Source organism: Meles meles, chromosome 2, assembly GCF_922984935.1.
Source record: "Meles meles chromosome 2, mMelMel3.1 paternal haplotype, whole genome shotgun sequence".
NCBI lineage: Eukaryota > Metazoa > Chordata > Mammalia > Carnivora > Mustelidae > Meles > Meles meles.
In genome coordinates this window covers 167,779,189-167,923,367 of record NC_060067.1, presented here as the reverse complement: position 1 = coordinate 167,923,367, position 144,179 = coordinate 167,779,189, and the positions used below count along the sequence as shown (strand labels likewise).

The 144,179-nt window shown below is 43.1% G+C and overlaps 1 pseudogene; it reads left to right on the top strand.

The window, feature by feature from the left end:
• The first annotated feature begins 46,866 nt into the window (after positions 1 to 46,866).
• Positions 46,867 to 135,665, top strand: LOC123936942 (annotated as a pseudogene).
• Positions 135,666 to 144,179: the final 8,514 nt, after the last annotated feature.

Below are 144,179 nucleotides of genomic sequence, written 5' to 3'. Positions count from 1 at the left end.
AAGATTCTGTATTAATAACAGTGGCATCTTCTTTCCTCGGTGTTAGTTATTTCTGAGGGCCTTTCAGTTCTAATATTCTATCACCTGGACCATTGGGAGAAACATGGGAATTGATTACAGCTGGGGGCAGGAAGCTAGATGATTCCAGAAGAACAGCTTCCTTTTTTCTATTACTAACCACCTTTCCACTCAAGTGCTCTTTCACCTGGATAACTAACAGCTAATGTTTCCTTTTTCTCCTTTCTTTTTCATATCCCCAGGAGTAAAAGTCAAGGAAAACAGGAGATTAGGAACAATAGAGAACTCAGATAATGAAGGCTAGTGTACCTAGGAGAGCAGGAGAGAAGGGTGAGAGTAGCTAAGTAGGAGACATTCACGTCCAGAAACAGATGTCCTGGGAATAGCCTCATCCACTACTTGTAGACTGGGTGGAGGCAGCTCAAGACAGTTGCAGGACCTGCTTGGGGTGGCTGACACCAGCAGTTCACTAGTCACATTTCCCCTTCCTCTTAGATTAATAGCTCGACTGCATTTCCTAGCCTCTCTGACATTAGGGTGATCAAACAACTGAGTGTTGAAATGTGAAATGTGGGTAGAAGTGATAAGTGCTACTTCCAGGCCTGGCTGTTAAGAACCTCTCACCCATGACTTCCATGCTCTTTCCTCTCTCACAGCAGCCCTAGAAGCCACATGCTGAAGATGGTGGAGCCATGATGGAAAGAGCTTGGGTCCCAGAATCACCATTGTGAGAGAGAAACTTTCATTATGTAAAACCCCTGGTATGTGAGAGTTTATATGTTACAACAACTAGCATAACCTTGGCTAATAAACTCAGGTTCCTCATATGGAAAGACAAAGGGTGCTAGCCAGAATAATTTCTGAGGCCTTTCAGAATTGAACAGCTTCTGGGTCTATGGTACTATGAAAGAGGAGTGCAAATCCCAGCAGCATAGCATTGAACATGATTTATATATAGTACCTTGTGAGCTTCTCTATGGTCTCTGTCATTGGGGACCTTCTATTTGAGACCAGCTGTGGTAAATAGCTTTTCTTTCCTGACACTGTACTTTGCTCCAAATGACCTAACTCAGAACCCTTCTCATCTCTGTGAAGTATAATATAATGACAAGGGCCTCTTCTTTTGTTCCAGAATAGTGCCGAAGATGAAATAAATAAGCATTTGCAAAGATTGTGTTTGTACACACTAAATGCTATATAAGGGATTATTATTAATTGTAGATCAGGTTGTAGTTGGGATTTAGGAAGTCAGCAAATGATTCAGGAACTCACAAGTCATCATTTTAAGTATGACATTTACTTTCATTGACCCCAGCCAGGTTACATACTCTTAGTCCAAAGGGTCGTATAATCCACTCCACCTCATCAAAAAGGTGACCATTGAAACTCTCAGACAAATTACAGAATGATTATTCCAAACAGAGAACTGAACTATCAATTTCCCTGATCTTATCTTTTTTAATACTGAGAGAAAGGAAATTTTCAAGTGAAAAGTTATCAATTAAAAATCAACTCAAAATAATGATAAAGCAATGCTGGGATTGGGGGAGGGTGAGTCAGACTAAGTAAAATCCAACTTAAATAAGACTTTTAAAAAACTAGTGTCAAGATGGTTGGTTTCTGAGTGGATAAGCAAGGGGAAAAAAGACAGAAGACAGATAGCCAGGGCTAGATATTATAGGGCCTTGGTATTCATGATAAGAGTTTTGGCTTTTGTCTGAAGAATTGTGATAAACTATTGAAGGTTTTGAGGCACGTGGGTGGTTCAGTGGTTGAAGCCTCTGCCTTCGGCTCGGGTCATGGTCCCAGAGTCCTGGGATCAAGCCCCGCATCAGGATCTCTGCTCAGCATGGAGCCTGCTTCCTCCTCTCTCTCTGCCTGAGTCTCTGCCTACTTGTGATCTCTCTGTCAAATAAATAAATAAACTCTTAAAAAAAAAAACAACATTGAAGGGTTTTGAGCAAGGGCAATAATGGGATCTAATTTCTATTTAGAAGCAATGAACTATTCTGGATGCTCAGTGCATGGCAGGAGTGCAAGATGACAAGAATAGAAATGGGGATATGGTGTAGAATGGAGACTACTGCAGAAGTCCATGCAAAAGATAATCTGGGACTAGATCAGAATGGTAATGATGTAAGTGCTCAAGTTTGGAAGCTTTGGATATGGGGTGCAGGAGAAAGCGAGGAATATAGATAATATCAAGTCTCTTTCGGGCTGAGCAACTGGATATGATGTGGTGGTGGTGCCATTTGCTGAAATAAGGAAGAGTAGAGATGAGCAGGTCTATTAGTGGTGGTTGGAAGTAATTAAGAGTACCATTTTGGACATGCATGTGGAGATACTGAGTAAGAAATTACATACTCAAGCCTGAAGATGAAGGGAAAAGTGGGGATGAGAGAAACTAGTTTTAGAATCCCAGCCATAGATATAGAGAAAATGGTACCAAATAGATTTATTCTAGGATTTCAACATTTAAATCTCAAGAAGAGGAGGAGCCAATGAAGCAAAATGACAGAGGGTCCAGTGAAGCAGTAGGAAAAGAGAGAAAGTCGGTTTCCTGATGCCAAGACATGAAGATGTTTTAAGTAGGATGGCACGGTCAGTGGTGCACTAAGGAGACCGATAATTGACTACTAGATTTGGCAACACAGAACTGATTTTGACAAGTGTTGGTTTTCCATGGAATGATGGGGACTCAAGCCTGTTTAGAAAGCCAGAATTAGGGGCACCTGATGGCTCAGTTGGTTAAGTGTCTGCCTTCAGCTCAGGTCATTATATCAGGATTCTGGGATCAAGCCCCACATCAGGCTTCCTGTTTAGTGAGGAACCTACTTCTCCTTCTTCCTCTGCCTCTCCCCCTGCTTGTGCGTGTGCTCTCTCGCTCTCTCTCAAATAAATAAAATCTAAAAAAAAAAAAAAAAAAAGTCAGAGTTTGCTGAATAAGGCTGCCATAATGATCAACTACCAACTCTCAAGGACTTGTCAAATGGTAATGTTTTGTTGTTCATGTTACCTATTGACAGCTGTGGGTCAGCTAAAGTTCTACTCCTTACAACTTCTCATTTTAAAACCCAAGATGAAAGAATAGCTCCGATCTGGGGTTTGCAGTTATTGTAGCTTAGAGGAAGAGCAAAATTGCTGGTGGCAAATTGGCATACCCCTTAAAACTTTACTCAAACATAGCTCATATCATGTCTACTATGATTCTATTGGGTAAGCCAGCCAAGCAGCCAAGCCTGCTGATGATTGTGAGAGGTATACTCCACTTGCGGGAGGCACTCCCCGTCACATGGCACCACAAGCCTTACAGAAAGGAGGAGCCAATAGTTGGGAACACTAGCAGTCTTCTATAAGAAGAGTTCAAGATCAATTGGAAGGTATATTAGTGAAGATAAGAATTACCAAAAATATATAATCAGGAATTTTATTATAAAGGGAGCAAGTAAAGTGTAGCTGTGAGAACTGCTGCTTCTTTAAAAAGATGTGTATTGTTTCAGCATGTTCCTGTGTGATATGCTATTCTTAGAGAGTGATAGAATAACTATAGGGATTAAAATCTCGTAGGTGAAAGGAAACAGGGTCCTCTGGACAGTGGAAAGGTTGACCTGTAGGAAGAATTTTTCCTTTGGCAGAAGAAAAGGTAGAGCCTGTTGGCACAGAGACTGGGAACTGTGGCTGTAGGAAGAGAAGGAATTTCTCTGATTGCCTCTGTGTTCTCAGTGAAATAGACCAACATCAAAGAGTGAAGACATAAGAAGGGGTGTTAAAGATTTGAGAATTGAAAAGTTGTGAAATAATTACCATGTCGATAAAATGAATAGGAAAATGAAGCAAGAACACTGTTCTCCTTGGGGTCTGTGGTCATGGATTTAAGATGAGAACAGTCAAGGTCTTTGCATCTTTTTCATCATTTCCATTCAGCTGGATGCAATTATGAGGCAGATGGAGAGTTGGGTTTAACCAAAGGTTGGAGGCATCCAGGATGGCTTCCATGATGGAGAGTAAAAGGAACTGATGGCTTATACAATGGATTGATTTTAATAAAGGAAGATGGAGTGAAAACATGAAAAGTAGGATAAAGAATAAGCATAGGGTTTTGATCTGGAAATTCTAGAGGGTCAAATATTATCGAACTAGGTGTAGTAGAGAGTGAACTGGAATATTGGTGATGATGGTCAGATGCATGTTTGATATCAAGATATTAGAGATGATGCAATTGATAATAACGGTCTGGGCTGTGGGCATCGAAGTTGTTGGCTGAGATGGGCTAAGAGGGTTTCTGAGCTGATCATTGGCACTGATGTCAGGCACTGAGAAACTAGGGTGTTAAGTGGATCAAGTATTTGAATGTAGAAGTCACCAGGAAGGAAAATATGGAAAAGATGGAAGCAAAAGAGGTTATAAATAAATGCAACAAAGAGATGGTGAGTATTATCAGATGGCAAAAGCTTCTGAATCTCATGATGTGATCCTAAAGACTTGCCTTTTCTTCTTTGAGCTGGTTTGGGGAAAGGTGTGTCCTTGATGGCTAATTAGAGGTGTTTTTACATGGACTACCTGGTAGCTTGGCATATGAAGGATGCAGGAAACGTTCTAGGAGCTTACATGGGAATGTGTCCTTACCCTCTTATCCTGCCTCCTGGCTTACAAGGCAAGAGAGACTCTGATAGGTGCTGGATGCTGTGAGAACACGTGATGCCTTCTCATAGCAAGTCAACAGGAACAGAGGCCAACACAAGCCGTAGACATGAGGAAATGCAGTGATAGGAGTGGTAAACCATGCCACAACAGTGGCAGGTAGAGGAGGTCCAGTGTATGTGTGGTAGGTGGAAGGAGAACACAAGTAAAGGAGGGACATTGTCTTGTCACCTGAGGAAACAATCTGTAACAGTTTCCCATCCAGCATGTGGGATTTCTCAGAGGGCTTCCTTTCCAACCTCCATGATCCTCACCTCCACCCCCAGCTTAGTAAGACTATCTTGATTTCATGGTGAAGATGTTTAAAGTCTGAGTACTCACACATCTTATTGTGGGGCATCTGGAGAGAGCTGGACTAGGGACACTTTTTGATGGCATTGCTTTTAGTCCATTTTATCACAGAGCTCTGAGACAGAATTGATATCCCATAATTGGACAGTTGGCTCAGCAAAATAACAACTGTTTAAATAACAGGTTCTCCAAAATATAGTCTTTTTCTAAAGCTTATTGTAATGTTTAGTTTCCTGAGCTTTGTTTTTTGAAGCTGCTCCTCTTTGAGTTTTTCTTTTTCTTTCTTTCTTTTTTTTTTTTCTGCTTCAGAAGGTGGCAGCTGACTTGCCCCCTCCACTATTTTTTTTCCCATTTCATAAGGGAAATTCTTGTCATAAACTTTGTTGTAACATTATGTTTGGATGCTATCAGGGAAGTGGCTGAGTTGAGTGTAAGTATTAGAACTCTCCAGAGTCATATGGATCTCAGTTTGAACTTCAGATGTGCCATTTGCCTGCCATCCCTTAACCCTCCTTATGCCTCAGTTTCTTTATCTGTGTAGTGGGGATAATACTCACAGGACTACTGGAATCATATGAGATGAGGCAAGCAAAATTCTGAGCATGGTAGCTGACATGCAGTGAGCATTCAATAAGTCAACAATAATAAAATTACTATAATTAACAATATCATTATATTATCATCAAAATCAAAGGTATAATCATGAATCACCTTCTAGCAGATCATTTTAACCTCTATTCTGCAAAAAGGCATTGAAAAGTATGTACTCCTATGTAATAGTCACAGAAATTAAAAAATTGGGGCTCTGTTGGGTATGGAATTCCTTCTTAAAACTTTCTTTTTTTTTTAAGATTTACTTACTTATTTGAGAGAGAAAGAGCAACCATCAGCCAGGGGAAGGGCAGAAGATCCCAAGCAGACTCCCTGCTGAGCGCAGAGCCCAATGCAGGACATTGTCTAAAGACCCTGAGATCATGATCTGAGCCAAAACCAATAATGGGACATTTAACTGACAGAACCACCCAGGTATCCCTGCCCTTAAACTTTTTAGGAGGATTGGCATATTGTTCAGGACTCTTGTGGTTTCAAGTGACAGAAACCTAGTTCATACTAACTTAAGAAAAAATATAATCAATTTTCAAATAAGCAGGTGTAGGGATAAAAGGCAAAGGCAGAAATCTTTCTCTCTCTTTTCCTCTTTCTCAAACTTTATTTCTGTCTCTTTTCATCTCTCAAGTCAGTCCTCATATGTGTCAGCAACCTTCTCATACTCTTAACTTAGTTAAGGGCATGTCAATGGGCAATTCTAGAGCAATATCCTTACACTTGGAAATCCCAGGAGAAAGAAAGAACAGTTTTTCACCTTTAACTAATGAAAATTCCAGAGAAGAATTCTGATTGGCCCAGCCTGGGTCATAGTCCAAGGCTGATGGGTAGGGAGACCTACCTACCCACTGGCAGATTGGCAGATCGCCCTAACTCAAATGGGTCAGCTGAGAGAGGGGTGGTTCTCTAAATACAGTGTGGAGTACTGCTAACAGGAGAAGGTAAGAAGGTAAGGGGAGAGGTACTTGGTCCAAACAGTTAAGGTTCACTGCAGTTGGAAACCCTAGAAATTTCACATTTTAAATGATTCTCAGCACCTTGTCTAGCTCTGGTCTTATCTATAAACCACAGTGGTTAAGACTGCAAGTATGAAGTCTGACTGTCTGAATTTGAAATCTATCTCTAATACATCTTAAATGTGTGGCCTTCAGCAAGTTACTTAATACATTTCATGGCTTAGATTTCTTATTTTTGAAATGAAGATGGCAGTCCTACTTATCTCACAAGTGCTCTTGAGGATTAAATGACATAATTAATGTGTAACATTTAGCGCAATGCTTGGTGCATAATAAGTGCACAAGATACATTATTTTTTAAAGATTTTATTTATGAGAGAGAGAGAAAGAAGGAGCTCAGGTAGAGGAGCAGAGGGAGAAGGACAAGCAGACTCTGCACTGAGTGCTGAGCCTGATGCAGGGCTCAATCCCAGAATATGACCTGAGCTAAAACCAAGTTGTATGCTTAACTGATTAAGCCACCCAGGTGCCCCAAGACATGTTGTTAATATGCCATCATATCGCCATTACTATTTTCATTAAACTGGCCCTAAGTCCAGGCACTGACCATTTCTTCTGAACTGAGAGCTTCCTTAATGAGATCTATGGCACTCTTTGTTATTCAAATTGTCTGGCATCTGCTAGAGGCCAAGTAAGTGTCCACAGCCTGAAAACTCTCCCTTCATCCAGTGTCTCAGATTGTCTCATCTAACCCAGAAACCAGGAGCTAATCTCTCTTGTGCATTGGCTGATTTGGTTTTTTTTTGGGGAAAGAAGTAGGGGACAATAAGATATGATTTAGAGTATCTTAAATACAAACAAACAAACATCAAAATCAAGAGCTTATCTGAGGACAAACAACTAAGGTTGAATAACTTGCCCAGTGTTATCCATTGGTTGAGGCAATATTCAAACCAAGGTGAGCCAAGTCCAAAATCAGTGTTCTTTCTATGTTCCTCTCTGTCTTGGGTCTCCCAATTCCATGCCTGGCTTTTACAGCCTTTTGTAACTGAGCTCCATCCTACTCAGATATTCTCATTTTCTAATTCCTCCTAAGTTCTCATTTGAAATATTTTGCTTTTTCTTGAGCCTCTTTCATGCCCTGTAATGCTTTTCTTCTTTCTTCTCCTCGCCTCAATGGTTTAAGGCCCAAGACAATTTTTTCTTTTCTGCAAACCCCTCTCAAGGTGTTCCTGCCCTCATCGATCTTCTACTCACTGATCGTTGGCCACCCATGGCCTCAGTCATTGGAACCGAATGACTAACACTTCCCTGTCCTCCTGATATGTCCAGTGTGTCATCTCCACCCCCAGCGGGTGAGCCCATCTCTGTGTGTCCCTCCCCCTACAGGGCTTCACACAACATTGTGAACCTTTTAGGTAAATTTCAGAATGGAGGGATCCAAGGACAAGCGTAAAGTGAGGTTGAGTTTGCTGGCATCTCAGTGCTTACGGTCTTCACTTTACATGCCAGCAAGGGATCGGTTAAGGTGAACTTAAAGCTCTCGGGCCTAAAAAGGATCTGAGAACCTCAATTTTAAATTTCTTATTAAACTCAGTCGGTGATTATAAAAAATCTTATTGTCACTGATAAAAAATTCGATGTTGCAGCGCCATCCAGACCACTGTGAGATCAGAAGTCTGCTTTCAACCTGGTTTACACAGGGTCCTTTCCTAGGATTCACAAAGGTTGTCTTAGGACCAAAAGGTCAGGAAACACACTTGCCACTGTGATATCCCTGAGAAATACAAAGACTTCTTATAGGTCTCAAAGGATGTTAACAAAAGCTCTCTTTATCTTCCCCACGGCACAACATCATTGGAGGTATTATAGTAGTAATGTCATCTTATTCATACAAAGTTAAGGAGTGCTGAGATCGCAGGGAAGTATTGGAAAAACCAAGACTGGAAATATGTCTCTTGAGTCTGGATTGATGCCATTGTCATAAGATAAAGGAACAGATTTTGAGGGAAAGTATTTCCCAGTTTCCACCTAGTCTACCAGGGCATCTCTCCAGCCTGAGATTAATTCTCTGCTTCTGAGCCCTGAATAGCTTTCTGTCTGGCTGACAGTTGGTTGAGGGAGCCTCCTGGAAAAGCAGAGTACCTAGTGATGGTAATTGTCTCCCCATTCAGGGTCCCTCAGCCACATACTCCTCAAAGCACCCAGATACTCCCAAATATGCACATTCCTCAGGTAAATTATGAATATAGTTTTGTTACTGAAGCTGAATAGAAGAAGCAATTAGGTTTTTACTACATTTTCCCTCAGAAAGGAAGAAAGAAAAGAAAGAGGACAGATGGGGGTGGGGGGGGGAAAGCCAATTCCTTCAGAAAGGCCTTGTTGAACATGAGTTTTTTTCGTTTCCTTGGCTCTTATGGTCACCTGGCAACTTGACCAAACTCCTGTTCTCTCTTTGGACCACTTGTCCCCAAAACACCTGCCTCACTGTCCTACTTCCCTCCTTTGAACATCACTGTTGTGTCCTACCTCAGGCTGTAGTTTTAAGTCTTCTCCATAACTTCCTTCTTCATCTCTCTTGAAACTAGCCTAACTTCTCCTAAAGAGCTTTCCCAGTCTTTGGAGTTTTACCTTCTTCCCTTGCTTTGCAACTGCCCTCCTGCCTGAACATTTTCATGGTTTTCCTGTCCCCAGAGTCCTGGGTTGACCTTTTTATCATCCCACCACCCACTGTTTTGTGTTACCTTCCTCCAAGTCTTCTAGGAATGCTGCGGGGGCTGGGTATACATTTCTTGTTCTTATTAACACTTTAGATCTCTACATATTGTCTTTCCTCTTCTCCAGGAAGAGTTGAAGAGAGAGAGAATGTGGCTGCATGGATTGTGAGGCAGAGGAGTAGAAGAGAAAGAATTTTGAAGTAGACTGAAAGATATCTGGGTTCCAGTCCCAATTCCTCTATAAAGAAACCACTCATTCATTCATTCATTCATTCATCAAACACTTGCACTTGTACTCTAGGACAATTGAGCAGTTTAGAGTAGAGATTGCTTATTGTCTTAGGGAGACAGACACATGACAAGCAAACAAGGAAGTACGGTAGCACCACTGAGACAGATGGAAGATGGATGTAACAATGTAAGAGGCCCCTTTCTAGTCTGGGGATCTAGAGGAAAGTTCCTGAGGAGGGACCATTGACCTGAATCACAGAAGATATCTGGGAGAATAAGAAAAAGAAGGACACACTAGGTATGCGAGGCCACCGAAACAAAGGCAAACAGCTAGAAAGTGTGTGGCATGAGCATGCTGGGAGAGGATGGCTGTTCTTGGTGGAGATGGGCAAGTGTGTGGATTGATGGCTGCTGTGTGTGAGCAGGATGTGCCCAGAGATGAGTCTGGGACAGGTCATAGAGTACTTCATAGGCCACAGTAAGAAGATTGGGGCTTATCTTATAAATGATTATGAACCATTACAAATTTTTAAACATAGCAGGGCACATTCAGATTTGTATTTTCTTTAGCATCAGTTTGACAGTTGGATTTGGGGGAAGCCAGGAGATGAATTGGGAGACTGTAGTGGTAGTAGTAGTTCCTGGGGAGAGAGGATGGGAGAGTATTCAGGAAGTCAAAGAAGCAGCACTTGTTGGTTGGTTCCATGGAAGGGGAAGAAGAAGAAGATCCAGGCTGAGACAGAGACACTGGTAGGACCCAGGGATATGCATAAGAGGGTGGGAAGAGAAAGATAGGCAGAGTCCATGGTCATTTAGTTTGGGAAGTTTGAGTCAAGAATCTGGAGACTTAAGGGAGAGACATCCAGCAGGCAATTGTGTGTACAAGAATCTGATGGAGGTATAAGTGGAAAACTGGCTGGAGGTGGAGATTTGGAATTCCTCAGTTTAGAGTAGTGGTTCAGACATTGAGAATGCCTAAGCTCCCCAGGGAGACAAAGGCACAGCGGAAGGGAGAGAAGCCCCGAGAATGAACAGCCACACAGTACCAGGAGAGGAAGAGTTAAGGCAGTGGGCTGTCCCAAGCCAAGGACAGGAACATATTGGATGAGACTGAAAGTATCAAGTGATAAAAGGGATAAACATGCCTATTGGTGGTGATCAAAGTGTCATTATGGAGAGCTATCCTCAGGGAGAGTTGGGGTAGAAGTTTGGTTTTGGTGAATTAAAGAGTGAGTAGGAGGTATGGCAATGCAGACTGTACATAATGGACTATCTTTAAAATTTTGGGGTTGAGAGAGGAAGAAGGGAGATTAACCAGTAACTATAGGAGACCAAGGGATCTATGATGCTTCCATGAGACACTTCTACTGAGACAAGACACTGAACCTAATTTTCAGATTCAAATGCAAAACCCTTAATATAAAGAATGTTTCTGCATCATCTGGATAGTCACTGCTGAAGAGATGACCTAATATCTTACTTAATTCTATTTGTATAAGACTCTACTGACAAATTCTGTTTAGAACTCAGGAAATATTTGTTTCTTCCATGTAAGTATACTCTCTTTCTTTCCTCTAACAATAAAGTTTACGACACATTGTGTTCCCCTTTTTACGCTCCCTGCTAGGAAGCCCAGAAACAAATTAAAGCTTGTTCTAGTGAAGAGTTCATTCCTGCTTCTTGGCATAATCTTTCCTCCTTTGCCTATACAGTTTTGGATTTCTTTTATACTTTATCTTATATTCCTATGTATATGAGTAGTTAGGTGTTGTTTAAATGTTCAATATAAGTTTATTGAACAAATAAAACCTGAAAATGGTGATTTTCTTCATAAATTGAAGTACTTAAATTGTCATTAACATGTTTTCAACACATACTTTTTGGCCAAATGTGGAAATGTTTCTATAGTTAAACTTCAAATGCTAGTCATTGTGTAAATATCATTTTACTTTTATTTTTATTTTTAATATGGATTTATTTTAAGCTACCAAAAATACTTTCTGAATATAAGGAGGGTATAAATTACAAAAAAAAAATGGGAAAAGGCTTAACCTTTTTGGGTCTCAGGCTCCCCATCTGTAAAATGGTGATAATATTTCCTGCTAGCCTGACTCAGGAGATAATAAATATAAAAGCAATTTGAGGGGTGCCTGGGTGGCTCAGTGGGTTAAAGCCTCTGCCTTTGGCTCAGGTCATAATCCCAGGGTCCTGGGATCGAGTCCCACATCGGCTCTCTGCTCTGCCGGGAGCCTGCTTCCTCCTCTCTCTCTGCCTGCCTCTCTGCCTAGTTGTGATTTCTCTGTGTCAAATAAAAAAAAAAAGCAATTTGAAAGGGGTAGAAAATCCTACAAAGTCAAAGTAATGTAAATAATAATATGATTTTTAAAAATTCTTTATAATGTGTAGCACAAGTTGGCTGATTTATTGAAAATGTGTGGATGTGGTCTTAATGACCTCTGACCTTTCTGACTCTATGAGTCCACAAATCTGACTTATTTTCAGACAATGATTACAGTTTGCTCTATTATCAGTTAAACTATTCATCTATATAGTTTCCCAGGTGCTTGAGGTGTGAGTGTCATGGTGTGTTATAGTCCTCTAGAGAAAGAGAACCAGTGATGATAGAGACATATAGAAAGAGATTTACTGGAGGGATCACCTCATGCATACACAGAGGCTGAGAAGTTCTGCTGTCTTCCATCTATAAACTGGAGGCCCAGGGAAGCTGGTCATTTAGTTTCACCATAAGCCTGGAGGCCTAAGAACCAGGAGTGTCCCCAGAGGACAAGAGAAGATAGACGTCCCAGTTCAGGGAGAGAGGAAATTCATCTTTCTTTCATCTTTTCATTTCATTTGGGCCATCCACAGATTGGACAATGCCCCCCTGCACAAGTGAGGACTATCTTCTTTACTTAGTCTACTGGTTCAAATGCTACTTGCTTCTAGAAAGAATGTTTTACTAGCTATCTAGCATCCCTTAGCCTGGTCAAGTTGACACATGAAGTTAACCACCACAGCTGGAGAGCAGGTGGGTAAGAGGTTACCTGGTGTCCTTGTTACACCCTGGTCACAGGCCTGACTAGGAGATTTCCTAGCAGGTTTTGTGTTTGTGGAAATTGCACAGGTGGGTAACGAATGTAGGAGAAACAGTACTGAGGCTGATGAAGAGTAGCGACCCACCTGCAGACCTGGAAGAAGCCATCCTGCCTTGCTGTGAGGTCTGCAGTTATGAAGAGAGAAGGGATGATGGATAGGAGTGGGGCTCCCTCCCCACGTGACTCTCCAGCTGGACCAACACTCACAGCCCCTGATGGACTGCCTCTTCTGCTCTGGCACAGCTTTGGGGTGGGTTATGGATGAGCTGCCATAAAAACTATTTTTTCTAATTATATTTTTGAGCTTGGGACTGCCTGTCCATGGGAGTGGGAGGTGCCCGATTCTAGGGGAGGAAGTAGGGAAATAAAGTTAGAGGCGAGTGTAGGAGGATTTTTCTCTGTAGATGACTCTATTTAAACAGAAAGATCTGCAAGTCTCAGGAATGGCCATGGGTGATGCTATGAGTGGCCTTTGACGACCCTCTCCATATTCATTCACTTACTCATCAGTTAAATGCTCTCTGAATGACTACAGTGTGCAAGGCACTGTGTACAAGTTGCTCCCTAGGTAGAGTTTGTCACGCTTTACTGTGCATACAAAGTACCCAGGGATCTTGTAAAAACTAGAATCTGATCCAGTGGGTTCAGAGAGAGGCCTGAGATTCTGCATTCCTAACAAGCTCCCACGTCTGCCATGCTGCTGGTTCACTCCTTTTGAGTAACGAGGGCGTGGGATTCATAGCCAGATAATATATGGTTCTTGCCCTGGAGGAGCTTTCTGCCCAGTGAGGGAAACAGATGTGTAGACAACTTATTACAATGGAAATAAAAGGTGCAGTTGTGGTAGAAAGACAAGAGCAATGTAGGAGCAGGAGAAGGGAGCCGAGGATCAAGGAAAGCTTTGTGACACAGATGTCATTTAAATTGTACTTTGCAGGTGTGCTGAATTTTAATAAGGAAGGGGACTAGGAGACTGGAGGGCGGGAAGGTTTGTAGTAAGTATGCTGTCTAAGGCTGGCAGAGGAACACTGCTGTGGACTGAGTGTTTGTGACCCTTCAACATTCATATGTTGACACTTAATGAGCAAGGTGACAGTTTTAGGAAAATTTGGGAGCTGATTAGGTCATGGGGGTAAAGCCCTAAAGAATGGGATTAGTGTCCTCATGAAGAAGACCCCACAGAACTCCTTCATCCCTTCTGCCAAGTGAGGACTTGGAAAGAAGGCTCCAGGTATAAACCAGAAAGTGGCACTCACCAGACTCTGAATCTGCCAGCACCTTGATCCTAGACTTCCAGCTTCCAGAACTGGGAGAAGTAAAAGTCTTGTTTAAGCCACATGGTCTATGGTGTTTTTATAGCAGCCTGATGGACAAACATGAATAGAGGCATGCTCATGGTTAGGTTAGTCCCCAGTGACAGTGGGATTTCTAGACAATTAAGCTGCTAAGGAATTTAGACCTTATTCTCAAATGAGACTGGATACACGCACTTCCTTGTGGGAACTTTTAGGGATGAGCTAGGCAAGCTCAAGGCAGAGTCAGCTGGGAGGCCCTCAGTCTCTGGGTGGAGGTGAGAATGAGAGAGACAGTGTAGCTGGTGGGAGGGACAGAAGGGAAGGGGGAAGAGGGTTCTAAACACCCCCATGCTTCCGTGTCCCCGGCTCTTATGGCTCACCCAGGAGGCACTGAGTTTTACATTTGCAGTTCTTTTCATGACAATATGTCCTATTGCTCTACCCAGACTATAGGCTTTTGGGGGGCTGGAATAACTCTTTAGCACCTGGCAAAGCCACTTGTACCCAGCAGATGCTCATTAAATATTTGTTGATGTCAACATGGGAGGAAAGTGATAAGGATGAACTAACTCAACACTATGCCATTAGCATCTCAATCCAATGGCCTATATGGTTTCCTTCCTTTAGCTTGTTCTTTTTCTTTGTTTGGAAGATTGAAAGGAAGTTGCCCCATAAGTGTTAAAACGTCCTTTAATGGGTGATGAGGTAATGCATTACCTCCCCCAGGAGTACTTGCTTTTTTTAAAAGAAGAGGGTGGAGAAAAGTCACTGGGCTTTTTCACCCATGCCCTGGTCTTGGCCCATAGTTGTGAACCTGAAAGTGCCACACAGATCAGCCCCAGACTCCTGTCTCAGAGAATAGACCAAAGGGACCTACGGCTTTCTCAAGGTTGTGCAGCTGGTTGGTGGCAGGCTCTTCATATACGTTGTTTGCCCAGGAAGAGGCTGGCATTTCTGGCATTGCAGATCCATAGATGGCACAGATTCCCTCCAAATCCTGGGTGGATAGATGATGAGCGCTACCTTTGTCCAAGTCTGGGCCCAATTTGTAGGTTCTAAACCTCCTGATAGGGAAAAATGAGGGGTCTCATTAATGAGAACTTTCTACATGTGCTCAGAAAATCAGTGCGGTCAACTCCAGTGGGCCTCCACCCAATAAAGAGTGCCTATTACCTCTATATGTCAAGGAAGATCAGTGAAGCTCAGAGAAGTAAAGTGACATGCCCAGGACTCATGGAGGAGATGCTGGGTCTGAACCCACACTACAGCTTCACTGAGAGCACTTGGCATTCTGTCCCGTGCTGCCTGGTGGCAAACACAGAGCGCTGAGAGGGTGTAGAGGGTGTGGGCATTTGGAGGATTAACTTCAGCATTGCACCTAAAGCCTGAAGGCTGTAAGGGACAATGTTTTACAAGCAGCAGTGGCTCTTCTGGGAAACCAGTGGGGGGGGGGGGTGACCTTGACTTTCTTGATCCTCTCCCTGAATAGAGGAAGGTTCAGAGCATTATCCTGCAAGCCCTGTGGGTACTCCAGCTTCCAAAATCAGAATCACTGTGGACCACCAACCCTAGCCAGAAACATCCTCTCCTCTGCACCACGTCAGAGGTGGTAGGAGTAAATATTCAGGTTTAGAGCTCAGTGCCAGGCATGGGGTAGGGGTAGAATATGTAATTGTAAAATGGACAGATGGATTCAGGGAGTTAGCACTCTGAATCCCAGCAGTGTGAAAGAATTAAAAGAACATGAACCTTGGAGGCAGAATAATTTAAGGTTAAATTCTGGCTTTTTCTTACATTTGCTGTGTGACTTTGTGTGAATCCTTTAGCCTCTCTAAATGTGTTTTCTCATCTGCAATCAGAAGGGGAATAATAACACCCTAATGTTTGTGAAGCATCATAGAGAGAAGCTATGGGGCAGTGGCAGCTTAGCACCTGGCCTCTGTCAAAGTCCTTCCTTTGGCAGCGCTGAGTTGTATACTTACTCTGTTCCTTGTTAACCATGTGCCTTTGAGAAAGTCACAGATCTTTTTGAACTCAGTTTCTATACCTGTGATGGGAGGGAGGACAACATCATCCCGTTTTGCTCCCACGTCTGTTACAAGGATGGGTGGTGATAAGCCGGTGGTGTTAGTGGTAACAGCAGGAACGGCTGCACAGCTGCTATGTACTGAGAGCTGGCAAGGGAGCCATACTTTCAGAGTGTGTTGTGGGGACTAAATAAGACGTATCAAATGCCCAGAACATGTACCTGGCACAGAAAGAGTGCTTGGGATTATTTAATACAGCCCTTATTTTGGCCCCGGAGGGCTAAAGTAGGGGAGGCAAGCAGACATCAACTCAGGTAAAAGCTCTGGGTCAAGAGTGCCCAGGCAGTGCAGTCCCAGCTGGGAACTGTGTCTTCTTCCCTCTCCTCTCTCCTTTCAGACCAGCAAGCATGTGTAGGTTGCCTGGGGCCTGAACCCAGAATCCAGGTGCTGACTTCTAGCCCAGCACTAGCTCCTCAAAATGGCTGTGCTGGCCTTCCTGTGGAGGGGCGACACCCAGCCTTCTCTCCTGCATGACAGCAAACAGCTTCTCAGTTTACTGGCTGCCAAGTTGCCTTCCAGCCTATCCACACCTCCTCCTCCTCCAGTCTTCCTGAGCTTAAACCGAATCATGTTGCTCTCTGCTAAAAATCCTTCAATGGTTCCCCATTGCCCTGCCCTTGAAGTCTGAACTTGAAACAGCTCACAAGGTCTGCAGACTCTGGCCCTCATCTATGTGCGTGTTTCCTTCCCTCCCAGCATCTCACCGCAGTCACAGGAACGTTCTGCACAATTCCCTAGCTCCCTAACACTGCTGCATGGCCCTGGCTTTTGCAGATGCTGGTCCCTTTGCCTCCAACACTCTCCAATCCATCTGCTTATCCTTCAATTCAGAATATAATACTGAGCTGCCATTATATGCCAGGCATGATGCGAGATGATAAAGTTATAGCAGTTAACAAGATGCGGTGTTTTTGGTCCCTTGGAGTATATTGTAGTGGAGAGAGATATAGCTTAGGAAAAGCAAATAATCAAAGTATGTACACATTTTGAATTTATTTGTCTGTGTATATATGTGTGTATAAGTGGAAAATACCACGAGGGAAAGGAAACAGCATAATGTAACAGCCCCCGGGGTGAGGGGATTTGGGGCTGGTGGGGTTGGAGTACTGATTCATCAAGCTAACGTTTATTTGGTTTATCCTCACTCCAGTCAGGGGTCACTTCCTTCAGGAAGCCTTCCCAGATGAGAACCCATCTGGATGGAGCGTCGTTTTGTGTTCCCAGAGTGCCCTGCCCTGCCCTGCCCATGCCATGTTTCGGCACTTAATGCACCGAACATAAAGCTGTGGTTTAGTGGTTTAGTATCTGTGGAGGCTTGAGCTGCCTGCGGGCAGCTGTGACTCTTAGTGCCTGGCTCTGAGGAAGGAGAAGTATGACTGAGGAAGGAGAAGTATGGCTGATGGCTGTGAGTAAATACGTGGCCCCAGGGTCTGGGGCTGGGGCCCGGGGAGGGAGAGATCAGGGAGGCAAGCCTGGCTGGGCTGTCCCTACTCTATTTAGAAGCATGCAACTCAAGATGGAATTGTGGAAGTCAGTTCGGCACTTGTTTATAAATGACAAAGGCAGTCAGAAGCTTTTGATGAGCTGCTCATTCATCCTGCCCCCATCGCCTTCCTGTCATTTTCCAGTTATTTAGAACTGACTGGCCAGATAGCCCTTAACCAAGCAATATACATGTTAATGCGGAGAACAGGGGCTGAGATTGAAGTAGCAGCAAAAACACATTAGTCAAAGGGAAGATGAGTCAAAGAGAAGACGACGAGGAAAAGAAATAAATAGAGATGGAGGCCGGGCAGCTGTTGCCTACACTGAAAGTCACTACCAGCCTCGTCTCCTTGGGCCATGGCACTCTCTACCCCACTCTCCTACCTCCAAACCTCCCCCTTCAGACAAACTTCCCCCATCCCAAGTTTATTTTTAGCCCTTTCCAGAAGGCCCCTGGCAGTCTAACTTTAATTAGAAGTGTATCCAAGGAAGCCAGAAATATTGATGGAATGATTTCTTTTCTTCTTCTCATCTTGTTGGCATTATGTAGAGGAGAGCCAAAAATGTTTCCAGACAAGTGGAAAATTTAGCAGTTATTTATTTTTCCTGGCCAACTGGTATTAGTCCAAGAAGGTACGTGAGAAAGAACACTGGAGCTGGCAAGACACGGTGGTGCTGGCTCTTGTCCTCCACTCACAAGCTGTTGGAGCTAATAGCTCCACCTGTGGGATGAGCCTTGTTTTCCTCACCACTGAAATGGGGTCCCCATTCTTGCCTGGCTTTCCTTTCTGGGTTATAGTGAGGAGATAGTGAGTTGGGGGTGACCTATTATAAAATGAGGTACAAATGGAAGCACTGTGGTGAGTGTAAGTTGCCGAGGCATGCACAAAGGGCCCCAGGCCCATGGGCGCAGGAGGGCACGCAGGGGGAGGAAAGGGTTCAGATCTGTAGATTCTTGAGCATTGATGATTCTACCTTTTGCTCTTGGGCAGCTCACATCAAATTGGCTTCTGCAGCCAACACCCCTGGCTAGAAATGGTTGGAGGGAGTTTTTGGGAAATGACTAACTCAGGGATCCCTACAAGGTGCTCTAGGACCCTCAGGAGGGGCATTGATCCCTTTTGGTTCCAGGCCCCAGCTCTGCAAGTCATGAACAGGCCTTAGTGGTACCTGACAGGCATGCTCTGATAGGCTTCCTAGAAGTTGTTCAGGCTCAGTCAGGGGGTCAGAGTGAATGAGGAGGGTACCACAGTACTCCTGGCAACATGGTGATGCTCAGACAGACACGGGCCCCCCGAAGTGAACACATACAGTTACTCATATGCAACAGTGCACACATATCCATGAGCACACACACACACATATACACGCATGCTAAAAACTTACAGAACTGTTGGAGTAGAAGCCATGTTAGTCATAGCAGGTTGGGCTATTTTGCTTGAACTCTGTATTAGTCATTACAGGTTAGGTTATCCTGCTATAACAAGCAATCCCACCCAGATTAGCACGTTAACACAACCTATTTCTCTCTTTGGCACATTTATTGTAGATCTGGGTAATCCTCCAGGGGAGCAGCCCTCCCTCTGTGGGCTCAGTGTTCCACACTGCATCTGTCTTATAGCACCTTTGTATTAACAAGTGGTTACCATGGCAGGATCAGAGCTGAACACCAACCATTAAATGCTTGGGCCCCAAAGTGACACATTATCATCCCTGGTAGAAGAGAACCAGGGTTGATGAACATCAGTTGTATCTTCTACTTGCACCCCTCCCAGGCCTCAGTTTCCTTCTTTGGGCTTCATTTCTTCTTTTAGTGAGGAGGATAAGTTGGATGATTTTCTGCTCAGATATTCTGTAGTAAAACATAGTCAACAATCTCGCACCTCCCTTTGCCTTGTTTCCTTAGTGCTCTGGATCAAGTGCCTCTGACATCTCTAAAGTCACCCTACTTTATGAGAAATATATAGAGAGTGTCCCCAAGGATCTTCCTTGCAGACCTGGCTTGAGCATTCATGAGATAGTTTTCCTGGAGAATAAAGTATATCCACTTTTATTTAGTGTCCGAGGCTTCCTGATTTTACTCGCAAATTAGTTTTCCAGGATCATGTTACCTGAACTCCTGTCCAGATTGACAAATTAGTCTTCCCTGGATATGACCTTAGCCTTCAACACATCCTACTTTTCTCTGAACATTCTGCTCTGGCCACACTGGCCATTTTCTTGGTTTCTCAAACATGCCAAGCTTGTTCTGCCTCAGGGCCTTTGCACTTGGTGTTTCCTCTATATCATCTTCTCAGCTGAGATGTCATCATCTCAGAATGGTCTTTTTTACTCTTATCTAGGGTCATCCTAACATATTATCTTCATGCTACTTAAAGCTATCAGAAATCACTTGAACTCTTACTTGCTTATTTATTGTCAACCTTTGCCAATTAGAATGTAAGCCCTCTGAGGGCAAGGACTTTGCCAGTCTTCTTCACTCCTGTATCTCAAGCACTTAGAACAATGGTCGGTGCATATTAGTTGCTCAGTAAAATGTTTTGACTAAATAGATGCCAGCTTCTCAGCATTTGGTCTCATTCTCTTCCTCTTCCACTCCATCCGCATTTCAGCATTTCTCAATCCTGTGTGCCCTTCAAAGTTTGTTTCAAGGCCACCTCTTCATGAGTTTCTCCCTAACCATGTTTTCAGTTCTTGCCCCAGAAGAAGGGGTAACTTACTTCCTCTGAACACCTATTATTATCCAACACCTATTATATCCAACAGAAATACCTATAAAAAGTATAAAAATACCTATAAAAAGTATCATTCTCAAAGGACTCAGTATTTTTTTCAGATTTCTTTTGCTTCTTCATCTCACAGTAACTCGGTGGTAAAGTCCTCACAGGTGAAGAAGTTTGGAGAGGTTCTGCCACTTCTGAGACATCCCATCATGTCTGGAAGCCACGTGTCTGCCTTCATGACCAGAATCAGTTCCTCCACATCACAGGTGATATTCACTCCCCTCCTACATGTTGGTTATACACAAATAAAATCAACCACAGTGTCTGCCATACAGTAAGGGCATCCCATTGTGCCTGGTTCTCTTGTACATCTGAGTGTCTTGGAGGAGGCCTATACCAGCCATCACAGGAAACCACTGGTGACAGCACATGAAGGCCAGGGGCCAATGGGAGGGATCCTGCAGTGACTTCCTGGAGACAGTGCTTTGTGAGTCTGGTCTTAAAGGAGGATATGGGGTGAGGATGATAGAAGAAGATGGAAGTTCTAGGCTGAGAAAGCCACAGGAACAAAACTGTAGAAAAGATATTCTCTGAGCCCAGTCCCCCAAATTTGCTTGTTTGTGACTATTCAAAGTCGCAGGAGTCTCTCCATTGATTCTGGAACACAGAGAAGTGTAGTTGGACTATACTGAAGGGCTGCCCACTGCCCCCAGGGCTGCCCAGACCCCAGGAGGTTTAGGGAATAGTGAAGAGAAAAACAGCTCGGCAGGGGGGTGGGGGGAAGGGTGAGAAAAGACTGTCAGAGAAGAGGCAGTTTTCAAAGTCTTCTGGCCGAGGGGGGTGGGAAACATTGGGCTGTAGGCTTGTCACACAACCCAGTTGCTCAGTTTCACCCCCACTCCAACTCCAACTTATACATTGAAGCTTATAACCATGGGCAGCTAATGCCGGAGTTACAGAGAAAACAGTCCAAAGTCTGTACTGGGCTAGACCTATTCTGTAATATGTCGTTATTCTTGTGACTTTAAAGAGCTTTCAAGGAGGACTTTAGTTTGATTCTGTAATTTAATAGATATGGAGCTACGGGTAAGTTGTGTAATGTCTTTGAACCTCAGTGCTGTTATCAAAAAGTGAAGGTTACAATGCCACCCTTATAAAATTATGAAGACTGAATGAAAAAACTCAAGCAATGTGGGTGTTGAGGACTCTACATGTGCTTAATAAATGTTTTCTTTACTCTCTACTTGTCGGTGGCAGGTGACTGCTCTCTCTTCCTCAAAAGATGAAGGAACTGAGGTTCCTGACCAGGGATCATAGGCGAATGAGGGTTAGAGTCAAACTAAGTTCACTTTGGAGTTTTCAAGGTCTTCTGGCCGAGGGGGGTGGGAAACATTGGGCTGTAGGCTTGTCACACAACCCAGTTGCTCAGTTTCACCCCCACTCCAACTCCAAAGCTTCTATGTCCTTACTGGCCAGACTGCCACTAAGAGAACAATCTCTCTGTTCAGGGAGAAACACAGGCAGAAAGAGTTGAAATGATTTACCCAGAAGTCTTATACAGCGGAGAGAACTGGGGCTGGAATTCCTAGGCCTTGAATCTCTAGTTCCTGCTTAAATTCTTTGAGCTCTGCTCTGGCCCCTCCGCAGCTCAATTAAAAACAAAACAAAACAAAAAGTAATGTTGCTTGAACAGAAAAGCACAAAGCCAGTTAGGATAATAGTCGATTAGCTGTTGATGGATTGTTTCACCCCTGCCCCCCTCAGATGGCTCAACAACCTTCAAAAGTAGTTTTAAAATAAATTGGGAAATAAGATAACAGTAGTGTTTCTCAACAATGACAAACAAAAACAAAAACAAAAAACAACAATAATAAAAAAAATAAGACTGTATGACATCCCCCCATGGTTTGGCTCTTAGCTTTCTTGGGAGTGAACATGGGAAGAGGGTGATGTCCCTGGGAAACAGAGCCAGATGGGTGGACCTTGCACAGGATGGAAGACTGTTTTGTCATCTCATGATCACCCTTTTTGAAGACCACAACAAGGCCTAAAGTCCTCATAAGGAAGAAACTGGAGCTGACTGAAAGTTAGCTGACAGGAAGCAGTGTCTCCCAAGTATTTCAAGAAAGATGCATTACCCACTGGCTTCGTTCCTCACACCTGTGGTTGTTTTCAGGAGACTGTGTTTCAGATTGTCCTGGTTGTGTACCAGGGAGCCCATGTGTCTTCTGTGTGAGAAGATTCAGCGACAAATATCTGAGTGTTCTTCAGTAGTGGAAGGTGTGCTTTCTGTGACAGTGACCTGTCAGGGCTCCATCCTTCCTCAGGGAGGGTCAAGGCTCCATCCTTACTCAGTAATGAGTTTTGTTGGATATCATGACCACTGGTTTTAGTCATCAAAGAAACTCCCCTACTTGGGCTTCCACAAAAAAGTCGGTTTGCTAAAAAAAAAAAAGCTTCGAAACCATTAGACAAACTTTAAAGGCCCTTTTGGGTCTAAGAGCATGTAATATCTGAGATATAGGTGGCCAGTCTTGGGCTGGGGTGAAGCAAGAGAAGCACATGGCACAAAATTGAAGGAAACTTTGCTCTCAGGGGTACACAAGCACAGGGTGGACCTCACAAAGGAACATCTCCTTCAACTTTAATCCTTGACACCTCTTTAGCCTCATCCCAGCCCCAGCTCTGGTGGGTGAGTGAATATTCTTCCCTGGAGATTATCTGAGGTAATTATCAGACTAGCCAAGAAAGCCAACCATTCAGCAAATGGGAAGGATGAAAAGCTCTTGTCTGAGCCAAAGAAAGCCCCAGTCTGTTGGAGAAGGGAGAATGTAAGTATGGCAAGGGCCAGAGGCTTCCTTTCTAGGACATCTGGAAGATGATAGGAAAGGAGGAATCTTCAGGGCAGAGGAATCATGTAAATCCAAGTCAGAGGTAAGGACCTTGATAACGAGCCTAGACAAGTCAGGAATCTGTAAAGTTCCTGAGAGTCTTTACTAGCCCAGATGGGGAGTGGGTCCTGGATGATCCAACTGCTTTTCTGGAAGAAAAGCAAACTGACTCTGAGGGGAGTTGCTTATCCCTTCAGTTGCTGGGTTTGTTCAGAGAAGGGAGGCCTACCTTGGAATTCTATGGAGATGTGTCTCTGAGAAAGAGGGAATTGTGGAATAGCAGAAAGGGCTTGGAGGCAAAAGACCCGAGTTCTGATTCTGATTCCACCCCTCACTGCCTGTGGGCAAGACTCCCTGAGCCTCCATTTCCTCATTTGTAAGATAAAGCAAATCTCTTTTCTCCCACAGTTACCAGGAGGACTCACCATGCTGACGGTGTTTGAAAGTGTTTGGCATGTACCGGGCCTCACTACATGCTAATATCAGTCCTATTGGGGAGGAAGGAAATTATGTCCGCTTCCTTTTCTTAATCACCATCAGTGTCTAGTCCCTGCTGTGCCTTCTTTTTACCAGCAGAGCATTCTCAAAAGTTGTGTATCAATTGAATTTTTTTCTAAATTGAATCTCATTTCCAATGCGCTGAGGGAGATGAGCATTTAAAAGAATTCTCTAGTTTGTCTTTTTGTAAAGCTAATAACCACCTCTTGATGTCTTTGGTATGGATCCGTTTTTCCATTTATGGGCTTTGTGGAGGATGGGGTTCCCTTGTATTTAAGAAGCCCACATATAGGGGCGCCTGGGTGGCTCAGTGGGTTAAAGCCTCTGCCTTTCGCTCGGGTCATGATCCCGGGGTCCGGGATCGAGCCCCGCATCGGGCTCCTTGGCGGGGGGCCTGCTTCCTCCTCTCTCTCTCTCTGCCTGCCTCTCTACTTGTGATCTCTATCTGTCAAATAAATAAATAAAATCTTTAAAAAAAAAAAAAAAAAAAGAAGCCCACATATACAGACTTGGTGTTGACACAGAGACTGAATGACTGCTCACACCGTGAGCAGAAGTGAAACGCAAGGATGTCGGAGAGCAAACCCACACAGACACACTTGAGGAGGCCCTGAGTCCCTCTCTCTGTCCATTGGCACGTACAAATTGTGGTTGCAACCTGCTCAAGGGGACATGGAGGAGGGACATTTCCATTTTAGATCTGTGGATGCTCTTCCAAAAAAGAGTCCCACTGTTCCCCAAGTGAATTCCTGATGCTGCATCCCTTTGTTGAAATCTGTTCCCCACACCTCTTCTTTCAACTGTTGCTGGTGGATGGAACACAGTGTTCTGTTGCTCAGATCCCCAGACACGTGTCCTGAGGTCCCAGGCCTGACTTTAGCTCAGACGCAAATTCATCCGTCTAGTCTTTAAATCTCATTTGGTTTGTCTGTTTTCCCTAATAAGAAGAATAGAATTAGTTAGTTTGCTACTCAGCAGGGCTCTGGTATGGAATTTATGTAAATTATCTCCTTAATAAAATTACTAAATATAGCAACAACACGGTTACAAAGGGGAAAAAAATAAAGCTTTTAGATTGTGAGTGTCTTTAGAAAACAAAGCAATGTTCCACCACCAAGGGAAATGAAATTTAGCTTCTTAACCAGTAGCTACAATGTGGGGGAAGGGGGAGAGGGAAGATTAGAGGAGGACGGAGACAAAGACTAAGAGAGAGGATGGGAGAAATCTCTAAGCTAGACACACAGATAACCATTTAATTAATTGCTCCCCAGGGATTTGCTGGGTGTTTGGAATCAGGTCAAGAATATAAACAGTTCTTGCCTTCCTGAAAAAGAGATCATTCCAGTAAAAAAAAGGCACTAGATATGACAGTAGGTCACAGCAGTGTGTGTGTGTGTGTCCACATGTGTGTGTACATGTAGGCCAAATTGGGGGGACTGGGTGGAAAGAATAACCTTAGAAATGGGAATTTGGGATTAGAGGCACATTGTAGAGCTACCTACAGGAGAAATGCAGGAGAGACCCCAGATGTTTTGATTCCTCTCTCCCACTAGTTCTCACAAACATCCTCTGTATTATACCTCTCCAGAGTCTCTTGTCTCTAAACCCTTTGTCACGCCCTTAATTCAGTTCCTTCTGCTTCAACTTTCCATCATACTCTCTCCCATGCCACATCTCTAAACGTCCATGTTTTGTCTTCATAGAAATGCCAGAAGCATCTTCTTAAAATATGCTCAGATCATGCTATTGTGCTGAAAATAAGTCTGTGGTCCCTAATATTCTCATTCCATATTCCTTACCCTGATGCTCAAGACTGCTGACCTCGTCACCTGACCCTTCACTTCCTGTCCAGCCTTCTCCACAAGAGCGCACTTTGTCCTTACCTTCCACCAATGCCAGAAAGCTTCTCTCCAGACACACCCTCTGCACCCTGGTGCACCCTCAGCAGTTCCACACGCACTAGTCCCCCATCACTCAGCCCTCGCATCCCTGTTTATCATGGCACTTCCAGCCATAGCTCTACACGAGATTTGTTCTGACTCTTCAGCACAGTCAGGTCTATGTGCAAGACAGCAAGGTGGAGGGATCTACCAAGATCTACCACCTGCCAGCTGTGTGGACTCAAGTAGCTTTCCTCATCTCTGTGGAGCTCAGCTTCCTCAACTGTAGAAGAGGGACAGAGAGGTCCACCCCATCTGGCTGCTAAGGGGATCAAACTGTGTCATTCCTGCAAAGCACTTCAAGCACAGTAAGCATCCAGTAAAACAAATGTATTTTTACCATCCGTCTCCCTCTCTTGCTTGTGAGCTCCTTCAGAAATGTAGTGTCTTCTTCAACTTTTTATTCCCAGAAGCTAGTATTACAGGTTTTTAACATTTCATGGGTAAGGGAACAGAGCAGTGAGGGCTTCCCTAAGTATCCCATTTCTTCCTGATTATTCTCCTGTTCAGTCTGAGAACGGGAGCCCTGGGGATATGTTAAAAGGAAAAGAATATTGCATATGGGCCTGCCTTTTTTGATGCTCCATTCTTTCTTTGGGAACTCCCTCACCTCCCACATCCCCTGTAGTGGGCAGGAACCTGGGTGACCAGTTTATAGCAAAGGATGTAATCCATTCTGCTCACTGATGAAGGAAATTAGATGATGGAACCAGGCTCAGTGGTGGCTTATCCATAAACAGGTGATCTTAGGTCATCAGATTCTCTTGTGAGAATGTGGGCTAACAGAGTTGGGGTCCATAGTCCGTCTACACTCTACTGTAGGGTGAGCAGGTCTATCATGGAAACCAAAGCCAGGAGCAAGTTAATATGAGGGGTAGATTAGTTTTCTAGGGCTGTCATAACAAAGTGCTAAAAATCAGGTTGCTTAAAATAAATTTATTTCTTACAGTTCGGGAGGCTAGAAGTCCAAGATCACAGTCAGCTGGGTCAGTTCTTCCTAAGGGCTATGAGGGAGGATTGGTTCCAATTCTACTCTCGTTTCGGGTGGTTTGTTGGTGGTCTTTGGCACTCTCTGGCTCATGTTCCGCACTCCAATCTCTAGCTTTGTCTTAACATGACATTCTCCCCGTGTGTCTGTGTCCAAATCTTCCCCTTTTGTAAGGACATAGTCATATAGGATTAGAGCCTACCATAATCATAAAAATCATCCTCCTCTTAACTAATTATACCTATAGTGATCTTGTCTTCAAATAAGGTCACATTCTGAGGTATTGGACATTAGGACTTCAACATATGGATGGAAGGGGGCACAATTCAACTCAAAACAAGATGGGAGCAGAAACTGTAACAAGTCAAGAAGAGATGGGCAGCAAGGGAGACATGACACAGGTATATATAGAGAGGCAGGCCCAAAAGAGAAAGGCAGGCCCAAAAGAGCTTGCAGCCCAAGATGAGAGAGGAGAGAGAGATCCTGAATTACAGCTCTCCAGTTTCAAGTTCATGTCACTAGGCTCAGCTTTACTCGGGCTCTATGAGATTCCTTGAACCCTTCGGGAAACTTCCTTTTGATTTGATCTGAAGTGAATGTACATCTATTTCTAGCATCAGAATGATTTCTCTAGTTCAGGAGCGTGCAGAGGCCCAATTTTTACATCATATTCATTTTCATGGGGTGGCTCAGGTAAAACCACAGGCTTCTCTTCAAAGCCAGAGGAGTCAGGAACAGAACTAAGGAGTTAGGGAAAAGTAATGAACAAAGAACACAAACCTCCAGCTATATTGGCTGGTCTTCCCAGAGCCCCTCTTTCTCCTTTTCCACCCCCACAGTCCCACTTTGGTCCCTTTTTCATGTCTTACTCCCATCCCCCCACAACTGGCCTGCCACCCTTTCTCTCTGCCCATCCTACACTTTCCACTGGAGGCCCACAGAAGCCCTTCTCACCTCCAGAGACTTCCAGCAGCACCCACGTGGGGTCTTCTATCTGGGAAGTACACTCGACCTTCAACTTACTTGGAAAGAAATTGTTTCCCAAAGGTTTCAACTCTGCTGGAATCTCATTTAGGGAGTGACACTGTAAATTCTTAAAGGGTATGGCCACTCCCTGAGGTCTTATACCATGACACTCAGTAAATATTAATGAAATAATTGAGTGATTGCGATCTCTCTTCTTTAAAAACAAGTAATTTACCATGGTGCTAAATTGAGGAGGTAGACAAGGATACCTAGTATAAAGCTGCTTCTCCCTCCATCCTGCTTCTAAATTACCAGATTGTTCTCCCTAGAGGCAACCAACATTAACAGTTTATTGTGTATCTTTTTGGAGAGATTTTATGCTTTTGCAAGCAAATACATATAGCTATTCTTTTTCCTCTTGTTATACATGTAGTAGCTGGCCATACAAACTGCTCTGTACTTTGCTTTTTTTTTTTGCTTAGAAATCTATCTTGGTGTGGTGATTTTAAAGACATGTCCACAGATTCTTTCATACACATCTCCTCAAGAGGTGGACGCCCTTCCTCTTGACTATGGGCTGGATTTGGTAGCTTGTTTCTAGTGCATAGAGAGTTAGCAGAAGTGATGGGGTGTCACTTCTGAGATGGAGTTATACACAAACTGCCCTTTCTGTTTTGGGAGGTCATTCTCTCTGGAATCACTTATCTGGGAAGCCAGCAGTCATGTCCTGAGGACACTCAAAGAGCCTACCAGAGAGAGGGTTGTGAGGGGAGCGACTGAGGCTGCCACACAACTGTGTGAGTGTGGACATTGCCAGCAGTGACAGGGTGACCCAGGAACAGGTCCTCCATCTTCCCTAGTCAGGTCTTGAGATGACCACAACTCTAGCCCCAGCTGGTAACTTGCCTCCAGCCTCATGGGAGACCCTGAGCCAGAACCACCCAGCTGAGCTGCTCCCAAATTCCTGCCCATGGAAACTGTGAGATAGTAAATGTTGCTTTAAGCCAATGAATTTTTTGTGCAACAATAGATAATATGCATGGAGATCCTTCCACATGAATTACATAGAGGGTGTATCTGTTCTTTTTATAGCTGTTTTGTATTCCATTGTCTGAACACAGCATTATGTTAACCAGTCCCCTATAGATGGACATCTCAGCTATTTCCAAGCCTGTGTTCTTTGAACCATGGAGAGCTGGGTTCACATTCCACATGTGTGTGACTACATCTATAGGATAAGTTCCTAGATATGGAAAAGTCATGTCAAAGGGGTCATGTTTTCATTATTGATAAGTCCTGCCAAGTTATTTTACATAGATGTTGCATCAACTTAAGCTCCTATTGGTGGGTGAAAGGTCTGGTTTGCCACACTATCACCATCCACCACTGCCTTCTGGAACAGGGCACATGGAGGGACTTAATATGCTTGGCAATTGAATTATATCTTCCACATCTCAATAGGAAATGAACTAAAATACCCTTGACACCCTTGATTTGTTTAGGATCCCAGAGGTTCTCTGGTCTCACCCAACAAATTCAGTCTTTGCAGTGAGCAGTGACATCAGTAAAAGCAGCAATGGACAGTGGCAACATCCTGGTTTGAAAAAAATAAAATAAAATAAAACCAGACCAAGCCTAGTCTTTTTCAATTCCCGCTCACAGTAAGAAAGGAAATATCCAGGGGCCTGAAAACCCTATGCTGTGGAGATGCAAAGGGAGATCTGTAGTTTGCAGGTGTCTGATGACCTTCCAGTCCCTGTGGGGAGTGTGGGAGGGCGCTGCTGACGGCCTCTGAACCTGGTGAGGCACAGGGCCTTCAAAAGAGTCTGCTCCAGCTTTTCACTCTAAGCAGAGCTGCTGCCAGGGGCTCCCACAGCAGGAGGTACTGTAACCTGGCAGCAGGAGCGTGCCTGTGAAGCCCGTTCAGAGCTGATTGAAGCAGTGAGGTGTTGGCTCTCACCTGCAGGCTCCTGCTTCTTTTAGCTTCTGGCCATTGGGTATGGTCGTCTTCTTTCAATAATGCACAGGCCTCTTTTTCCTTGGTCTAAGAGGATGGAAGAAGAAAAAGAAGCAAAAATTAGCCTCCTAAAATTCTCAGGAAGAGAAAACTTCAGTGGTACAGAGTTATTAGGAAAACAGGAATTCTGTGACCTCTTCCTGACTCCTGGTATCCAACTGGAAGTGAACGGCTTTGTATATAAAACTTGTTCACATACTCAATCATTCAACAGGCCAGTATTTACTTTGTGCAATGCACTTGCTAAGTGCGAATCTCCAGCTCCTTCAAGATCTGCTCTCACTGAGAACGCAGGATCTATGCCCATTGCTAGATGTTGAGCACAACCCTCCACGCACTCATCTGTTTAAAGGAACTCCCCACCCCACCCCATCTTGTCCACTCCTGCTCTCCATTGCACTTAGAACAAGTCCTACCCCCTCCACCTGCTGCAGGCCTTGAATACTCTGGCTCACCATTCACTCCCCAGTTTTCTGTCTTGCCACCTCCTTCCTTGAAATCTGCAAACCAGCCACATTGAACCTACATTCTGATTTGTTTATTCATGTACTCAATAATGATTTTTTCATTCATTTTTATCATGTATGATATGCCAGGCTCTGTGTTGAGTGCTACATGCATTTGTATGGGACAGGTAGTAGATCACTGTACTTAGGGAACAGACTTCTGGTTTTGAAAGAAGATGGTAAGTGAGCAAGTAAGTACCAAAAGCAGGTTGTGATAATGCGTTGAAGGGAATAATTAGGGTGATGAATAGAGAAGAGTGGATAAAGGCTGGCCAGCGACTGTCTTTCCAATGACGTGACATTTAAGCGGAGGCCTGAGGCCTAGAGGGAGGCAGCCATCCTTAAGATCCTGGAGACCTGCTTTCTAGCAAATGGGACAGCTTGGGCAAATGCAAAGACCTTGTTTTTCTAGTGCCAGGGCTCCATTCATTGCTGTGTTTTTCTCTGGCACCCTCCACAGGCCAAATCCTGCTTATGCCATATAGATGCCTCTTCCTCCAGGAAGCCTTCCCTGATTACCACACTGAGTAAGTTGCTTCTCCTCTTACTCCACTTGTAGTCCATGCTTCCCCTTACCCCAGGTGATGCTCATTACACTGAAAGTACTTGCCCTTTTAGTTGGTAGACTCTGGACTTGCCAGAACCATGTTTGACCTGGTTACTATTGGAGCTGGTTTTGGGTTGAATTGTGTTTCCAGCAGACTTAACTCCTGGTACCTGTGAATGTGGCCTTATTCAGAAAGTCTTTCAGATGTAGTTGATAAGATGAGGTCATACTGAAAGAGCGTGGGCCTTAAATAGAACGACTGTTCCTTCTAAGGAATGAAAGATTTGGAGACAGGAGCACACAGCAGGAGGAGGGTCCTGTGAAGATGGTGGCAGTGACCATGGCGGCAGTAACCAGAGTAATGTACCTGTAGGCCAGCCAGTGCCAGGATCTGCAGGAGCTAGGAAGCTAGGATGGGACAAAGCTAGGTTCTTTCTTTGGGAGACTGATTGTAGGAAAAGTTTTCCCCTGGAGTCGTCAAGGGAGGGTGCCCTGCCAACACTTTGACCTCAGCCTTCTAGGTGACAGAACATGTTTCTGCTGTTAAAACCACCCACTTGTGGTAATGGCAGCTACAGGGAATTCATACAGCGTGCCAGACCCTAGGAGGATTCCTGGTCCAGCATACTACTCGGTTGGATAGATGAACAGCTAAACTATGTTGCTGCCTTCCGTGTCCCATGTGTGACCTCTATGTCCCTCTGTCAAGCCAGAGGCCTTCACAGAGCACAAGCCATGGGGCAGGAAGGAGGTCACATGTCTGCCTCAGGTTTTCATGTGAGAAATCCTTTCTGGTGTTTCTCATGGAGATTTGTGGGTTTTTTTGAATCCTGAATCCTGAGAAAAATCAGTTGAGAATCATGAAAATGGGAGAAAGTCTTGTTGTAAGTCTCCTGGGAGAATTAAAGCTTATAATCCATATACATATCTTTCAGTTCGGATGGAGTCCACTAAGATCAGGTCAAAAGCATGAGCAGGAAATGATAAGGTGTGGAATTGAGGGTTAAGGAGGACAGTCTAATAGTGGGGACAAAAGAAGGCAAGAGAGATAGGGTCACAGTCTGATCAGGCTGACTTTTTTGTAGTCATTGTCAAGTTAAAGTTGTGCTTATGGTGCCGTCTGCTGCTAAGGGTGACTCACTCATGCATATGAAGTACATATTACTAAGTTTATATGTGTAGTGTACTGTGTATAGATACTTTGAATGATGCCCTAAGAAATAACAAGTCTGGGAAATAAAAGAAGTCCCTAAACTGGTAATTTGATATACTGGCTGGGAGACCTGGATGCTGTGTTATTTGAATATTGAATATTGAATATTTGAATATGACCCAGAAATGTTCTCTGGTGCTTTCTGGAGTTTGAATATTCACTATGGGCTGCAGTTCTTTGTAAATATTACTAAACTGAATTTTCTTTGTTTACTAAATAGCTTTCTTAAGAAATATATTCATAATAATAAAGAATATGAAGAATGTTGGAAGTATTTTAAAAATAATATGATTTTGGGAATTCTGATTTCTTACTTCCAAATCTAGAAGATTAATATCTGTTAGGAATTTAAAAATACTATAGTTTCGGCTTAGAAATTGTTGCCACACCTCCAATAATAGCTGCCTTCACAATCTCTTTCTTTGGGTTAAAAGTAGGACTGTGGAGGGGCCCCATTCTACTTGCCCAAGTGGGAGCCCAGCTCTGCTCTCTGCCAGCTATGTGACTTTGAGCAAACCATGTCACTTCTGTAAGCAATGTTCTCATGCCTGTATTTGTGCACCGAATGGCGAGTTAGATGATCTCACGGGTTCTCCAGCCCCTATCTACCATTTAGCTTCTCTGCTCTAGGCTGCATTTTTTTTTTTCATTTTATTTATTTTTTCAGTGTAACATTATTCATTCTTTTTGCACAACACCCAGTGCTCCATGCAAAACGTGCCCTCCCCATTACCCACCACCTGTTCCCCCAACCTCCCACCCCTGACCCTTCAAAACCCTCAGGTTGCCCCAACCTCCCACCCCTGACCCTTCAAAACCCTCAGGTTGTTTTTCAGAGTCCATAGTCTCTTATGGTTCGCCTCCCCTCCCCAATGTCCATAGCCCGCTCCCCCTCTCCCAATCCCACCTCCCCCCAGCAACCCCCAGTTTATTTGTGAGATTAAGAGTCATTTATGGTTTGTCTCCTTCCCAATCCCATCTTGTTTCATTTATTCTTCTCCTATCCCCCTAACCCCCCATGTTGCTTCTCCATGTCCTCATATCAGGGAGATCATATGATAGTTGTCTTTCTCCGATTGACTTATTTCACTAAGCATGATACGCTCTAGTTCCATCCACATCATCGCAAATGGCATGATTTCATTTCTTTTGATGGCTGCATAGTATTCCATTGTGTATATATACCACATCTTTAAAGATTTTATTTATTTATCTGACAGGCAGAGATCACAAGTAGGCAGAGAGGCAGGCAGAGAGAGAGAGGGGGGAAGCAGGCACCCCGCTGAGCAGAGACCATCCCCCACACCCAATGAGGGGCTCTATCCCAGGACCCTGGGATCATGACTTGAGCCTAAGACAGAGGCTTTAACCCACTGAATCACTCAGGCGTCCCTCTGGGCTGCATTTTTAAGTGCAAATATTCCATAATCTACTTCCAACTCAGTTGGCAGACTTCCCTTTGTGTCCAGGGAAGCTTATTTAGGGAGGATTCATTTGCTACTTGACACCGTGCGCATCCTTTATATACATTACTTTGCTTCATCCTCATCCCAGCGCTGTGAGGGGAACTTTAGTATCTATTTCACAGATGAGAAAGCTGAGATTCAGAGAAGTCAGGTATTGTGCCCAAAGCCAGACAGCTGGAAAGTGGCAGATCAAGCAGAAGCAGGTTAGGAGGGGTTCTGGGAAATGACCTCTGGGCTTGGATAGAAATGGGCTGCCGCAAGAGCCCTCCTACTTCTCTGTCTGTACTTCTTGCCAGCTCTGCAGAGGGAGGCTTGTCGAAGGCTTAATGGACAAGAAGAAAAGTCACATCATGACTGGCTGTTCCAGCATTGCCAAAATCTTGGTTTCAATGCTGAGGAAAGAAGAGAATTTCAGTGCAGATTAAAGTATGTGGTGGGGGTATGCTTTATTATGTCTTTTCTCTACACCACAGGGGCTTGGTCAGAGGCCCCTGTGTGGGGGGCCCTGTGTCGGGCCCCCAGTAAAGAAATGGATCAGGTTCATCTCTCCTGCATGGGCTCCATGCTGTTATGGGGACACTTCCCTGGCCATACTGAGTATGGCTGCAGGGCACCTGCAAGGTAGAAGGAATCACCTCTTTTAATCTTGTGCCTCAGTCTTCCCTTCTGTAAAATGGAAGGAGAAGTTCCAGAACACATGGGGAATGATGGCTCCTTCCTAATTTGTATTTCTCAGGTATATGATTAAAATAAAGCTGTGTTTATACTCCCAGTTTTAAAAAATCCTAATGCCATGAATTTTTAAGATATAGAACAGATGGCCATAATATTCACATAAAGAAATTGACTCTTCACTTGGCCAGAGGACCAATGTAGGTTATTTTTCCCTCTGTTGTGGACTAAATTGTGTCCTCCCAAAATTCTTACAGCAAAAGCCCCAAATTTCAATGTGGCTGTATTTGGAGAAAGGGGTTTTAAAAGATAATTAAGGTTAAATGAGATTATGAAAATGGGTCTCTACTCTGATAGGATTGGCGGTCTTACAAGAAGAGGAAGAATGGAAGATCTGTCTTTAAGTACCCACACAAAGAGGAAGGACAATGAGAAGACACAGACAGAAGGTGGCTGTCACCAACCAAGGGGAGAGGCTTCATTAGACACCTTGATTTTGAACTTCTAGCTTCCTTAACTGTGATAAAAATGTTTAAGCTACTCCATCTGGCAGCTCAAGCTGACTGATACACGGTCTTATTCCGTTTGGGCTGCCATAACAAAACACCATAGCTTGGGTGGCTAAGAACAACAGAAAATTATTTCTCACCTTAAGGAGGCTAAGAGGCCAAAATCAAGGTGCCAGCAGGTCTTCTTCCTGGTTTACAGTTGGCACCATCTTGGTGTGTTCTCACATGAGTTAGGGAAGGGGTTAGGGAGCTCGGTGAGCTCTCTTCTAAGGGCACTAGTCCCATTAGTGACTAGGTTACTTAATCACCTCCCAAAGGTCCTACCTCCTGATACCATCATCTTTAGGGGTTGGGATTTCAACATATGAATCTTGGAAGATACAAACATCCAGATCTTAGCATATACCCACCTTGTCCTGAGAGCTTGTAAATGTGCTTTGACTTTATTAACATGAAGAAAAAGTGTGTGTGTGTGTGTGTGTGTGTGTGTGTGTGTGTGCATTCTGTTACTTTAGACAAACACTCTGAGAAACACCATCAGTGAATGAGTGAGAGACTCCTTGTTGAGAGCCAGAGGCCCCCTTCTCTGTCCTGTAGGGGACCCGTCACAGAGAAGTCCCCTTCTGAGACCTTAACAGCATCTGTAACTTCAAGGCCGTGTGTTCTGTTTCTTGGCCCTGCCTGCCCTGTTCTCCCACTCCCCAAAATGGACAGTCAATGGACTGGTTCAGCTTTATCTCTGTCTCCTAGCAACCATCCTTGGAAAGTAGAAAGTGAATGGTAAGTTCTGGAGATTGGGCTGGGTCAGAAGGGTAAGGAGGAGAGCAGGGACTTGGGTGCTGCTTCTGGAAGCCCACATCCTCAGTTAGTCCAATGCTTTCTCCTTGGTATAGGGGTGGGGTGGGGGTGGCATTCATTATTTAACTGTATAATTTCTGTTGACAGAATGGATCTGAAAGTTTTATCAAGCAATTACACAAAGGAGTCTGACTTGTTCCAAAACACAAATGCGACAGGTGGCAAAAATTAATGTACATGCATGTGTAGGCACTAAGTGTTTGCCTCCACATGTAATGAAGGAGACATGCCATCCTCCTTCTGAGTTGCTTACAGCGGGGCAAAGAAGGATGAAAGAGTCATTTTCCTGTCAAAGTGAGCATTGTTCAAACAAGAAGCGTCCTCTCCCTCAGCCGTTCATCCCAGGAAGAGTCCCCTGGGGCCCTGGCTTATCTCTGTTGCCCTGGAAGCCTCTTACTTTGGCCATCTCATACAGACAGTCATATTCTGTCTTTCCCCACTTTTGATATGCATCGTAACTAGAGGTCACCTGGAGGGGAAACAGTGTCACAAAAGGCTGCTTGCATCTGGGAATCAGAGGAGCAGATGGGATGTAAAGGGGGGCTCTCTTCTTGCCTTCTTCACCTAAGCAATAAGATGAGCCTGTTCCCACTTTCCTTCCCTTTTTTTCTTTCCTTTCCTCCCCTTCTCCTTCCTCTTCCCTTCTTTTCTTTTGAAGAAGGGCTTAGAGAGGGAGGTTTAGTAATCACACTCAAAATTATGAATGTCAGCAGCTACAAATGTGAGTGACAGTTATGTTGGATGAAATGGAACAAGATTGGATACCATTAGGCCAGGGTTTCTATTTCTGGCTTTGCCTTTGGGATGATGTGTGATCCTGGGCAGCTGGGCCTCAGCTGACTCACTTCTAAAGCACAGGGTGAGACTAGATGGTGCTCAGAGCCTCTTGTAACTCTAACATTCCAGGACTCCACACAACTGCCCCACTCAAATCTCAAGAGACCTTGTGCCTCGAGCCTCCCTCAGTGACTGCCATCACCACAGCAATGTGAGTGGGTACAGGGTAAGAGGTCAGGCTGACTCTATTGATTAGTCTTTCTCCAGTGGCTCCTGGTAAACAGCAGGTCGGGGAGCCCTGGGTACAGGACTTACTCTTCTTCCACTTCTCTTATCCCCATATATTTTTCCTAAATGAAATATCTTTATTATTACTATTAGTATTGAATTATTAAAGTACACATATAAGCTATAAAAACAAATCCAATTAGAGACATATTCCCAATGAAATTTCCCATAATCAGATTCACCCATGATACGTATGTTTCCAGCATTTTTCAAAAACACACATATGAATATGAAATACATGTGTTTGATCAGTGGAATTTTAATTCTTGCTTTGATTTTCTGATTCATGGGTTGCTGACATGCTGACCACCAGGAGTGTCATAGCACAAGAAAAGAAGGGAACAAACAGGCTTTTCTGAGGGGAGGTACAGAGAGGAGCTGTTCCCAGATGCAAGCCTGGTCCTGTCTTTTGGCACCAGGAGTCTCCATACTCTCTCCTAGTGCAGGCTGTATGTAAGTTTCAACCTGAAAGAACTTTAGACCATGTGATGGTTAATTTTATGTGCTAACTTGACTGAGCTCAGGAGGGATACTCAGATAACTGGTTAAGCGTTATTTCTGGGTATGTCTGTGAGGGTGTCTCTGAAAGATAGTAGCCTTTGAATCAATAGACTGAGTAAAGAAAGTTGCCCTCACTAATGTGGGTGGGCCTCATCTAATCTGTTGAGGACCAGAATAGAACAAGATGGTAGACTCTGGACTTCTTGGCCTCCACAATCATATGAGCCAATTTCTTTTCTTTTTTTTTTTTCTTTCATGAAAATACTAAGGCATTATTTGTCTTTTATTTGTCTTTTTCATTATGCTGATATATGCGTTTCTGGTATAAAAATAATGTTGGTTAAATTTTTGTGGATTTTGTATTTAATTATTTTTATTAACATATAATGTATTATTTGCCCCAGGGTACAGGTCTGTGAATCATCAGGCTTAGACATTTCACAGCACTCACCATAGCACATACCCTCCCCAATATCCATAACCCTACTCCCCTCTCCTTACCCCCCCACCCCCAGAAACCCTCAGTTTGTTTTGTGAGATTAAGAGTCTCTTATGGTTTGTCTCCCTCCTGATCCCATCTTGTTTCATTTTTTCCTACCCAACCCCTCAAACCCTCTGCCCTGCATCTCAAATTCCTCATAACAGAGAGATCATATGATGATTGTCTTTCTCTGATTGACTATTTCACTCAGCATAATACCCTCTAGTTCCATCCACATTGTTGCAAATAGTAAGATTTCATTTCTTTTGATGACTGCATAATATTCTATTGTATATATATACCACATATTCTTTATCCATTCATCTGTGGATGGACCTCTAGGTTCTTTCCAAAGCTTGACTATTGTGGACATTGCTATTATAAACATTTGGGTGCACGTGCCCTTTGGGATCACTACATTTGTATCTTTAGGATAAATACCCAGTGGTGCAATTGCTGGGTCGTAGGGTAGCTCTATTTTCAACTTTTTGAGGAAACTCCATGTTGTTTTCAAGAGTCATCTGAGCCAATTTCTATAAGTCTCCTCTTACATCTATCTAGATATGTCCTATTGGTTCTATTCTTTGGAGAACACTAACAATCCTGTTTATACATCCTCACAAAAGCACTGGGTAAAAAGGCAAGGAAACTTCGTAAAGCAGGCTGAAAACCTATTTGTTGTTAGAACAATGAGCAGAAACTCTTGGGACTGCTGTTTATTTCTTTCTTTTAAGAAACTTAAACATTATAAAACATATGTTTTTTCGTGTGAAGAAATTATAAAACAAATAAGTCTATAAAAATATAGTGTTCCTTTATCCACAAATGTACTTTGTATTCTTAACAAAGAATATATAGACTTTATGCTCTCATATATTTAAATAGCCTTTTCAGTCAGCTTGATGCTTGCCATTTGGAGATATTTTGAGTGGACTGGTCATCTATTATACCTCCTGGGACCTAAGCATTGAAACTTCATTCATGCATCCAGGCCCTTGGAAAATGGAGATGAATATAATCTGGGTTCTTGCTCTGAAAGTTCTCACAGTTTGTTAGAAGAACGGTCCCCTCCAATAACTATAGTACAGTATGGTGAATGCTAAAGTTTAAAAGTATACCAAGCATCATGAGAACAGAGAGAAAGAAGTTATTAGTTGAATAGTAATAATTAAGTAAATTCTGAGGCCATTTAGGTAAATTATAACATCTTCCTGCTCAGACTTTAATCCCAGATATGAGCTATTTCCTTCCCTTATGAGAGACTCAGGGATGCTCAGGTGTGAATTTATAGACAGGGCACCAACTTTTACTCTCAGCTGTTTGAGCCAGAAATGTGTGTAGTAACATTTTAATTTCTCTCTGCGGAAGCCCTGCGTTTCTCCCCCTCCATCTCCTAAGTCTACTATCTTCCATTTTCTGGGGCGGGAGCATGTGTGTCTCACACTCTAGTTCAGCAACACTGTCTTCATTTATAATGCGTGCCAGTCTGCAAGCCTTGTGGTTCCATCATACTGGGATATATTCTCATTAAATCCAGCCAACTTTCCTATAAGCCCCTGGAAATCTGTGTGGGATCCACCCAGAAGTCCGTGTCTACTCTCACTCAGTCTGGAGGAGAAGTATAGGGTAGGTGAGGACATTCTCACACCTTTATAAGGAAGTGTATTTGACACCTCAACACAGGGAAATGATATGTGCTGACTTAGGTTGAGTTAACTGGAAACAGACCTTGAGACAAAGAAAGGCACCTAGAGGTCTTCCTGTAGATTGCTCCTGGGAGATACACAGTAAGAAAGGAGGACTGGGTTAGGCAGTGGGAAAAACTGATCAGCAATGCTATTATAATTGAGGTTTCAGTTGATCCCACAGAGAGCTCTGGAGCTGAGCCAGAGCTTCAGAGTTGTTCCAAAATGGGTCAGGGGTATAGGGGTTTTGCCCTTGCACCAGCCAGTCCTTGGCTAAGGCTGCCTCCTGGGAGGGAGAGTAACCTTGGATCAGTCAGTTTCCTTTTGCCAAGGCTGACACCCAGGGAGGGATGTGGCAATATCCGTCCAGCAGGAGGATGGATGTTAGGAGAAAAGGGAACATGGGAAGAGAGCATCAGTATCCAGTACAGTACAGGTTTTGTGTCCCTCAGGTCTACTAACATATTACATCTCAAACAGAAAGAGGTCCTTCAGGATTCTGATGGGTCCCATTTTCTAGCAATTTACAGGCAAAGGATTAGGAAGACAAACCATACTTCCTACTGTTATAGTAGATCTTGAAGCCCTAACTGATACCATCTCCCTACTCTGTCACCATTCTAAATATACTTTAGCTGACACTTTTACTATTCTAAGCCTGGTGGAGTGAATGAGAGCCTCATCCCTGAGAGGTCTGAGCCCCCGGTTACTATGTTCTTCTTAGGACATGACTACTGTATCTGTCAACTCGCAATGAAAGCAGGGCATGTGAACACTAAGAGATGTCTCAGGGGATCAAAACTTAGTGTCAGAGGTATTCTTTTCTGCCCCCATTGTCTAGCAGCAGCCTCTTCCTCTGTTGTATGGTTCCTTTCCATGCCTGTTGGTCTTTTGGTATGAGGAATCCAAAGTGACTGCTAGCAGTGGTAGCTTCAAATTTAATGAACCCATGTCAAAGTATCCCCCTCTGAGAACTAAAATGTCTAGACCCACAGAGCCTAGGTTGTAGGATTGAAAGAACAGATTTCCCAGGTGGGATATAGGTTAATGGTTAAGTGGGCCCATGCCTACTTCCACTCTTTAGTTTTCTGACTCATGTATTCTACCTATATGAGACATAGTACCATACAATGGTTATTAACTTTGTATTTATACTGTGTCCAGGTAATGGCATCATTTTCAAGTCGACAGCCTTGTGGCTTCTTTAAGAGGCCATGCTACCACTCTTTGGAGCTTGTGACTCTTGAGGGTGCAGGAGGTAGCAGGACCAGTGGATCCCATACTCGAACATCCACGGCCAGTATAGCACTTTATTCCCTCCATAAGTGGGCCCCTTGTCCTAAGGCAATGTTAGTTAGTATTTTAAATCAGCTCATGAAATCCCCTTTAAGTCCTTAGATAGTTGTAATGGCAAGCCCTACACATAGAAAAGGCAAGCCCATACTGGATTATGTGTTGATATTAATCAAATAGAATTATTGCTCCTTTTAGGGTGAAAGGCATCCAGAGTAGTCAACTTGCTATCAAGTGCCTAATTCATCTTCTTAAGAAATGGTGCCAAATATGGGGCTTATCCGCAATTTCTATCACTGGTGAGCAGAGATTCAGTGGCAGCAGTAGCTGGATCACTTTGGTGAGTGGGAGCACATCCTATTGGACCCATGCATAGCTCCCATCCCTTCCACCATGATCTCTCCACTCATATGCCCATCCTATCAGCAGTAGGGTAGCCCATAAAAAATACTGGTGAGTGTTGGTGTCACTCTCCCAGCTTATTCCTTATCACTTTGGAAAATGGACTGTCCTAGCCTTCCACAGAATGTAGTGAGCTGGTGTGTTTTCTGCCTATGTCCACCCTATCATCCCCCCTTTCCTGTGCCTGTGAACCCATCTTCCATCTTCTGCTAGGGAAGTTCTGGTATATCTATGTAGTGTGGACCACTGGTTTTTCCAAGATTTCCGGATTCAGCCTGGTAGTTTATTAGTACCTTCTTCCAGGATTCCTGCCGGAGGGCTAAATTCTGTATTATGAGGTAATTTTAATACATTTGCAAGGTGAAACACTCTCTTTTATCCAACTTTGTTCCTTCCCTTGATCCATCACCCTGAGGATCTAGTACAAACCACTCCCAACTCCTCCTGAATTTATTAGCTCCTCTTTTCCCTTAGCTGAACTTGTTGCCTGTGTCTAGATTTGATCATGATTTTGAACAAGATTTATATTGGTCTGATTAACAGAAGGCTTGGAACAGGGATCCTAAAGGCAGCCAGTAAAGTTTTGTAAGGCACCTGTCTCATTTGAGACCTCTGATGGATACTCATGCAGGGAGGTACCTACCATCTTCCATCACAGGGAATAGGCTCCTTTTGCAGGTTTGCAGGTTTGGGAGAAGTGAGGAATTAAAAATTCTCAACTACATTAACTCAGATAACCGCATCCTATGTCTCAAAGCCCCATATCTTTTCTGTTATGACCTTGACCTTGGTGTAAGAAACCTGCAAGGGAAGAACTGAACCTCCTCTGAAGCTCTGCTGTTCTTGTATGGTTGAGTCCTGAACCTAGTCCCTCATGATGGTGGCCTTGTGCTTCAGAGTTCAAAATGTTCTTTAATATTGCCAAGGAAATCCTGCCTTCCTTTTTTTGTGTTGAATTGTCAGTAAATTACTATGAGTCAGATTTTTCAGTCTTCAGTGAGAGAATCAGTGACACTCATCAACAACCACATATTCCATGGTTGTTCTATTACTATTTCCCTGAATGCCTCTCTATTCCAGAGATACTATCCCAGCCAGTGCATCATTGTCCACTGGTGTCCTAACACGTTAGCTTTGGTGGACATTTTGTAGTTGTGACTGTGACAGCACATCAGAGTCTATCCATATGACACCAACCACCAGTGATGGGGTGCACATCGCCAGCTGGCAGGGGACTATTCACCTCCAAACTCCCCTTTTATAGTCCTCTTTGTAAGATCCCTCCTGGTACTCACTGACTTAGATTGGGTTCTCTGGAAACAGATTATGAGATGGAAAATTTAATCCACAGTTTATTGAGAAGTGCTCTTGGGAGAAACACCTGTCCAAACAAAACAAAACAATGAAGGCAAGAACAGTAAAAAGAGGAAGAAGGAGGAGGAGGAGCAACTGACCTCAAATACAGTTTCTACTGCGAATTCATTCAGTTCCATGGGGAACTTTGAGCTAGGCTGGCCTTTCAGTATTTCCCCAGTTGAAGCAAAGGTGCTGAGGCTTTGGAGTCTCATATCAGCCCATCGCTGGCCACAAGCTTGTCTTAGGGGGAGTACAACCTTGAGAAGGCAATTCCTTATGACTGAGGGTGATTCCCAGGGAAGGAAGGGTTTAGCTATGAATTGTCAGCAGTCAGTGTTCTAAGCAGCTGGGGACTAGATAAATCAGTCCTGATGAAGGGATCTAAGAACACCTGTCCACCGCAGGTACCCACTGAAGGTATCTACTGCAGGTACCCTAAGCTTCCCACTGAGCAACCAAGGGAAAAAACAAAAAAAAAAAAAACTGGATTTAAGAAAAATGTAGGAGCTAAGATAGCATAATGGTAGTGGCAATATCAATTTCATATCTACCTAGGATTATGAGACATGATTATGCTTGAGTTTTTGGGCAAGTTATTCAGCTTTCTTTGTGCCTGAGTTTCTTTGACTAGAGAATGAGATTACTAATGCCTAAAGACCTTGAAATGGTGCCTAGCATACTCAAAAATATTGTTGCTGTTGTTACTGGTATTGTTCTTATTGTTATTTTTCAGCATTCTAAACTTATTTTTAAGCTGTATTTCCCTTTCCATCACCCTCTAACCTGGTCCTTCACTGTTTCTCTCCTAAATGAAACTTCCACTTTAACTTGCTGATTTCTTCTGTTCTTGTTCCTGAAAGGTGCCATGCTCTGTGCTTATACTACTGCACTTCCTAGACTCTCTTGCCTTCGTTGTCCTCCTATAAAGCTACCTAAATCCATCTTATCCTTTGAAGGAGTGGAAGGAGCATCTGCTTTGATTCAAGAATTCTCGGATCCTCTACTTACTTACTTAAGTTTACTAAAGTAAACTAGAGATGTGGACCCCATCACTGATGGTTGGTGTAGTATGGATAGCCTCTAAGTTTACTTTACTTACTTAAGTTATGTGACCTTCGGTAAGCCATTGATCATATCTGAGGATTGATTTCCTCAGCCATAAATTGGGGATAGTGGCACTGTTTCACTAGCTCATTATGAGGAATAAAGGTGAAAATTAGGTTAAATTCCCAGCAACACTTCAGTTGCTCAATAAATAGTAACTATTGTTACTATTATTAATTTACTAAATTACTATTTACTAAAGTAAATAGTAACTATTGGATCTAGTAGTAAGTCTATTACTATCTAAGCACAGAGTCATTCAAAGCACAGTTATTCAAAGACCACGATGTTCCAGTATGTGATGGAGATAGGGTGATGCAAGAGCTACAGTCCCTCCCTCAAAGATGACAGGAGTCTCCCAGCTTCTCCCAACTTTACTTGTGCATGTCTCCCCTCTCCACCCCTCCCTCCTTGAAACACCCACAGCACAGACCCAGTCAGCACCTGAGCACCCAGCCTCTTTGGAACTGTTCTTTACATTTTCTCACATGTCAGTTATGGCTCTTGAAATAGCCTATGAACTGCTTCAGGGAGAAAATCCTATTTTCCTTTTCTCCACACAAAGTACCTAACACAGTACCATAAATGGGCACATGCCCTGTGATCTCAAGATGTTTGGTAGATAAATTAATGTATGAGTATTTATAGTTCTTATAATTCTTGATAAGAATCACAACAGAGGAGTTTCCACTTTGTAGGTAGAAACCTGCTACTCATGGCATCAATTTGTGAACTAAAAATGCACCTAGCATGCTATAGTAATGTTGGGTGAAACTTCTGTTTCAGTTCTGAATATGTCATGGACCAGCTTGGGTTGTGGGGTAAAAATGTATTTCTTACTGTGGACCATGGTAAAAAAAAAAAAAATAGTAATAATAATAATTAAATAAATAAATAAAAACAAACAAACAAACAAAACCACCACGAGATTCCTAACAAGGATGCTCAGCTCCTCATGGACAGTACTAGAGAAGAACCTGGGAGATGCCGCAGCTGGGTTCAGAAGGGCTCTCCTGGGGTTTGCAGGGATTAGAGAAGATATGCAGTCAAGGGATGGAGTACTCAGGGCCCAAACACAATCACTCAAACTGCTTATTGTCTGGGCAACACTGCAGGCACACCTGCAAACCTCAAGTGCCTTTGCCTCAGAAAGACAGAGTACTTAATACACTGAAATTGCTAAAGAGCTTCCTCTTGGGATCCCTGTTTTCTCTAGAGCTTTAGATTGTAATAGAAACACTATTGTCTACATTTCTCCCCACTTACTAATTTTGAAAAGAGAGATCAGAATCATTAACCTTTGGAGATTTAGTGATAATTTCTTGATGCAAAATTTGTACACAAAGTTTGACAATTATGAGGGAACCACAGGATAACGTCCATGAAATTGAAATTACACTAGGAGTTCTAAGATAGCTAACCACTTCTCTATTGGAGGTTTGACGTTGCATTCAAAGTGTCTTTGGACCAGGCACCTTTGGGAGTCGGAAGCATCCTGCCTGTGGAAATGTCCGACCTCATGCTCTTGTATCTCACCTTCCAGAGTCTACAGTGGTGGGGCTTGAATTCTGATGCCCTGTTCTGCACAAATGTTTCCCACCCTTCTTCCTGGAGCCAGGGCCTAATGCCTGGCTGTCTGCTATTTGTACTTTGAAAAGTGCTTTAATTGGGAAAGTAAAATACAATACCAAATGCCTTTTTTGTGCCTCATGAAAGTCCTCTAAAGCTTAGCTTAACTCTAAGAGCTTAAATCAATAGGACCAGCCCATTTTCTAATCAGGGGGAATTTAATAATGATCAGGAAAGCCATTGTCAGTCTGATCAGTGGCACTGTTAGGACTTTAACTCTTGGAAAACAGCTTCATGTCAAAATTACAGACTGTTATCATATTAAATGTCACTCAGAAGGGTATTAAAATCCTTGAGAGAGAAAGCATTACAGGAGTTCTATCACAATTACTTTATATGCTGATGAGCTGGCTTCTGGGGGAGAGAGCTAAGGCAAATCTAGAGGTGTGAAGGAGAAAATTGTTCTCTTTTTAACAGAATACACCAAAATCAGGAAGGGGGGGTCTTGTCTGCATCTCTAATTCTTGAAGTCCTTTGAGATGACTCAGGCCAGGGGCTGGAAAGTTTACTCTTATCCCCTGAAGCCTGGAAAAACCCTTGGGTCCCTCAGGGGAAGAGCAGCTCCAGGTCGCTCCAGGACTCCCCGCAAAGTGTAGGATTTGCAGGCCCTAGCAACTTACCACCATTTATTATTGGAGGTCCCATGGAACGGTACTTCCCCATGGTAGATCCCAGCCATATATATCTTGGAGGGCCACTGAGGACTCCAATCCCAATTATCCATGCAACAGTTGAGCTTTTGTGAATTGAATCTGATGCTGTTGTTTTAGGGATTGAATTTTCAGAGAGAACCATTTAACTGGGGGCAGATGGCCTTTAATGAAGCCCTAAGGGAAATAGGGAGGGGTGTGGTCAACAGGGAATAAACAAAAATAAAGAAGAGAAACTAATTGAAAATCTGGAAAAGGAGGAGGGGCAAGAGAGTGTTTTTCCTGTCTCTCCAGCCTGACCACCTGCCCCTCTGTAGCCAGGAGTTTTTCCAGCAGGTAAACACTTGTATAGAGAGAAGGGAAATGAATGTGTTTGGGCTTTATTGGAGCTTGTACCCCCTGTTATGTCTTCACATTGGACACTATCCTGAGGCTGCTGGTCTCCTGGAGATCAGGGTTTTCCCAAGCCACTGTGACTTAGTTCAGCAGAGTTTCAGATGTGAAACCTGTATCCTGAGTCACCATCTGTGGGGGCAGCATGCCCAGTTGGTACAAATGGAGACCCCATCTCCTCCTCACTTGTTTTAGGAGTTAAGACTTATAGCATCACACTTCATAGGTTTTAACCCCTTTGGCTCTTTCAGAAGGCTTTAGCCGCCTAAGAAATGTATATTACATGTACAGCAGAGGCCAAAACACTGATTTTATACTCAAAAACTCACACTCAAAGAAAGTAACTAAGCCCAGCTGGCTAGTGGCAGCCTGTGACCAGGACACTGGCCTGGGGCCTCCTCCCAGCCTGTGTGCTTGTCTGACTCCATATACCAAGTGAAGGCTGTGGTCCAAGCCCCCTCATCTACAAACTGAACGATGAAGGGAAATGTCACAATCCCTCTAGTGCTCCCTTTCCTATTCTGTAAAGTGAGGATAACAATGTCCAGTTTGATGCTTAAATGTATCCGATGTTTCTAGCATGAGACCTGTCACTTTATGTACTCAGTGGAAGTGTTACTAAAATACTTCCTGAAAAACTGTAAGAAAAAAACGTCTCTTAAAAGAAAATTGGGAACACAGAGGAACCAGGAACTATGACCCAAGTTCTAACTCTGTCAGTTGAAGATGATTGCTTGGGGGCACCAGGATATGCCACTCTCCTGGGAAGAACAATGTTATCTGGGCAGTTCCGGCCACTGATAGAGTTACAACGTTCATTACATACAATAAAGGGCCAACCTTAAATGTTAAAAAAAGAAAGTCAACTGAGTAAATTTTAAAAATTTATAGGATTTATTCAATGATTCATGAATTGGGTAGCATCCATCTAACAAATAAGAAAGGAGCTCCAAGACTTTCCACGCTACCCAGGGAGGGGTCCACATGGCGTTGTTCCTTGTTCCTGTTGAAACTAAAGGGAAATTTTCACTATGTCTAGAGCCCTTGATGTCCTGCAAATGAAGGAGGATGTCCTCAAATTCCTTGCAGCAGGAACGCACTTAGGTGGCTAGACCTCCAAACCGAACAGTATATCTACAAAAGGAAAAGTGATGGCATCTACATCATATCCTGAGGAGAACCTGGAAGAAGCTTTTGCTGGCAGCTCATGCCATTGCTTCTGTTGAAAACCTGGCTGATGGGGCTCCTGGGTGGCTCAGTGGGTTAACTGTCTGCCTTCAGCTCAGGTCATGATCCCAGGGTCCTGGGATCCAGCCCTGCATCTTACTCCCTGCTCAGTGGAGTCCTTGCTTCTCCCTTTGCCTGCCACTCCCCCTGCCTGTGCACTATCTCTCTCTCTGTCAGATAAATAAATAAAATCTTTAAAAAAGAAAAGAAAGGAAAACCTGGTTGATGTCAGTGTCATATTATCCAGAAATTGTGGCCAGTGAGCTATGCTGAAGTGTACTGCTGCTATTGGAGCTTCTCTTATCACTGGTACTTCCCTCCTGGAAACTTCTAACCAGATCCAGGCAGCCTTCTGGAAGCCAAGACCTCTGGTGGTTACCGATCCTAGGGCTGACCACTAGCCTCTCACAGAGACCTCTTACATTAACCTTCCTATCACAGTTCTGTGTAACACAGACACCCCTGCACTATGTGGATATCCCCATCCTTTGCAGTAACAAGGGAGCTCAGTCAATGGGTCTGATGTGGTGGATGCTGACCTAGGAAATTCTGAGTGTGCATTTCCCATAAACACCCATAGGAAGTCATGCCTGATCTCTTCTACAGAGATTCTGAAGAGAGTGAAAAGGGAGAGCATGCTGCTGCTGTGACCAAGGAGGAAATTCAGGGTGAACGGACTGCTTCAGCTCCTGAGCTGACTGCTGCTCAGTCTGAAGGTGTACAGGTGCCCTCTCTGTCTTCAGAGATCCCTAATGAAGACTAGAGTACTCAGCCAGCCACTGAAGACTAGTCTGCAGCTCCCATGGCTCAGGCCACTGAATGGGTAGGAACAACCACTAAGTGGGCTTCCATAAAGGTAACAAAAGAGAAATAAGGTTGATGGAAAATAGAAAGTTCTTTAAAAAAGAAAAGAAAAGAACTCTGAGGAGATGTAAAATGAACGACTTTTATAGACAGAAGGGAGAGGGACAAGGAAGTTAGACTGCCAAAGAATGGGCTGGTTGTGGCAAGGTCTCTTTACTTTAAGGGATGGCAGGGATCTATCACGCAGACTGTCTCACTAGTGCCGACAGTGAGTGGCTCAGCTAAGATTCCATTTTTGGGAAAAGCTGAAACTATAATTGAGTCTTGGTTTGGTGATATAGAGCTTAGCATAAGTGACTCCCTTTGGGGCCTATTGTCTTATTTTTAACATAACCTAAACTTGTGAGTTTAGACAGAAAGTCTAAGCCCTCCTCAGCCCCAGAGGCTACATAGCCTTGACATACTAAATTATCAATGAGACCAAAAGATTCTTTTTCTACTATATCTTCTCACGTGTGATGTTGATGAGACCTAACAAAAGTATTAGTAATTAAAATAATAGCCAAAATATCTTGGGACTGTCTATCTTCTTCACCAAATAAAAGCTTGAGAGAGACCTTGTCTGTCCTCTTCCCTGCTTAGCCCAGAACAGAATGCCTTTCCATGGTAGGTGCACAGTGGACATTCACCCAGTGGGATGTTGAAGGAATTCAAAGAATAGGTGAAGTAGGACTAATCAGGATTCCATTGTTTGTTATTGAACATGTTGAGTAAAATTGCAATTTCAGGTTCTTCAAGACAGGTGCACATACAGTCAGTTCTTGATTAGCCCTTCTTCAGTTGTGCATGCTGGATCATCACCTATCATCCCTCTTGCTGGCCGTTTTTGCCCATTTTATTTGTTTGTGATGTATGACCATGTCAAGCAGACACCAGTTAAAGCCAGACAATGTTGTAAAAGTCTTCAATCTAGAAACACCTGCATCTTGAGACAGTTGGGGTGATTGGGTAAATGGGATTTGAGGTATGGTTATACATGTATCTGGTTATACATCTGTTTTCCTGGTCCTTATAGCCATGTACAATTGAAGTGAGAGGCAACACTTACTTTCTTAGAATCGTCCACGGATGGAGAGCACTGGCAATCCGTCTGGGGCCTCAGTAATTGAAATTAATTGGATTTTAGAGATAATAACATTTATGCTAATGTGGTTATTGAGAGGAGACAATAGTCCCAGAGATAAGTAGCTAGGAGAGGTGGGGCAGGAGAATTTGCAGTCCTGGCAGAAGAGATTGGGAGTCTTGGGGGAGCTGCTGGGGTGGGTGGAGGTAGGGATGAGGGACAGGAAGTTGTAAAGAACTGGGAGGTTTTAGAGAAGCAAGAGAGAGAAGCAAAGAGGAGGCAGAAGTAGGTTTTTCTGAACTCTTTGAATAATGAAAATAGTAATATAGTAATATGAATAGTGTCAGCTCTCCCTTATTAAGTGCTTTCTTTTCTATGTGTCAAGCCTTAAATTTATGTCACTGTATCCTCATAAGAAACTCATGAGGTGGCACTATTTTTTCTTATTAAAAACAACAGAGAGGGGAAGCTGGGTAGCTCAGTTGGTTACACTTCTGATTCTTGATTTCTGCTCTGGGCATGGAGCCTGCTTAAGATTCTCTCTATCCGGGGCGCCTGGGTGGCTCAGCGGGTTAAGCCTCTGCCTTCCGCTCAGGTCGTGATCTCAGGGTCCTGGGATCTAGCCCCACATCAGGCTCTCTGCTCAGCAGGGAGCCCGCTTCCTCCTCTCTCTCTGCCTGCCTCTCTGCCTACTTGTGATCTCTCTCAGTCTGTCAAATAAATAAATAAAATCTTTAAAAAAAAAAAAAAGATTCTCTCTATCCCTCTGCCCCTCCCCCGCTCACTCTCAGTCTCCCCTTCTCTCTCTCAAGGAAAAAAAAAGGAGGGAAAACAGAGCTTCAGAAGGTTTTAAGTAACTTGTCCTAGGTAGCTTGGCCAATACATATGCAAAATAAGCACTCTTCACCTCTGCTCCCTTACACCTCCCAAGTGCCCAAAGCTGGAAGCAGAATCGCAAAGATAAGCAGGAGAGGTGAAATTCTGAAACAACACTGAAATGTGGCCTGCTGATATTGCTAATGAAGGTGGGAGTGAGTATGAAAACCACCCCATCCACATCCATATTCTGACAGTGGGAGTAACTGACCTCTGCAAACCTAATCTATGCCTGGTTTTCACATTGTGAGCACATGTTTATGAAGTTTTACTAACTGTATTAAGCTGGAAGGGGCACAGTGGAGAGGACAGAGAGCTGGGCTAGAGAGGAGTTGATCTTGGAAGAGAAACCCCAGATCACATGAGTGGCAGCAGTGAGAGCAAGAGGGAAACCTTGCTGTGAATACTCTGCCGGGAATACAAGCTATTCTGTTAAGAGTCCTTGAAGGTCAGGTCACCAAAATTATCAGAAGCATCTAGACCTCCTGAGTCATGTTGACACTGCTGTGTGTATAGCACTGTGAATGGAGAAATTTTGGAGATAGAACTGGACTCAAATCCAAGCTTAAACATCCATTCATTGAATGACCTTTGGTAAGTCAACTTCCATCTCAAAACTCTAGGATTCTCAAAGACCAAGCAGGAATCCTAATACTTGCCTCCCAAAGTTCTTTTGGAGTTTCCAAATAATGACTCAAACTCCTGGCCCATCACAGACACTCCATAAACAGTAGAGGTTTTATAGATATGCTTTTCCTTTGACCAGGTGGGATAGCAGAGACCAAAAAAAGTAGGATTTCTCTTTATGATTTTTAGTATTCCTCTTCCTATTATTAATTAAGTCCCCTGAAATCTGAATGTTGACCTCCCAACCCTATTTCATTCAGATTTAAATCAACACTGAACTTTGTGTTTCCCAGATGGAAAGCTAATATCATTAATAATACATTTGGTCATTTATTTCCTTTCATTTGTGAGTCTTTTTTAGTTACTTATGCTTGGAAAGGTCTAAAGTATACCTTTACTCTCCTTGTCATACATCAAACTGCTATTTCCAGGTTTCTTTTCATAATATAAGGATTTTTATGCAATATAATTTTGTGCTATGGCAATATGCAAACATATATATTTATAGATATATATTGCATAGTTACTGTCTAGGTAAAATCATGGAATTCTTGCCTATTTGAGAGAAATGGGAAAATAAAAATGATTGTAAGGTTAACAAACACACTCCACCTATTAGGTCTGGTCTCAAATGGAATGATGGTTAAAGTAATTCTAATCTCATAGTATGTGTAAATTTCATGAAGTAGTCTTGGCTTGCTTCCCTGTCATGAGGGAAGTCATTCACTTTCCTACTAATCAGTCTCTGAAGGCTAGAAATCTGAGCACAAATCCCCTCCATCCCAGTACTATGCCATTGCCTGTTCTGTTTCCCTTGGTCTTTCTCTCTAGAAAACCTTACACAGGGCTTCTACATCTCATCTGACCTTCCTGATGTATAAACACGGCACCATAATGACAGTCAATTAAATATAAAGGCTGTCTGTCCTGACATTGTGGTGCCCTGAAAACAGTGAAGACCGCTAGCCACTTAGAAGCAATGAAAAGCATCAAACTGGGTAGAAATTGCAGTGCTGCTCTTAAGTTCAATTTTCCTTGTAGCTCAATTTCCTAGCTTTGCACTTTCCTAGGTAAATCACATTAATAGAGGAGAAGGGGGGGCAATGGGGAGGTTGGTGGTAGAGAGCCAGACAGTCCTTTGGAGCAAGAGCATCTCGTCCTGAGCCATGAGGGAATAGGTAACCAGTACTCCTGACAAGTGGGTATTCAGTGGTATGAGAAGTCATTTAAATGGGAAGCAGGAGCAGAGGTCTTCCGCTGGCAGGGAGTATCTTCATTATTGCTGTCATGGTGCCTGTTAACTATCCCCATCTATCATTTGTTCAATACCTCAGTGAAATTAGCCAACTGCATACTCCAGCAGAGCTCTGATGTGCCAGTCTCCCCTGAAAACATTAACTATCTTCTGTTATGCATTCTTCCTACCCTCCACCCCTTTTTACTGCTCATTAATGGTCTTTCATTTGCATGATGGAACAATGAAGTCCTTTGGCCAATTATGTGAAATTACAGGTGCTCGGTAGGTGCCCTCTGTCACCGTTTACCTTCTTTGCTGAAGCAGTGGGCTGGAATGAATTTATATTTCAAACATTACTTGACCTGCCTGTTTCTGGATGGAAGCAGTACAATTTTAGCTGGCACAATAAGCTTCTGCTTTGGCTTAATAAAGTGGCTCATGCCCAACCTGGATGAAACTATAAGGTCGGTCTTGACAGATCCCTTTAAGGGATCCTTTCAGCTTATAAACCAGGAGGGGAAGAGGACATCTCAGAGCATAACAAACTTGCCCTTTCCATCCCAGGAGACTTTGGTGTAACACATTTTGAGATTACTTGTGGCATGCCTTCTCTGGGATAGTTCCATTACCATAGAACTATTATTCCAATTTCTTTGATTCAGTTAAAAAAAAAATCTTGTATTTTTGAGCAAAACTAAATGTATAGTAACCTTCTAGGAACGGGAATATAAAAGTAAGGGAAACCAACATGTATGAAACAACTATTACCACCTAGGTGCCATGTTTTGTGCTATGTGCATTTATATTAAATCTCAATCCCTCCCTACAGTGTATAGTCCAGACCGAAACTACAAAGACTATTGCTTTCCTTTTGCACAAGGAGGCAGTATTGAGCAAACCAAGAAAAATGCATTCCGGTCTTAGCTCAGCGGCCACTTGTTAGTGGAGTCACCACTGGAAATCCATTTATTCTCTCTGTGCTCTGAGGATAAATTTGTATAATTTATCAGAGAGGATAAATTATACAAATTTATCATTTGTATAATATGAAGAGGGATACTGTTCAGGACTAGGATTATTATGAGATTAAATTAGACATCATAACAGAGTAGGGTACAGGGAAGTTACTCAATGACTGTTATTTATTTATTTATTTCCATATGCTACTCCGGGAAAAATCTCAAAAGAAAAGACAAGATAAACTCATGCAAAAAATGGAAGCATAAAATCACTCAGTTTCGTAACATTATTTATTGATATTATATATATTTAGATAGCATAGTATATAGCATGTAGCAGAGAAGCTTATCATTACAGCAGTACATAGGTAGCACAAACACTGAAAGAAAGAACAGTTAGACGAGGGAAGGATCAATACTGAAGTCATAAGGAATGACAATCACTTTGTAAGATAACATTTATTTTTATTTTTATTTATTTTATTTCATTTTAGTAGGCAATATATCCACATGGCTCAAATACCAAAAAGCTTAAAAGTTCACAAGGGGTTGTTTCCCCCACATCCCTAACTTTTAGGCCACCGGTATCATTAGCTTCTTATCCTTCCTGAAATCCATTGTGTGTTTATAAGCAAATATACATGAATAATCTTTCTTATCATTTCTGCATTCTTTCTGGACAGTTATTCATATTGCTATTTCTCTTGAAATATATTTTAAGGATTATTATATATCGGTATATATAGCCCTTTTTTATTTTTATACTAGTCTAATATTCTATTGTATGCATGCATTATAATTTATTAGATCTCTATTGAAGGATACTTATTTCATTTCTAACCTTTTTTCCCAGCAGCAAAAATGCTATAGTGAATAATCATGTGCATATATCATTGCACATGTATGTGGAAGTATCTATAAGTTAAATTTCTAAAACTGGGTTACTGGGTCAATTCTTGTGCATTTCTAAATTTCTAAATTTCTAAATTTTGTGCATTTCTAAAGTTGATAGATAATGCCAAATTATGCTCTGTAAAAATTGTAATTGACTCTTGCCCCAAACATCTTATGAAAGCACTTGTTTCCCTACAGCTTTTCCATCCTAATGCTTTTCAAAACTCCCAGATTTTTACCAATCTGACAGAAGAAAATGGTATCTTAGTGTAATTTAAACACACATCTCTTATATTAGGAGAGAGGTTGAACATTCATTTCCATGCTTAAGAGTTATTATAATATCTTTTATGGAAAAATTTTTTTTGTGAACTTTATTCTCTTTTCTATTGTATTGTTTATCTATCTTTTATATGTGCTTCAATTATATTTCCAAGTTTGTCAGTTGTCTCTTAACTTTGTATATTGTGTTTCTTTCTCAGGCAGATCTTTTTTGTTTTTCACATAATTAAATTTTAAATACTTTAAACACTTAAAAAAATCCTTGAATTGATTTAGAATTTTTATTCCAATAAGATTTGGGCCCTTAGTTCTCTTCCACATCTCTCCCAACTCTATATGGACGAAGTCCCCAAATGATTTTTCTGCTGTTTTCTGACTCTGTTATAGAGCCAGAGGTAAGGGCCACTTACTCCTTTCCATGCGTTTTGGTTAATACTGGGAGTTTAATAAATATTAAATGGATGAATCGAAGAGTGGATAAAAGGGTAAAGGAAATGCTGAGTTACTGAATTCAGGACGTGATGATGATATGTGAATCCACAAAGCACAGACTAGACGTTTTTGGATTCAGTGTATGTATGCATTGGTCAGTGAGTTAATAATGCAGTATATATCATTCACTTTGTGAGTGGTCATTAAATGTTAACAGTTACTGTACAAGCAGTAGAATAAAGGGAGAAAAAGAAGAGGAGGGGGATAAACATTTGGGACAAAAACAAACAAAAAAGCTTCAGAATCTTGGATAGCACCAGGGTAGGCAGCCCTAGGACAAATCATGAATAAAAGATTAGCTCTGGGACTAGGTCCTTCCCCTTTTAGCCTGGAGTAGAGTGCCATTTTTCATCTGTAGAACTGAGGGCTGTTTTAAGCACCCCTTCTCCTCCATAATTGTGGATCCCAACTTGTTCCTTGCAGACTTTTTCCTTTGTCCTTTTGCTCCAGATCAATTTCCAGGGTAATTATGTTTTCTATAAAACATGCTTTGCCTCATACTGAACACACATGTCCTGTTTTTGGCTACTTGACTCTGGGAAGTGATCTGATAAACAAATCATGCTAAGATGGTAATGACTCTTACTAATTTATATATGTTAATCTTTAAGTCTGAAGAATAAATCTCTTATAAAAAGGTTTTAAATCATAAGAAAGTTGACAATGGATTAATTTTGAGCCTGAGGAATTTGTTTCCCAGGTTCCCAGGATATCTGGCCCCAATAAGCATCATTCTTACTTGTGGTAGCTGTTATAGATAGATGAACTAAACAAGGATCTTTAAACTGAAGAGAAAATGAAAGAAGTCCCACTGTAATAATGCCCCTTTGTAATTTTAGCATCATGAGGAATTTTGGAATGGAGAAAGCATGCCAGAACTCAGGACTATCAGTCCCTATAAAGATGTCTCTGATACCCTTATGGCATCCTACAGCTTCTGCTATCAATTCTTCTCAAAGGCCAGCAGTAACTAGCTCATAAAGCACGCTAATTCTGTGTTTTATTTCATCAAATCCCTTTTTAGGACCCTTGACCATATGTATACTTTTTCTTCTCTATTCCTGTCCCACAAGCCAGGAAGTAGGATTTAACTCTGCCTTCATAGAGTAGCTCAGAGCATGTCAAAATCATCCTCAAGAGTCAAGACATTTATGTGTATTTAAGTTGTTAAATGCTCACCCTGGTAGAAGCCATTGCCTCAACCTTGTATGACAGTATTCTGTTTACTCTTGCTTGATGAATGACACCAGTGGGAAGGGATGTCTATGGTCTTCACCAGAAAGTGAAAAGAACTTTCCAGAAGGAGCATCTGATCGTGATGCTGACAGATAAGTACAGACACATTTGTATTTTTTTCTTAGATAATTCCAAGAGAGGGGATAGGGAGTGGGAGAATGTCAGGGTGTCACATACAGATTGTCAGAAAAACTAAAGTAAAGTTTTTTGTGGAGCTTTAATACGTTGAATGACTTAAGTGTTGAAAGAAAGATTGATGGTTATAGAATATTAAGAAAAAAAGTAAGCAGTAGGAATGGACCCTGAAGGTAGAAAGGAGAAACTAACATCTAGTGAATGGCTGCCATATGCCATGCTCTGTGCTGTTTTTTTCCATGTACACTAACATAAATAATTATCACAGTCTTATGAATTAAGCACTTTCTATTTATCGTAGTTGAGGAAATTGAGGTTCTGACAAATTAAGTAATTTTAAGTATCATTATTAATGCACAGTAGAATAAATTAGTCTCATTCCAAAACCCATCTCACTATTCCATCTTTGTCTTCCCACATTAGACACTCTTATTTTAAAGGTAAGCTAACTTAAACCCAGGAAAATAAAGTGTCTTTTTCTCATTTAGCAGTCCAGAGCAGCAGGAAGCCAGAGGGAGAAGGCAATCCTTTCGTCTTCTTCCTCTATCCTTCAAGTTTTTAATGATATGTTTTGATCACCTCAGAGATTTTGCTGTTAACATAGTTTGAATCTCCTTATGACAGATTTCTTTAAGTGATATACATTTAATGAGTTGATAAAATTGTTGCAATTTGGAGCCTGGATGGTTGTACAAGGTATGGAGGGTAACCACTCCAATAATTCACTATTCACAAGTCAATATGCAGAGAGCTTGATTGGGACCCATGTATGTGTGTGCCTGTGTGTCTGTACATGTGTATGTATCTATGAATGTGAGAGACCGAACGTAAGTGATTTTTTTTTTTTTTTTTTGTCTTCCATTGATTTCTGCCATCTAGAGCACTCTGCACATCCTGGGAAGCTTGAGGAAGTTAGTGGTCCATGAATGATGCTCTAAATTCCCAAATGAGGTTCTCTCTATTGGAAATGGTAACAGTAGCTCTATCAAAAGTATACTAGGGTTGCAGCCTCATCATTGCTGTCATAACATCTTTTGAGTCAAGGCATGCTCTTTGAACTTCCTGTCTAAAGCTGGTATTTGGAGATAAGCTTTTGCTATGTGTCATCAAGCCAGGGACTCCCAACACAGAAAGGGAATTGTGCTTTCCATAATGACCAGCATGAGAGTAATAGGGAAATGTAGAGCCAAGCCACTTTGGGAGAGCCCAGATTCCTCATGATTTCCTGGGTGGGGATGGGGGGTGGGTGGATGGGGGGTGGGTGGGTAATGGTCTCTGTGGTCTAGCCATGCCTGGACTAGAGTTGCTCAAAGGAAAAGAAAGGCTTCAGGGATAGAAGCATTTCTCAGTAAAACCAGCATCTGTGTTTCAGAATGGTATAGAAGAAGTGGTTTTGAACTCATAGGCAGGAAATTAGCTTTACAATCCTGGCTTTGGCTAGGCCAGTAATGTACCATGTTGATCTTTGGCTAATGAATTAACTTGTCGGGACCTCTATTTTCTCGTCTGTGAACAGAAATAATACTATCTGATTTACTTCTTCCATAGAATTATCTCAAGCATCAAAAGAACTCACATGCATGAAATTGCCTCAAAATATTAGTGTCCCTATATGTCCAAAAGATATTTTAATTATAGGGACTAGTGTTGCCCTCCCTTCATTTATCAGCAAAGTCCTCTGAATTCTTTGCTCCTTATAACTCCCCCACTGCATTCATCAGAGTTATGAGATGGCCCCCAAGATTCCTACTCTTGGTACATCAACCCTAAGTGGTCCTCTCCCCTTGAGTATGTTTAGGAACTATCATAACGATCAGAGAGTTATTACTGTGATTATGTTAGCTTATGTAACACTCCATCTTAACAAACCTGGATGGAAAGTCTCCTGCTGGCCTCAAAGATGCAATCTTCATGAGTTTCACAGCTGCAAGGAAATGAATTTTGCCAACAACCAAGTGAGCCTGGAAGAAGACCTTGAGCCTCAGATAAGACCCCAGTCCCAGCTGACACCTTGATCTCAGTCTGACCAGAGACCCCAGCTAAGTCCTGTCCAGACTTCTGACTTATAGAAATATAAGACAATAAATAGATATTGTATTAAGCTGCTAATTTTGTGGTCATCTGTTGTACAATGATAGAAAAGTAACATACTCATTTATTCCTTCTTTATTCATTTCTAGGGCCACCAAATAAATTCCAAGCATCTTCTTTTATCTAGACTTTTCCATGGTCTTCTTGGAGCCAGTCTTTCTTCTTCTCTCTACCTCATCTCCTGGTAATCTATTCAAGATTGACACATGTGACTACTATGCATTGTATATACTTGATTTTACAGTACAGGGAGTACTTTTTCTTGTGCTCACATTTCTGAAATAGGGTTATGTCTCATGATGGATGTGTGTGTTTATTGTTGTGTTCATTTTCTTCCCCAAAAGCTCTTATTAAATTGATGATGTACCACAAATGGCTATCAGACACATGAAAATATGTTCATCATCACTAGCCATCAGGGAGATTCAAATTAAAACTACATCGAGATACCACCTGACACCAGTTAGAATGGCCAAAATTAGCAAGACAGGAAACAACGTGTGTTGGAAAGGATGTGGAGAAAGGGGAACCCTCTTACACTGTTGGTGGGAATGCAAGTTAGTGCAGCCACTTTGGAGAACAGTGTGGAGATTCCTGAAGAAATTAAAAATAGAGCTTCCCTATGACCCTGCAATTGCACTGCTGGGTATTTACCCCAAAGATACAGATGTAGTGAAAAGAAGAGCCGTCTGTACCCCAATGTTTATTGCAGCAATGGCTACAGTCGCCAAACTGTGGAAAGAACCAAGATGCCCTTCAACGGATGAATGGATAAGGAAGATGTGGTCCATATACACAATGGAGTATTTTGCCTCCATCAGAAAGGATGAATACCCAACTTTTGTAGCAACATGGACGGGACTGGAAGAGATTATGCTGAGCAAAATAAGTCAAGCAGAGAGAGTCAAGTATCATATGGTCTCACTTATTTGTGGAGCATAACAAAGAACATGGTGGACATGGGGAGATGGAGAGGAGAGGGAGTTGAGGGAAACTGGAAGGGGAGATGAACCATGAGAGACTATGGACTCTGAAAAACAACCTGAGGGTTTTGAAGCGGTGGGGGGGGGCGGGGGCGGTGGAAGGTTGAGGAACCAGGTGGTGGGTAATGGGGAGGGCACGTACTGCATGGAGCGCTGGGTATGGTGCAGAAACAATGAACACTGTTACGCTGAAAATAAACAAAACAAAACAAAAAGTAACAAAATGGAAACAATGAAAAAAAAATTGATGATGTACCTTATCAATTGGTGGTGTCTAAGAATTGAGGAAGCCTGATAGTTCAGTCTTAAAATTGACTGTGTAGCACTAAATAACTTCTAGTGAGAGCCATCAGATGCCTTCTAGGAGGAGAAAAGTAGATTCCCTTCTCATGAACCTCTTCGACAGCATCAGTAGTGACATGCATGGGTTCCCAGGGTTTGTTCAGGAAGAAGCCACCATAGGCAACGATGGGATCTGGCATACTTGCATTTGGTTTCCTCCTTTATTGCTCCAGGTTGGTGGCACCCAAGACTCCTCTTTGACACCAATAACCTGCATCCCTAGTACAGACTATGCCTTGATTCCCAAACAGTGCCACAGATGATGACACATTTCTTTGATTTTCACATTTATCCTGTCTCTAACCTACCAGACAATCTGACAGTTGGGATCCTAAGGCGTCCCCTTCATTCCCTTACTTAAGCCTTGGTTGGGTATATCTTAAGCGTAAGAGAAGCAGCTATGACACAGGAGCCAGAAGGCTTGAATATTATTCATTAGTGGTATGACCTTGGGAAGGTCACGCCTCCTGTGGTTTTGGTTTTCTCATCTGTACATCTAAGCCCAGGCTGATCTTTCACCTGCTTATTTCAAATCTCCCCCAAAGCTGTAGCAGAGTATGGGTACTACAAAGGAGTCAGTCCATGCCACCAAAGCCTTAGGGCATTCCTTGGTATCCTAACAGTGAGGTAGGGAGAGGCCTGAGCTCCTTATCTATCCTGTTGGTTTTAGCTAACAAGTGAGAGAGCCATAACCCAGATTTTCTACAGCACATTTTCCTGCACATCCAGACTAACTGACATCCTTCTGTCTCCAAGTTCATTCCTGCAGATGTTTCCAATCCTCATCACTTTATCATAATTGTTATGATAAGCATTTCTGCCAAAATGATAGTAAAAACTCCATTTTCCCGAGCAAAATTAACAACAAAAAGTGTTCATGGCTTGTGCAACCTGGTTATTAAGCTGTAGAAGGAATTGACTACAGCTGTGGAATAAGATATAATTAAAATCTGGGGCCCTTCACCACGTATCTGGTTTGTGCATTTGCAGTGTTGTAGATACATGAATTACTGGGGCTGACCAGCTCAAGCTGTCAATTGGGAACCTGTCCATCTGACTGTCAGAGAGAAAGAGAGAGAGGGAGAAGTGAGTACATACATTCAGGAAAGTACAACAATAACTTGGGTAAATATGTTGGGCAGAGAGTGGGGAGAAATACCCTCATTACGAGCTCCAATTCAGATCTGCCATCAGCTGTGTGATCTTGAATGAGTCATTTATCTCTTGAATTCTTATTGTAGGGAGATATACCAGGAAACAGAATATAGGGATAATAGAGAGAAGGTAGTATATATATTATTCTTAACATGCTTGGCTCTAACACTATTAGTTGTTATTCTACTTGTACAAGGTAGAAAGGACAGGTCTAATATGAAAAACGTGGAGCCATAAGAGAAAAAAAATCACAGATTCATTAGAGAAAGAGAAAACTGATGAAGACAAAGCCAGGAAATACTAAATACTTCGTGGATTTAGACTTCAATTGGCCTCCTGTTTTTCAATTTATATGGATATTACTATCTCATTAAGTGCTTTTTTCCCCCCTAAATGATCATTTTTTATTAAGCTTATATAAAAAATTCTTATGTTCTGAAGCCCTTGGCTGGGGTATTAATTATAGTGGATTTTTTTGTTTGTTTTTATCACTGACCTTTGTTTGTCCACTTAACCCTATAGGCATTTCTAGACGCAGTTGTATCTTCTCACCTTTTAAATTCATTTCAAATAGAAAGTATATATGTGTATTATGTATTTTATGAGTCTCAAGACCTCAACAGACATTCATAGTTTTAATTTCACTTATATACTATAGATCTATTGGAACATGCTGGTGCTAAGTGAAAACATTTTTAGAGCCTGGCGTGTTTACCTTAAATCACTCTGAGACCATGGACAGTAGGTCACAGATGTGGCTCTACTTTGAAGCTATGACGTGGGATAGGGAAAAAAAAAAAAAAAAAAAGAAAAGAAAAGAGTGGCCAGCAGGGGTCTGGAACCCAAACACCTGCCATCCTTGTTAACCTGCTAGAGGAAGCTGTCCTTTACAACTGAAGGCTGGGCTGAGAATTAGAGGTTCATTTTGTCTCTCATGGAGACCATTCCAAAGTACTTACAGTAGTTTGGCCACATGTCCATTAGTTTAGCTACTAAACTCCCAGATAAGTCCCATCCTTCATAGGGTCCTTCTTATGAACCCTCTAGCATTCTGTCCTGTTATGATTTGCTTCAATGCTAGACAAGCTATGGGGAGCGAGGTGGGTTACTTGTTCTCTCAGGGCCTTTGTTTCCCTAACCGATGACTGTCAGAATGGACTAGATGATCTCCAAGTTTTCTTCCCATAATGAGCTGTCATGCTTCTTAGACAGATGTTTACAGCTGTGGCCAGATTCTAATAGAATTACAATAAATAAGAAATAATACTAGATTTCTTCTTGCAAGCATTTCATTCAGGTTTTCAAAGATTGAAATTAACTCCTGCCCTAGCTGTGGCCAGATTCTAATAGAATTACAATAAATAAGAAGAAATACTAGATTTCTTCTTGCAAGCATTTCATTCAGGTTTTCAAAGATTGAAATTAACTCCTGCCCTAGCTCCTCAAGGTAAAGGCAGGCAAATCTGAAAAGGGACAATTAAGGGAAAGTGTGAAGGGCTGCTGATATACCCAAGGGCCTGGCCCTGTGCTTGGTACTGCCCCAACATTATCTCATCTGGAGGCACATAGGACAGTGCACAGGCTCTGGGTTCCAGCTGCCTGGCTTCAAACTCTAGCTTCAATATTAATTATCCCTATGGCATTGGGGAAGTCATCTAACCACTCTGCAACCCAGTCTCTGTATCTATAAAATGAATTAAGAACACTGTTATTATGAAGTTATTGTTAGAAGTTAAATATATTTATACATGCAAAATATATAGAAAATAAATTGATACATAATGAGTGCTAAACAGAAGATACTATTATTACTAATATTCATTCTTAACCACATATATCCTTCACAAGTATGGAAACTGAGTCCCAGAGAGGTTGGATTCACCTAGCCAGTTAGTGGCTGAACTGGGATTCATACCCAAGTTTATCCAGCTTCAGAGCCCATATTCTCTTTTCTATGCAAAAATGTTTCAGAGATGAGGGTCTAGAACAATTGTCTTCCCTCTTGATTTTGACTTATCCAGAGTCAACATGAACACAGATTAAAGAAACCTGAGACTCACTGTGTAGTTTCCACATGTAGGCCCCTGTTCAAGAAGGTGGCCTTGATCCCAAGACTTCATTGCTTTCTTGTATGCCACTCAGGAAGCCAGGCTGGAGCAGAAGGTGTTCCACTTGGCTTCAAATGGTAGCTTCCTGCTGGCCGGTGTAGGAGAGGCAGACACCATGCTTCCTCTGGAGCCAGACACTCATCATGGAAAAAGGCAACTCAGCCTCTCAGAGTCTGGGCTTCTGCATCTAGTAATGGGGTCTGGCCTGCCTACCGTGCAGTCTTATGGCTGGGGTGGCATAACACCTCCACTTTAGGTTTCCTGGCACATCGTACAGGACTTCTCAGCTCGTGTTCATTTTCTTTCTGCCGTTCCCTGTCTTTCTCCTACTGCTGCTTGTGCCCATAATTCTTCTCAACAATCTAAAACTGGGTATCTATGATCTTCCAACTATTGCTGTATTTTTATATATAAAAATAAAAGCTTATCGAGGTTTGTAATTGCTCAGGGATTTCCCTCCTTTGAAGCCTCTTTGGGTAACCAGAGTCTCTCTGGTTTCTCTCATACAGATTCTGATGTTAACATTTTAATAACACATTCAGAAGTGCGTTGTTTTATGAATTCTAATATAGATGGAGGTTCTTCCCAAGAGATATTTTTAAAGCAGGTGTTTTTAAGTAAATGTCTCAATATCCACCTGCATATTTCCGTAACACAAAGCCATTTTTTTCTTCTAGACTTGAAACTGGCCTCTAGTTTTCAGGAAGTTCTGAGTAGTCACCTGCCTTGTTTAACCTTTCTTTGCCTTTCTCAAGGAGCTAACTGCACTCTGAAAGTCCTGTGTGTGTGTATGTGTTTGTGTGTGTGTGTGTGTCTGTGTCTGTGTCTGTGTTTGTGTGTGCGTGCGCGCATGCACGTTGTACAGTCAGAAAAGTTGGTCCACAGCTTTATGTTGACCTCCTCTCTCCGACAGTCCTTGAAGAAAAAGTAGCTGTAACATCTATGGAAATATTTTTGAGATAATGTGCAGTGGTTAACAATCCATGTGCCTATTTTGTTGGAATTATCTGCCTCCTTTATTGGTAAATTGTAGGGTTTGCCTGATCCAGGGGAAGTATCTGGTCTTAACTCCTTAAAATGGTCATATGACTTTGACCTAAGGGCTAATGGGACAGTGTGCTGTTGGGAAACCAGAGTGTTTTCTGGGGAGGGGGTAGGGAAGAGAGATAACCGCTGATCCTAACAATTTTTCAGACTGTTGTGTCTAAGAGACTCTCTTTGTTAATGGAGATGTTAATAGGGATTTCTCCAAAGTTGTGGTCACAAAATCTGGGATCATACCCTTCCTCCAGCTCCATTTGGGGTGTTGGGATATCTGTTTTTTGGTGTTTTTTTTTTTTAAGATTTTATTTGAGAGAGAGAGAGAGAGTGAGAAAGAGCACAAGTGGTGGTGAGGGGTGGGCAAATGGAGAGGGAGAAGCAGACTCCCACTGAGCAGGGAGCCTGATGCAGGGCTCAATCCCAAAACCCTGGGACAATGACCTGAGCTGAAGCTAGATGCTTAACCAACAGAGCCACCCTAGTGCCCCAGGGTATCTGTTTATAGATGAAGCACTTTTAGGTTGTACAATTAAGTACTACCATTTTTAAAAAGATTTATTTATTTATTTCAGTGAAAGAGGAGAGAGAGCATGAGTGGAAGGGACAGAAGGATGGGGGGAGAGAATCTCAAACAGACTCCACACTGAGTGTCAAGCCCAGCTCCATCCCATGACTCTGAGATCAGGACCTGAGCTGAAACCAAGACTCAGACACTCAACTGACTGCACCAACCAGGGGCCGCAGTACTGCCTTTCCTTCACCAGCATTTCCTGAAGTTATTTCAAAAGGGAGCCCATTTCTTGGTGCACACATTGTAGCATGAGGTAGAAGGCAACTCCCTAGGACATCAATTGTGAAGCACTGATAAAGGACTGATGAATCCTCTGGAAAGGATCCTGGAAACTAGGCTCATGGCACTTTAGAGGAGACAAAAAGCAAGTACGTCTTGTCTGTGAGATCATAGAGCCCAAAGGAATAGAACATTAGGCTTAGGAAAGACTCCAGTCAGTCCAATTGTCCTGGCCTGGTAAGGAGAAGAAGCTGTGCTCAAGGCCCTCAAGGAAACAGTAGGGGAAAGTGATGACCAAATCCCCTGTCTCCTATCCCTTGCATGTGGTGCTGCAAGACGCCAAGCTACTCTAGTCCAGAAATGCAGAACAGGGAAAGGGAGAGAGAGTTTTAAAAATGCAGATGGAGAGATGCAGAATAGACAAAAGAAGAATCTTGGGATACTGATTCTTAGACTGGATTTCTGGGGGTGGCAGGGGAATGGCAAGGCTGAGATGCACACAGAACATATTTAACAAGCTTCTGGCAAGAGATATAAAAAGTATCAGAGTACAAGAGACTGTGTCTGCCCAGGAAAAGGGCATGGAGAGAAGGGGATGTAGCACCTTTGGAGAGCTCTAAACACTCCCTAGAGAATCACTTTTGGATCCATTTGTCAGAGATTAGGGAAAAGAAAAAGTGGGCATACTCCAGTTATAAAGAAAAGACATACGGGATTTTTAGATTATAAACAGGCAGGAGAGGGGAATAAGGAATCCTTTTTTTTTTTTTTTTTTTTTTTTGGTGATAAAGCCTTTCTGCTTCAGAACAATGCTGAATGTGCAAGCTGACAAGTAGTGATGAATGCCTTTTTTTTTTTTTTCCCCCAGCACTTTACAGTTTAGAAAGACCTGTGTGGTCTTATATACCCTCGGCAGCACAGTGAGGCTCTCACATACTGTGAGGTGGGAGAAAAACTGGGGAAAAAGCTCACTACACAAAGTGAGGAAGGGAAGGAATGATCATTTGGGTTTCATCAGTTTATGAAAATGGATACGTGCAGTATACATAGAACAGTAAACACACAGACTGAAAGCAAACTGCATGGGTTCAAATCCCAGTTCTGCCACCCAGTAGCTGTTGACCTTGGGCAGATTGTTTAACTGCTCAGTTTCCTTGAATGTGTGATGAGGAGAATCACAGTACTGACTCTAGGAGTTTTAAGATGACATATTTTTATACTGTGTAGAAGGTGCTTGACAGTAAGAGCTAAGTAAATGCTTGGGGGAAAGTGGAAAAACTCCTATTAGAAGGTAAATTCCTGCATGTCAGTTACCTTGTATTTGTAAATAGCATTTGCCGAGACAATGTATTTATTGTTTAATCCATTTGAAGGTAAATACTTTTGGAGTTGGTTTTATATATACACATATGTATCGTGTGTGTGTGTGTGTGTGTGTGTGTGTGTGTGTGTATTCCAACAAAGGAAATAATTAAATTAGATGGTTTAACCTGAAGACTGGAAGATGCCTTCATACTATCTTAAGACCAAGAACACTGCCTCATTTTCCAGTCCTTGGGGAAAAGGGAGAGGTTTGTGGACCTCGGCACCAGCACCTACCACAGAACATCACCTGCCTGCCTGCACTTTGGACTGTCAGTTATCTCAAGACTTAAAAGTCCTGGTCCCAGGTTTGCCTGGTCCCAGAGAAGGCTCTTACTGCACACCTGTGCATGGCCTCAAGGTGGAGCCTTAGCCTGTTACTGAGACTCTGTTTTCAGATCACAGCACCCTCTGTTTCTCCCCACCTTCCCTACCCCTCCGACCCCTGCCCCCAGCCCTTACTTGGGAGCTCACAGATTTGCAAGCTCAAAGACAGAGCCAGAGTATCCCCAAGCACATCTGACCCAAGTTGCTTACTTTTTGAATTCTTGCAGGTCTTAGCTTAACTTGATGCTTGGCACATGGAGTAAACTCTGTATGAGGCAGATTTTTTTTTTTTATTTTTTTTTATTTTGGCTCCTGGTGCCTTGTCTCCCAAAGGGCAGAGCAAAGACTGTCTGGCTTAAACACTCTGCGAACCAAGAAGTGTAATGAGTGTGCCCAGGGGCAACCCCCAAAACCCCACCCCAAGGCCTGGAGTGCCCCAGAGCATCTGGATACAATGGCTGTCCTCTGCTTTTGGCAGCAAAGCTTCAGGAGAGGCAGAAGAGGAGGACGTCTGAGTGACAATAAGTCCTCTGAGCTTCTTGAGAAGGGCTAAGTACAGTAATTTGTTGTAATGACTCAAATTTAAAACAATAACCCAGAGGCATAATAGCACGGGCCAAGAATACCTACTGCATGTGATGGGCTGTTAATGGGAAGTGAACGGTTTGATTTGGTGGCAGACAATCTTCAAATGGCTTTCACTCCGGATGTGTACTCTGCAGCGTGGAGAGCTAAGTTTGCTATCAGGGTTAATTTGGACCACTTCCTCTCTGTCTGCCGAGAGCCATTCTCCTGATGGAGGCCCCTTTACTGCTCCGCTATCCCCATGACTGAAAGCAAATTTCTGAGGCTTCACTTCTGTGATCATTTTCTCTTGTTTTGTTTTGTTTTGTTTTTTCTTCTCCCTTCATCTCTCTCTTAGAGGAGCTGCTACTTCAGCACTGCTTCCCTAAGTGGGTAATGGGGAATAAATACACTGTAGCTATAGGACCTGCACCTGCTCGGGTTGATCAGTGTGAGACACAGTCTGGAAATCTGCCCAGACCTGAGACAGACCTGGCCGGCCATGCCCAAGGCTTTCATTTCGCTGATAGCAGGTGGGCCCAGGGAGACAGTGACTTCTGTAAGGTCTCTCTGATGCCAAAGAGAAGGGCTGGGACTGGACTCCTCACTTCACTCCTTCTCACCTCTTCTTCCTACACACACCTCACCTTCCTCCCCCACCTCTAATCACATTGACTAGGCACACAACTCATTCCCAGCACCATGGGAAAATCAGGGATGAGAGTGCCTCACAAAGTCTAATGATTCACCCAAGGAAATCGGTCTCTCCTTTCCTTATTAGACCTCATTCTTCCTTCCTGGTACTATCTCCTGTATACCTAGTACAGACCTATTCAGACTTGTGTTACCAAGGCCAGCAGTCTTCCTTTGATTTCCCCTATCACATTTGCCATTTTCTCAGTGTCATTCACTCTGTAAATGCACCCTGTTGTATTCAAGTTCCATGTGAGTGATAGTTAACTTAATGTCTAGCCTTTTAGGGGACTAACCAAGAAATTAATCTCTAAGGATGGAATCCCACATAATGACACATTGCAAGGAGCACACTCACACAGACACACATAGATGTGCACAAATACACAGACACAGACAGACACATAGACACACACGTGCATGTTTTTTGCGGGAGACTTTCACATATCAGCACAAAGAAGACTAGCTCCACTCGTGATTTCTTGCAGGGAAATAAATCCCTTGCTGAGAGTCAACATATGCAATTAAATTCCACAAATAGTCCCTATAGTTGGTTAAATTGTGTCTTCCAGAAAGATAAGTTGAAGTGTTAACTGGGGCATCTGTGAATGTCACCGTATTAGGAAATAGGGTCTCTGGGATATAATTAAGTTAAGATGAGGTCATGCCAGATTAGGGTACACCCTAACCTAACCTAATGACTGGTGTCCTTATGAGAACAAGTGAGGATACAAAGAGATGCATATAAGAAGAATAGTATGTGAACAGGGAGGCACAGATCAGAGTGGTATTCTTTGTTTGTTTGTTTTTTTTTTAAAGATTTTATTTATTTATTTGACAGAGAGAGATCACAAGTAGGCAGAGAGGCAGGCAGAGAGAGAGAGGGAAGCAGGCTCCCCGCTGAGCAGAGAGCCCGATGTGGGACTCGATCCCAGGACCCTGAGATCATGACCTGAGCCGAAGGCAGCGGCTTAATCCACTGAGCCACCCAGGCGCCCCCAGAGTGGTATTCTATAAGCCAAGGAACACCAGGGATTGTTGGAGGCTAGGAAGAGGCAGGGAAGGCTCCTTCCCCTGGCCTTCAGAAGGAGCCTGGCCCTCCCAACACCTTAATTTCAAGCTTCTAGTCTCCACAACTGAGAGAAAATAAATTTCTGTTGTTAAGACACCAGGTTTGGGGCGACTGGGTGGCTCAGTGGATTAAGCCGCTGCCTTTGGCTCGGGTCATGATCTCGGGGTCCTGGGATAGAGCCCCGGATCGGGCTCTCTGCTCCGCAGGGAGCCTGTGTCCTCCTCCCTCTCTGCCTGCCTCTCTGCCTACTTGTGATCTCTGTCTGTCAAATAAATAAATAAAATCTTTTAAAAAAAAAAAAAGACACCACGTTTGTGGTGATTTGTTACAGCGACCATAAGAAACTAATACAATCCCTAAGTACTCATTAAGTGCTAGGCTGTCTCCCAGATGAGTGGTTGAGGCCCCTGTGGCCACTGTGCTCAGTGAGCTTGTCAGGGTCTCTTTGGATGGGTCCAGAAGGCTCAGCTGTGGGTAGGAAGGATTTCACAGTCTTGCGCTTCCCCTTCCTGTTCTTCAGTGCCACCGCTGATGGCATGTCGCCTGCACATCCAGACTTGGGCTCGGAGCCTTTGGATGTAGTGCAGTCTCCATGTTCAAACACTGACCTGTCCAGCATTTTCCTTTGCTCATAGAGTTTGGGAAAATATTTGACTTTGGTGTTAAATAGGCTTAGCTTAGAAGTCTCGCTCCATCACTGAGTAGTTGAACCTTCCACCTTCTTTTGTGTATAAGAGGAATACTCAGACATTGTGAGAAATCTGGGAGGAGATCCCAGGGTAGTAAATCGTAGAGTTGGACACACAGATGGATCTGGGTCCTATCATCTATCCTTTTATACACCACCTGCTAAAGTTGTTACCTTATGCAAGTTATTTAAGTCCTCGGGCTGGCTTCAATTTCCTCACCAATAAAATGAGAATAGTAATAGCATTCCTCTGGTACAATGGCTGGGAATATTGACTGAATTAATACCTAAGAGGTGTTCAGAAGAATTCCTAACAAACAGAGGGTGATCAATAAAGAGTAGTCAACATTGTTATTTTACTGGCGAGAAAACTGCATCACAGACAGGTGACCTGATTTGTTTAAGGATAGTTAAAAGTTGAGCTGGTCCCAGAACTATTCTCAGAGTGACAGCTTCCCTCCACAGTTCCTGGGTTGGTCACTTGAGAGGTTGTGCTTGTTAAGATTTGCAACTCTGAAATCAGACATAAATGCAATTTCAAACTTGATCAATTACTAGTTGTGTAACCTTGAACTTACTACTTAATGTCTGTGGGCCCCATTTTTTTTCACCTATATAAGAGAGAGAATGACCTCATTGGATTGTCAGTATGAGTGAGATTAGAATAAATATGAATACTTAACCATAAACTTGTAAGGACTCATAAATGTTTCTGGCTATTGTTTGTATTTGTTGAAAGTAAGTTCAGCTGTATGTAACTAAGTAATAGTGGCTTTAAAACTCTCAGGCTCATTTTCTCCTGTAAAAAGAGTAGGGAGACAGGCAGTCCAAGAATGATACAGTGGTGTGAAAAAGTCACCAGGGACCCAGGCTCCACCTCTATTTCTGCCCTGATATCTTCAGTATGTGGTTTCTACCCTCAAAGTCGTATCATTCTCCAAGATGATGGCTGGAGCTCTACTTGTCACGTGCACGTAGTTGTGAACAGCACAAGGAATGTGTGGTGAGGGGAGCAGAGCAGGAAGAAGACAAAGACCACTTCTCTGCTAAATCAGCTACCTAAGGAGCCATCTCGCAAGTCAACACTTTGTGTGCATTTCATTGGCCAGAACTTAATCACATGGTCACACCTGGCTGTAAGGGAAGCTGGAAAATGTAGTCTTGTACCCATCCTCAGTAAAATCCAGGCTCCTCCACAAACATAAAAAAGATAGGGGGAAGGCAAGGAGCAGCCTGGGCCAGACTGTCATTATTGTTTTTATAGTTGTTATTGCTAGGTATGAGGAGCCTGTCCCTTAGAAATTTGCAGGTTTTAATGCAGTGCTATGAATGTTTGAAAGATGCATAGTGTGTTGTGAGAGTACTCAGGAGGGAGATATTAACTCCTCTGTCTGAAGGCATCTGAGATGGCTTCTCAGGAGAAGTCTTTAAGGTGAGGCTTGATGTTCAAGAGGTTTGCCCGGATGACAGTGAGGGAAGGGGATTTCTGGTGGAAAGGGCACCACACACACAACTTACTGGTTTTACCAGCCTGCCACATGGTTGCTTGGAATTGTGCTGGGGACAGCGTGGAGGGCAGACACCCAGAGGCTGTCCTGGGACCTCTCTCATCCATTCAGTCTACAGGGCAGATGGTGAGGGGTGCTGAGCCCTGCTATCGATGAAGGTTTCCCAATTCTCCATTCTCATTTCACCAGACAGCAATCTATTTGTTAAATGAAAACCAGCTGGTTATTGAAAGAAACATATTTATTGGGAATTAACTGCCATGTGCAAAATGGGTATTTACTACCAACTTGTCAAACATCAGTGAATTTGTGTTTAATAATCATTTTTTTCAATTAACTCACAAAAAATGCCTCCCATTAATTCTAAATTAAAAGCATATTTGTAAAACTCTAATTCACAACATAATCAAATCTTCTCTTCCAGACTGTTTTTGATGACTAAGTGTTGATGAAAGACACTCAAATGATGTCCTTAGAAATGAACCTTGCTTATATCTATCTGCACTTACAAACTTGGGCTCGAGGACTGTGGTACAGGTAGAACTTTTCTCCACTCACACCCTTCCCAGTTCCTTCCACTCACTCCTCTCTCCCTCATGTACCATAGGTACTGGAATATTGTCATGATCTAAGCTGATAGTTTAACGTTGACTTCTGTCTTTAACTCAGTGGTAGAAGACCTTGAAAAATCTGCTTATCATGGTGCTTAGCTGGGAGTCAACAGGCCTGTTTTTTTCTTTAATATTTATTTTTAAAGATTTTATTTATTTATTTGACAGAGATCACAAGTAGGTAGAGAGGCAGGCAGAGAGAGAGAGGGAAACAGGCTCCCTGCTGAGCAGAGAGCCCAGTGTGGGGCTCAATCCCAGGACTCTAGGATCACAACCCAAGCTGAAGGCAGAGGCTTTAACCCACTGAGCCACCCGGGCGCCCCTAATATTTATTTTTCTAATTGAAGTATGGTTGACACACAGTGTTACATTAGTTTTAGCTATATAACATTGTGATTCGACAAGTCTAAATGTTACGTTATGTTCTCCATCTGTCACCATACAGAGCTGTGGCAATACTATTGACTATATTGCCTATGCTGCACCTTTTATCTCTGTGACTTACTCTTCCATGACTAGAAGCCTATATTTCCCACCTCTCTTCGTGCATTTTGGCCATGTCTCCCACCCCTTCCCCTCTGACAACCAACAGTTTGTTCTCTGTACTTATGGGTCTATTTCTGCCTTTGTTTGTTTGTTAGATTTCACATATAAGTAAAATCATATAGTATTTGTTTTTCTCTGTCTGACTTATTTCACTTAGCCTAATTCCCTTCGTGTCCATCCATGTTGTTGCAAAGAGCAAGATCTCCTTCTTTTTTATGGCTGAAAATAGTCCAGTGGGGTGTGTGTGTGTATGTGTGTGTGTGTGTGTGTGTGTGTTGTATCTTTACCCATTTAGCTGTTGATGGACACCTTGTTTCCTTCCATATCTTGGCTATTGTAAATAATGCTGCCATAAACATAGAGGTGCATAGATATTTTCAAATTAGTACTCTTTTTTTTTCTGGGGGAGGGTCAATACTCAGTAGAGGAATTATGAATCTAATGGTATTTCTATTTTTAATTTTTTGAGGAGCTTGTGTACTGTTTTCCACAGTGGCTGCACCAATTTACATTCCCACCAAAAGCACACCAGGGTTCTTTTTCTCCACATCCTTGCCAACACTTGTTACTTCTTGTCATTTTGACTGTAACCAGTCTGACAGGTGTGAGGTGGTATCTCACTGTGGTTTTGATTTGCATTTGCCTGATGATCAGTGATATTGTGCATCTTTTCATGTGCCTGTTGCCCATCTGTATGTCTTCTTTGGAAAGGGGCCTGGGTTTTAATTGTAATTTTGTTATATGACCTAATCAAGTCATTTTCTTCCTGGGAGTGTTTGTATGAGAATAAAGTTAAGCCAGTTTCCTCACTGCAACATTTCTTAGTGATAGCACTCTGTTAATGTTCACGGAGAGCCTCCAACTGGAGAAGGGATATACTTCCCTTTTATAAACTTCTGTGAACACAGAATTTTGTTTTTCTTTTCATGGAGCATCTGGGCGGATTGATGATATGAGGAAAACATTTTGGCAAAGGCTGGATAGGATGCTTCCCAGGGTCATCTGGCTCTATCATTTCAGGATTTTGTTTCTTAGTTCAGAAATCTGGACTGAGCTTCTGAAGGATGACTGGGCAATATGGACTTCTTTTTACCTTTCCCCAACTTCTGCCCCCAACTCTGGCCAGATCAGAAGCCATATGCAGAGAGCACATAGCATCCTCAGAAGCCCTACCTCTTGTAAATCTCCCAGACTGTGATAGCGATGGAGTGATCTCTGGAGCCTGGCTACTCCTTGCTGCATCCAGCTGCACTTAGCATTCGGCTCCTTGCCTTCCCCAGCACAGCAATTACATGCGCAGCTTGTACCTCGGCAATGTTTAAGTGGTAACAAATACCCAGAGGGTTCATTATCATCCGGCAGTGCAGACGGCCCTTGTGCAGGGCGTGGGGGCACCTTATAGAAGAGGGCAGCGATCCCTTTCCTCGCTTGCTGAGCCATGTGGCTGAACGTATGTCGGCCTTGCAGTGAGAGCAGTGGGCACAGATCATCTGCCTCGGCCAAGCTATCTGTTCTGTTCCCCTCCACATGCTTCAGCAGCACTACAGACATTCCACCCATGCAGCTGGAGGTTGAGCAGCTCCAGCCTGGCTGGAGAGGAGACATCTTGATGTGATTCATGACCAATCAGGGAAGAGCTCCAGAAGCGCCCAGAGGACTTTCTCGAAGGAGCTGGCAGTTGGTGCCCAGGCCACCCCTCTTCCTGGTCCAGGATCATTTAAGTAATTGAGAGAGTGGTTCTAAATTCTCAAGACCTCTTTACATTCTTAGAAGTTCTTAGAGACCTAAAAGACTTTTATTTATGCTGGTTATCTCTGTATTTATTATATTAGAAATTTAAGTGGAGGAAATGGAATCAATTTATTAATTCATTTAAGAATAGCAACAGTAAATTGCTTGCATGTTAACATAAATAGCACACTTTTGATGAAAAATTATTTTCCAAAGCAAACAATAAATACAGCAAGAAGAGTGTTTTGTTTTGTTTTATTTTTAAAGATTTAATTTATTTATTTGACAGACAGAGATCACAAGCAGGCAAGAGAGGCAGGCAGGGAGATAGAGGAGGAAGCAGGCTCTCCGTGGAGCAGAGAGCATGATGTGGGGCTTGATCCCAGGACCCTGGGATCATGACCTGAGCCGAAAGCAGAGGCTTTAACCCACTGAGTCACCCAGGTGCCCCAAGAATGGTTTTGTTTAACATTTTTGCAAATCTCTGTAATGTCTGGCTTAACGGAAGACAGCTGAATTCTCATGTCTGCTTCCATAGGCAATCTGTCGTGATATGATGTTTTGGTTGAAGTATATGGAGAAAATCCAGCCTCACACAGATATGTATTTGGAAAAAGAATGACCTTATGGGGACCCCAAAAGAGTCTAGGTGATGTTCAGGAGTTCTTGGGCTACCCTCTGAGAATGGCTGACCTAGCATATACCTGTGCGGAGGAGATGGGCTGAGCAATTTTGGGTGTAGATGGTCCACACAGCAGAAAGTTGTCACTTCTCAGATCACATGTGCTTCTTTTGCCTGCGCGACTTCTCCGGCCTCCTAGCCTGTTTCCTGAATTCTGTTTTGTTCTTCTGTAAGCATCTTCCGAACAGAAAGCCAGAGTGAGATTTTTAGAGATAAGTTCAATTCTATCATTCCCTGTTTCCCAACTGCTTGCTGGCTCCCCATCACACACAGACTAAGACCCCCAGCTTATGGGGTTGTGTGCACACTGGTCCTTGCCTGAAACTCCCACCTCGTATCTTTGTCTTTCCCTTGCTTGCTTAGCTCCAACAGCAGTGGTCCGTTTTGTCCCTGTGAACACATAGGATCCTGATTTAGGGTTCTCGTACTGTCTGTTCTCTCTCCATGGTGTATACTTCCCTCACATCTTGGCACGTCTTGCCATTTAGATTTCAGATTGAATGTCACCCACATTGAAAGCATTTTATTTTCTTCATCGTCTTTGTTACTATCTGCAATTGTCTAATTATGTTACTTCTTTATGAGCATCTTCCCACACAAGGAGTTAAGTTCTATTGGAGCAAGGAATTTATCATATTCAATACTATTCATTTCAAAACCGAAAATGGCATCTGGCCCACGGTAGATGTGCAGTAAATATTTTTGAAGGTATGAATGAAAGAATAGCTGTACAAAGGAGTGTTTGCCCTGAAAAATCAGACCTATTTTTCATTTCTAGCTTTGTCACTTCCTAGCTGTATGACTTGGGGCAAGTTCCCTGAGTTTTAGTTTTCTCATATGTAAAACACTTATTTCTGATGAGCAGCCCCATCCAGTAGCCCACCCAGAACAAAAGACACTACCAGGAAATTCAAAGGATCCAGAAACTCTGTGTCAGGAACCAGAGTCGAAAAGCACATGTTAGAATAGAATATGCCCCTATCTCTCTCATCATTTAGAACATTACAAGGGTTTTGTGAGTTCTGTGCCAGGAACTGGGGTCAGATATGTGTATATTTATATATATGTTTTTCTGTTATCTCACAATACCACAGGCTGGGTGACTTAAACAACAGAAACTTATTTATCACAGTCTGAAGGCTAGGAAGTCCAAGACTGACATAATAGCAGAACAATGTTTGGTGAGAGCACACTTCCCTGTTTGCAAACAGCCACCTTATTGCTGTGTCCTCACAAAGTGGAGAGAGAAAGATCACCTTTCTGATGTCTCTTCTTATTAAGCACCAGTCCCATCAGGGGTCCATCTCATGACCTAATGACCTCCCAAATATTTTACCTCTAAATACCATCACAGTGGGGTCAGGGCTTAAATATATGGATTTTAGGGAGACACAAACTTTCCACCCACAGCACTGCTGTGTAGGGTTGTGAGATTAGATGAGATCATGAATGTAGCGCACTTGTCACATAAAATCACTCTCTAATTGCTCTCCCTTCCCTGTCTTTCCCTAACCTGGCTTGTCCATAATGCCTCTAGCTCCAGATGACTACCGTGGCTCTCTAGAGTGGAATGTGGATGCCCAGGCTCTGGTCTGATGGAGCTAGAAGGGACTGAGAGATACTCAGTTCATCATGAATTGCATAGATGAGGACACCAAGACCCTGAGAGGGAAAACAAACAACTCATCAAAAGAGGCCCATCTTTCTTTTCCCTGAGTTTCTCTCCTTCCTGGAACCCCTACTAGTGGCATGGCTGAATGGAGACTCAGGACTCCTAACAGAAGGTCAGTGCACTCTCCACTGCTACTTCTGAACACAGCAGAACCCAGGCCTCCTATGCCAAGTACAAGGGGGTAGGTCTTCAAACTGGCTCCTCAGACACATGATCAGAATTAAATGGAACATTTATGAAAGTACTGGTTTCTGGTCTCACTTCAGACCTACTGAATTAAATAATTGGGAGGGCAGGATCCAGAAAACAAATTTTCCAGGAGATTCTGATGCATATAAAATTTTGGGAAAAATTTATATATAAAATTTGGGAAATGAGAATGAAGGAGAAGATGCAAAAAAACCCATAAAAACAAAACAAAACAAAACAAACAAAAACACAAACTTTTTTTTTCTTTCCTGTATGGTCACCACTTTCTCTGTTTGTTTTTATAAATTTTTTATTTATTTTCAGTGTAGTTAACACATACTGTGTTATTAGTTTCAGGGGTAGAATTCAGTGATTCAGCAATTGTAAGAACACCCAGCGCTCATTACATCAAGTGCCTCCTTAATACCCATCACCCAGTTACCCCACTCCCATCTCCGTCCCCTCCAGCAACCCTCTCTATGGCTTATTAAATAGTTATTCAGTAGCTGAACTTGTTGAGAGGACACTGACTTTCAGACAGGGGCCCAGGGCAGAGGGAAACCCTCCTTGGATAGCTTGTTGTCCTGTCCCAGGTCCCTTTCCCTGACAGAGGAGGAAGAGCAATGCACTCGGGCAATTCATACCAGTGCATGTAGCATGGAATGCCAGTGCAGTGTGTGAAAAATCTGTTGGAATAACATCTCCAGCAGCCCTTACCAAATTCTCAGAATCCACTAGAGGAAAAGAAAAAATCTTTTTCTATCATCCCATAAAGTGTCAAAACACAGACCAAAAAGATGTTTTAACTAGCAGCTTGGCTAGAAAACATTTAACCTGGCCCATCCGATGCCTCATTCTTGGGATGGGGAGCAAGATTTGGGAGTAGGGTTTGAACTTGCTTGGAGTTAGCTGACATTCTCTAGCCAGCAAGTGTTTTGGGTTCTAAATACAACTATGCCTGGCTTTTGTCAGGGTGAACGGTTTGATCTGAGAGACAAACGTTCTTCTGAAACATCCCTTGTACGGACAGCAGTCAGCACTGTCCCCAGTGCTATGAGCTTGGAGAGAGTTGTAGTAGAGATAGACAGAACTGGGGTTGAGTCCCAGCTCTCTGCCCATTAGCTTTGAGATCTTAGACAAGTTACTTAATAGCCTTGAGCTTCAGATATTAAAAAATGATAGTAAAATATAACTCACAGCCCAGCAAGTAGGAGATAGGATGGAACATTTGATGTCCCTACACATACCCCAATGCCTGCCATTAGCAGTTGCTCAATTAGTACTAGCTTTTTTTTTTTTTTTTTATATTTTGGCCAATAGTGAAGTCCCTCCATTGCTTAAAGAGTAGTAAGAAATAGAAAAATTATGTGTGTTCCTTTCCCTGGTAGTAGACATGATTTCTGGTTTAGCCTTGTCTTAGAATCATTATGGGACCTTGGGGAAGTCACTGCCCCTTTCTGAGCCCCAGCACCCTCCCCTGGAAAGTGAGAGGCAGTGGTAGTCTCCTTCACTCTAACCTCTGACTTTAGACTTGCAACAGCAGACAGACCAGATCCAACACTGTGACTGGCTTTCCGTCTTGAAAGTCTGGCTCTGTGAATATTTCCTAAGGTCTGTAGGTTCCTCTGTTAAATGGAATCATTGACACTTTTAGTGATTTACTTGGGGTAGGTGGTTGTCTATGAAGTTCTAAAGATACAGAAACTTTAGGGAAGACTAAAAAAAAGTAAGAAGCATCACATAAATGAGGCAATAAGGGTTCATCTGTCTCTTGTGTGGAGCTCTCCCTACCTGAGGCTGGGTGCTGGGCAGGGCACCAGGGGCTAACAGGCAAGCCAGGTCTGAGGGCTCAGCACAGACCCTGGCCACCTTGGTCTTCCACCTCTGAGTGGCTCTGCTCTGCTGTCTTCTTGGGGTCACTCCAGAAAACTTGTGAGGGGCAAGAGGAGGGAAGACCTGAAGGACCAGAAGAGGGACAAGAACCCAAGTTACAAGAAGGGATAAGAATGGAGGAGGAAAGAGGGAGGGAGAAGGGCCAAGAAGGTATGAGGGAAGATGGGAGAGGAAACAGTTCTCATTGTTCTATCTTAATTCTTCCTGGGCATCAGCAAGACCATCACAAGCAGATCAGAACACCTCACTCCGACCTTTTAGCTTGAGTTAAAAAATAATTTCAAGCCAAACTGCAGTGCCTAAATCTATCACAAATGTCAGCAGCCGGGCCTGAAGCCGGAGCTGTGATCTCCCCCATGTCAATAAACCCTTGAAGTCCCTCGCCCTTGGAAACCTGGCTTTCTTCTGATCTGTTGCTTTCTACCCCAGGCTGCCCTTTCATGAGTAATTTCTTTTAACCCAAGGATCTCCGCTGTGAGCCGTAATGAAAAGACTTCTTCTGGACTGAGACTGCTAAGAAGCTGCTGCTGCAGCGGGAGAAAGCTGGGAGAAACACACAATAAATCCAACGCCCCCTCAAGGCTGGTGGAGGCAGCACAGGAGCTGGCGGAGGCCTGGCTATGGGAGGCCCATCACCCCCAAACCAAGAACCCAGGGATTCCTTAGGCGGCCCAGGGAGACACACAGACTCCCAGGCCACTCTTGTTTTGTGGGTGTCAGGACTTCAATGATGGCAGGGAGAAAAGGGAGTGACATTGCCCCCAAGAGGTGGCAATAGAATGAGAAGTTGCTCTGTACACTCCCGTGTCAGGCCCAGGATTTTCCCATGGCTTTAGGGACTCAGAGAAGGGAGTGTGTGTGGATTCTCAGCATGTTGGGGGGCTCTCTGCTGGCCCCTCAGCCTTCTGCCCTCACTCAGCTCAGGGCAGGAAACAGTGCGCTGGAGATTTTGACAGTGCCCATCTGCCTTTTCCCAGAGAGGCGTGGCCCTCCTGCCGGCTATGGACCTCTGGCATCATCTTGTTTTGACAAATGGTGTCCCACAAGGGAGGCTGAGGGGGAGGGGGACAAAATGCAGTCTGGAATGAGCACTTCCCTTTGGGTGCTAGGGCCTTCTCCCGACTCCATTCATGGGGCTCAGGTTGATCTTGTACCTGTTTTTGGAGTGTCTTCTGACTCCAAAGGGGGAGAATGATACTGGAGTTCATCTGAGTTATTTATAAGTGAGAGTTTTATTTTCTATAAGGAACCATCAATTTAAGTTGGGTTAAGACACTTGGAATATTTGGGGCCATATTTACAGATGAAAATTCACTTTTGGTTATAAAACTGAACTTACTCCCAGGATGCTCTTCAGGCATTATTTAGGTAGCTCTATATTTACCCATGTAATAACATGTTCTTAAAAAGTTGTATAATGTTTGAATTTGGGTAAATAGGATCATATTTTAATGTAATGGAAATGTTTGTTGCTTAACGTCATTCTGTGGTGAATCATTTTACAGATCATCCTTGTGTAACACAGATAACTCCTCCCTAGTCACCATTTTCTTTTTCCATGTGGTTTTTCCTCAGTCAGATTTGTTTGAATAGCACCTCTATTGTACATGTCAGTGGCCAGTTTCCCCCAGTTCCTAAACAACTAAGACAGAGAGGTGTCAAGTTAGTCACTAGCCTGAGGGTTGCCTGTCCTAGTTGTGTGCTATCTTGGAAGGAGTCTGGACAGAGATTATGGGCACCTTGGTGCTAGGTTCTGAGTCCCTCCTTTATAACTGTCATGTATTAGTGTCTCTCTGAAAATGTTGCTAGCTAGAGTTTAGTTTTTGAAAAAAAAAAAAAAAAAAAAAAAAAAAAAAGTTCAAGGTTAGAATGTGTATCAAATGTATCAAGTGAAAAATACCCCAGATATTACTTAAAAGAACTTAATGTTACCTGTTTTCTTCCTTATGCAGATTAGGGGACCTGAGCATCAGGACAGGAGAATATTCCCACATCAGAACTCTGAGGGAAGTGCTTCTTTCTATTTGTCTCCTTCCTGTCACCTGGTATGAGCAGATATCAATGAACTGGAAGTGTTGGGATGAGAGATGGTTGCCTCCCACTTGGGAGGTCAGCCCAGCTCAGGGAAGCATTAGCTGCTGCTGACACCTGGCTTTGCAAGGCAGGTGTGTGTGTGTGTGTGTGTGTGCGCGCACGTGTGTGCGTGCGTGCACACACACACATGCATAGGAAACTGTCCTCCTCCTTAAAGCAGTGTTTAATTACAGAAGCAGAATGTGAGATTCTGGTCAAAGGTCCTACTTCAAAGTCATCCTCTTAATCTGCAAAAGGAGTAGCAGAGAGACCCTTAAGCTGCCAAAATCTAATAGAACCATAGTGATAAGACAGAAAGGTGGCAGGAGTGAGAGTAATGGGGAGCAACAAACACTTTATTCTACCTAGAGTTTTGGCCTTATAAAAGGATGCTGGTTGTAAAGGGTGTTTAGCACCTGGTATTTATTTGAAGCATGAGCATTTATTGAGTGTTTCTAGTAAATAAGAAGAGGACCAACTGTACTTGTGAAACTTGTGAGACAGAGAGAAATGGAGCCTTTCTGGCTGGAGTAAGTAGAAAAGAGCCATGGAGATGACAGCAGGTAGAAAGGCCTAGAAGGGCCTCTTCCAGAGCCTCTTCCATATTTTCTCTGTGAGAAATAGACCAGGGAAGGAGGGGAGGGCTGTGGGCCAGAGGCAGGAGTTGGGAGATGGGGCTGAGAGGGCACAGGACCACAGCAGAATGCAAATACAATGTTACAGATCCTTGAGGAACAGACATGCAGGATTTAGGAGATGAACTAAAGGAAGAGGCCTCTCCTCTGTCCTGAGTCACAGGTGGCTGAGGTGGTCAGAAGAAGAAAAGGAGTCAGCCAGTCCCAGAGGGTAGGATGCTTCCTTTATCTTCTCAGCAATGACCAGGAGATCGGATGTCATTGTGGCACATGTGCAAAGTGATTAATCTGTCTCTTGGGTTTCTCTGGGCGGTGACAATTGGAGAGTCCAGGATCCTGAGGTTAGGACTTTTCTGATGGTGCCTGGCTGTTGCCACTTGTAGACATGTGCTCCGTTTGCACCTGTAATCACATGCCTCTGGGCTGGGAATGACTCTCGATCCCTCCCTGGCCTGCATCAACCGCAGAACTTTTGTTTTGTTTGAAGGAGGTGAGAGGAGTTGTCCAGGTGGCAGAGGAGAGAGGAAGGGAAGAGAAAACATCACACCGACTTCCTGCCCTACTTGTTCGGGGGGTAGCTGAAGGCCCCTGGGAAGAGAAGGGTTAGAGCAAGAAGCAAAGAAGTACATTTTCAGGAGAGATCTGGAAGCTGTCTCAGAGGGAAAAGAAGGGCAAAGTGGAGCGTCGAGTCAGGGAAAGGCTCTCAGCTGTGGCAGTGATGAAGCTCTTTAGTGGTTTCCCTGAGAACAGCTTCTTTCAGAGAGAAGGACATTCTTGGGGACTCTGCCCGTCATACAAGTCTCTGAGCAAGGGTGGATTTCCATTTGGGACCTCCAGAAATTCTTGGGGATGGGGTGAAGTGGGGGACTAGGAACTCCATGTTATTGTTTTTTTTTTGTGACTTTATTTCTATCTGCAAGTTAGTAAGAACTTGGTGACATATCACTAATGATACCTTCATAAACATGATTTTTAGAAATTCACAAGTTGTGGCTTCATTTTAAAGGCTTTGACTAAGGAAGGGTGTACACCTTTGTTATGGGTATTAACTCAACCAATGCTGCTTGTGTCCCATGTAGGGCTGGAGGCATCCACACCTTATACACCACCCCAGGAAGCAGGCTTGACAGATATTTTCATGCCCTGACACCTCTCACCAGGGCCAAAGATCTTAATTAATAGATAATTAGAAGAAAATGTACACCAAAGCATCACTAATGAATGGGTGAATTCTCCCAAGCCATGGACATTAGGCAGTTACTGTTTAACATCAATAGTCACAAATGTGAGTGCATCCATTCAGATATACTTAGCAAGCATCTGCTATTTCTAATACTAATCTAGGCTTTACAGAAAAGCATAAGTATTATGAAATACTGTCCCTGACCTCAAAATTTTCTTTTTTTTTTTAAAGATTTCATTTATTTATTTGACAGAGAGAGATCACAATTAGGCAGAGAGGCAGGCAGAGAGAGAGAGGGGGAAGCAGGTCCCTGCTGAGCAGAGAGCCCGATGCAGGGCTCGAACCCAGGACCCTGGGATCATGACCTGAGCTGAAGGCAGAGGCTTTAACCTACTGAGCTACCCAGGCACCCCGACCTCAAAATTTTCTAATACAACTTCATTTTAAGGGAAAACCTTAAAAAAATATATGGGCATCAAACCCCTTGAAGGCTATCATTAATTAATTTTCTTTTTCTCATGGGAGTGATATGTATCTACAGACTCTTTTCTTTTCTCAAGTTGGTTTCATTAAGATCAATGGAACCCTTTATATATATATATATAAAAATGTATATATATATATAAATGCATATATATATACACACACACACATATATATACACACACACATACACACACATATACATATATGTATATATATATACATATTTTGGCACTAATGTAGAAATTTTATTTAAATTGTTTTGAGTTTTATGGCACATTACATGCTTGTCAGAACACAACTGCACAGTTTGGATTTTTGACCACATCCTGTCACTTATACCCACAGCAGCTCTGAAAGGAGTATTTGATGAATATATCTGAGCCAAGAGCTCAGAGTCTTTCTCCAAGGCTGATATGTTCACTGATGGGCAGTCCCTCAAACAGCATCATGATCTGCCAGACACAGTCTCCCCAACCTTACCTGCCCCTGAAAAGGGCAGAGGGAAGTTCAGAAAAACAAACAAATAAATGAAACTGCAAACCTCACAAATGGCAGTAAATTTTAATGATTGAGAAAAGACTTAGAAGAATTTTACACATCAGAGAATTTTATGTATTGTTACTTTGTCAACAATCTCAGGAATTTTCCAGACACGAAGTCTGCATCATTTAACTCTATTTGAATATATGTAAAAACGAAACAAGGAAAAAGAACATACAAGGTTTGCCAATTTCCTGACAGAAGACGTCCTCTGTCCAGATTATTCTCACTTCCTTTTGAATGTTCTGTTGGAGAATAGAGAAAATTCTGTGCCTCAAGCAGGGTAAAAGAGCTGGTAGTTGGTCATTACCTCAGGCCTACAGCTTTTGTGCAGGGAAGGTGAGAATGGCGCTCCAGATGTCTATCCCTTTTGAAACAGTCGATGTTACATCAGTCCCAGGAATCCTGGTTTTGGAATGCGAACGTATTTTTTTGAAGTACATTAACTTCAGTTGATGTGACTTGAAAGAATCTCAGTTTCCGCAAGGACTAGACGCAGTGTAAATACTATCTGTGTATTGGTTATCTTTTTTTCAAATGGGAATGAAGGAACAGTGAAATCACCTTGACTAATCTTTGTATCCCAAAGTCCTGAAACTTCACTTGATGGCCGTCACTGAACAAAATAATTTCAATGCCAATGTGTGCTGGGGCGGAGGCAGGGGGTCCTTTCAAATTTGGCAGCTCCTAGTATATCTTAGGGTATATGCTTAAATGAGAGGTGATTGAATCCATATAACTCTCCACTCTGACCACTAACATTTAGAATATGGGGATTCTGTTACATTTCCATCTCATATAGAATCTTGGGGCTTCAAATAGGGTGTCTTCTTTGTTTTATGGCAGTGGGATCTATGAATAGTGGAAGCAGAACAATGATCATTATTATATTTTACTTTTACTGTATCTCAGTATCAGGCTGCAAGTTAGTGTATTAACAATTATAACCAAGGTACAAAGCTTTAGTTAAGCTAACATGTGATTATTTTTCACCAAACACAGCTTAATTTATGAAACTGCCAATTGTTCTTCCAGATACTCATCAGTGGGTACTGTATCATTAGCCTGCTTTATGGTGTTTGTCATATGGTGTGATACCAGACTGCATGCTTAGTACAAACGGATGTATTGTTCATTAATGACATCTATTAGCTCATCAAACAAGTACTTATGGAGCATCAAATTTGTGCCTATGACTAGTTAGAATAACCACAGCTGTTTTATTCTAATTGTCTACATTAGAGTAACTACAGTTACTGTTACTACAGTAGTAACTGTAGAAAATGAATTTTATAGCTTAAAACACTTGATGTTAATTTTTTTGCTCTGAAGTCCGAAATGTTGTTCAGCAAGTGGCCTGCCATGTGGTGATTCAGAAATCCAGGCTCTTTCCATCTTGTGGTTCCACTGCCCACTAGGTTTTCAGACTTCTTCATTTCCAGCTGGCGATTAAGGAAAAGAGGAGACAAAGGCATACTCCACCCACTTCTTAACCAATTCCACCTAGAAGTGACACCTATCATCTCTATTACCACCCTCTTGTCAAGAATTGTCCCACATCCCACCCAGAAATGCAGAGACTGGGAAATGCAGTCTCTCTCTGAGCACTTACAGAGTTAAACTTATTTAATGGGAATCTTCAGGGGATAGCTGGGCATCTAAGCCATAGCTAGGTACTGTTTCAGGTACTACGGATATAGTGGTGAACAGAACCGAACAATATCTGCCCTCATGGAGTGTAAGTTCTTGAGTTTGAAACACTCAGATTCTCCATGGGATAAGACAATAAACAAAACAAAGCAGTGATGAACAGCTAAGGAGAAAAACTAAAGCAGGAAAAGGGAATATAGGAAGCACGGGGGTGGGGTTTGAAATCAGTGTGGTCTTAGAATACCTTGCTAAACAGGTGACATTTTGAGCAAATAACTGGAGAACACAAGGGATCCGATTATGTGAACACCTGCATAAAGAGCATGCCAGGCAGAGAGAATGGCAGGTGCCGGAGGCTGGGGGGATAGCAGCAGAGGAGAGCAGAGAGGTAACCGTCAGGCCAGGTTGTGTTGGGTCATTTGGGCCATAGTAAGGATCTTGGATTTTTTTTTTTTTTTTGGTAATTAACTTTACCAAGGTATAATTTACATAACTTAAATGCACTCATTCTAAATGCACTACTAGATGTGTTTTGATAAATATATATTTGTATACACCCATGTATCCACCAGTACAATAAAAATGAAGAGCAGTTCCATCCACACGCTCCCCACATCAAGAGTTCCCTCATCCCTATTTACAATCAATTCCCGTTTCATCCCTGACCCACACAGCCCCTGACGAACTTCCAGTCATCATAGATTAGATGGCTCTTTCTACTATTTTGTATAAATCGAATCCAACAGTATGTACTCTTTAGGGTCTGGATTCTTTCATTCCACCTAATGTTTTTGCTATTCATCCTTGTTGTTGCTAGTTTCAGTGGTTTATTCTTTTTTATGCTCGTTATAAGGATTCCATTGTGTGGATGTACCACAATTTGTTTAATCTTCCATCTCTTCATAGACATTTCAGTACTGGATAAGTTGGGGCTCTTCGTAGCAAATCTGCTATAAATGTGTGTGCAATTCCTTTTTTAGTGGGCATATATTTTCTTTTATCTTGCATAAATATCTAGAGGTAGAATTGCTGGATCCATAGTGTATGGAACGTGTATGTTTAACTTTGAAGAAACTGTCAGCCAGTTTTCCATAGTGGTTGTGCTTTTGTACAACAAAAGAAAGGATGAGAGAGTTCTACTCAAGCCATACTAGGGTGTGTGTGTAACAGTATCTTACTGAAGTTTTAGTTTGCATTAATCTGATGGCTAATAAAATTGAATCTTTTTATGTGCTCTGGGGCCATTACATATCTTCATTTGTGGAGTGGGATTATTTGAATATATATCTATATATATTACATATATATATTTTATATATATATAGATATATACATATCTATACATATCTGTATACACGCCCATATCTTCATTTCTGGGTGGGACTATTTGAATATATATATTCAAATCTTTTAATTTGGGCATATAGTGTGATTTGAGGGTTAACATTTAATTTTTTAGCGTGGCAGATATGGAGTTTTTCCAGCATAACTTGTGAAAGACTATCCTTTCCTCATTGAATACACTGGCACCTTTATTGAAAATCAGTTTATTACAAATGTGCAACTATTTCTGGACTCTGTTCTATTCTATTCACCTAGAAGTCAATTTTTCACCAACATCACATTGTCTTGATTACTATCATTTATCCTAAGTCTTGAAATAAGTTTAAACCTTCCAATGTAATTCTCTTTTTCAAATTATTTTACTGTTCCAAGTTCTTTGGAACTTGTTAATTTCTACCAAAAAGACTTCTCAGCTTTTAACTGAGGTTGCATTGATATATGGCTCAGTTTAAGGGAGAAATAACATCTTCACAATACTGAGTATCCCAAATCATGAACATAGTATACTTAACTCATCTTTAATTTCTCTCAGCAATGGTCTTTAGTCCTCAGTGTATATATTTTGTTAAACTTATGCCTGTGTATTGCCATAGTCTTAAAGCCATTATTAAAACTTTTTATTTCTCTAATTGTTCATTGCTTACATACAGAAAAATGGTTGATTTTTGAACGCTGATCTTGTATATGGCATCCTTGCTCAATTCATCTATCAGTTCAAGTAGTAGAATTTTGCGGAGTCCTGTATGTCATAGTATATGACTTTTACTCTGAATTGGATGAAGTTAGAGCCAGCAGAGTCTGCTGATGAATCATATGTGAAAGCAGATGTTAGGACTTTAATTTTTGAACATGTTAAGATATTTAAGGCTGTTAGAAAAAAAATCTGCAGATCAGAGAGAGGTCTGAGAAACATACCCATTTGGAATTACTAGCTAATCAGTGATAGTGAAACTGTGGAATTGATTCAGATTATCAACATTTTGAGCTGATGAAGAATCAGCACACCAGTCTGAACAGAAGCAGTCACAGAGGTATGAGGAAAACCAAGAGGGTGGTACCATGGAAGCCAAGAGAAGAACGTGTTCTAATGAGAGTGGTCTACTGTGTCAAATAGTGCTTAAAGATCAAGTGGGATTAGGACCGAGATTGACCCTTGTAATAAGAGGTCCCTGGTTACCTTGACAAGCAGTTTTGGTGGAGCGTAGGGAGCAAGATACTGATTAGAGTGTGTTGAGAGGAGAAATTGGAGGCAATGCCCATAAAGAACTCTTCCACAGAATTCTGCTCAAAGGAAGGAAATGAAGTGAAAGTTGGAGGTAAGTGAGGTCGAGAGAGAGAGAGAGAGAGAGAGAATGTGTTTGTGCTTTTTGCTTGTTTTGTTTTTCAATGGGAGAAAAAATAGCATCTCTAGGTGCTACTTCAAATGATCTAGTAACATCCAGTATGACAAAGGGGAGAGAGGAGAGCTTCTGGAGCAACAGTTTTTAGTTTAGAGGGGCTGGGCTCCAGTACGCAGGGGAGGAATGGCCTCAGCTAGCACAGATGGCTCATGGGCAGTGACAGGAAAGAAAGCAGGGTGGGTACATGCAGGTGAGTGTATAGTTTTGTGGTAGGAACTCATGGAAATTCTTTTCTTACTGCTTTAATTTTCTCACTGATTAAGTTAGGTTGGTTAATTGAGTTAATTGTTGTAAAACATTTAGAATAGTGCCTGGCATGTAGTAAGTGCTATGTAATTCTTTGTTAAATAGATGTCTTTTCCTGGTTTCCCAGAATCCAATCATAGAATTAATGATGATTGAATACAGACTTTCATCTTCTTTGTTTGCGTTCACAGGCATTGAGCTAGAACCGGCATCTGAGGTTGGGGTATTGCTTTGTGCTACCTAGGAGGAGCTGTGATTTTTTTAGGTAACGGCTACATGTGGGTCCCTGTAGCTTCAACCCTGTTTATTCAAAGAATGATGAGAGTCCTTTCTTTTTTCTAGATAATGAATGTTTCTTGAAGCATTGACCTATTGATTTTGGCTAAATAGGTGGACAGAATTATTAGTATTACGAATAAATAATAAAAGCTTTTATATATAGCATATATATACACATACACAATGTCTTATATTCTATATCCTATACATACGCTCTCTCTATATGTGCATGTGTGTGTGTATTCTACATTTACTATGTAAAGAGTATTGTGTTAAGTGCTCAATATTTGTTATTTTATGTAGTATATGCAGCAAACTTATATGCAAGATTGTATCATATACATTTTGCATGTGTGGAAACTAAGCTCAGTGAACACCAAATCACTCAGTAAGATGCCATTCCAGGTTTTCTTACTTGAGTTGTCATGATCTTCTGAATCATGAAGCTCCTACTTCCTCTGCTGTAAGTAAGTTATCATTGAGCAATGGACAAGAGCATGGAGCTGTATATCACGCAACACCGGCTCTTGTTCCAGCTCAACCAATAACTGGCTGATTGAACCTGGAAAGTTACTCACCTCTTTGGGGATTTTTCATCTGTATTCTATGAACCCAGATGATCTCTACCATTCTTTCCAACTCTAACATTCTGAGATTTTATTATTTCTATAATTGTCATCTTGCATTACCCATATCTTTTAAGAATCTAGGTCAGGGTTTCCCTAGGTGAGAAGGTGATTACAGATTTAATCAGGGCAGAGCTGGAGGCAGCTGTGGATGAGATGAAGCTACCTCCTATTGTTTTCCTCTCTGTGGCTTTCCAGTGAGTTACCAGCAGGATTAAATAGCTGAAGCTGCTCCAGCCTCAGCTCCAGGAAGAGACATGAGAAAACCCTGCTAGGTCCAAGCTGTAGGCTTCCCTGACTCCCAGAACACTTGTCCCAGGGCCTGATGGGCTAGTTTTAGTGCCTGGTATTTATTTTCTTTGCAGAACGTTGGCCAGGAGCCTGGGCATGCAGGGTGAGTGATTAGACATGGGGCTCTCATGCATCTAACTTTAAAAAAATCTCAATTATATCAGAAAGAGGGTTCAGAGTAACAGATGGGGTCCTGGGGACGATAGTGTAAATAACAAACAAGTGCACTTGCCATGATGCATCACTGGTCCCCGGGAGCTCAAGGAGCTAGCAGCTGGGCATACACTCCAGCTGGAATGCCCAGAGACAGAAGATCCAGGAGGTGGCAGCACTTGCAAACGGTACAACCCTGAGAGCCTGTGTGTGCCTTTGGGCCCCTCAGAGCTCTGGCTGGCTGGTGAACTGAGCTGGGGGGTGGTGCAAGGGAGGGGTTTTCTGGCATCTCATAGAGGCTGGCCAGAGAACTGTTTTGTGAAGGTTGGTAGAGTCAAAAAATAAGTGTACATCCAGATTCTTGGAGATGTGGGGGCTGTGTGGAGGAGGTGTTGACCAGAGTAGTGAGTCCGATTTGGTACTGTCCCCTGGTGGGAGGGCACTGAGCCAAGGCAAGCGTAACTCAGTAACAGAGGATGTCTTTCAGTTAGTTAAAGGAGTGTCTGAGAGATCTTTAATTCAACCACCCTATTTGCAGATTAAGAAACTGAGGCCCTGGAGGACAAGGTAACTTTCCTAAGGTCACCTAGCTGATTGGTGGCAGGCCCAGAAGTGGATATTTTAGTATCCTGTTTCCCAGACCCATTATTGAATTCTGCTACACTTGACTAAGGACAGCTTCCTGTAGTGACCTGCTGTGCTTGTAAACAAGAATACGGCCCCTTGCCTTTGCTGCTTCCACTGTGATTTCATAACTTGACAAGTTGTGTGCGGCAAGTCCCATGTATTCGACAGCTTTATTCACAGTGGGCAATGACAGAAAAGCAGAAAGAAGGAGCCATCAGCAAGGAGAGGGAAGCAGTCTGTGTGTGTGCATGTATGTGTGTGCATGTGAAACATGGAAAGAACGGTTCTCCAGCCATGGGCTGTAGGCCAAGGCAGTCCTAAGGACCTATGTGCCCAGGATGCCCGGTGCCATGAGGGACCATGGTAGAAAGATATGGCTCCTGGCCAAGGCTGGAGTCTCAGCTCTGCCTCTTTTTGATGTGTGACCTAGAGCAAGACATTCAACTTCTCCTAGCCTCTTTCATAAAATGGAGTTAGAATCTAGAAACAACCTAATGGAATATTTACTATGTGAAGAGGCTTTATGTAAGCTGTAAAGAGCAATGCAAATGAAAACCTTCTGATTTTAATCTAAAGTGAAGACAAGTTGTGATTGGCTGGACTTAGGGATGGAAAAGCTTACAAAATTGTTTTCTGCTGGGCCTAGAAGGAGGGTCTTTGTGGGAAGAGGAGATTAAGAGTAAGAAACAATGAAGACTAGGTTCTGCTCTCAGCGTGGTCTGAGGAGGGGCAGGGAGGAAACCAGCCTGCTGGGTGTGGTAGCAGTCAGAGTTGGATGGGGAGAAAGAAGTTTGTCACAGTTGACACCCAGACAATGGGTATGAAGGGTATAAGCTTTATTCGCAAAATAGGGAGTCACGGGGCACCTGGGTGGCTCAGCGGGTTAAAGCCTCTGCCTTCAGCTCAGGTCATGATCCCAGGGTCCTGGGATCGAGCCCCGCATCGGGCTCTCTGCTTGGCTGGGAGCCTGCTTCCTCCTCTCTCTCTCTCTCTGCTTGCCTCTCTGCCTACTTGTGATCTCTATCTGTCAAATAAATAAATCTTAAAAAGAAAAAAATAGGGAGTCACTTGGGTACTTCTGAGTGGACTAATAAGACAAGCATAGCATTTTGGAGGATCCATTTGCTGTTAGCTAAAAGGGTGGATTTGTTTATTCACTCAAAGTTATTTGTTGGGTGCCTGGCACTATGCTAGATGCTGAGGACACAACAGACAGTAAAACAAGATGAGGTCCCTGATTCATGGTACTTTGAGTCTAGTCAGAGACTGAAGAGATAGGAGCTGGGGGCTGCTGGTGACTGGGAAGGTTTCCAGGGCCCTAAAGAATTGAAAAATGAAGACTCATTCATACTCAGGGAAAAAGGGGGGTGGCATCTTGTAATGTTCATTTTCCAAAAAGATGGAAATCCCAGCCAAGATTGTTAAAGACACCATCTTTGTTATTAGATCAGACCCATGTCTAATTGTGAAGCCTGGAATCTCCACGAAAAAACCTGCGACAACAGAAAATAGGGCAAGGCATACCTCAAATCAGAAGTTTGCAATTGGTTTCATCTGAGTGCTTACCTCTTGATACCCCAAAATACTGGACTTAGGTTTCACACCTAGAAGTCACACTTTTGGTGATCATTCCTTAGCCCTCAATTTCTCTTAACTATTTATTTTGGTTCCTACCAATGCACAGTTTCTGAGCATCTCCTCCATACCAGGTGAGAGCTGTATCTCTCAGCCCCTGGTTAACTGGTATGGCCGGGTCTGAATATTTAGCAAATATTCAATTTCCTCCTCATTCCCAAATAGCAGGACTCTGGTTTTTAGCTGGACATATTTCCAGAAGGAACTAGCTAGAAAGCACAAAGTCTGCAGTTCTCAGCTTCCTGGCAGCTAGGCATGTTTATGTGACTACGTTCTGGACGTAGAGATGGGAATTGAAAAGTTGTGTGGAGCTTCTCAAAGGGCTCTTTCCTGCTCTCTCCATCCTGCTGTTGGTAACACGGCCCTCCCAAAGCCCCAGCCACTCAGGTGAGGCCACAGGTAGGGATGGTGAGCAAATGGCTGGAAGAACCTGAGTCCGATGATCACAGAGTATCCACATGAGGCCAGACTACTTACCTCAGCAGTTCTTTTTCTGGAGAAAGACATAAATTTCTGTCCCATTTATAGTGTCATTCTCCAGATCTCTTGTTGCTTTTGAACTTAAACTTATATGGCGGGAAACAAGGGATTTTCCCTCTTGCGGCTCAAAATCCATCCTCTGATTCCAGATGGAACATCTCTGAACCTTGTCTCGACAGGTTCCTTGGTTCATAACTATTCTTTTCCTCTTCTGGGTACAAAAAAGCCCGTGAAGTATCTGAGGTATTTCTGCTCTGAATGTCTTTTTGTTGAGTTTAGAGAGGAAGAAACTTAAGCACAAAGCATACGTGACAGTGATTAGCACAGGGCTTGTCGTGTAATAGCTCCTGAATAAATGTTACTTGAGATGTATTTGAAGAATTCTTCCCACATGAATGTGTGCTGATATGTCTCATCTCTTCCCATTGTAACTGTCCCTTTTCTTTGAATCAATGACTTCTCAGAAAGTTGCACATTTCTTCACAATTTCATCTCGATAGCTTTATGTCTGGGTAAACTTTTAAATACACAACTTCATACACACACACACACACACACACACACACGCACACAGGTTGTGTGAAGCCTCAACATCCTAGGATAGCTCTCTTCTAAAACACAGCTCCTCTATTTCCTCAGTACAAACATGGACCATACATATAATGATTTGAAAATTATTTCAATTGCTTTGTTTTTAGTCAGATGGATGATCCTTCTGTCACTCACATATGATTTTGTAGAAGGCTTTGCTGCCCAAACTCTGCTGTCTCCTTTCCCAGTAATATGACATGGGGGTGCATGCTGGTTCATGGGAGTCTGTCTTATTTTAGCCTCCTGGTGCCAGGCACATTTTCAGAAAGCCCAGATGGGAATAGTCGTTTCATAGAATAGAGGGCATTTGGGACACACCTGAAGGCTGGTGGAAGAGCTGTTTGCTAACTATGGGCCACTTAGCACTTATAAATCACACAGCCCAGGGAGTGGTGCATTCAGCCCAGGATGAGGGCTCCCCACAATTCCAGTGAATAAGTGAGGATCGGTACTTTCTGAGTGGTATTGACTTTCCTCAAGAATATCTCATTTCAGAAATGATATTGAAAAGGAAAATGAGCTCGAGAATTCACTTCAGCCAGAAAAGTCATAGAACTGGAAAGGCCTTTAGTCCTCTACATTTTTTAAATCATATAACATATAAACTCTCATTCTCTCTCTCTCTCTCTTTTTTTTTTTTTTTTTTTTTTTTGGTGAAAAGAAAACTTCAGACCCTGGTGCCAAAATAAAAGCCTTACTTCATTAGCACTCCCTGCACCCCTCCCAGAGGAAATTATAATTAGAAGGTTAGTGTAAATACTTCAGAGATTTTTCCGTGTGTATATATGCACGTCTGTGTCTAGGCGCCCCAGATGGGGTCCCCCCGCTCCATGTGTTGTCCCACACCTTGTTTTTCTCACCTAGTGACATGCCTTTCTGTGGTGCCAAAGCCACATTTGCCTTAGTCTTATTAACTGCTGACTAGTCGCTCATTGTACAGATACACTGAGGCTCATTGAACAATTCCCATAGTAATGGGAATTTGGATTCTTTCTAGACCAGTGGTTTATGAACTGTGCTTGGATGGGATTCATCAGAGGAGTTTTGGAGGTCTCTGAGGGAAGGGCAGGGAAAGAAACAGCATGTGGGGCCTCCAGCCCCTCCAAAGGGTATTAACCAGAGTAAATTTACAGTTCCACTGCTTTGTTTATTGGGCTTCCACAATATTTTGTTTGATAATAATTCTGGGAATAACTATCCTCTTTAAGCCAATGATGTGGTTGAATGCTCTCATATTAAAGTTGTTAAAATGCAGGCTCAGAAAGTTGAAGTGACTTCCCCAGGATCATATAGCCAGGTTATAACCCAGCTCTTTGGGCTGAATTATAGTACCTTTACTGCTCTAACCTCAGACTCATCCTCTTTACCTCTAAGATCTGGATACATCAAATACCCATTAGAAGGAACTATTCAGTTCTGACCCTGAACGAGTAGAGGTTTTACTGTGATCAACCCATAGATCAGCTAACATACTTGTGTCCTGTGTAAAGTCACGTGGTCTCGCTAGAGGTGAAGAGTGAACTCACCATAGAGTGTGGTGTGGCTAAAGACCAAACCTGGCACTTCCATCCAGTTGGAATGGGGGCCCAGCTTGTTGGTAGTGTCTTATACCAAGACTGGTGTTTCATTTCATTTACCAAGCACTTACTTTATTATGGATGCGGTATTTTCATACGTGTCATTTTACTAAAAATCATACATTCCTTATGAGATATGGATTATTCCCACTTTAGAGATGCAGAAACCAAAGTATAGGGAGGCAGGGTGACAAGTCAGAGGTTCAGTGAAAGTTTGTGCCCATAAGCCTCTCTGAGGCCAGTGGAGCAAAGAGCTTCTTCCTTGGCTTGGTTAAAACAGTGCCCAGCAGTGAATGCACAGCTGCATTCTGCTCCAGAGGCTGCTGCCCTACAGGACAAGCATCCCTGGCATTGGCATGCAAAAGGAATCCTGTGCCACGATGTTGGGGCCGACACCGTGTTTTATCACCCTTTACCACTGGCCTTCAGGTCATACCAGCAGCTGTGCCGGGACTGCCAAGAGTTGCCTTTTCCTTCTCTGGCTTCTCTCTTATTTTTTCTTAGTGCCCACTGGGCAGGACTAATATGCAGTAAAACTGATTTGTGCACTTTTCAGCCCTAGCTGAGAACAACAGCCGTGTGCATTAGTTGGGAGGTATTTAATGGATGATTTATAAGATGTTGAAGATAAAACTTGAAAGATACATGGGCAGCACCGAGGTGCAACGTTCTCGAGGAACAGAGAACATTAAGTGCTTGATTGGCTGAGATGATTTAGAGGGGAGCCCTAGGCAGCTGTCCAGCCATCCCAACACTGTTCTGGCAGCTTCTCTCCCGACAGCTGCAGCCCATGATGTGGGTCTGGGGCAGAGATGGTCTGGGCAGCAAATATCAAAGGAAACTCCGGCTTCATCTGAGGACCTTCCTTCCCACAGCCCTCCTGGGGATGCAGCTCACTTCTTCAGAACAGAGCACAGCATGCTGAATGCACACTTCTTCCCAGGGAAAAGTCTCCAATAGGTAAACTCATCGTGTTCTTTCCTAGTGAAGTTCAGTTCAACAGTTCATCACAGTTCAAAGACACTTGACTGGGTGCTGCCATCCACTGGGCACAGAGTGGGGTCTGGGAGCATAGAGGTGAACTGCAGAAAATGTACAGCTTTCCCTCTCTTCATATTTTCCCAACAACGATGACAACAAGCCAATGTGGTCTAATAGAACCTTGAATTCAAAGCTATCCAGAAAAATCTGGCTGATTAGACTGGACCCCAAACACGACAAAGAGATCCAGAGATCGTTGGTCTGAACAGTTCTGTTTTCAAATTTACTTGGAATGTACACAGTAACTCTTGTTCTCACTTGCTCATGGTCCCATGGGGCCCAGCCGCTTAGTTCCCTCCAGATGAAGCTATCAAATAGGTAAGTGGCCCCATGCCTCTTCCTTCTCAGAGGACCTTTCTGTCCTTCCTGCTGCCGTATCACCCTCCTCTTCCGAACACACACAGTTCGCCAGCCCTCTCTGCCCAGGCTGTTGCCTCAAGGTCCTGGAGCCACACCATTTCCAGGGCTCTGTGGCTCGCACTCAGACTCTCAAGGACAAAATAGTGCTGAGACCAAAGGAACAGCTTCCCTGGTAGTAGAATTCCAGTCAGTGATAGCAAGAGGCACTTGGCAGGATGTGAGAGGGTCTTTCTGTCTCGTCAAATTTACAAATTTCCTGGGTGTACGGACACGGGTTAGTGTCCCAAGCCCCAGCTGTACCTTCTTATCTTCCGCAGCTGCCCCTTCCACACCAGTGGGGTGGGCCTGGCTCAGGAGCCATGAGCATTTGCTTTCCGGGTATGTGCTCATAGCCTTTGGGGTCTGTGATCCTGGATGCATCCCAAACCTTGATTTTGGAAATCCACTCCGAAAAGGAACACTACTAAATTCACTTTAAGAAGCCTGGCTACTGCACATGGAAATCGGAATTTACCCACAAGACAAAATGGGGAAACAGTTGTTTTCTATGGAAAAATGAAGACATGACACACTTATGGGAGTGCAGGAGAGAAGGAGAGTAGTGACTCTAGGGTGGTGAGTGTGTGCCAAGCCCACGTAGGCACCTCGACCTTCTCACAGTTTCTTTACAGGTGAGGATTTTGAGGCCCAGAGAGCTTAAGGGACTGGATAAGGTCTCCTGGCTAGTGAATGGCAGGGTCCAGACTTATACCCAAGATGTTTGTCATTCAAGCCTGAGCTGGTCAACCAGGCTTTTCTGAATTGCTGGTATAAGACCCCCTCCTTGCAGAGAAGGGTGCTGACTGTCCCACCTCCTGGGACCACATTGTGGCCTTCTGGCTTTCTGCGCCCACTTCCCACTGTGGTGGGTATTTGTCCATTCCACACAGCTCTGGTCAATGAAAGAGAGATGCAGGCTAATTAGCCACATTCCTGTTTTATGAACGGAAAGAGAGATCCAGTAATAACCTCTTCTTTTTGAATAATGGCTACACTGTGGCTCAAAGGTCAGAATACATTACAGACATCATCAATATCTCCAGCAAACAGTAACTGACCACAGCCAAGGCACTGTGATAGGCTGCAGAGAGAGTAGAAAATCAACCTCTTGAGAGGTTAATTTAATTTGATATAACTGGAGTATGCTGAGGTCTATGTGTGTAAGGTATTGTGAAAGATAAAAAGATACAAGCTAAAGAAATGTTTTCTTGTTTAGTTAGAAAAATAAGATATACTAATAAAAAATTAAGATAAGGATAATAAATAAGAAGGGATTGAAACACAAATAAGTCAAACACTGGACCTGTTCTCAGAAAGCCTGGATTGAACTCTCAGCACTGCTACTAGCTGTGCATTCTTCAGCAAATCACTCGACCTCTCTGAGCCTCACATTTCTGTACTGTAGAAATGATAATTCAAAACTCACAGGGTTATTCTGGGAAATAAATGAAATATAAGATGGGTGTAAAATTAAATGTTGTATCTAATATGTAGCTATAGATAAAAATCTAGATGTATAGCTGGAATCAGGGGCTGACTATGCTGCTTAATTTTTTTTTAAATGATCTAAAACAACCACCTATTAATTCACAATTCTGTGGATTGGTAATTCAGGCCAGACTCAGGTGTACAGTCTTCTGCTAGTCTTGGCTGATCTCTGCCAGGATCTCGATGTATGTCTGAACACAGTTAGTTATATTATATTGTTATATTATATTGGCTCAGTGTAATTAACTCAACTATTCATTGTATTCAGATTTCAGCAGTTTCTCCACTAATTCCTTTTTCTATTTCAGGATCCAATTCAGGATACTACGTTGCATTTAGCCCTCATGTCTCCTCCTTCTTCTCACCTGATCTGTGACAGTTTCTCATTCTTTCCTTGTTTTCAGAAATGTCAAGGTCATGAAAGAGTTGGTATTTTGTAGAATGACCTTCAAATTTGACAGCGTCTGATGTTTTCTCATGATTAAACTGGAATTCTGGATTTGAGGGAAGAATGCCATTGAGGTGAAGTACACTCCTCATCACTCACAACAGGGGGTATCTGATCAACATGACTATCACTGGTAATGCTGACCTTGATCACCTGCTTAGGGTGGTGACTGCCAAATATCTTCACTGTAAAGTTACTGTTTTTTTTTTTTTCTTTTCCATACTTTATTTTTTGGAAGAAGGCCACTAAAGCCAACCCAGAGTAAAGAAGAAAGGAATTAAGCTAGGGCTGATAGAGGACTTTTTAACTTTTTATTTTGAGATATTTGTGGCTATGCGTGCAGTTCTAAGAAATAATGCGGAGAGATTCTGTGTACCACTCATATATCTTGCATCCCAACAGGAAAGCTTCGTAACTAGGAGATTGTCATTGCCATAATCCACCCATCTTACTCTGATGTCCCCATGTTACGTAAACTCATTTGTGTGTCGTGTGTGTGTGTGTTAAGTTAGATGCAGTTTTATGATGTCATTGCATATGTAGATTTGTGTGACCAGCCCCACAGTTGAGACAAACGTTTTTCCATATCGGGGATCCTTCTTGTTGCCTTCTTACAGCCCCGGCGGCTTCCTTCCCCACCCTTAGTCTTTGGCAATCACTGATCTATCTCAATTTCTATAATTTTGGCATCTCAAAATGTTCCCCAAATAGAATTACACAGTGTCTAACATTTTGGAATTGGCTTTTGTGTCATTCAGCATAACTCCCTTGAGATCCAGCAAAGTTGTTGCCTGTATCGATAATTCACCCCTGCATATTGCCGAACAATATTCCTTGGTATGGATGTACCATAGTTTCTTTAACAACTTATACAGTAAAGGGCATTTGGGTTGCTTCCAGTTTTGACTATTACAAGTAAGCTGCTGTGAACATTCATGTACAGGTTTTCGTGTGAACAAAAATAGTTATTTTTCTGGGATAAATGCCTATGGCAGAGTCCAGGGTATTAGTGGTTTTGCTCCTTTTCTCTTGATGCCTAGTTTGATCTGGATGCCTAGTTTGGGTTGATGTCTGTCTCCAGCATCCCCACTGTAGAGGCACTGCCTCTCACTGAGGATGGTGAATGAGCACATGAGGCAGCGCTGTGGCCTTTCAGATTGGAGTGAAAGGGCTCTCTTTTCTTCTTCTTGTGGTCTCCAATGCTGACTGGGTTTGGCTGCCCAGAAAGGAAGCAGGCACAATGATTATTCAGGAAAACAAAATCAGGGCTTTCACCAAGGGTGCCCTCCTGGACTCCTTCTGCTTCTTGATTTGTTTGTAGTGACACCAGGGAAAATCTGTCATCTGGCAAGGTTCAGGGAGGCTGTGGGAACCAGAAGTCAGGCCATTTAAAGGTAAGTTGTGTGACCTTGGATAACTCACATGACCTCATGTTCACTAATTTCTCATTGGTATGTGAAGCAGGAAACTGAGAAATTCCCATCCCTCTTCCATTAGAGATTTAAATGTCAGAGATATCCTAACAGAGATTTTTAGTGCCTACCACCACTAAATGGCTGCAATAGAACATTCATGGCTGTTGTAGTGACCCTTAAAATGGGAAGAATGGGAATTCCTCCATAACACAATAATACTGGGATTATGGTTTCACAAGGAGCAAGTCAAAACCCCATCAACTGGAGCAACACATATCCCTTATGTGAAATTGGACTATGTTATTGCCATAAAAAAATAGTACTTGTTTTGATGAGGTGATCACTTCTTTGGTAATTAGTGAGAAAATTAGGCATAGCTCCTGCTGATGGGGGCCTGAGCAGAACGGAGGCACTCAATGCCTTCTTCATGCTTGAAACAAAAGTCCTTCCTTTGAGAGCAGAGTGAGTCTCCTTAGCCCAAGACACGAAAAAATTGTTAGAGTCAGATGTGGAGCAAGCAAACGTTCCTCATTCTCCTCCAGCTGTAATGGAGGGATCTGAGGCATGGACTGGAGGATGTAGCAGGAATCCAGGAGACTGACGAAACAGCAAAAGAAGTAGGGGACCAAGGAAGTGGAATAATGGGGGGCCAGCCTTGGATCCTTCTGCCTGGTGCAATTCTTGGCATCAATCTGCTCATCATCACTGGTTTTGGTGGGTTTGTGGTATGGGAAAGATGAAGCCATGGGAGGCGGCTTCTTGATGGTCTTACAGGGTCTCTGTGAGAGATTGTGCACAAGGGGCACTGCCCCTCTTCTCTGATCCAGACAGAGTCCATTTTAGGAGAGAACCCTCTACTTCTCAGCCCCTGCACATGCCCCGTAGCTTAGCCAGGGATGCACTGTGAGAGACAGAGGCTCTGCCTTGACAGATTACATTTAAAAGGAGGGATTGCCTCAGTATGGTCCCTGAACCCATCTGGTCACCAAGACAATAGCCATTGATAAATGTCAGATTCTGGTCTCCACCCTAGATGTTCTGAATGAGAATTTTCAGAAAGGAGACAGGAATCTATATTTTACTAACTCCCCAAATAATTTTGATGAGCAGCCAGATTTGAGAGTGCTATCTTAGATGACTTTTATGCTGTCCCTAGCAGATAGAGGATAAGGAGAAACAAAGGCAGAAAGGGTCCTTTATTTTTTATACCCAGGATCTCCATTCCATGACTTCTAAAGCTTCCTGCACACACTCATTCCCACTCTCTCCTTGTCAAGGCAGAGTAGTAAGAAAAATGCCACACAATTTGCAATTCTTTTGAGAGAAGGTGAAACACAACTGGAATATTTCTTCTCAATCTCTTCCATTTCAGACATATTTGGAAATTATTCACCTGACAAAAAGACCAGTTGGAAAAAGCATTGCATGAACACTTCGGATTCCCCGGGAGAGGCAAACAATGACCATTCTCATTCTTTCACAGCTACATTTTTGCAAGAGCTTTGTCTCCACACCACCTCTACTAACCACCTATCTTCCCCTTTATCTACTAGAGCCTAATGTCGTCTTCCATCAGCGCCCAGAAACAGCTCAGATAAGCTAGCATTTTGGGGGGCCTATCATGTGCCAGGCATTTAAAGTACATGTTTAGTTCTCACATCAAACCTATGGAATAGAAAATGTGGTATAATTATCTGTATTTGGTAGAGGATGATACTGAGACACAAAAAGGTTAGGTTAATTTGCCGTAAGTGTCCTAGTTTATAAATGTTATCGAGTCAGGTTTGAGAGTCTATTCCCTGCTTTTCTATCCTATAGCTAAAAGCATACACTTTCTTTTTTTTTTTTAATGAAAAATACCACTTTATTTGTGTCTCCCATGCTTCCTTTATTTTTTTTTTCTATTTTTTTTTTTGTTTATTTTCAGCATAACAGTGTTCACTGTTTTTGAACACCCAGTGCTCCATGCAGTACGTGCCCTCCCTATTACCCACCACCTGGTTCCCCAACCTCCCACCCCCCGCCCCTTCAAAACCCTCTGGTTGTTTTTCAGAGTCCATAGTCTCTCATGGTTCATCTCCCCTTCCAGTTTCCCTCAACTCCCTCTCCTCTCCATATCCCCATGTCCACCATGTTCTTTGTTATGCTCCACAAATAAGTGAGACCATATGATACTTGACTCTCTCTGCTTGACTTATTTCACTCAGCATAATCTCTTCCAGTCCCGTCCATGTTGCTACAAAAGTTGGGTATTCGTCCTTTCTGATGGAGGCATAATACTCCATTGTGTATATGGACCACATCTTCTTTATCCATTCATCTGTTGAAGGGCATCTTGGTTCTTTCCACAGTTTGGCGACCGTGGCCATTGCTGCAATAAACATTGGGGTACAGATGGCTCTTCTTTTCACTACATCTGTATCTTTGGGGTAAATACCCAGCAGTGCAATTGCAGGGTCATAGGGAAGCTCTATTTTTAATTTCTTGAGGAATCTCCACACTGTTCTCCAAAGTGGCTGCACTAACTTGCATTCCCACCAACAGTGTAAGAGGGTTCCCCTTTCTCCACATCCTCTCCAGCACACGTTGTTTCCTGTCTTGCTAATTTTGGCCATTCTAACTGGTGTCAGGTGGTATCTCAATGTAGTTTTAATTTGAATCTCCCTGATGGCTGGTGATGATGAACATTTTTTCATGTGTCTGATAGCCATTTGTATGTCTTCCTTGGAGAAGTGTCTGTTCATATCTTCTGCCCATTTTTTGATATGATTATCTGTTTTGTGTGTGTTGAGTTTGAGGAGTTCTTTTTTTTTTTTTAAAGATTTTTATTTATTCATTTGACAGAGAGATCACAAGTAGGCAGAGAGGCAGGCAGAGAGAGAGGAAGGGAAGCAGGTTCCCTGCGGAGCAGAGAGCCCGATGCGGGGCTCGATCCCAGGACCCTGAGATCATGACCTGAGCTGAAGGCAGCGGCTTAATCCACTGAGCCACCCAGGCGCCCCTGAGGAGTTCTTTATAGATCCTGGATATCAACCTTTTGTCTGTACTGTCATTTGCAAATATCTTCTCCCATTCAGTGGGTTGCCTTTTTGTTTTGTTGACTGTTTCCTTTGCTGTGCAGAAGCTTTTGATCTTGATGAAGTCCCAAAAGTTCACTTTTGCTTTTGTTTCCTTTGCCTTTGGAGACATATCTTAAAAGAAGTTGCTGTGGCTGATATCGAAGAGGTTACTGCCTATGTTCTCCTCTAGGATTCTGATGGATTCCTGTCTCACATTGAGGTCTTTTATCCATTTCGAGTTTATCAAGCATACACTTTCTTAAGCAAGATTTGATGGGTGGGGAGAACCTTGGGGCTGTAGGTGAGAGGCAGATGTCAGAGGAGGCTAGGACCCAGAAGAAAAGGATCTCCCCCTTGTTAATGGATTGGGATGGGTCCAGCATCTCAACTTCATGTCCCTTATCTCAGTCTGGGCAATGGAGGTGAGTAAGAGAGAAAGAGCTTGTCCTGACAAGCCATGACTGATTTTGTAGCTCCAGTCTCCACCACCACCTTGGTTAAATCTCTCAGTTAGGGAAAGGGAAGGAGGAAGAAGAAAATCATTCAAGGTTTGAGGAATATTTTTGTTAAAACATGTAGTCAAACAGACCCACCACCAGACAGGCAGATCACATACAGATGATTTAGCTGCAATATTGCCGAGTTCATGGAATGAGGAATTCCCATTCCCATCTCGGAGATGACTGGAATGAAATAAAGTTGAACTGACTTTTGACAGTGCAGTGCTAGGGAATCTATTTGAGTTCCTATTTAAAGGCACATAACCTTATTTTAAATTAGTTTCCCAGGGTCTGACTAAGATACTCTGAGTTATCAAAATATGCTTTTCCTTCTACTGTAAAAACCTACTTTGCTTAGAAAGTTTCCAAATATCTCTGTACCACAGACTTCTTTCTCTATTAAGAACAGCAAGGCTCTTTGCACAAGCTAAAGCTGGAAGTAACAACAACAATGATAACAACAACAACAACAACAATAATAATTATTATATATATATATATATTTTTTTTTCTGCCAAGTACTTTTCCATGTTATCTCATTGAAATCTTCACAAAAACTTTGTGGGGCAGGTGTTATGATTATTCCCAGCTAGCATATGAGGTACTGGCACTCAGATAGGCTAGGCCACTTGCTTCAAGTCACACAGCTGGTGAGTGGAGATAAATGAGTATGCTTGCCGTCTGGCCTATCTATAAATGGTGTGGCTATAAACTTTTCTGCTTCATGGTTGGGTAACCCAAGATACCTGAGCTACAGACTTGGAGACTTAGGGGACCCAATCCTCTAGTCATTGGTTCTCTTGGGCCAGGTTCCAGTGTGGGCTAGAAGGCTTAGTTTCTAAGTGGAGTCATTGGGTGGGGAATATCTCTGCACAGTGTGTGATCTTGGAGTAGTTCCTATCCAGCTCAAGCATCAGTTTTTCCATCTTTGGTAAAGTGAAGTCTCATATACAGATGTTGCTACATCTGGGAGGCCCACATGCTAAGCGTGTTTGAGGAATCACACTTGGGTGAAGAACATGTGGACCAGTGAGGGCATTGGCTTACACAATACTTGGAGAAAAGGTGACTGGTGGAGGGGGGTTTTGACACCACAGCCTGGCCCTGGGCACTCTGGGTCTCCAGACTGGCTCAGACTCCACATCCCAGCCTCAGCATCCACTGTGGGGAGGCAGGGTAAACTCCAGTTCTGAGCTTACCCCCTTTACACTCCTGGTCTGGCCAGACTTCCTTGCCAACCTGGAGTCTTAATCATGGGGAGCAATTACATGAGACCAGAACAACAAATCGGGATCAATAAGGAGACTCAACTGTCTACTGGAAGAAACAAAATTTATGACTTGGCTGGATTATGCTTGCCAGCCAAGAATAGCGGTAATTCCAAACAACCCTGCTGACCAGGATCAATCATGGCATTTTATTACTTTGCTAAACCCTGCTTGCTCTCCACCCCCAACCTCCATCTTATTAGAACCCAATCTCCAAGGAAAATATTGCACTTGTTATCAAATTTTAGAAAGAGAATTTATGGCAAAGGCAGATTGATTTAAAGCCCTCCTCTAAAAGGGGAGCAGAGGGTGGTGGAAAGGTAAATTTTGCTGCGTCTTTTAGATTGGTTCTTTTGCTTATCTCTCCATTTTATGACATAATCTGTTGTAACATTACCCAGGGTCCTCTGGGCTGAAGCTTCTTGCCTGGCATTAGATAAGGGGGAGATATTGTCTGGGTGTAAAGTTTAAAGCCCGTGGCAAGGGCTCATTTTTCTCATTTCAGGCAAGGGAGAAAGGATATAAAATGAAAAGCAAGCAATCAATAAAGAAGAAAGATAGAGATCTTCCCAAAAAGGAAAAAAAGAAATCCTCCCCTCACTGACTGCTCTTCTTACTAAGACTTTAACAGTTGGATAATGAGCTCACACATCCTCTGGTCAGGGCAGGGACTGGTGAGCAATCCCCCACTGCCAGCGTAATCCACTCCCCTTCCACTCGTATCCTGCATAATGGGAGGCAGCTCCCATTAGGAGCCTTTGCATTTTTTTTTTTTAATACAACTCAGCCTCCCTCATTCCTGTCAGTCAATCTTTAAAATAAGACCAGGATGGTTAATTACTTATCCGGCAATAAGGGTGGGGAATTGTGGTGGTTTGTTCAAATCAAGTAATAAATACTATGATCATGTCCTGTTTAAGTAGATGTATCTACTCTTGATTGCTCACAAAACTAAAGAAAAGGTGAAAGTATTCTTTGGTTAATCCTGGAGTTTATGATAGTCTGGTCTGATTTAATGGCTCTACAGTCATTCTGCTATTAGAAAATCAATATTTTCCTAAGAAAGAGTATGGATCACATAAATACACTCCCAGTTATATGAACCTCAGCCACAGAACTTACATACTGCAGAGACCATAACGAGTGGCAAGGAAACAGCCTTCACTAGCAGCGAGGGAGTAGGGCATCCCATAAAGGGAGTAGGCACCTGTCATTGGATGAGTACCTCAGTGACTCAGAGAAGCTCTTTTCTGACTGTCCGGGAGCTGGATGTACTCTGTCATTGGTGTTTAGTTGAGCACTTTCTCTGTGCCACCTGTTCTGGAGCAAGGAAGGAGGGGGCTAGATAGGGACTATGTCTCAGGGCCAGGCGTGACGCTCACAAGGGGGATAAAGGGGACCAAACCCTAAAGGAAAATGCAGCACTGTGTCATGGGATGAACACAAGACTGGCAATCAGAAGTCTGAGTTTGAATCCTGTACTACACTTCTGTGTAAGCTCCAGCCAGCCAGTCATACCCATTTCACAGAGGAGGGAAGTGAGGCTCTGTCACACACTGAGTTGTTTTGAGTTTAAAAGAACGTATGTGTTGGAGATTTGCCATTTATTTTGGCTGTTCAGCATCTAGTACCCCTTCCTGTGTTTGAGGAATTCTGCATCTTATTCAGTCTTGGTGGAAATCAGAGCCCCCTTTCTGAACCTTGTCAGATGGGATCGAACACACATGCCATGGGTTTGCATCAGGAGAAATGAGGTAAGAAGCAGGGGCAGCAGAGGCTGTGGGTGCCCAGATCCCAGGTGCAGCGTGGTCACAGTGCAACCACTGTCCATGCCAGCAGAGCAGTGGCGTGGCCGACGCCAGCTGAGGCGCCTGCAGTTCCATCATGGCAGCCAAGTCCTTACTGGACCAACCCAAGGAGAGATTCTGAATGTCATTTCTGGTTGCATAGGCTTAGAGCCTATTTCCTCAGGAGTCCTGTGCACACTGTTGTACCACCTTCATCACAAAGTGGGTCTCTGGCCTACAGCAATGTTAGAGGGCTTCTTATGAAACATCAGATACTCCCTGAGGTCTCAGATGTTGGGGTTGGCAAAGGCACTGTGGGTGGAAATGCAATGCAACGCCCAAAATATGGATGAAGTGTGTTTATCTGCAATACCTGCCTCCTCCCAGCAAAAGGAATCCACTGTGGTGAACGTATTACCAAGCGGACGTTTGGTCTCCTTGAGAGATAGCGTCATACATGGGGCTTAACATCAGTCTCTGTTGCTAACAGATCAGATATCCCCAAACCCAGTATCTATCAGGTTTGGTGAGAAGGAGCCCATGCTATTGGGCCCTGTTTATCCTCCATTGGCGGGCCCATTGTGCAAGCAATGGAGTGGCTGGGGCTCGTGGACTACTGCTGGATGAGCTTTCCTGTCCATCTGCTTGTTGAGTGCTTCTCCCAAGGTAAGTGTTCTCTTCTCTACACACCCTGAGCCCCTGCTTATGGGTCCACACACATGCTTCTTTCCTAGGCTTCTGTCTCTGACCTTTCAAAATGGCTCCTTCCAAACCCCTAAGCAAACATTTAGTTTGTTCATCACTGCCGAGAAGCATATGTATGTCCTTAACTCAGTCGCTTCACCCTCCATACAAATATTTACTGCTCAAAGTTTTGCCCACTAGAGGGATTTCCACTCACCCTATCTTTCAGGGCTATTCCCGAAGTTGGTGTTTTATGGTAACAGTTGCTTTTATGCCGATAGCAAACCAATGAGCTGACTTTCCATGAACCTAGCCTGCATATTGTTCTCTGTCAGGTGGAGAGGCCACAGGTGTGAGCTGAGACAGAGGTTTGTTGCCTCCATTGTATAATGATTGCTGCTGTGCCCATTCAACCTTACAACTTAGTGGGTCTAAAAATACCCAGCTCATCATTGGCACTTACAGTAACATAGCCATTGATATTCCATAGTTAAGGGGCTTTAGCAGCATTTTAAGCTTTATTTTATTTTATATTTTATTTATTTGACAGAGAGAAATCATAACTAGGCAGAGAGGCAGGCAGAGAGAGAGGAGGAAGCAGGCTCCCTGCGGAGCAGAGAGCCCGATGCGGAGCTCGATCCCAGGACCCTGGGATCATGACCTGAGCCGAAGGCAGAGGCTTTAACCCACTGAGCCACCCAGGCGCCCCTTTAGCAGCATTTTAAAAGCACTGCTTTTAAAATGGTGTCACGATTTGCTGTAGATAACGTGGTCTTGCTCCAGAGGGCTAGGGATCTGCAACCCCCCTCTGCAGTTTTGGCTTTGAGGAGTGCCATAAAGCATCCCTGTCTATTATGGATATCTTGAAAAGACATGAGAGCTGATGAATCACACGGGCCAAGCATTAGGACCACTTGTACCACAAGTGTTGCAGAGCCTTTTTCGCTCTCAGCACTACTCAGATCTGACAACCTTCTAAGACGCTGGATAAATGGGTCTCAGCATTCGCAAGAGTGGTTTGTGCTGTCATCAAAAATCCAAAGGAAACTGCTGAGGCCTGGGTCTTTTTCTACATGGTAGAGAAGCAAGGTATGGTAACAATACTTTGGAGAGGATAGTTTGACATGTTACAGACCACTATGCCCTAAAATCTTTAGGGTCTTACTGAAGTCTTCTATTCTTTTTTTTTTTTAAGCCCAATGAGTATCCTTATGATTTTGCTTTAAATTCTCCATCAGGCATATTACTTCTATCTATTTCATTTAAATCTTTGGCCATAGCTTTATCTTGTTCTTTCATTTAGGATAAATTCTGTCTTCACATTTTGTCTAAGTCTCTGTCTTCTTCTGCTGCTTCTTCGTCTCCTGCTCCCTCTATGTAGCCTTTTCTCTTGTTTCAGTTGTGGAATTCGTTCTGTCAGTCTTCAGGTCAATTTCTGGGGTATTTAGGATGATTTGATAGTTATCTAGTTGTGTGGTGGGGACAAGACCAGCCTAGGGTTCTCCTACTCCTCCTCCATCTTCCTCCTCTCTCTGACCCCTAAAATCTTTAGTGATGTGGTAGGCCCCTTACTCTGCAGGGTTATCTCCCAATAACTGGTACACACGTATCTTTTCAGGGCATCCAGAGTTCTTGCCACTTCTTGCTCATTCGTTCTGACTAAGAAGATATTCAAGTGCATCTACCTACATGTCCCTACTCCAGGTCTCAATCCTGCTCCTTCTCTGACTTGAGCATAGGAAACTCACCAACCTTGTGATTTCAGCCCTATTTATAATTCTGAGACGTTTGAAAATCAGACTATGGGTCTGATTTTCAGCAGCTTCCTTCCATCTGTGGAAGGTAAGGACTTCCACAGGGTTTTGAATTTTATACAACCATAATGTGTTTTATTTAACCTCATTTATTACCAGGAATGGGATCCTGGTCCTCTGGCCAGCAAGGGATCTAACTTCAGAATCCCTTTCCGAGCACACCCTTCCTAGTACTATTGCTGGTACCAACTGACGTAATATGGATTTCTCAAGAAGAAAACACTAAGACAAAGACACAAGTGCAAGTATTTTCTTTGAAGGATAGGCCAGCAACACTGGTAAGTAACTGGGAAGTATACACTGAAAGGAAGAACACCAGTAAAGATTGTGTTTTCAAGCAAGTTTCCACTGTTCGTGACTGGGACACAATTTTGCTGGGCAATTCTAGAAGCTAGTGTGCATGTCAAAGTTTTCTTGCCTGAGAGGCAAGGGAGGAGGAATGTGTAACCACCAACTTCTGTCAGTCATTGGTTCGGGGTTGCCCCAATAGCACCAGTTCCCTAAAACTTCCAGGTCTGTGAGATACAGCAGTCATAGAGTTTCAGGTGCCAATGTCTGGAATTTGCCCCCAAATGTATGGAAATGATGGGGCTCAGTAAGATTTGCTCCACCATTGGGTAGCTCTGTCTGTGCAGGGCCGGACTATAGAGGGTCTCCAGAGTGGCTCAGACTCCACATCCCAGCCTCAGCATCCACTGTGGGGAGGCAGGGTAAACTCCAGTTCTGTGCTTACCCCCTTTACACTCCGTCTGGCCAGACTTCCTTGCCAACCTGGAGTCTTAATCATGGGGAGCAATTACATGAGAGCAGAACAACAAATTGGGATCAATAAGGAGACTCAACTGTCTACTGGAAGAAACAAAATTTATGACTTGGCTGGATTATGCTTGCCAGCCATGAATAGTGGTAATTCCAAACAACCCCACTGACTATAAGCTTGGGTGTGGGGATGGGAGTGCTGGGCAGAGAACCTATAGCCAGTAACATTGTGCCTCTCTTTGTAGGGCAAATGCATCAAACAGACTACCTGGGGTGGTCATGCACATAGTAGGTGTTCAGTAATGAGTACTGATTATTTTATTTCTGAAGGACATAGGGGATCAAGGGCTGGAGGTGTGTAGTAAGACAGACATCACTGGACAACAGGCTTCTGCTGTCCCAGGGCTGGGGCAAAGGAGGGTGCACATGTCCTATATTAGGGTAGGCATCTCTGTGGCTAGTTTGTTGCATCTTCGTTTTTTAGAAGGAAAGGAACCCATTCTGTCTTTTCTGTCCTATAGCTAGAGGCAAGTTGTAGGTCCAGAATGGCTTCCCGGTCAGAAAAGTCTGGTTGAATTGTGTGGCCCAGAGGGCCTCATTATCTTCTTCAGTCATTTGCCCAGAAAGCTTGTGGAGTCACTTCCTGGGAAACAAACTTAGGGAATAGGAAGAGAGAAATTGGATGGAGGAAGAATGATCCATTACAAATGGCAAGCACCAGCCCCAAACATGCAATTACTTTTCAAACAGGCTGTTTACAACCCGTCAAGCAGAGCCTTCAGGGAGTGGGAAGTGTGCAGCCTGGGACTGGTCAGGGCTCTAAGAGGTAGGAAAGGGATCATCAGGGCTGGCTCTGAGCTGGGTGAGGTTGAGAGGTAGAGGTACAGGGGAGTGAGCAATTCGGGGAGGATGACAGAATGCAGCCAAGAGCCCCTCTCTGATCCTCCTTCCTGCCCTGATGCCTCCTCCAGACGTCCAGCTCCTTGCTGGTCAGGCCCGGCATGCCCCACTCCTTCCGAGTCCCTTCATTCTTACCTTTCTCCTGGTCCCCAGCTCAATTTCCACCACCCCAGGCAAAGTTTCTCTGACTACCTAGTCCACTCTGATTAGATCCCTTTTTGCTACTCACTGTCACAGATTTTTTTTTAAAAGATTTTATTTATTTTTTTTTTATTTTTTATTTTTTATATTTCGATGTTAATGTGGTTATAACATCAAACATTCTTTTTTTTTCCATTTTATTTATTTTTTCAGCGTAACAGTATTCATTCTTTTTGCACAACACCCAGTGCTCCATGCAAAACGTGCCCTCCCCATTACCCACCACCTGTTCCCCCAACCTCTCACCCCTGACCCTTCAAAACCCTCAGGTTGTTTTTCAGAGTCCATAGTCTCTTATGGTTCACCTCCCCTTCCAAATTTTTTTTTTTTTTAATAAACATATAATGTATTTTTATCCCCAGGGGTACAGGTCTGTGAATCACCAGGTTTACACACTTCACAGCACTCACGATAGCACTTACCCTCCCCAATGTCCATAGCCCCCTCCCCCTCTCCCAATCCCACCTCCCCCCAGCAACCCCCAGTTTGTTTTGTGAGATTAAGAGTCATTTATGGTTTGTCTCCCTCCCAATCCCATCTTGTTTCATTTATTCTTCTCTTCTCCCCCTACCCCCCCATGTTGCTTCTCCATGTCCTCATATCAGGGAGATCATATGACAGTTGTCTTTCTCAGATTGACTTATTTCACTAAGCATGTTACGCTCTAGTTCCATCCACGTCGTCGCAAATGGCATGATTTCATTTCTTTTGATGGCTGCATAGTATTCCATTGTGTATATATACCACCTCTTCTTTATCCATTCATCTGTTGATGGACATCTAGGTTCTTTCCATAGTTTGGCTATTGTAGACATTGCTGCTATAAACATTTGGGTACACGTGCCCCTTCGGATCACTATGTTTGTATCTTTAGGGTAAATATCCAGTAGTGCAATTGCTGGGTCATAGGGTAGTTCTATTTTCAACATTTTGAGGAACCTCCATGCTGTTTTCCAGAGTGGTTGCACCAGCTTGCATTCCCACCAACAGTGGAGGAGGGTTCCCCTTTCTCCGCATCCTCTCCAGCATCTGTCATTTCCTGACTTGTTAATTTTAGCCATTCTGACTGGTGTGAGGTGATATCTCATTGTGGTTTTGATTTGTATTTCCCTGATGCCGAGTGACGTGGAGCACTTTTTCATGTGTCTGTTGGCCATCTGGATGTCTTCTTTGCAGAAATGTCTGTTCATGTCCTCTGCCCATTTCTTGATTGGATTGTTTGTTCTTTGGGTGTTGAGTTTGCTAAGTTCCTTATAGATTTTGGATACTAGCCCTTTATCTGATGTGTCGTTTGCAAATATCTTCTCCCATTCTGTCAGTTGTCTTTTGGTTTTGTTAACTGTTTCCTTTGCTGTGCAGAAGCTTTTGATCTTGATGAAATCCCAATAGTTCATTTTTGCCCTTGCTTCCCTTGCCTTTGCCGTTGTTCCTAGGAAGATGTTGCTACGGCTGAGGTCGAAGAGGTTGCTGCCTGCATTCTCCTCAAGGATTTTGATGGATTCCTTTCTCACATTGAGGTCCTTCATCCATTTGGAGTCTATTTTCGTGTGTGGTGTAAGGAAGTGGTCCAATTTCATTTTTCTGCATGTGGCTGTCCAATTTTTCCAGCACCATTTGTTGAAGAGGCTGTCTTTTTTCCATTGGACATTCTTTCCTGCTTTGTCAAAGATTAGTTGACCATAGAGTTGAGGGTCGATTTCTGGGCTCTCTATTCTGTTCCACTGATCTATGTGTCTGTTTTTGTGCCAGTACCATGCTGTCTTGATGATGACAGCTTTGTAATAGAGCTTGAAGTCTGGAATTGTGATGCCACCAACTTTGGCTTTCTTTTTCAATATTCCTTTGGCTATTCGAGGTCTTTTCTGGTTCCATATAAATTTGAGGATTATTTGTTCCATTTCTTTGAAAAAAATGGATGGTATTTTGATAGGGATTCCATTAAATGTGTAGATTGCTTTAGGTAGCATAGACATTTTCACAATATTTATTCTTCCAATCCAGGAGCATGGAACATTTTTCCATTTTTTTGTGTCTTCCTCAATTTCTTTCATGAGTACTTTATAATTTTCTGTGTATAGATTCTTAGTCTCTTTGGTTAGGTTTATTCCTAGGTATCTTATAGTTTTGGGTACAATTGTAAATGGGATTGACTCCTTAATTTCTCTTTCTTCAGTCTTGTTGTTGGTGTACAGAAATGCAACTGATTTCTGTGCATTGATTTTATATCCTGACACTTTACTGAATTCCTGGACAAGTTCTAGCAGTTTTGGAGTGGAGTCTTTTGGGTTTTCCACATATAGTATCATATCATCTGCGAAGAGTGATAGTTTGACTTCTTCTTTACCAATTTGGATGCCTTTAATTTCTTTTTGTTGTCTGATTGCTGAGGCTAGGACTTCTAGTACTATGTTGAATAGCAGTGGTGATAATGGACATCCCTGCCGTGTTCCTGACCTTAGCGGAAAAGCTTTCAGTTTTTCTCCATTGAGAATGATATTTGCGGTGGGTTTTTCATAGATGGCTTTGATAATATTGAGGTATGTGCCCTCTATCCCCACACTTTGAAGAGTTTTGATCAGGAAGGGATGCTGTACTTTGTCAAATGCTTTTTCAGCATCTATGGAGAGTATCATATGGTTCTTGTTCTTTCTTTTATTAATGTGTTCTATCACATTGATTGATTTGCGGATGTTGAACCAACCCTGCAGCCCTGGAATAAATCCCACTTGATCGTGGTGAATAATCCTTTTAATGTACTGCTGAATCCTATTGGCTAGTATTTTGGCGAGAATTTTTGCGTCTGTGTTCATCAAGGATATTGGTCTGTAGTTCTCTTTTTTGGTGGGATCCTTGTCTGGTTTTGGGATCAAGGTGATGCTGGCCTCATAGAATGAGTTTGGAAGTTTTCCTTCCATTTCTATTTTTTGGAACAGTTTCAGGAGAATAGGAATGAGTTCTTCTTTAAATATTTGGTAGAATTCCCCTGGGAAGCCGTCTGGCCCTGGGCTTTTGTTTGTTTGGAGATTTTTGATGACTGTTTCAATCTCCTTACTGGTTATGGGCCTGTTCAGGTTTTCTATTTCTTCCTGGTTCAGTTGTGGTAGTTTATATGTCTCTAGGAATGCATCCATTCCTTCCAGATTGTCAAATTTGTTGGCGTAGAGTTGCTCATAGTATGTTCTTATAATTGTCTGTATTTCTTTGGTGTTAGTTGTGATCTCTCCTCTTTCATTCATGATTTTATTGATTTGGGTCCTTTCTCTTTTCTTTTTGATGAGTCTGGCCAGGGGTTTATCAATCTTATTGATTCTTTCAAAGAACCAGCTCCTAGTTTCATTGATTTTTTCTATTGTTTTTTTGGTTTCTATTTCATTGATTTCTGCTCTGATCTTTATGATTTCTCTTCTCCTGCTGGGTTTAGGGTTTCTTTCTTGTTCTTTCTCCAGCTCCTTTACGTGTAGGGTTAGGTTGTGTACTTGAGACCTTTCTTGTTTCTTGAGAAAGGCTTGTACCGCTATATATTTTCCTCTCAGGACTGCCTTTGCTGTGTCCCACAGATTTTGAACTGTTGTGTTTTCATTATCATTTGTTTCCATGAATTTTTTCAATTCTTCTTTAATTTCCTGGTTAACCCATTCATTCTTTAGAAGGATGCTGTTTAGTCTCCATGTATTTGGGTTCTTTCCAGCTTTCCTCCTGTGATTGAGTTCTAGCTTCAGAGCATTGTGGTCTGAAAATATGCAGGGAATGATCCTAATCTTTTGATACCGGTTGAGACCTGATTTGTGACCCAGGATGTGATCTATTCTGGAGAAGGTTCCATGTGCACTAGAGAAGAATGTGTATTCTGTTGCTTTGGGATGAAATATTCTGAATATATCTGTGATGTCCATCTGGTCCAGTGTGTCATTTAAGGCCTTTATTTCCTTGTTGATCTTTTGCTTGGATGATCTGTCCATTTCAGTGAGGGGAGTGTTCAAGTCCCCTACTATTATTGTATTATTATTGATGTGTTTCTTTGATTTTGTTATTAATTGGTTGATATAGTTGGCTGCTCCCATGTTAGGGGCATAGATATTTAAAATTGTTAGATCTTCTTGTTGGACAGACCCTTTGAGTAGGATATAGTGTCCTTCCTCATCTCTTATTATAGTCTTTGGCTTGAAATCTAATTGATCTGATATAAGGATTGCCACCCCAGCTTTCTTCTGATGCCCATTAGCATGGTAAATTGTTTTCCACCCCCTCACTTTAAATCTGGAGGTGTCTTCGTGTCTAAAATGAGTTTCTTGTAGGCAACATATAGATGGGTTTTGTTTTTTTTATCCATTCTGATACCCTGTGTCTTTTGATTGGGGCATTTAGCCCATTAACATTCAGGGTAACTATTGAGAGATATGAATTTAGTGCCATTATTAGCCTGTAAGATGACTGTTACTGTATATTGTCTCCGTACCTTTCTGATCTACTACTTTTAGGCTCTCTCTTTGCTTAGAGGAACCCTTTCAATATTTCCTGTAGAGCTGGTTTGGTGTTTGCAAATTCTTTCAGTTTTTGTTTGTCCTGGAAGCTTTTTATCTCTCCTTCTATTTTCAATGATAGCCTAGCTGGATAGAGTATTCTTGGCTGCATGTTTTTCTCATTGAGTGCTCTGAATATATCATGCCAGCTCTTTCTGGCCTGCCAGGTCTCTGTGGATAAGTCTGCCGCCAATCTAATATTTTTACCATTGTATGTTACAGACTTCTTTTCTCGGGCTGCTTTCAGGATTTTCTCTTTGTCACTAAGACTTGTAAATTTTACTATTAGGTGACGGGGTGTGGACCTATTCTTGTTGACTTTGAGGGGAGTTCTCTGCATCTCCTGGATTTTGATGCTTGTTCCCTTTGCCATATTAGGGAAATTCTCTCCAATGATTCTCTCCAATAGACCTTCTGCTCCCCTCTCTGTTTCTTCTTCTTCTGGAATCCCAATTATTCTAATGTTGTTTCGTCTTATGGTGTCACTTATCTCTCGAATTCTCCCCTCATGGTCCAGTAGCTGTTTGTCCCTCTTTTGCTCGGCTTCCTTATTCTCTGTCATTTGGTCTTCTATATCACTAATTCTTTCTTCTGCCTCATTTATCCTAGTAGTGAGAGCCTCCATTTTTGATTGCACCTCATTAATAGCTTTTTTGATTTCAACTTGGTTAGATTTTAGTTCTTTAATTTCTCCAGAAAGGGCTTTAATATCTCCAGAGAGGGTTTCTCTAATATCTTCCATGCCTTTTTCGAGCCCGGCTAGAATGTTCAGAATCGTCATTCTGAACTCTTGATCTGACATATTACCCATGTCTGTGTTGATTAGGTCCCTAGCCTTCGGTACTGTCTCTTGTTCTTTTGTTTGTGGTGATTTTTTCCGCCTTGTCATTTTGTCCAGATAAGAGGATATGAAGGAGCAAATAAACTACTAAAAGGGTGGCAAAGACCCCAGAAAAATGCGCTGTAACCAAATCAGAAGAGACCCCTAATTGTGGGGGGGAGAAAGGGGATAAAAACAGGTTCTCAAAAAAAAGAGAAAAAAAAAATTTAAAAAATAGAACAAATAAAAAAATATAAAAAAGAAAGAAAAAATATATATATTTAGGTGAACTAGTCAAAAAACGTTAAAAAAGAAAAGGGTAAAAGTTTTAAAAAATTTAGCAGAAGAAGAAAAAAGAAAAAAGAAAAAAAAAATTGAAAAAAGAAAAAAAAAATTGAAGTAGCCGCAAGACTAAAGAATCATGGGGAGAAAGCCATGAGTTCCGTGCTTTGTTTTCTCCTCCTCTGGAATTGCGCTGGTTTCTTAGGAGTTGAACCTACTTTCCTTGATAGATGAACTTCGTCCTGGCTGGATATTTTGTTGATCTTCTGGGGGAGGGGCCTGTTTTAGTGACTCTCAAGTGTCTTTGCCTGAGGCGGGATTGCACCGCCCTTACCGGCGGCCGGACTAAGTAATCAGCTCGGGTTCGCTTTTGGGAGCTTCTGTTCCCTGAACGCTTTCCGTAGAGTTCCGGAGGACGGGAATGAAAATGGTGGCCTCCCAGTCTCCGGCCCGGAGGAGCCGAGAGCCTGGGGCCCCACTCCTCAGTGCGCCCCCAGAGGACAGCACCCAATCACTCCCGTATCCCCAGCCTCTAGCCGCGCTCCGAGCTCACCCAGCCCGCGACCAGTTCAAGGTAACCCCGAGCTGAGAGTTCAGTCCTCGGCTCTGTCTCTGCAGCCAGCTTCTCCGTTCTAATACCTGTGAGCTCTCCGACACTCTGACACCCCCGATCCTTCTGTGACCCTGTGGGGCCTTGGGCCACGCTGACCCTGCGTGGGCTTCACCCTGGTTTAGCCTCTGGAGCAATGTCCCTCAGTGGAACAGACTTTTAAAAGTCCTGATTTTGTGCTCCGTTGCTCCGCCGCTTGCCGGGAGCCGGCCCCTCCTCCCACGGTCTATCTTCCCGTCGTTTTAGATTCACTTCTCCGCCAGTCCTACCTTTCAGAAAGTGGTTGATTTTCTGTTTCTAGAGTTGCTGCTCTTCTTCTCTTCACTCTCCCATTGGATTTGTAGGTGTTTGCAATGTTTAGATAAGCTATCGAGCTGATCTCCTGCTACCTGATGTAGTCTCAGCCTGCTACTTCTCCGCCATCTTGACTCCTCCCACCTAAAGATTTTATTTTTAAGTAATTTCTATACCCAACATGGGGCTGGAACCCACGACCCTGAGATAAAGAGTTGCAGGGTCTACTGACTGAACCAGCCAGCAGCCCCTTGACAGGGTTTTTTAGTGACTGTTTTCTCACCCCAGTTAAAGTTCACTGACTTCTTTTTTTTCAGTTGTGCCTTTTCTCTTGATCTTAGCCCAGTGAGCAACACGTAGTTAGTATCTCTGACTTAATACTGTAAGCCTCAGTTTCCTGTTCACATAGTGGGACTCAAAGAAGTCCTTTCTTCTGAGGGCTGCAGGGAGGACTGTGGCCACGGATGCTAGTGAAGCACCGTGCCTAGTACCCAGTGAGAACCTGACAACGGTGAGCAGCCATTGCCTGCACTGACCTATTCACAGTTCTGGAGCTCAGAGGAAACCAGGGTGGTGAGGCTGCTTGCTTATTTCTTCCATATTCAACTCAGCGAAGTTAGAGCAGGGAACATGTATATAAGATGTGTTTTAGAATAATTTCTTGCAACCCTTTTGACATGGAACCAGGTAAATTAGCTCTGTATAGTCAAGCTTAGAAGTCTTCTCTTATGCACCTCAGAATGGAAGTTGAGAACTGCCATCTGTGCCTGATACAGGTATTTTGGTCAGCCTTGTTTTCTAGAGATTGTTCACCAGAGCCATTGTGATCATTAGAGGGAGCAAAATCTTCAAAGGCCTGTCTGTGTTAGGAGAAGCGGCCAGAGCATTGCAGCCAAGCTGGACTGACCATGCTGGAGATGAGAACATTTGAAGATGCCTGTTAGTGATGGCCTTGACAGATACTGCACCTGCTCCTATTTTCAGTTTGGCTTTGGTTAGTTGGATATAGGATTAGGGCAGCTGTCCCCTCAGATCCCCTCTAGAAAAAAACACTGCAGCACTAAAATCAGACCAGTGTTTGGATCTTAGCTGGTACCTGATGCTACATCTTTTCCATTTGTCCTCCAGGCTTCTCCGCCCTTCTTCTTGCTGTGTGTCCGGGGACACTGATCTCTAGGGACAACGTTAACTCTTCTTTTGCCCTCTGGATTCTACTTGGCTCCAGCCGGTGGGAGATACCAGCAAGAGACCAGAGAGAAGTTGGGATATTTATTCCTTTGATTCTCTCCTTCCTGGCCTTTGGATTGGGAAAGCGATTTCTCATCTCTCCTATAGGTTTCTCCAGTTTCCAGTAACCTAGGACTGAGGGATAGGAATGGCTGTTGTTGACCCTATCCTCTGCTGAATTTCTTTAACCTTGCTAATAAATTTGCGAATAATCTCTGCATTAAACTTTCCTAAAGCATTCAGCGGTCTCTCTGACATCTAGGTGGTTGAGACCCTAGGGTCTGCTGTCAGATTATATGAGTTTACAATGTTAAGACAAAAACAAAACAAAAAAATGCATGCCCAAGGTGGGGTCACTTATGCCAGGCCAAACCACCAAACTGGGATTTAATACCAAACTAATGGCAGTTTTAACCTCCCCCTGAAATGTAGTCTTAACTGGTCTGTCAGGAATTTTTTGGTCAGCCCACCAATGAGGTAATATATCACATGGGCTCTCTCCATCCCCCTAAGGAAAATGAGGTAATCCACCTAATGAGATCCCCTCTCTGTTCCCCCTAAAGGAAAGTGACCTTGCCTGGAACAATTCCTTCTTTTCTTTTGCTAATAACGTCCCTGCCCCACCCTCCTTCCAATGAAAGCATTCAATTTCCTACAACTCCTAGAGCTCCCTTCTTCCTAGATGGGATGCTCCTCAGTTCAGGGATCCTTTAACAAAGTCAACTAGATCATGAACTTTACTTAGTTGAATTTCTGTTTCATAACAATATTCTGATTTAATATTTAACTAGTTGTAGGATCTTGGAAAAGTTGCTTAACCTCTTGGTGCCTTGGTTTCCTATAATATGAAACTAATCAGAATACTTCCCTAACTGGCTTGTGATGAGGATTAACTAAAACAAGACATGTAAATCCCTTCCAAATTTAGTTCTGCACAGTGAGAGAGAAGAGAAAGAAGAAGAGGGAATTCTGTGAAGAAGCAATAACACAAGAAGTGGGAGGAAGGTGTTTGTAGAGGAGAGAGAAGACATGGATGTGGCAGGAGGTTGACCCATCTAAGGAACGGTTTTCAGAGAATAAGAGCAAACAGTAGCTACGAATACAAGAGGATGATGAAGAGTGGGAAGAGTACAGTAAGCACTCATTTTTGGTGTGATTATTTGAAGAATGTAGGTAGGACCTTTGGTTAATGTAAATTCCCCAACATGCTAGAAGGCTGAGAGTCAATCAAAATTCTGGATCTTCTATTCTAGATTGAAAGTTCTTGTCCTCCATTATTCAGTTTTTCTTAAATTTTGGTCTTGTTGGAGTTCTTGGTGAAGGTTCTATTCTTATAATACATAATTACGATATTATAATATCTTTTATGTTGTTATTGGATGTCTTTGATGAGCCATCTCACCCTCTTGACTAATCTTTTTTTTGTGTTTTTTTTTTGAATTAATAAACTTTATTAAGTCTCAAGTTCACAGCAAAATTGAGTGTGAAGCATAGAGAAGTTTCCCTATATCCGCTCTCCCCTGACACACATACACACACACAACCTCCCTCACTGTGGACATTCTGCACCACAGTGCTACGTTTATAACAATCAATGAACCTACACCGTCACATCCCTATCACCCAAAGTCCATACTTTATACTGGGGTTCAATTTTGGTGTTGTACATTCCATGCATTTGGAAAAATTCACGCTGACATATATCCCCCATGACAGTAGCACATATAAAAGTTTCGCTGATCAAAAAGTCCTCTGTGCTCTCCTATTGATTCCCCCCACCCTCCCAAGCTCCTGGGAACCATTGATCTTTTTACTGTCTCCATAGTTTGGCCTTTTCCAGAATGTTGTATTATGGGAATTACACAGTATGTAGCCTTTTCAGATTGACTTGTTTCAGTTAATAATACATTTTTTATTTTTCTCTAATCCTTTTTATGGTTTGATAGCTTATTTCTTCTTATTGCTGAATAATACTCCATTGTCTGGATGTACCACAGTTTATTTATGTGTTCACCTCCTGAAGGACAACTTGATTGCTTCCAGGTTTTGATAATTATGAATAAAACTGCTACAAACATTTGTGTGCAGGTTTTTGTGTAAACATTAGTTTTCAACTCACTTGGGTAAATACTAAGGAGCATGATTGCTGGATTGTATGGTAAGAGCATGTTTTGTTTTATAAGAAACCACCACACCAACTTCCAAAGTAGCTGTACCAGCAATAATGAGAATCCTTGTTACTCGACATTCTTGCCGGTATTTGGTGTCAGTGTTCTGGATTTCAGCCATTCTGAGAGGTGTGTCGTGGTTTCTCATTGTTGTTTTAATTTGCAATTCCCTAAGGACATATGATGTTGAGCACCTTTTATCTGTTTACGTGCCATCTGAATATCTTCTTTAATGAGATGTCTGTTCAACTTTTTGCTCATTTTTAAATTGGGTTTATCATTTCCTTACTGTTGAGTTTTAAGAGTTCTTTGTATGTTTTGAGTAATTGTCCTTTTTCAGATTTGTGTTTTGCAAATATTTTCTCCCAGTGTGTGGCTTATCTTCTCATTTTATTGGCATTGTCTTTCACTGCACAGAAGTTATTAGGTTTAATGAAGTCTTTTGGATCATCTTTTGGTTTTGTCAACTGCTATGTCAACAGGTTGCGTGGATAGGTAAGCTGACCAGAGCCCATCTGAGCTGCAGGCTTACCTCTTACTTTCTGTTCTTGGGCTTCTCTGTCTATACCTTGGAGGATGCAGGGGGATCCTGTTCAACTGTGCTGACTCATGTGTAATCTGGAAGAGCAAAGGAGTTACACAAGCCAGGGGACAATCCTTTACCAATGGGGTCAGGAGCCAGGGCTTGAATATTTCCCTCTCCATCTCTGGGGCATACAATTCTGAAGCACAGTGTACATGAGTCTTCAGAGATCTCAGTGCATCGAGTCCCAGTTGTTCACAATTATTGAGTCCGCTCAATAGTGCATCATGGGATTGATCTTTTTTTTTCCTTTCCCTTTTTAATCTAACCATTCCTTCCATCGTATTCCCTAAGATCACTTCTAAAAATAAACTACTTACTGGCAAGCTTTTGTCACAAGCTCTGTTTTTCAAGGAGAATCCAAGCTAATACATTATTTTATTTAATTTTATGTTATTAAGTTCCTTTTCTGGTTGCACTGTGTACTGCTTTAATGAACATGGTTTATGTCCTCTTAATAATACACAAATAGCTAGAAGCGAGTCCTTCATAAATAAGACCACAATTTCAACAATGAATCTCATTAGCTATCTTCTTCAGTGAGTTATGACTTCTAGCAAGTTGGGCATATATTGAAGCAGGACAGCCTAGTGGAAAGAGCAATAAAGTGAGGGTCAGGGGTGTTGGATCCTTATCAGCCCTCCCACTGTCTAATTACATGATTAAAAATACTTGTTTTAATAGTCTTGTTGAGAAATAACTTATTTGCCATAAAGTTCATCTATTTAAAGAATATAATTCAGTGTTTTTAAATATATTTATAGAGTTGTACAGCCATCACCATAATCCAATTTCAGAATATCATCGTCAGCCCCCAAATAAACCTTGTGCCCTTTAGCAGTCACTCCTTATCATTTCCCCTCTCTTCCAACCTTAGGCAACCACTAATCTACTATTTCTATAGATTTGCATTCATATAAATGGGATCATGCAATCCGTGGTCTTTTGTGACTAAAATCTTTCACTTAGCAGAATGTTTTTGATGTTCATCTATGTTGTGCTATTAGTGTGTGATTTAAAAAACAGACAAACAAACAAACAAGAAAACCACAGGGACCTCTTATGTCCTGCTTCCTCCTCTGTGTGTCAGAAGAGAAGGTTTCCAAGGTCCTCTCCAGCCTTCAGAGTCCCAAGGGAAGTAGTGCAATCTCGAGAAACCTAGAGAAAAGATGGCTCCAATGTTTATCTTACGATTTCAGCTTGGAGTTGAAAGAAGCTGCTAGAGGAGCAGCATTTTCTATTGCTGAGCTCCTATTCGACAGTTGGTGCCCTTCTGTGTGCAGAAACCAATTACCTATGAGGAGTAATTGAAATCATTAATAGCCACAAACAAATGTGTCTATTCTGCAAGTAATTTGCAGTAACATTTAGTAATTGATAGTAATTTTTAGTAATTAAACACTGAGTAATTCATTTGCCAAGACATGCAGCCATTTTATGGGGTTCCTCAGTGTTCCCACAGCAAATCTTAATTACTTAACCCAAGCACCAGGAATATTTCTGTCATTTCTAAAAAATATAGAGAGTGTGCTATTCTCGGTAAGCCCCAGTAGAGAGAATGCCAAAGAGAGCAGTATTTTCCTGGGCAGTAGTAATGAAAAGACTGGAGCTACCTTTTGGGCCGATAACAAGGCTGCTGAGTCAAGTCCTTTGGACATGATTTTTGTCTATGCTGCACAGAAAATCAAAGTGAAATCTGGTTTATAACAACTTATTTCTGCCTCCTCCTGTCCATGTCTTGGCTCAGCCTCTCCCGGGTTTGTTCAGGCTACGACAGACCCATGCATGAGTCAGTGATGGCAGAAAGCAATCACAAGGAGCCATTTTTATTTTCAAGATACCATCTGAAGTTTTGAGCTTGATAGCCACTGTTACCTGCAACCGGGCTTCTGTATGCCTCTCCTAGTGATTTATGATGTGAGGAGGGCAGTGTTAGTTGCTTACTCAGCATCCAGTCCTCCTTCCTCCTTTCTTGGCAGCACTGCAGTTTTATTCAGGGATCTACCCCTTCTCCATGAAGCCCATGTGACTAGGGGATGCTGGGCTTTGGGGCTTATCCAAGCCACTCATAGTAATCCTACTATCTGCTCTTGCTAGACTGGCAAAGGAGGCCAGGTTAGCTGTCTAGCGATGATCATGTAACCCCAGGTGGCCCAATGAGAGTGAGGGAAAGGGCTTTCATTCCAGGGGTAGGGGAGATTGTTTTTTTTCCTCATCTGTATGTTTTGTTAGATGTGAACAAGGGAGCATATTGGCTCAGATGTTGCTGGCAGCCGTCCTGACACCACATGGGAAACTAGCCTGAGGACAAAGTCTGCATGGAGATGGGCAGAGCCAAGAGAAACGACAGAAACTGAACCCAAGTCCTACTGGACCTGGAGTCCTACTTCTGGACTTCAAGTTACTTGAGATGGTACATTTTTCTTTAGCTTAATCCAGTCTGAGCTTGCTTTCTTTTGTCGCTTGAAGCCACAAACTTCCTAATTCATTTGCTACTAGTCCCCATCTTCCATAGCAATCTGATTGTTCCACTCCGAAACAAGTCTCCACACCTTGGCTTACACATTATTGTCACAGTTTAGAATGTCCCGTGGTGCGTCTCTCAAATTCTACACAAACAAAATCATGAATGCTCATGGTCAGCTCAGGTCCACCTCCTTGCTGAAGCCTTCACTGGCCACCCCAGCCCTGTATGAAATGCTACCTCATGTTGCCCGAGCGCCATTACTGGTGTTTCTCACGAGGTGGTTCACGTGCACATCTTCTAAACTAGCTCCTACACAACAGAGAGTGAGCGAGCATGCCACTAAGCTGACAATCTGAAGACGAAAATGAGCTAGATGCTTATAAAAATGAACATCAAGAGGTCCTATAGAGGTTAAAAGGAGATGTTTGGTAAGCACTGTAGACATTCAGAGGTGGGGAAGATGATTTGAGGCAACGTTGGCTGGGAATTTATGGAACTTTCCTGAAGAAATAGAGCCAAAATGGGTTCTTTAAATATGTGCAGGCTTCTGATAAAAGTTATATGTAAAATTATTCCTTTATTCATTCTGTTTTCTTTTCTTCAGCTTTATTGAGATATAATTGACGTATCTAACGTTGTATAACTTCAAGGTACCCAAAGCACTGATTTGACACGTATGCACTGCTACATGATAATTAACCATTTCTTTGTTTGTGGTGAGAACATTTAAGGTCTACTATTTTCGCAATCTTTGAGCATATAGTACAGTATTGTCATCTACAATCGCAGTGCTGTGCATGAGATCCCCAGAACTTACTCATCTTCTACCTGGAATTTTGTACTCTTTGACTACCATCTCCCCATTTCTCCTCCAGCCCCTGGTATTGTTCTACTCTATTTCTATGAGTTTGGCTTTGTTAGATTCCGCATGTAAGTGATATCACACAGTATTTGACTCGCTCTGTCTGACTTATTCCACCTAATATAATGTCCCCAAGAACCACTCATGTGTTATATATGGTTTTGTTCCTTTGCATGACCAAATACTATTCCATTGTGTATACACACATCTTTTTCCACTTTTCCATTGATGGACACTTAGGTTGTTTCTATATTTTGACTACTGGGAATAATGCTCCCTGTTATTATTTATGGAGAATCTATTCCATATCAAGGATTGTGCCAGGTTTCTCCCCCCCGCCCCACTCATGTATCTCATCTTATTTAACAACCACAGAACATGCTTTGTTTATTTCCGTTTTACAGTTGGGGATACCTGTGCTTAGGGACATATGTGGTTTTTTTTCCAAGAGTGAAGATAGGCTTCAAATCCAGATCTAACTCCAGGTCTGAAGCAGCTTCTATACCTCACAGCTACCACCCAACTCACTCTAGTTATTCCCCCTTTACCTTAATGAGGGTCTAATCACATGTTTGCTATAAAGGGTCAGATAGTAAATACGATTGACCCTTTAACAACACAGGTTTGAAATGTCTGGGTCCACTTATATGTTAAATTTTTTTTTTGACAAATACAGTATAGAACTATAATGTGTTTTTCTTATGATTTTCTTTTTTTTAAAGATTTTATTTATTTATTTGACAGACAGAGATCACAAGTAGGCAGAGAGAGAGAGAGGAGGAAGCCGACTTCCTGCTGAGCAGAGAGCCCAATGCAGGGCTCAATCCCAGGATGCTGGAATCGTGACCTGAACCGAAGGCAGAGGTTTTAACCCACCGAGCCACCCAGGCACCCCTTCCTTATGATTTTCTTAATAACATTTCCTTTTCTCTAGCTTACTTGATTGTAAGAATACAGTGTGTAATACATATAACATACAAAATAAGTATTAGTCCACTATGTAAATGGTAAGGCTTCTAGTTAAAAGTAAGCTCTTAGTAGTTAAATTTTAGGGAAGTCAAAAGTTATACACATTTTTAAAAAATATTTTATTTTATTTATTTGTCAGAGAGAAGGAGAGAGAGAGAGAGAGCACACAGGCAGGCAGAGGAGGAGAGAGAAGCAGGCTCCCTGCCTAGCAAGGAGGCCATGCGGGACTCGATCCCAGGACCCTGGGATCATGACCCAAGCTGAAGGCAGCGGCTTAATCCACTGAGCCACCCAGGCGTCCCAAAAGTTATACACATTTTTAAAAAAAGATTCTACTTGTTTATTTGACCGAGAGAGACATAGCAAGACAGGGAACACAAGCATGGGGAGTGGAGAAGGAGAAGCAGGCTTCCTGCAGAGCAGGGAGCTCAATGTGGGGGCTTGATCCCAGGACCCCAGGATCATGGCCTGAGCTTAATTAATGACTGAGCCACCAGGAGCCCCAACTTTTTTTTTTTAAGAGAAGTGGGCAAGGGCAGAAGGAGAAGGAGAAAGAGAATCTTAAGCTCCATGTAGAGCTCAATGGGGGACTCAATTTTAAACCCTGATTATGATCTGAGCCGGTATCAAGGGTCAGATGCTTGACTGACTGACCAACCCAGATGCCCCAAAAGTCATACACATACTGCTGACTGCCCTGGGGGTAGCTCTAACCCCATGTTGTTCAAGGGTCCACTGTGGTTTAGGTTTGCTGGGCTACACAGTCTCTGTTGCAACTATCCCACCCTGCTGCCACAGCACAGAGGCAGCTGTAAATAATGTCTCAGTAATATGGGCTCCAATAAACCCTTGTTTGTGGCACTGAAATTTAAATTTTGTGCAACTTTCACATCATGAGATATCATTTCTTCTTTTTATCCCATGGCCCTTCTCTTCCTGATCGTTGTAATATGTAAAAATAGGCTGTAGGCTGGTTTTGGTCTGTGGGCTGTAATTTGCTGGCTCTTTTTTTTTTTTTTTTTTTTTTTCTGTCCATGATTTTAAAACTATGTGGAAGGGGGCAGGGAGGTTGAAGAACAAGCTACTCCTCACAAGCCCCCTCTCCTCCACACCCCTACCGCCTCACCTCCTAGAGCCTACGGTAACAGTGAACACTGCCTCCTCGCCTACCTAGCAGCCCTGGCCATGACCTCCCGATAGCTGTGCTCCACTGCCTGGCTCCAACCTGTTTATCAGCATAAGACATTCTTTTAATTTAGCAATCTACAGAGGTCTCAGATGAAAAGGCTTCCCCTGCCCTCTTTCTCAAGCCTGACATAATTAGCTACATCTCAGCCCCACCTCCTATTCTCTCCTTTAATGAGCAGTGCCGTTCCTGAATCATTTTAAAGGAGCAAGCAGCCCCTTGGTATCAATTAAAAGAGAAACACTTTCCAATGCATAAACTGTAACAAGCTGTGAACAGGTACAAAGGAAAATCTAGAGCACTGCTAACAGAGCAGAGCGCTTTGTGAGGATTGTCTCTCACTCCTTTGGAGGAAAAAAGAAAACAGGGCCAGCATGCAAGGTAGTACGTTATTCCTGGTGAAAGAGGCTGCACTCTAGAATCTTCCAGCCAGAGACTCAGGAATGGGCCAGAGAGCAAAGCGCGCTGAAGTGTTTGAGCCCGGTCTTCTCTGCTCTTGGATGGAGAAGCTGTGTGCAGTCCTGGAGGAGATGATTTAAGACAAGTGTTTCAGCTCCGTGTGAAGTTACATCTCTCTCATTTTCCTCCCTTGACGTGAACAATCAAACAAGCCTTTTTCAGGCAGGGGGTGATAGGGAGGTGGTGGGTGGCGTTATGCATCTCTGGGTTCTCCAGGAAAGCCGATCTGATCATTGCGCATTATCAAGCGCTATGGGAGCACTATCGCTTGTTAGCTTTGGTGCGCGACTTACATAGACTCGGTGCTGGGGAGACGGGCCCGTGTGCCGGGACCGAAATGGGGAGAAGGGGTTAGAAGTGGAAGGAATGTGCTCTTGACCTATTCAAACGACACACGCAGCAGAGCCGGGCATGGATCAGGAAGATACCCGTTCAGAGATACCCTGGCAAAATTGGGGTGCTGGCAACGTTAACTTTTGAGTCCTCCAGCCGCACCTTGGGAGTCTTACGTTCTCGTGTTGTCGTCTTCATTTTCCAAGGCAGTGGGTACAGTCGCTTACGTGTGAGTGTCGATGCCTTTTAGTACCAGGAGTCAGTTTCTCTCACTCCTGGAAATAAGTTCCCTATTAGAAAGTACTTGGCAAAATTGCTGCGAAGGTTGGAAGTGCCCTTCTCTGATCACCTAAATTCTTACGCGGACAATAGCCTCGTCCAGGGATCAGACGGGTCCTGATGCTTAAATATCGCAGATTCGAAGTTGCCCTCCCAGAAGGGATTGTACGGAATGCAGGGAGGGTTATTCTTTCCCCTCTAGAGTACAGGACAGAGAAGGAGACGCTGCCCTGAGCCCAAGCCCTCAAGTGACGCGCTCCCCCCACCCTCTAGATCAGGAAGGAACGTTCATCTTCAGTGGCTAAAGTGATTTTCAATTAGTAAAAAGCTTTCTTACATGTTATTTTATTGTTGATCCCTTGCCCACCTAGCAACCTTGAGAGGTTGGAAGAATCAGGATAATAATAGCTTCCATTTATTGTATGTATCATTTCTTATGATTATTACGATGAAACTTCACCTTCACAGAAAAACAGGCTGATAAAACTTGGTTAAAAAAAAATAATAATAATGGTTGCTGTGTGCCTGGCCCTGTTCTGGATGCCATGTTTTTTGATGCCTTTGTCTCACATGAGGAAATAGAGGGATTGAATAACCTAGACCAGGTATCCCGCAGGCAGGAGGCGACAGCACTGGACATGGTGGAACAGAGTAGGTGACATTAAAATTGTCCCCAGATGTCACATGTGTAAACAGGTAATCCCAAAGTTCACCAGGGACAGACACCTCAATGGTAGAGTGACCTCATGGTGGCTAGATCGCCTGAACAATCTCAGAACCATCTCAGAACTCTTCCTCCTGGACCAGATTCTTGGTGTAGCTTCTAACTGGTTTCTCCAGAAAACCTGCTATCACCAGAATTTTTGTACGGGCCCATTCCTCAGATGGGGTATGGTAGAAGCCAGGAAGTAGCTACAGATTGATCTTATCGCTGGTAATTAATGACAACCACAAATTAACAACCACATGCACAGTTTGATTTCTAGAGGTACAATAATTAGATTTAATGCCTGTCACTCTATGTATTTATGTGTTTAATTATCAGTTTCATTATGAAGTTTAATGAACTTTCAATGGTTCAAGATATTCATATCCCACTAGGTATGTTTTCTTTCTCATTCATGGATGGATTTTATTCTCTAGAGTCCAAGAGTGCTAGAGTTTCTAAATTCTATTTTTTGTTTCTTATTTTATTCTCACATAGACAGGTAAGGTCCGTTGGTAAAGAGATGAGTTCTTCCTTCAAGATCTTTGTCTACATCCACCAGAGAGAAAGAGGCAGAGAAGTGGTATCCACAGTCCCAAGTTTCTGCCCCATTGCTACAGTAAGTCAGTGGGAGACCTGAGGGGAGTCACTTGACTCCTCTGGGCCTCAGTGTTCCCATCTGTAAAGTGATGGGCAGAGAGGAATGGAGAAAAGGAGTTGTAATGTCTGAAACAGACTCCCCCGACTCAGATTCCTGTGAACCTGGCTGAGGGCTCTTGCTAGAAGCAAGAGGGTGAGAAGAGGGATTGGGGCCACATTTCCTCACCCTCCCTGCCTTAAACGCAGACTCTGCCTGGGCAGGGTGTGCGCTGGCACAGTTCTGTTGTGGGTTTGGCTCTTAATAGGCAACCGTGCTCGGGCTCCAGCCGGGATGACTGCGGCGCTATTCACTGGCAATTTGGAGCCTGGGCCACTGGGAAATTGCAGACAATTTGGATGAAAATGGTTGGAAAATTGCAGTGTTTAGGCCTCTCCCACCAGCCCCTTCATTTTTTTTTCTTACTTTCTTTTTTATTTCTTCCGTCCTACCACTTCCCCTCCCCTGCCCACCACAAAATTACTCTAGAAGAAGAGAAACAACAGGCTAGACTGGCTAGATTTTTTCCTAGTCTATGATGTATTTTATAAACAAGCATGTAAATTGATACAGAATTTAACCGCCCTCTGACAAAATGGCTAAAAGACTAGAGAGGGAAAAGAGGCTCTACGTGAAAACTGGGATTAACTACAGTGCTGGGGAGTGTTTGTCTTGGTTAATTGGATTTCTGATTGGATATGGCTAGGCCAGGAAGCCTCTCTCCTGTTTCAAATTGTGCCAGAATAAGTCCACTCACCTATCTTAGCAGTTAATTACTCAAAAAATATCAGACTCTCCCTCATTCAAAAAGAATTGGAAGAAGTCACCTTGTTAAATAGAAAATAAATGATATCTTTTTATTGATAACTGAGATTCATGGTCATGGTGCTGAAAATATTTATCATCTCTCAGTACAATAGATGGAAATGTATAAAGTGCAGGGGATAAATTGTGCAGACTGTCAGGGTTGCAACAAGCATCAAATGTTCTAATCAAGCTACCCACTTAACATTTGTCTGTCTTCTGTATGTCCACTTGATGTCTAGCCTTCACTTAAGTTCCTCCACCTAAGGCAGCCCGTTCCCTTTTTGGATACATCTAGTTATCCTGATTCCCCCCATTATATTGAGTCAAAATTTGTTTCCCTATATTCACTCAATCACTGGTTCTAATTCTGTCCCTTAGGTCAATACAGAACAAGCTGCTTTTCATTTCCACATGTCAGCACTTGACGTATTTGAAGAAAGTTTCCTTCTCTCTCCTACAGAGATGATGTAGTAGAGTTGGTAAGAACTCAGACTCAGGGACCAGAGTCCCAAACTGCCCCCTACATTAACTTTATGTGTGTGACCTTGAGGGAACTTAGAAAAGAACTTCACCTCAACTTTCCCATATGAGAGATGGGAATTGTAATGATAGGTCCCCCTGAAAGTTTTCTAGGAGGATTAATGAGGACAGTATAAATGAAGTTCTTAGTATGCACCTCACTCCAAAGTAAGTATTGTGGAAATATCTTCTGTGACCATGGCGTTGTTTAAGACCTCTTTGCCCTGTGGTCTCACTCTTCTGAACAGACTCCAGTTTATTTCCATTATTTTGGAAGTGTAGTGTTCATTCATCAAGTTTTTAATGAGCAGCTACTATACAAATAGGCAGTGGATATATAGGTGAAACAAGCACCTATTGTCATAGAGTGTATAGTCCTTTAAGAGTGGTACCTATAAGCAAATAATTCTTTAGCATGGTTATTATATGTGCAACAAAGTGGGATTATGAGATGCCATAAGAGCAAATTGCAAGGGTACTTAATTGAGGATAGAAAAGCCAACCATTAAGTTGAGACTGGAAGAATAGGTCAAAATGAATCACCTGAAGTGAAGATGATTAAAGCCAGAGGAAGACTCTCTGAGGTTAGAAGCTGGAAAGTCTGAGGAAATGAAAAAAGCAGTGTTCCCAGAAAATAATGACTTGGGGAGAGGGCTGTAGGATGAGACTGGAGCTGCAGACAAGGGGTCTAGATCATGTAGGAGTTTGTAGATTGTAGTAAGGATGTTGTTTTTGAAAGGTTTTAAGTAAAAAGAGCAATGATTATACACACACATATTATGTATCTATCTATCTTATGACAGAGTGAGAGATTATGATTATTTTGGGGGTGGGTAGATACAGAAGACAAGAAAGGGGACTTCACTACAGGTCCAGGTGAAAAATCTTAATAAAGATGGAGTATAATTATGGCAGCAGAGATGGAGAAAATTCAGTAGTTTTAAAAAAAATTTAGAAAGAAGAAACAACTGGATTTGGTCATAGACTAGATGTGAAACATGAGGGTCCCATCTGAAGGATGCCATGATGTCAACATGACCAAGGAAGGATTGGAAAGTGAAGCTTCATTGAGATGGGACCCACCAGAGCAGGATCTGGAGTTTGAGGTGCTCGGGTTAGGCAGTGTTTGTGTAGAGCATTCCAAGTTAGATTTGGATGTATTGTTCTCAGGCTCTGGAGTTTGGAGATACAAAGCTGGCATATAGGGGGCAATGGGTCACAGAGGGTATGGACTTGCCTAGAAAGAGGAGGAAATGGGACATGGAGAGCCCACGGAAGCCAAAAGGTAAAGGTTGGGTTAGAGGATTAGGAGGTTGGAATGGGGTTAAGAGGAAGGAAAGAAAGAGGAAGAAAACCAGGAATACTTTCCACAATGCCAGAGAAGCCAGGAGATAAGAGTGTTTCAAGATGGAGGGAGGGAATGGTCAAAAGGGCTGTTGAAAGACTCCAAGAGGACAAATGACAGGAAAACTGAAAGATGTCCAGTGGGTTTAGTGGTATGGAGGTTGCCAGTGACTTTACTGAGAGCCTTTTTGGTGATGTGCTGAGGGCAGAAGCCAGACTGGAGTGGACTGAAACACCATTGGAAAGTGAGGAAGTGGATAAACATAAACAAACATAAACAAAATTTTTGGAGGTATTTGGCTATGAAAAGAAATAGAACTATACACCTAGCTAGAAGATGGTATAAGATCTAGAGTTTAAAGAAATTGTTATTACTACTATTAACGGGAAAGATGAGAGCGTGTTGAAAGCCGATAGGATTGATCTGAGAGGGTGGAGAGGTTAAAGACCTGGGGAGAGGCAGGGTAACTGATGACACGGACGCTGCTTAAGGAGCTGGTGGCCAGGATCCTGAACACCGGGCCTCTCCCTGAGTGAGGGACCGCAAAACGGCTGTCAGTTTGGGGGTGGGAAATTGAGGGGGTCCCACTGGATGTCTTGGGTGGTCCAGTGAAGTAGGAATCTAGATTCTCTGTGCGGGTGAGGGGCAGACAGAGGGTGGAGGGTGGCACAGTGTGGAGTGGGACTGTCCCTCCTCTGTCCTGCTTCCCGATATGGTATTGGTCACAGAGGCGCGATTTCACCACTGTGTCCTGACTATGCTCAATTTATCCCCTGCTCTGCCAAGCCAAACTTCATCATCTTGAACATATAATTGGAATTTCTGATTCAAAGTGTGTGTGTGTGTGTGTATTTCTTTGAACTGAATCTTCTCCTGAAGGAAGTGCTTTGCTCTGGCGGCAGTGGGTGGGGGTAGGGGGTGAGTAGAGACAGCAGAACAACACGCTAGCTAGCCTGTGACAGATTTAATGCAACTACTCACAGCACCCTCTTTCATTCCTGGAAGTACCCTGGTTTGTGTTGTAGGTAATAAGGTCACTCAGCATTTTAGAGATGTCAGAGGGTAGCATTTTTTTTTAAAGATTTTATTTATTTATTTGACAGAGATCACAAGTAGACAGAGAGGCAGGCAGAGAGAGAGAGGAGGAAGTAGGATCCCCGCTGAGCAGAGAGCCCCATGCGGGGCTCAATCCCAGGACCCTGGGACCATGACCGGAGCCGAAGGCAGAGGCCTTAACCCACTGAGCCACCCAGGCTCCCCAGAGGGTAGCATTTTGTCCCCTGAGCCCTCAGGTTAATTGGATCTCAGGGAGTCACACTTGGATGATATTCTAAGAGCCTTGACCTTCTTCACCCTCCACCCCCAAAGGCTGACCCCTTGGTCAGAGCAGACAGGCAGCTACAGCTCTACAGTTCCCCCACCCTAACTCTGACTACCAGAGCACAGACGGGACATACCCACAAAGGATTGAAAGTGCGAACATTTGAATTTGCCACAAACTGATTAATGTGGTGGGGGCGGTGGTGAGGAAAGCAGGCCATTCTCTCTCTCCCAGAGTTAGCTCCTGGGGTTCTAGTGGCCCAGCAACTCTTTGGAAAGTGTTTTCCGATGATAATTAATGTGCTCTTGGTATCCTTACCGTATTGATCTCCCTCTCTCCTCCCTCCCTCTCTCTTTCTCTCTTTTTTTTTTTTTTTTGTGGACACCACATATCCGAGAGCACTTTGGTACAATAAAACAGCCACGAGCACAGTCTATTGATCTATAAAAGCCTCTTGAAACAGAGAGGGGTTTTTTGGGGCTGGGTTCAGAGAAACCTCAGCAGCCAGAGTTATTTCATCCTGCCTGAGACACACCTACGGGTTTTACTCGAGGGGAGGAGCAGATGCCTCTCTTGGTCTTTCATTTCAGGGCCCATTTCAGAAGACGCTGTTCCTGGCAGGGCCTGTGTGAGTACATGGGTGGAGTAGGGAAGGGAGGGTTGTGTTGGGAACAGAAATTATGTGAAATTGGAAAGTGTTTTTTTCCTGCCTGGATTAAAAAAGAAAAAAGAAAGAAAGAAAGAAAGGCAAAATGTACAAAAAGCAAGTAACAAAGCATGAATGAGTTAAATCTGAAAAGAGGCAGTGATCCCTGAATCCCGGGGCCATTTGGCCCCAGTGAAAGGCTGAGCTAGGTAACCCAGGAGAACAGAACTGTTACTCAGCTGTGGTGCTACATCTAAATGAGGCTCTGGGTGGATTTCAGTTGAGCAAACATCTCTTGTATGTGAGTAACAAAGCCTCAGAAATAGCTTGAGGCCGTATTTTAGCTCCTGCAAAGCAATAGCCAGGCATTGGAAGCCCCTTTCAAGTACAACATTTCATCTCTTCAGGTAAGGGGTGGTGGTGAAGGGAGGCAAGAGGGTTTCTTCTCAGAGGGCCTTTCAAAGCCCTGGAGGTTCCCTCACGGTTTGTGGGCTTTGGAAGAACAAAGAGCCAGAGTGTGTAGTCAACAGAGCCCTTAAGGGCAACAGCCTAAGGCCCTCTGAAGCCACAGGTAGTAACGCAAGAAAGAACAGGAGGCTTTCTTGTGACAGCTGGGAAAGGCCTGTGGACAGAGCAGGAGGCCGGCCACCTCCTGCCTGAAAGGTCTGCCGCAGCCCAGCTCTCCCCAAAAGCCACATTTTGAGAGGAACAGGATTGAGGCGAGGAAAATGTCCAGGTGACAGCACAGAAGTCACCCAAATCGGATATAAACTACACTCAAGGACCAACTGAAGGGACCCTCTGTGAAGAACTGGGGCGGCCGCGAGGTGCCTGGGTCTTGGAGGGGTTTCCTAGCAGCGGAGTGGCTGGCACAGGCAGGCTCGAGTCCAGCGCCAGCCTTCCTGCTGGGTACATTTCAAAGACTCGTTCAACCTCTCTGATCCTCTAATTCTCATCTGCCCACCGGGACTTGCCATCCCTCCTTTCCCTGCTTGACAGAAATGCCAAAACAGAGCTAAGAAGGCTGAATGGGTGGGGAGTACTGTTCATGAAAGGAGAGTGATCCGACCCTAGACTGCTGGCGGGGAGGGACCTCAAGGAGCCTTTGCTGATCTCTTGCCCAGGTTCCCCAGCTAGAGGCAGAACTGGGATTCCACATCAGGTTTTCCTCCACTCAGCTAAAGCTTATCTTCTTAATGTGGTCATGAACCTCTTCACAGCAGGGCTGTGATCACAGGCTTGTTGTTTTTTTGTGGTTTTAATTCTCATTTCAAGTCTTTCAGAGCACACCGACCTCGCTGCTCCACACGCAGTTGGGACTTGATGAAACCGTGTGGCTTTGGTCAGCATTAGGACTCAGAAGGGCTAGTATGTTTGTATAGCAGTTTTCCTGCTTTGGAATTTAAAGAATCCCTCCTAGCCAGACCCTGGTCCCTGGTTTTGTAGCTAGAGATCCTTATCCCTAACAGCCTGGTGAGACAGGGTACCTGCTTTCCTGCCAGCTGAAACAAAGGCTCTATTAGGGTCCTGGGGGAGGACAAAAGGAATGCAAGGAAGCAGGCAGCTACTGCTGGCTTGTTAATGAGTAGCTCCCTTCTAATGGCTGGCTCTTCAGGCCACAGGGGATGCTTGGCTAGGGATGCTGGCCACAGTGGCTTGGGGAGGGAGGTAAGTGGACTTAACCTGCAGTGGCACCTGGCTGCAGTCGCTCCTGCTCTGCCTTCTTTTGTAAACAAAATGATGATAATGTGAATCAGGGAAAGAGGAAACACCTGAACGGACTCACAGTGGCGCTTTCCAACACCTGGAACGGAGAATCAGACTTGATTTAACATCAGCCATCAATTCATATTCTGTCACTGTCTACCTCTGGAAACGGGGTCTGCAACCCCCTAAGTTAGATGTCTGACTGGAAGCAAGCCCGTGCCTGGAGAGAGACCTCAGGAGAGGGGCAACTCCCGGCCTGGGGATTGAGGAGGAGGGCTTTCCAGTCCCTGGGAGCCCCAGGCTGCCCTACAGGACGCCTGCAGTTTCTGTGGGGCTAGAGGTTTCCTGTGCTTTCCTTGCTCCCATCCTGGACGCGGCTAAAAACAGCAACATCCCAGGGTTCCTTTAGGGAGATGCACACTGGATGGATGTATTAATAAAGCGTGGGTTGGAGCAGGGCCAGAGGGGGTGGTCAGCTGTGGGCTGAGCCAGGCTTCCGTGTTCAGAAGAGCAGAGTGGGAGGACGGGGAGCACAAGGGTGTTGCCTGCATGTGTGCCTGTCCCTGTATGTGCACGAGCGTGCTTGGCCATGTGCGTGCATGTGTGTGTGTGTGTGTGTGTGTTTCCACACAGGAAGGGCAAAGGACTTCAAAAAAGAAGCAAGTGAAGGAAGTAGGGGGTCAGATGGCAGCACTAACAGAGAGCTGCAGTCTATCCAGAGCTTGGAGCAAATGGGTGTTTCTGGGTGGGAACAGCAGGGCTGTGATCCAGCCATCCAGGAAACACGTCTGTGGCATTCACAGACCTGCAGTTTCTGTGCTCTGGTATCACAGAATAAAAAACCAGCAGACCGGTCCCTCTGTGCCATACTGACAGCTGCCCTGCTGGCCTCCCTCCCCTCCTGTCCAGATCCTGCAGTCTCTTCCTGCTGCTACTCCCCAACGGAGGCAATGAGCATCCTGTCCAGGCTGGATGGTGGGGATGACTACAGCCCCTCGAGGGGTACGACCCTGCCTCAGGCATTTCCATCCCCAACCAGTTTGCTTCTCCCAGCTTTGATGTTGATGCTCTCAGTCTCTCAGTCTTTCCTGCACATATCAGCAAAGCTGGGAAGGGTGAGGAACACAGACTCTCCTGGACTTGGAATCCAGCTCAGCCATTTCAAGCCAGGCTTCCCTGAACCATGGCTTCCACATCTGTAAAATGGGATGATGCTAATAATAGAGTTATTATGAGGGTGAAATCAGATCATGCTCCATGGGTGTGTCTTGTTAGGCCTTTGTGAGGACTAAATAAGCCTACTGTATATGGAACGTTCTAGAACACTCAAAGTGAGTCGACGTGGGATCTGAACAAATGTTTGCTACACCTTAATCTAAGCTCAGCCTTGACCATCTCTACTAAGGCACCTCCAGCTCCAGGATCCTAAGGTCCCTCAGACCTCAGCTTCTTGCGTCCTTTGCTTGACCCCTTCTCTCATCTGCCAGTGTGGTTCCTGCCTCAAGGGCCAGGCCCTGCCACTCACACTGAATCCAGACCAAGGGGCCACATTAAAGACCTCTGAGGGGAAAGTCAGCTGTTTATCAAATTAGCGGAATTCTTGGAGCCTGGCTAACACAGGAGGCATCAGATGCTAATTAATGAACAGCCAACACAGCCCCACTGCCGATTTGCATAAATATGCATTGTCAAACTGTTAGGTAAACAAAAGCAGGATAAAGTGCTAGGGAGCCAGATTCATTGTGCCTGCACTCCAAGTGAGCCTTTGCAATAGGGATTACAGCCTCTTCGATTTTTCCTTTTTGAAGACTCTCTTTCCCCCCACACCCTCCCCACCCCACTCTCTAGTTAGAATTCCGATTTCTTAGCATTATCAGCTGCCAAACCCAACACAATGCAAACCAAGGCAGGGATGGTTCTCACAGGAGCTAGAAGTGTCTTCTCTACCACTAACACCATCTGGGTCCCTGGGCTCTGTTTAAAGAGAGAGGAAGAGAGATTGAGAGGGAGAAACTAACATGAGGTTGCTCCCCACCCCCCCACAGCCAACCCCATCTCAAATGAAGATATAAGCATTGGTCTATCTATAAAACTCGCCTGATGGATGGTTTTAATCCTTTCTAATTACAGCTAATTGGAGCTGTCAATCGTTTAAAACCTTGAAACTGATGCAGGGAGGCCAGGCGATTCAAACTTACCCAACTGTACAGAGGATAATTAGATGCACTGAAGTTAATAAGCTTCGGGAGGGAAGCTCTCACTTTTCCTGCACATAAGGGAACCTCAGAAGATGGAGAGGAGCCACTGCCAGCCTTTTCTGGGGAGGAAGAGAGATCTGGCAGCCTGGAGCTTCACACTGAATGCCTGCTCTTCGGTCCTGGAGACTCAGCAGTGACAGCACCGTCGGTGTCTATCAGTTCATTTCAGCAAATATTTACCGAGTGTCTCCACTGTGCTGGGCACTGTGGGAGGCTCCAGGGAGGTAGAGAGACAAAGTTCTGGCCCTGGAGGAATTCAGTCTTTGTTGGGCAGACCAACAAAACTGAAGATCCACCTGAGGCTCAGAGGAGCCTAACAACTCAGGGGACTCACTTTTTGCAATCCCTGGAGTCTCTCTCAGTTAATTTTCTGGTCAGAGGGTACAGCTGAATTGGCTCTAGCTTCTGGCCAGATTCTTCATCGCTTCAGAGGCTGTTTTCTGGTTTATTCCGTCTCCTGGCTCCTACAAGAAGTCTCACAGGTCTGTGCCCACATCCTTCCAGCATTGACTCATCTAGCCTCTATAAAGGATGATACTACGCTCCTCACCAAATCAAGGTGGAGGAGGGCTGCGAGAGAAGTCTCTGTAGGGCTTTGGAGGAGAAAGTGTGGGTCCTTGGAGAGGTGGGCAGCTTCCACACGGGCCAGTTGGCAGACTCCGGGTTGCCCAAGTAATGTGCCTTAAGCTCTCTTCTGGGGGTTCTTACACCTACAAATATTGACTAGCCTATCAAGCTGCAGGCAGCTGGAAGCTCCACTCCACAGCGGGTCAGAGGGCAGTTCACCTCTGGTGAATGTCTACTAGGTAATTTACATCTGTTGTTACCCTTCCTTTTCAGAAACCCATGTGAGTTTGTCAAGGATGTACCCGCTTTACGGAAGAGGAAATTGGGATGCAGAGAGGCTACACGACTCACCCAAAATACTATTGTAAATGTCTGAGTCAAGATTCACATTCAGTTTGGCCTAAATCCAGAGGCTACCATCTTGCTTTGTTTAAGATGAGACCCCCTACCCTGACCACAATAATAGTAATAGTAACATGGACCACAACTGGCATTGATTGAGATCTTACTCTTCTCCGCTTAACTTCAGAGAAATTGTAGGGAGCTTTCTGCTCAGGGGTGTCCCTTGGGGGAAGGCCTGGGTAGCCTCTGTGGAAATGACATGAATCTGTAGTCCTCTTTCCACAGGACCTAGAAGCAGTGACCCCACAGTTCAACTAGCCAGATAGGAAATCTGCAGACATGAGGCCAAACTCCCCAGAAATGCCCACACCCTACCTGTGCACTCACCTGGTCGGTGGTAAGAAGCCCACCGTCCAGCATCAGGGTGAAGTTCAGGCTGGCACGGGATTTAGCTTCGAAGAGTTTAAAGTATATGGTACCTTATGAAAAGTAGCTGTAATATGGGTATCTCTGGGACTCTCTGAAGCCACAATGGCCAGCTCATGTGCAGCAGCTTCAGGAGGTCCAAGCACACCCTCTTCCCCCGGGAGCCCTCTACACTGGAAGAGAAGTGGTTCTCCAGGACAACTCAGGTTGGCCCCCAGCTGGCCAGTTTTGTCCCTTACCAAAGTGACTACAAGAAGGAAAAAGCGGTGTAATAAAAGAGGAGGGGGAGATCATTAAGGAATTTTCCAGGATTTATCTGGTGCATAACAGTGCCTGGCCCACTAGTCCATCGCCTGTGCAGAAACACCCAGGAAGCCACAGAAAAGGATGTGGACAAACGTAATAAAAAGATGAGAACTTTGAGTAAGAGAGAATAAATTTTCTAATGTATGTGCATGCACACAAGAAGCTACTATCTACACTTCAGCATTGAAGGAATGGAGTCCTAGAGAAGAGGGAAATTGCAGCACAGTCTTGCTGAGGACTGACAAGCAGGGGTGGGACAGGCACATTTGAAGTCTTTAAGACTAGGAAAAATACAGAGAAGGAATGCTGAGTCACCATAGCCCTTTGGAAATGTAGGACTAACAAGGGACATGGAACTCAAAATTGGAAAGTGGAGTAACTGAACCTATTCACACAGTGTTCAGTCTCTTTGGAGAGGGCAAAACAGAGAAAGAACAAAAACGATCAGGTGTCAACTGGAAGGCATGCTGGACAGAGAGGCTGCATGGGTCTAGGAATCTGTTTTCCTCCCCACACCAGCTCTGTGGCTTTAGAGTCATATCACCCGTCAGAGCCTTAGTTATCTCATTTGGATGGCATATGTGGAGTGTCTTCCTGGTCCATTCACATTTGTCTCCTCTTGGAACCTGGCTGTGAGCACCTCCAAGTATGGGCATGGATACCCCTGTATGAGAAGAACCTCAAGGTGGCAGACCCCACGTTGGTTCAAGATCTGAACTCATGCCCAGAGGGACACTCCTGGAGGTGTCCAGCCTCTCCAGCCTACATGCAGAGTCTGGTGGGACCTAACAAACCTTTAGGGAAGGAGACCTTTGGGCTAACCTTTGGTTTCCCTGTTGTTCCCCGGACCAGAGCCACAGGGTCGCGAGTCTTCCCCCAGATCCCTCTCTGGAGAGCTTGGCCAACAGCAGCAACAGAGCTCTCCCTAAAGCTGGCCCCCAAGAGCTGAGCACCTCCTGTCTGGGCAAAGGTGTTACCGCCCCAGAAGCTGTCACTCAGAAGCAGATACCAGAGATCAAAGAGAAGACCCAAGGAGAGGCTCGGGGGCCTGTTAGATTCCACTTGCTTCAAAGACAGTGAGGTTGAGGGCTGGCAAGCAGTATGGAGACCTGAAGTCTTCAAAGCCTGCTGCGATGTCAAGAGCGTTGGCCAGAGCTCGCTTCACGGGTGGTTGCTCAGTGCTGTGACACAGTGGTGGCACTTGTGGGGTAAAGGCAGCAGGGCTAGTTCTCCTCTAACCCAACGAAGGTGGTTGCGAATAGAGTGTCATCCTGAAACAGAAACAGCAGTGTGTGTGAGCCTGTTAAGAATGTTAATTCCCAGAGTTCCTGTGGAGCTGCAAATCCATCCTGTCTCTTCAATGGCAAAGAAGAAGTCTGATTTCCCCAGTGGCTCCTACTAGTCCCTCTCTCCTCCTCCTTCCTGCGGTGTTTATAGTCGGAACTTCAAGGCCCGGGCTTGATCACATGCTCTCTTGTTTTCCTCATGCCAGCAAGGTCTCCCTCTGCCAACCAGACAATTAGTTCCCGGAGGGTAGATTCCATGACTGTTGACAACGTAGCACTTGACTAGATAGCTGTTTGCATTTTTCAAGTCTCTTTCCTACCCATTTGAACCACTTTCCAGTAATTCAACCATGCAGGACAAGGGTATCCATACCCATACAACAGACGTGGTCGCTGACACAGGAAGAAGGGGAATGCCTTGATGGGCTCGCCCTGCTATTTGGAACCAGCAATGAGATCCCGTGTTGGACTTCTGCTACACACTGCCTCCCATGAGGTTTTATGTAGACGTCCTCGCACCATGCCCTAAAAACAGGATAGGCTCAAGAAACTCTTGATAATTTACCTTTTAAAATAGTTCTTTATATCTTAAAAGTTCCAAACCTCAGTGTGGCCGATTAAAGGTGGCTACATTTTTTTAAATTTTTTTTTCCCCCATCAATAGATTAGATCTAATTCCTATCCCCTTGAAGCTGGACTAGACTTAGTGGTTTGCTGTAAACAACAGAACATGCTGGACTTGAGACATTGCAAAGGTCCTTGTTTGCCAGGAAACTTACTCTTGGAGCCCAGAGCCACCCTGAAAAAAGTGATTATCTCAAGGCCATCCTGCCAGAGAGGCCAAGGTGGGCCCTCCACTTAGGTGGGTGGTCCCTCCACTTAGGTGGGTGGTCCCAGCTGAGCCAAGCTCCCAGCCATCCTGCAAAGATCCAAGACATGGAAGAGAAGCCCTGTTGAGTCTTGCAGATTAGCCCATCACCATCCGAATGCCAATAAGTGGCCTTCATCTCTGGACACAGGACACAAGGATTACCCAGATGAATCAAACTGTTAAGGTTTGGGTAGTTTGTTGCACAGAAGTAGAAAAATGGAGCATCCGGAAAATTCCCTGGTCTCCCCTGGGGCCCCTTCAAGAGCACACATCAACATGTAAACAGTAGCTAGGTTCCTGAAGGCTCACATCCTGCTCAGCTCCATATGTTAGGTCCTCCAGCATCATTTTAGCCTCCTTACCTCTTACTAATATTGGGTGAAATTGTGTGGATTTTCTTAGTTTCCCGGAAAACTGATTTCTAGTTAGGAACATGCTCAAAACGTGAATCGTATGATTGGCTGTGGGGGTGTTCACCTAAAATCATACATTTTTGAGCACCTCCTTGTTCTCAACAATGGGTCCAGTCCTATGTATCGTTCAAAATACAACTTAGATGCTTTCTTTGTGATAAAATATTTCTTGTGCTCCTACTCTGAAGATAGTTCTCCTTTTCTAGGCTCAGAGCGGTATGTCTGTATTTTTATGATGCTGATTACATTCTGCCTTCTCTATGGTTCTATTTAAGCCTAAGTCTCCTATGCTGCTCAAGGTCCTTAAGTTAGTTGACTTTTACCTATTGATCTTATTTGCTTACAGACCCTTCCTTATTGCCTATTGTGGAAGAAATACTACACGCTTACATACATGTATCTTCTTGGCATACAGGGAGACTCTGTGCTGTGAGGTTAGAAGAGGTCCACAAGATTGACTTTTTGCCAATGGGATGTGAACAGTAGTGATGTATGCCACATGTATGCTGAGGTCAGCACTCAGAGCCTCTCCGTGATCTCTGTCTCTGCCACAGGGAATTTGGAGGCTCTGTGTCCCTAAAGCCTTAACTACATGTATACATGAAATACATCTGGGGGAAAATTGTGATGTTTGGGAGTTCCATCTAAATCTAAACCTAGTCTTTGCTTGTGTCATACATTTGCTGGAAACCTTCCTTTTCATGAATGGTTTGGGTTCAGAGATAAGAGCATGACAACTGCTTTCAAGATGAAATAAAAAGTGCAATTCAGAGTTCAGAATGCCCTACCAAGACGCTTTCATCTGGAGGCTGTCCTGCTGACGGCCCCTTGTGAGGAGGGTGCATGTGAGCTGTGCCAGTAGCCAGAGCTAAGTGTGTCTAGCAAGGACTATAGCACATAGTTTATGGTAGCAATTACTGAGCCAGATTTTTAAGTAGCCATGATACCTTTAGTTACGGGCAAAGTTGGGGAGGTCAACATAATAAGTGTTTGCATTTTCAGGGCCCTGGGAATCTATAAAAATCACTGGAGTATATTATTTCACTCCTACTCTGCCTTCTTAGCCTTCTTATCTGATTTAAAACATTCTCAACACAGGGTGTAAAATTAAACACATATCACCAGCTCATACTAGCACAACAGAGTAAAAGGGGGAAACAAACCTTTTAAGATATAATTGTGAAAGGCAGAGCCTACCACTCCTTCACATGGATAGAATTCACAGTTCTAGCTATCGACTTTTTTTTTTTTTAGTATATAATTTTTGTTAAATGCTAAAATAATCTCAAGTGTACAGAACGTTTGCAAATATAATTAAAATAAATTATTTGAATGAACTATGTGGGAGTAAGTTGTTGACTTTGAACCCCATTACCTAAAAATCCTTATTAAGGACATTATTCTAAATAATTATCAAAATCAGGAAACTGACATTGGTACATGGTTACCATTTCTCCTAGATTTACTGAAATATTATTAGCATATAAAACGGTGTAACTTTTGGGGCACCTGGGTGGCTCAGTCGTTAAGCATCTGCCTTTGTCTCAGGTCATGGTCCCAGGGTCCTGGGATTGAGCCCCGCATGGGCTCCCTACTCTGCAGGAAGCCTGCTTTTCCTTCTCCCACTCCCCCTGCTTGTGTTTCCTCTCTCACTGTCTCTCTCTCTGTCAAAAAAATAAACAAAATTAAAAAAAAAACTGCGTAACTTTAAGGTGTGCAATGTAATGTTTTAATACGTATGTATATTGTGAAATGATTAACACAATGTCAGCTAACACCTCAATCACTTCACACAATTATCATTTGTTGTTGGTGGTGCTGAGAACATTTAAGATCTACTCTCTTAGTAAGTGTCAAGCATACAATAAAGCATTTTTAACTATAGTCACCATGCTGTTCATTAGGCCCCCAGAACTCATTCTTCTTGTCAGTGGAGCATGATCACTGTTTAATCATCAGACGCCATCGGGTTTCTGACACAGCCCAGTTACAGCCTTCCCAGCAACAGGATCCAGTCTAGAATCATGTGTATTGCATGTACACATGTCTCTTTAGTCTCTTCTTATCTAGAACAGTTCTTAATCTTTCCTTGACTTTCATGCTCTTTACTCTTTCCACATTTGTAGTCCAACTGTCTTGAAGAATGTCCTTCGATTTGGGTTTCTCTTATGTTTTCTCAAGATTAGATTCAAGAGTATTATGGAAATGAGGCTACGATCTTCTTATCAGATCCTATCATGTGGCACGTGATTTCAATTCCTCCCGTTTTTGGTAAAGTTCGTTTGAGCACTTGATTCAGACTGTGTCTGCCAGACATCTTCGCTGTAAAGTTGCACTTTCTCTCTTTAAAGTTAGTAAATATATTGTGAGTAGTTACTTTAAAAATCTGCAAATGTTCTATTTCTCATCAAACATTCATTTGATTCATGTATTCCATTTATGAATGTGTATGTATGTATGTATGTATCTATCTATCTTCTATTTCATTCAGTGGGTTATAATCGCTGCTTTCATTAGTCATTCCGATGCTCAGATTGTCCCAGTTTGGGCTGGTGAGAACACCTTCAAGCTGGTTTGTGTGTGCTTGTGACATGTCATCATTGTCCTTTGAGTATCTCCTTGCTTTACTTTTCAGTATTCCAACTCATCTTGTATATTCTCACTCTAATCCTGGAATCAGCCATTTTTTTCTGGAGAATTTTTGTTCCTTTTAGTGAAAAATTGTATTTGGAAGTCAAGAAATGGGTATTAGAGGTGTGCACTGCTTTGGGGGTGTCCTTGCTTCCAGGGTTTCTTTGTGGGCAGGGCTACGAATACACATACACAGAGCGGTATCTAAAAACTGCATGTTCACATTGATATTTCTAATTCAAAACCAACATCATGGGGTTCATTCTAATGTTTTTTTCCATACTGTAACTCCCATCTTTCTCCAGCAAGGAAACTGTATTCTGTTATCCATAATATATTGCCGATTGTTTATTTGCCTATATATGACCAGTCTCTCATTATTGCTACCATCTTCTTCCTCACCATGAGTGCCCATCTCACCCGTGTTGGCTCCAATATCTTGTGTTGGGTCATGCCCCTTTTGGCCTACTCAGGTTCAACATCTTACATTGGGTTGTCTCAACAAACGCCCTCCTTAATCTACTTGGAGTTCAAAATCCCACACTGGCTGCCCCTCATGTGACTCTTCCTCACTCTGCTTGGGCTCTGACCATACGCTGAGCTGTCCCATGCTGGAACACTGTCCTTACCTCTACAGGCTGAGTCCTCACTCCAGCCACCTCACACAGAGCCCCACCTCACTCTGCTTGAATCTAACACCTCCACAGAGTCATCCCATGTTTGGCCATTCTCCCCATCTTGCTTAGGCTTAGAAACTTCACACTGGGGAGACTTTCTCACTTTCTTTGGTCTTGCTTTAGGACAAGTGTTTGAGATGGACAAGAGTAACTGAAGCTGCAGTCTGAGGACGAAGGTGAACTTGTGCACTTCTGCTCTCCCTCTCTTGATGGATGTGGTGATAAGGAAGTTGAAACACTGCATAGAGTCACCATTAGAATGCTCTGGATGGAACACATGTGTTCCCCAATGAGTAGACCC